At 45.6% G+C, this 127,578-nt stretch overlaps 1 protein-coding gene across 1 annotated transcript; it reads right to left on the bottom strand.

The window, feature by feature from the left end:
* Nucleotides 1-3,066: 3,066 nt before the first annotated feature.
* Nucleotides 3,067-101,602, bottom strand: ECE2 (endothelin converting enzyme 2). The gene is made up of 19 exons (XM_088479772.1): nucleotides 101,542-101,602; nucleotides 82,494-82,580; nucleotides 79,175-79,319; nucleotides 67,019-67,234; nucleotides 48,562-48,686; nucleotides 24,769-24,915; nucleotides 18,814-18,879; nucleotides 18,434-18,622; nucleotides 18,198-18,340; nucleotides 17,431-17,545; nucleotides 13,869-13,979; nucleotides 13,678-13,776; nucleotides 8,160-8,237; nucleotides 7,828-7,931; nucleotides 7,527-7,637; nucleotides 5,946-6,013; nucleotides 3,692-3,882; nucleotides 3,495-3,590; nucleotides 3,067-3,243 (listed from the first exon to the last, which is right to left on the bottom strand). The coding sequence occupies exons 1-19, from the start codon at nucleotides 101,572-101,574 to the stop codon at nucleotides 3,067-3,069; spliced, it is 2,301 nt and encodes a 766-aa protein (XP_088335898.1). The 5' UTR covers nucleotides 101,575-101,602.
* Between the last annotated feature and the right edge of the window lie 25,976 nt (nucleotides 101,603-127,578).

Below are 127,578 nucleotides of genomic sequence, written 5' to 3' on the forward strand. Positions count from 1 at the left end.
GGGTCTGTTTATTAAACCCATTTTATCTAATAATCATTTAGGTATTGGGGTGAGTTAACTCTGCAGGAGATATCAAAGATATTGCCTTAATTAGGCTAACTAATGGGGCACATCACAGTCCCTATTATTCTTAAAGGACAATACAGTCTGGCACTATTTATCTAGCTCTAAAAGCACTGTCTTTCGGGACTTCGTCCTGTTGATTAACACATTGGGCATTAATGCAGGAGAAGGATTTTCAGCATCTATACACTGATGTGGCCATTTTCACTATATGGTGCTGAGCATGCATGATATTATGGTCAAGCATGCACAGTGTCATATATTGTAGTGAAGTGATAGCAATAATGACCAAATAACTATTAAGCTCTTCTCTGGGATAGCCCATTATTGGAGCTGCTGTCCTGACAAATCATTCCTTATGTGCACGATCCAACCAAGCCTTAAATTTTGCTCATAGCCAAGGACAGGTAACAATACAGCTTTGTGAAAAATATTTAAAAGGGCAAACTGTTAGCTTGCAGTGTTCTAGTTAAGGTATTTGTTGATTTATATTCAGGCTAACGACATATAAGTTTGTTGCAAAATAGCAGACCTTTTTCCTATGCTGTCTTCAGTAATGGGGGGAGTGGGTGATAGCAGTGTGTAATGGAAGGGTTGCTAAAAGGTAATTAAACTTTACTTCTAACAAAGCTGAAATGGATAGTCAGAGTAAAACGATATATATTGTACAATATATCTTTCCGACTAGGGGCCGTATTCAATTAGCCGTTTCCGGCGAAAAGTTCTCGCCGGTGACATAATCTTGCCAGGCGAAAACGTATTCAATTCCAAAGACTTTTCGCCGAAGCGGAAAGACAATGCATTGGAATAGGCGAAAAAGATTTGCCTATGAATAGGGGTCGAAAAAAAGTGCAGAATTGCGGTTTTGGGGTTCACACTTCTGAAAGCCCCCCAGTACCCTTGGGACAGTCCCCCAGAGGTAAACTGCATAAAAAAAATGAAAAAAAGAAATACTTTAGAACACCCCAAAAAAGTACTTTCGTTCTGGGGGTGAAAAAAAAAACAAAGTTGGGGGACAAAGTTAAAAACTAGTGAAATAGACTCCAGGGGGGTCCCCAGGTATGCCCCAGGTGGATTGTAGGTGGTTGCAGCAGGTGGATTTTTAAAGTTTTTTTAAACAATTCACTGTAACAACTGTAAAATATGCTAGCACCCATTTTCATGTACCCCAATTTTGCTGGGACTACTTATTTTCCCCAAAAAATAATGCAAAATGCAATTCTTCACCGCTTATGCAAAGATGCTAAATAGCAGCTATTGAGATCATTTAAGTACCCCAAATACCTTCAGCAGGGCTATACGGGGGAATCTATAGTGTTCCCTAATGTCAGTGCATCTTTTGGGGGGTGTCAGGCTGATTTCCCCAAAACTGACAGCACTTTTCACCTGTTTGTGTTTCGCCGGGTCTCGTTTTCGCATCCATTGGAATTGAATTGGGCAAAATGTGGTCGCGTGCTCGAAAACACTTTTCTCCAAAAACAGGTGGAAAGTCCGGGGGGCGAAACTTAGGCGACTTTTCGCGGCTAATTGAATACGGGCCTAAGATGGGAACGATATATCATACACATTGCATAGTGTTTACGCCCGATCCATCATTCAAGACGGTTCATCGCATTGTCCCATCTGCTGTTCTGCACGGCAGATGGAATGATGTAATGAATGATGCAGTGCTGTTACATTCAGCATGTAATGACACATCGCGCCGTCGTACACTGGATCGTGCAGTGTGTATGGTACGCGCAATGTATTGTTACATCGCATTGCGCCGTAGTGGGTTGTACCATCGTATGGTGTGTACCCCGCTTAATTTGCCTTCATGTTAATAATAAAACAAGCCTTCTAAATGTAGTATGTCGGTATCCTAACCCTGTTGGGATGCCAACTTCGGGATTCTGACCACCGGGATACCGTGCGCTGGCATCCCGTACCCAACCCATTTATACATATATGAGTGCATCAGTGCTGGATTAAGGCCAACTGATGCCCTAGGCACAGCCCAACAATGGTGCCTCATTCTCAACTCCATTGCTTAACTGAGAAGACTCAATAAGAGCTCAAGATAGAAAATATGAGTTTTTTTAACCTGTATAACTCTTGTTCAATTTTCTTCCAGGCCAGACCCACAAAATTACGGTATATACATTTTTTTTTTCATTTAACATTAAATAGAAGTAAGCAATATAAGCCAATTCTTTGCTTATAACTTAATTATTTATATAAGTCCTAAAGTAATTTGCCATAAAAAAATCTGCTTCAATATTTAGCAAAGCATCTAGAGCAGCCTGTCTTGTTACATAGTTGTTCTGTTGGGATTTTTTGTAATGTGCTTGAGCTGAGACTAAATTTGAGTGTGGCAGTGAAATAGCAATGGCATGACAGCTAGGGGACAAAAACTTCTGTGGTGACCCTTTTCCCTTGGTAGCCTAAGCACGTGCTTATTTTGCTACATGGTTAATCCAGGGCTGGAGTAAATAAACGGATTTACTGTACTTTTCTCATGATAAGCACATGTATGCTCTGCATGTGTATTAATGCACATATACTGACTGTCACTCACACATCATACTGAAATGTCAATTCACACACTTTACCATCACATGCATGTCAGTAACACACTTTACCATCACACGCATGTCAGTAACACACTTTACCATCACACGCATGTCAGTAACACACTTTACCATCACACGCATGTCAGTAACACACTTTACCATCACACGCATGTCAGTAACACACTTTACCATCACACTCATTTGTCAAACACACTTTATCATGAAACTCAAAGTTCAGTCACACTCAGCTTAACCACTACACACAAATTGTATTCACACTCATTTTACCATCACACCCATATAATAACACAGTCTTTACAATCATACTCATATGTCAATAACATATACTTTTCTATGACACTCAGATGTCAATCACATATGCCACACATCCATCATACGTTGTTGTCTAAGCACTCGCACTCATAATTCACACTAATGTGGGCACAACCTTTCACCACACATCACAGTATTTTCCTGGGTTCATCGGGGTCCCCTTGGGACAGTTGAAATGTTCAGCAAAGTCCTTTGAATTTGACAGGGTCCCAATAACTCTGAATTTGGCTGGACTATGCGGATCTGTAACCAAACCTTCATGGCTGCTCTCAGGGGTCCGCACAGAACACCACACCTACAAGAGAGACAGTGAAATTAGTTTGGGGTCTATGTACTGAGCCTTGGAGAGAGGTGGACAGAGATAAAGTACCAACCAATTAGCTCCTAACTGTTATTTTTCAAACACAGCCTGTACAGTGACAGTTAGGAGCTGATTGGTTGATACTTTATTTCCATCCTCTTTATCTCTCTTCAGGGCTTAGTCTTATAACAATGTGGGCGGATAGGATGTATCAGTACAGTCAATTTAGTAGATGTGTATTTCACCTGTGAAAATCCAACAAAGAAGAGCTGGTGGTTAGTCAGTCCTACACCTGGCAAACGTTTCTCTTCTCCATGTTTCTGTAGCCAAGATTTGTAAGCCTGAACAAGAGAATGTGGTGATAATGGGTTGTGTATAGATACAGAGGTAGACTGAGAGATTGGAAGACACTTATAGTGATAATGCACCGTCTGTCACTCACATGGTATGCAGCTTTTAGGCCTCCATTGTCGGCTATATTCTCCCCAAGCGTTTGTCGTCCATTCACTTTCTCCCCATTCACAGTATAAGAGTTATACTGACTGACCATACACTCAGTACGATTTTTAAATGCCTCCAGAGATGCATTTTGCCACCATGGACGCAGGTTACCTTCCTCATCATATTCCCGACCTGTAATGGAAATGATTAGAGAATGAGTGGACTGTAACTCCCTAGACAGCTTTGTGTCCCCAGAAAGAACAATTGAGATTTTAGGAACCATTGTCAAACTACACAACATAGTGCTGCTGACACACAGCTTAGCAATTACTTTCATAGCTCTTTACTCCATTTCCCATGATCCCACTGCAAACTTAGGACTGGATACTGTTGCAGTAAAAATATCTCAAGCTTATATTTCTATTGTATTTTGCAATATGAAACCTATTTTTTTGTAGATATAATGCAACCAAATAACAAACGCTCTACACCAAATTCAGTTTCCACCCTGCACATAAAATCAATCAATCATTAAACTATATTTTTATACGTTGCATAAAATAAAATAACTGAACTGTAGAAATGGCTAGAAAGACTTGCTTTCATTAGGATGTATCTGTTGTTTTGTTCTAATCTGCCTGCTGTTAAGTATGTAGCTACCTGTGGAAAGGTGTAGTCTCAAGTTAAAGATGTCAACACATGCAGTTATTCTGGGGGCAGTTCCATCATTTTGGTTGCAATTGGCTAAATGTATACTGTACATTACAGTATATAGGCTCCAAACTACAACCAATACCGATCTACATGTTATTGGCATTATTCATTGTAAAAAAAAATTTGCGAAGAGGTAAAACATCATTTATACTGCATTTATTCACAATGCCTAGGTCAGCACTAGCTGTAAATGTAGCCCTGAAGTGAAGGGTTGTATTTAGACTAGGGATGTGCAGGCTCGGATAGGTTCGAGTTTGCACGTGGAGTTCGGATTTTTCCCTCCAAAAAAACGGAACTCAGAACGAGGCAAAACGTCATCTTACATGGACGAACATCATCATTCCTGGTCTTTTGTCCAGGAATGATGATGTTCGTCCATGTAAGATGACGTTTTGCCTCGTTCTGAGTTCCGTTTTTTTGGAGGGAAAAATCCGAACTCCACGTGCAAACTCAAACCTATCCGAGCCTGCACATCCCTAATTTAGACCGTGAGAAAAGTGACTGCAAAAGCTCAGAACCTATTTATCAAGCCCCCTTTTATTAATTGCAGCATGATTTAAATATATTTGGCCTATTTAAGAAGAGTCTAACACAGGAGACATCAGTGATATTAGTAATGCAGCAGACCCCATTCCCTAGTAATGTTAATAGGGACTGAGGGCCTGATTCAGACCCGTTCGCTAGGCTGCGTTCGCACGTAGCCTGCCGATGTTTGCAGTCTGCGCATGCGTGTAAGACGCAGTGCGCGTGTGCGAACCATTCACTGCGATCGCGAAGCGATCACCCCTTGTATACAGATGCTCCGCAAGCATGAGTGGCAGGTCGTGCCGTTTGTGGGTGGTGACGGGGTGGTCGATGGTAAAGGGGTTGTGGTGGTGCAAACGCAGGCGTGTCTGTGCGTCTGAACACTGTTTCAGGGGCGTACATAATTAAGACACAGCGTAAGCAAACACGTCACATTGCTGAAATACACACAGCAGCACTTGCAGTTCTTGTGGTAGGGTATGGTCAACCACAAGTGCTGCGTATGGGTCCGATGTTATCGCATCAGCCTCCATCCTCTTCCTATCCCCTCTCCATCAGCTTCTATCGCATTTTCTGTATCCATATGCACAGTGTCCTAGCAGGCAGTAAAGGGTTAGTGATAACCTTTTATAGGGGCTGTTACCCCAGCAAAAGATTATAGATAAATTTGAATGAAAATCATTCCTTATTGCTGCTATATATGTGGGGAGCTATGTGCAGAAAATGATAAATAGGCCCCTTTGAGAGAGATTGTTGTGGTTAATGTTAAAGTAAAATAAACTGGTAGCCTATTCTTTGCTAGTATCCTTTTAAATTTAAATACACTGCAAAGTTTTATTATGTTTCATTTTACACATATTTTATGTTTTTTTTTATTTGAATATACAATTATCTGAAAACTAAACTGTTCACTGAAAACTACTCACATAATTTGTGCTACAGATTATATATTTCTACCCATAACGTTCTCACCCTAAACGCCACACAGCCTCTGACCAAGTAATTATATTACAAACCTTGATCATCAAATGCATGTGTCAGTTCGTGTCCCATCACCACCCCAATACCCCCGAAATTTAAAGCCCTGAAGAAGAAAGTGGAGAAAAAAAGCATGAATGACTTGCACTAGAAGGAACAGACAAAGGTTAGGAATTATTGGTATTAAATCAATCAATTAACATTTTTAGAATCAAGGGGGTAAATTTACTATAGTGAGAGTTTTTAGAAGTGAGTTTTAGAAGAGATGTTGCCCATAGCAACCAATCAGATTCTAGCTATTATCTTCTAGAAGGTGCTAGTTAAATGTTAAGTAGAATCTGATTGGTTGCTATGGGCAACATCTATAGTATTCTAAAACTCACTTCTAAAAACTCTTACTTTAGTAAATTTACCCCAAGTAGTGAGTAGGATCGTGCAACAGAATAAGATGACAGTATACTAATGCAGTTAGTGAACCACATATGTATTTTTCATAATATTCCGGCAGTACATTATTTTTCCCATTACCATACAAAGGGACAGTACATGTACAGACTTTTACATTACAGGCTTTCAGCAATAATACAGTATGTCTATGTGTTTGAGTCCATGAAACTATGAATGGCATGTAGATAAGCACATGGCAATAGAATAATTCATTTTCAGAGCTCCAGCATTCAGTAAGTGGTTTTTAGGATCCTGGCTTGTCATGCTGGATGTCACTGGTTACATGATGTGCACTTTACATGTTGGTATCACTCATGGACTGGGTCTATTTACTAAGCAGTGTTAGGAGATAGTGTGAAAAGTGATAAGGTGCCAGCCAATCAACTCCTAACTGTTATTTTTCAAACACAGCCTGTGAGATGGCAGTTAGGAGCTGATTGGCTGGCACATTATCACTTTTCACTCTGTTTCCTAACACTGCTTAGTAAATAGACCGCTTAGTATGAGAAATAGTCACATCTGGATTTGTATAGTATGAAGGCTATGCAGGCTTCTGTCTCGGGAGGCAGGATTGCAGCAAACTGCAACTATTTACAACATTATATTACCACATACTGTATTTCCATGTGTTTTCTTAAACTGGCTTTCATACAATATTATTCTCACTTCTATTATGTTTATTTATACTTATGTTGGGGCAGGTTATAGTCAGCATAAATAGGTAAAATATTTATGTCACAGGAGTGAGATTTGGTTCTTGCCATAGAACTGCTGTATGGGTGGCTGGGGGCAGAAGATTGGACATGTTGGACGACAGCAAATGTGGTCCATGGATGTACAAAAAAATAAAATACATGCCTTGAAGTAAATTAATATTTGGATGCTATTACTACATGTTAATTCAGAGTAATTTAAGAATGTGGCTATTAATTAGTTATATGAGTTTTGATTTTTTTTCTCACTGGTGGAATGTGTGCCCTATACTGGTAATGGGTATTTGTAGCGATTTTTTTTGTTAATGAAAATTTGAAATATGCCTTCATTTTTATATGCCTTAATTATTATATGAAATTTAATTATATTGGTAAAGATGATGCACGTTGCGGTTTATTTACTATGTAGACTCTTTTGTACATGTGCACTGTTTCAGGATGGAAGTTTGGCATACATACTTTGGATGTGTGGGAGCATAGAAGGGAGCCTGGAGGATTCCTGCTGGGAAGACAATTTCATTCTTATTTGGCAAATAATAGGCGTTTACAGTCTGAGGTGTCATACTCCATCTGTAAAGAGAGTCAGCCATATGATATATGCAAATAGGTTGTGTCTGCCAAGCACAAACACATGTACATGACTCCTCAAATACACATACACTCTGCTGTCTGCATGAAGACATCTAACAGGTGATATATATGTGCGTGTACAGTAGGTTCATGTGTTCTGTGATTAGTACAAGAAGTGTGCCCCTCTTACTGCTCTCTGTTTGGTGGCTTCCGTAATTGTTCGGCCATAAGCTTGGCTGAGAAATTGTAGAAATTCAGCATGTTCTGAAAGAAGGAATCCTCAGACACCTCAAACTGAAAAAGAGAAGACAAATTATTTCTGAAGCATGGCTCCCAAGTGTGCAACAATGGGGGTATCAGGTAAATAACCCCATAATACAGGTAAGGAATGTAATGGGTATAGACATATCTACTATTAGAGTTAGCCATTTATAATTCCTGTCATACAACAGTCAATTGTTATCTAGTAAATGACATGACCCTCATACTCATTTTTATCTCCATTATCCAGTCTCATCTCACCCCGTCATACACCTCATCCAGTTCCTTGGTGTCCAGAATGAAGTCAGGAAATCCAATCATGTCGTATATAGCATCTGCCTGGAAAATGTAGACAAAGTCCATAACAAATCATTGAGAATACACATCCCATTGTACCCATGTCTATTATCTATCGCTGTATATAATCGGTTTATGTATATTATCTGTCTCTGTATCTGCCTTCACCTTCAGTCACTTTTCTCCATACCAGTTTCTTAACCCCCCCCCCCCTTCATATACCACAAACAGGCCATGCTTTAGGGTTTTCTACTAAAATTCCTTATACCACATGCTCTATACCAGTGGTTCTCAAACTCGGTCCTCAGGACCCCACCCAAGCCACGTTTTCCATGTCACCCAGCAGGTCAACAGGTGTAGTCATTACTCACTGACACATTTTAAAAGATCCACAGGTGGAGCTAATTATCTCACTTGTTATTCTGTGAGGAGACCTGGAAAACATGCACTGTTTGGGGTCCTGAGGACCAAGTTTGAGAACCTGTGCTCTATACCTAAGGATATACTTAAAACATTCCTTGTTATGAAAATTTAAGTTACAAATTAAAAAATGCAGACCTAGACCAAGGCAAATAAGGAACAGGATACACCTTGGATTTTTGGAAATAGCTAAGTTGTATATTTACCGCTAGTCACTTTTGTTTCATCTTTAACAAGTTTTGTCAAACACGTGTATAAGGCATCATATACCGCAACAGTGGTGGGACTACCTTTGTGACAGTTTTTGGTCAAAAGGCTTTAAGCTGCATTTCAGCAGCATGTAAACACAAGCAAATGTGCCTAGTCTTCATTCCTTCAAGTCAATTTAAGTCACATATGCCTACTCTCCCGGGAGTCGCAGGAGGCTCCTGATTTTTCGGGTAACCCCCCACAGCACCTGACAGAGTAGTCATATCTCCCACATCCCACCTACTTTCTAGTGAAGTGGGCAGGATGGGGACATTTTAGGAAAGATTTGCGGGTCTGTATGCGGGGGGAGGAGCTAAACGACGCAAATTGCATCATTTAGCTCCGTCCCCTGCCCGCGGACCCGCGAATCTCGGGCTTTCCAGCAAAGGGTGCGGGACCTAATGACAGCTGTAGCCTGGCCGCGCCCCCCGAAGATGAGATGACCACGCTGCTCCCGGAAAAGGTTCAACAAAAGTCGGCAAGTATGATTTAAGTATCTCAGATTCAGACAACATATTTTTGAAATGAATCTTCATCTTATTTTTATTCTTTTGTGCTGAGTCTGGTCATTGGGGCTAATTCGATAGTAGATGCAAGCATGCATGCATGCAAGCAGCTTTGCAGTTTCGTCCTTGGAAATATGCAAATGCAGCAGGAGGTGTATGACACCCCCTGCTGCATTTGGGATTGAAGCCGGGATAGCCATCGTGACCACTGATCATGTTGGTGGATGCTGTCGGCCAGCTGCGTAAGCCTCAGCTTACACAGGCTGGATAGCTTGCGAGGCCAGGAAACTGCGTCCATGGATGCAGCACCTGGCCTTGCCACACCTGGAAAACGCGGCCGACACACTCCTGTTTAAGGGAATGCCGGCTGTCCCCACACAGCCTCTTAAATGCCTCTACCTGTCATTCAGAGGCATAGCTACACTTTCACAGAGCGGGACCTGCGCACGTGCAGATTCCCGATATTTTGGAGTCTTGTTGAATCAGCCCCATTATTATGCACTTGAACTACCCTCATCAGTCCATCCGCAGGGGTGGGCAATATGCGGAACTCCAGCTGTTGTTGATCTACAAATACCAGCATGACTTGCAACAGTTTTAGCATGCCCAAATAGCAAAACTGTTGCAAGGCATGCTGGGATGTGTAGTTCTACAACAGCTGGGGGGCTGCTAACTGCCCACACCTAATTTAGATAAATCTTCTGTGTCTCTGTAAAATGCACTATCCTGGGTCACAAAGCCCCAGTGTAAAAGATATAGCATTAGAGAAACAATGTCTGTGGAGTTCGGTACTAAATGATCCGTACTGTGGGCCTGATTCAGAGCCGGACGCTCTGACCAGAGCGCTCGCTCTGAATCAGGGCCCTCCTACATGAAAATGGAGCAGCCTCTTGGACGCTCGCATAGCTGTGGGTGACCATCGCGACCATCGGGCTAGCGACGGAGACCCTGCGGTAGGGTCTCGCTGCCGCAAGCCCTGGAGTGATTTTGGCTCTATCAGAGCCAAAATCACTCCCACTGACATCACTACTGATGTCAGTGGGGCTGGCTTCAGACGTTAGGCGTTCCCATGGGAACGCCTCCGTCTGGCAGCCACGCCCCCGGCCCGCCCACCAAAGGGGGCATGCTGTCAATCAACATTGACAGCACGCCTCCTTTGGTGCGAGACCCGGAGCGACGGCTATCCCGTCGCTAGCCGGGTCTCGCGCATGCGCACCACGGAGCTCCCTCCGTCGTGCGCATGCGCAGTAGGGCACCATCGACCCGCTTGCGAGCGTCCTGCGCTCGCGAGCGGGTCTGAATGACCCTCTGTGTCCTTTACTTATTACACATAAAACTCATTCACTCTAAAGTTATTTCTAACCTGCAAATTAGAGATTATGGAGCCAATGGTGTGCAATGACGCCATTGCACACAGTTGATTCCATATTCACATTTGTTTTATTTTGGGCAAAGGTCTATCACCTCTTATTGTTGTTATCTAACCTGCATATTTGTAACATGTCTTCCAAACACCTAAATGCTAATATCCTATTTAAAGTATTCAAGCTCATCCTACCTAGATTTATTACATAATAAAGCAAGATTGTATGCATGATAAACAGACAATAAATAACACATCCTTCTTAAGAATAAGACAATGAAAGTAACTTTGCTATGTAAATGTGGCACAGAACTGCAAGAGATATTGCCTGTATTCATGTTACTCTTATACCCTATGGTGACCACCACTCTAATGGTGCCCATACACGGTGAGATGCACCGTGTATGGCGACTGCCGGTCCGTCAGCAGATGGATCATGCTGTCACCATCTGAATGGGATCGTACATCGCATCCCAAATCAGATGAACCTGCGGGAAGATCTGGGGATGCGATATACAATCCCGCGGGAGTGCGCAGACCATACACGTCACTATATAGCACCTATATCATGCCGGTCAATCGGATCGGCACATATGTCGTGCCGTGTATGGCCACCATAAGGGGCCCATTTATCAATAAATAAATAAAAACACCCGGGGTAACAACAAATATTTAGTATCCCCCAAGTGTATGATAGAGGGACAGCAGTAGATATCCGATACCTGCTGCTAACCTTCCATTCCATTCCCGCCGGCAGCCACATCCCCCATAGGTCTCTATGGAGAATGCGATGCTGCCACATTTACCAACTTCCGGAATGCGATGCATTCTGGAGATTGGCCCCCGCAGCTACCGCCATCTACACATCACTTAACTTGTGGCCGCAGCGCATGCGTGGTCAATAGACTACGCAAGCGCTGGAGTCCCGGCACAGGAGTGAAGAGACTGCTAACACATCACAGGGACGGGCTCCTTTTGTTACATTCAGGCGGTATGAACGCATCCTGAAATGGGATCATGGATGCTAATATCGTGAGCACATCGCATTGCAAATGCGATCATTAATAAATGGGCCCCTTAGCCTGTACTAGAGTAAATTTTCCTATTGGCCACCGAGGCTGGGCAGAGTTCCTGTTTTCAGGTAGCAGCCCTTAAAATATCATGAGCAGGAGAGACGCAGACTTATGTATTTATGATTTGCATAAAGTCCTTTTTCTTTCCGGTCCCTCTGCATCAGTATCAGACTATCATGCACATCTATTCCCAAAGTTTCATGTGGAACTTGCAACCTGGACTTTTTCATTGATTGGACCTGTTTATTGATTAAATATGCTCTATTATCATATAACTACATTATTTGTTGTGAAGGGTTTTTCTCGTCACTTGGTGCTGGTCTATTCTGTTTTCAATTATCTACTTATACAGTCTGCATTTAGTGCATTTTGTTTGTTTTCTCTAATATCTAGCTAACTGGTGTCGGCTGAAAGATTATTTTACACTGCTTGGCAAGAAAATTCATTGTCTTGGCATGAAGATCCTTTGTGTGCAGGTACAGGATGTGGAGTCAAAATATACATGGATTGTAATTATCCTATCCTTCGCCTGCATTGGCTGAAATGTCTGAATCTATCTTATTGTCTAGACAGAATGTCGATTATGTTAGGGCTGACACTTAGGAAGGAAGAATGTAATGCTCTGACAAACAAGTAGAATCAGCAGTATGCTAGAATGTCACTGCTCAGTATCCACAAGGGTTTACTAACCCTTCAGATATGTGTTACTGGCAATTTTGTAAAGCAAAAACCAACAAAATATTGACAACTCGCTGACACATTATGCAATATGAAATGTTGACTGGAATTGAAGTGGCATCTACAACAAAAGCTTTTGACAACCCAACACAGAATTGTTAATGTAACACTGCTGTAAGTTCTATTGTAGTCTCCAGAGGAAGTCTGATTTTGACTGGCATCTATTATTTTCTTACTGACGCATGCAAACTTGACATTGAGTGGGAGATTCAATTTGCCGTAAATTGTACTATTCAATTAGAATCCCGCTATCAACTGGCGACTAGCTCTATAGCAGCACTTACAGTAACATGGATTTCTGTTCACACAATATGCTGCCTGGGTGTGGATTGATAGACAGACAATCAATAGATAAACACCAGAAGGTAGACAGGTTATAGGGCGACTGGGTCAAAAGATTGACAGGGTTAAAAGGTTGGCGTCACAAGTGGGTTGCGGGGGGTGTGGGCCGCACCCGGGTGTCACTGCCGAGGGGTGACATCAAAGTGCCGACTTCCCCTCAGTGACAGGGGCCTAGTGCTGCACTGTAGCATTATGTGCAGAACTTGGCTCCTGACACAGTGATGGAACTGACACTGCAAATAGACTGGTCCTCGGGGGCAGTCCGCAGCTCTGGGACCACACAGAGATTAAAACGGGGGTTTCGGGCTGTGTGGCAACGCCCCCTACCCATGAGGCCACACCCCTTACTGCTATGTCACATCCCCTTTTTACCAGATGCGCGCACTACTCTACTGACTGCACCAGGTGTCACCCAGTGGAGGGACGTCACTGTTAACATGTAAATGGTCAACATGGACTTAACTCAACATGTCAAAAGGTCGACATGCACATGGTCAACACAGAAAAGGTTGACACTTTTTATTTTATTTTAACCCTAATGCTAACCCTCCCCATCGTGTCTAACTCTAGCTGAAGCCGTACGTTACAACTCACAGTTAATTGAATCTCCCCCTCAGTGATTATCAATAAATGTACTTATTGCCTGCAACTCTGATCCTCACAAGAATAATCATTATGTGTATTCAAGTGCCTGTGTATAAGTGATACATGTGTATACAACAAAATGGATATACAGCACAGTGTTACATGAAGCAGAACTGGTATAATTAGAACCAAGTATTGTGTGACACCTTCTCCTTTGCTACTCTTCTTGTCTTCTCGTCCATCCATGATAGACCTCCAAGTGTGTATTCAAACGCTGATCGGATCTCAGCAATCATCTGCTCAGCCTAAAGGAGAGGTGAAGGGCAAATTATTACCAATATCTGATTATGGATATTATCACATGTCCTAGTGATTATTTATTGCTATCAAAACTCACAATGTTTTTGCTGTTCTTATCAAACATGGATTTAACAAAGAGTGATCCCAGAGCAAATCCAAGAGTATCATCTGTGTTGGATAAACATGTCTGCCAGCGAGGAGTGCATGACTGCAATGGAGAGAGAGAGAATGAGAGGCTGTAAAGAGAGAAGGACTAGTAAGATGAGATTGGACGTTAGAAGAGATGACAGGTCTATGAAAAACTCTTTAGATGACACCTACAGGGCAATCAGTAAAGTTAGTATAAGGTGACAGTAAGAGTCACCTTTTAGAGCACAATGTTCATGATCAGTGGTATAAAATAACATTATCTCACAAAACTAATAATCATTAGTGCTGAAATAGTGGATGAAGGCATGCAAGCTTTTCTGTGCAATGTGTCTCCTCTCTGTCAACTATATAAAGCTGCCAGTTCAATAGCAGATTTACAATGGACATTTGGTTTTGCACATTTTGCTGTACTTATGGTACAATGCATGTCCATGGGTTTTGTCCACTGATTATAAATCAAGCAGTATACGTATATTCAGTGCATCCGGATGTACACACTGAGGACCTCATTCAGAGCCGCTCGCAAAATGCGAGCGCTCGCTCTGAATGAGGGCGGCCGCTTCACATTTAAAATCTGGCCTTCTGGCCACTCGCTAAGCTGTGGCTGACCACCCACAGCTTTAGCGAGTGACCAGGTTGATGGTCGCGATGGTCGAGACCATTGCGACCATCGGGGCTTGCGACGAGACCCTTGTAGTAGGGTCTCGTCTGCCGAAAGCCCGAGTGAGCTTTCGACTCTAATAGAGCCGGAAGCTCACCACTGACATCACGAGTGATGTTAGTGGGGCCGCCCCCAAACGGCAGGCATGCCTTCGGGAACGCCTCCGTTTGGCCAGCCACCAACCCTACCCCGCCTACAAAACGGTGCAAGCTGTCGATCACCATCGACAGCCGTCCCTTTTGTAGTGAGCCCCGGAGCGAGAGAATCTATCTCTCGCTCCGGGGCTTGCGCACGCGCAGTGCGGCCGCTGCACGTGCGCAGGGTATCAACATCGACCTGCTTGCAAGCGCTCAGCGCTTGCGAGCGGGTCTGAATAAGGCCCTGAGACTGATGCAGGATTGAATCCAAGTCGCAACAATCGGTCCAGTAATGAATGCATGGAACTAAATGGTTTGTTATCATCAATGCACACTTATACCATCTCTATTCTTGGTGCAAAAGATACGTATGACCACATAAGTATTTATGTTTACGACCAACTCTGCATAGATGCAATTATGGTGACGCCCCCACTCAACATAAGAACGCTACTTTACATCCCAATTAGGCCCCTTCATTCCCAAGTGGAGAAGTGTTAAATGTGTATGACTCTGCATATCCCCTACTTGTGTTCGCTTAGTTTTCGAGCATGCGCAGTGTGAAAACACAAGATACAGCCTTACGTTCAACTGAGCCCCAACGTGTACTGCATTTTCTGCCCCCTTCTCACCTACTTGCTGATGTCCTAACTGAAGTTCAGCTTTCTTTGAAAAGGTGTTCACTTTTGTATAAGAGGAATGCCTTGTGACTTTGTTTAGTCATCAAACTCCTTTATGACTTGTAACATCCTTATAGTTTACAGTATAAGGTACATTATCTCATTAAAAAACTCCTGTATGTAATATCTGTATAAAAGGTGAGTTCCATTACTTATAATCAATGACATTTGATGCCATCACTAGAGTGTTTGTTACTCGTATGTAAGTATAAGGAACAATAAGGGAGATTTATCAAATCTTAGAGCGATAACTTTTTCAATCAAAGGGCCGTATTCAATTAGACGCGAAAAGCCAAGATCCGTGGAAAAGTATTGGGGATCGGGGCTTTTCATGTGGCGAAAACTTATATCCGTATTCAATTCCAGCTGGGTTTTGCGTAGGATGTAATAGTCGAAGAAGAGTCACCTCTGAATAGCAGGAGAAAAGAAGTGCAACATTTTTATTTTGGGATGCAAAGGTGGGGAAAGGATAACTGTGCCAAACAATTCCAGGGAAAAACTTAAGAACACCCCAAAAAAGTACTTTCATTTTGCGGGCAAAAAAGCACAAAGTGGGGGGACAACTTCAAAAACTAGCGAAATAAAGTTCTGGGGGTGGTCTAAGAAGGGGCCAAGTGTTTCTGGGATTGCAGGTGCTTGTATGATGGAGGAATTTCACTTTTATTAAAACTTCACTTTAGAGACATTAAAATATGCTAGCACCCATTTTCAGGTACCCCAAATTTACCAGGACTACTTATTTTCACCAAAAAATACTGCTTTATGCCATTCTTCACTACTTGTGCACAGACGCTAATAAGAAGCTATTGAAACAACTTAAGTACCCCAAATAGTTTTATTAGGGCTATTCGGGCACATCTACATTGATCCCAAATGTTGGTGCACTTTTTTGGGGGGTTCAGGCTAATTTCCCCATTTCTGACAACACTTTCTGCCTGTTCCGACTTCGCGGTTTGCCATTTTCGCGTGGTTTGGAATTGAATACGGAGAATAGTGGGTGCATACACGATAACTTTCCCTGTCCAAAACATGCAATGTAGGCAGAAAGTCGGGCAGGCGAAACTTTATCACGGACGTGAAACTAATTGAATACCGCCCACAGTCTGTAATATAACAGTTAGGAGCTAAGTGGTTGGTATCTCTGTCCACTTTTTCTCTCTCCAAGCTTTGATAAATCACTCCCAATGTACCCCCTACTTTTAAATATGAGGATAATAGAAGTCACCTCAAAATTTTGTGATCTGTTTAACCATTTAACTGTCAAATATTTTTTTCCACAAACGCTAAGAAAATGCTGGGTTTTTTGTGATTGAATTAGGTCAAGAACATCAATTTATATATTGTTTTAAACAGATAAACTTTATTATTGATATTTTTAAAAATCTGGCAAATATTGGACCATCAATGATCGGGCTATTGTGACCATCACGCTATGCATTTACCTGGTGCATGCTCCTCTCTGCAGCCGCTGGGCATAGACTGGGGAAGCTGTGGGCTATTCCTCTCTACAGATAGGCAGCGCTGGATTCCCTGGCAGCTGCTGCTCTCTACAGCCACCGGATATACACAGTGGGCAGTGGGGGCAGCATTGAGAGGACAGGCTTCCCCGGCAGCTGCAGCTCTCTGCAGCCACTGGCCATACAAAGTGGGGGCAGAGCTGGCCTCCCTGGTGGGTAGCATCAGTGGGGAAAGGCTTCTCCGGCCACAGTGATCGTAACACACTAGGGGACCAGCCATGGGTGCAGTGGGACCAGGATTGGGGGCTGCTGGAAGATAATCTTACAGCAGCCGCCCAGTGGGCGTTTCTGACTGGTCATATCAGATGTGAACATGTCAGGGAAAGCCCAGCCTGGTGTAGTCGCATTTGATGTGACCACGCCAGCCAAGTGGAGAAAAGCACTGAGCTTATAGCCATGTGCTTTTATATGGTTACAGAAAACCTAGCTAACCATATAAACTTGCATTAGTTCTATTTTTATGGCAAAGATCATGAAAAGTGACCAGAATATATTTTTTATATGGGAACAGCACCTTTTTTGCCCCATATAGCGACTCAAGCAGTTTGTCCTGAGATTTCTCAAAACGGGAGTCAAGACTTGGCGACATCTTCTGCACCAGGTTCCAGACCAAGTAGTTGTTCAGTATACTGTAAGAGAGCCATAAACAGTCAAATAATCAGACAATACATAGAGGATTCATTAGAAGTAAATGAATCCAGGAAAGTCTGAACAGGAGCTGTAAAGATAGGCATGGTAGCTTTCTCTTCCTCCTGGATCTTTAATGGGATTCACAAAGGGCATAATCGCCCACAATACAAATCAGGGGACAATGGTGTGCAGAGCTTAGCGTTGTTACCTTTTTTGCCATGATAATATGCATATGATGCTGCATCTTTTATAAATAGTTCCAAGAAGTCATTGTAAATATAGAATTACCAGGTAGCTCCAGCTTAGAGAGAGTGCTTCTTTAAAAATAAGTAAAAAAATACTTCTGGGGCGAGAAACTGATGTTTGCACTTATGATCAATCTGGATGGTGTTATTAATGACTCCTGCATTGCACGGTTTCTGGTATTTTTCAATAGGCAATTTCATCCCAACAAGGTCATCGTTAGTAATAATGATACTAGTCAACTGGATGAACTAAACTTTTGCTTAACAAACCAGCATACAAATAACATGACACAACACAGGAGCGTCTATAAAGAAGTCATGTTATGGCAAGGGCCCTGAAGTTTTGTAGGAAATGTTTATCTCAGCACAGGGTAAAGGATAAATATATATACACACAGAATCTCACATGGAGTCTGTCATGTTCACAAGCTCAGACACTTGCTGTAGATATTCCTTGCCATATACCACCACAGGCTCTGTATCATTGATCTCCAAAGGTGAAAGGGCAAATGTCAAATAATCCATCCAATCAAATACAGGTGCCAAAATCTGTCAAAATATGAGACAGCATAAAATATATTAGTTTATTGATTCTCCTACACTGTGTACTTTTTCCTAATGAATACAGATCTTTGTGCTCACCTGCAGCTCAGCCACAGTCATGTGATTATAGATCTTCTCCTCATCTCGCCGCTCATCCTGTGGAACAGTGAGATTGGCCAACATGGTCTCAAGCTCCAGAATCTGTGCCATCTGCATCTCCACAGAGCCAGGAGAACCCCCAAGTAGCGTCCCCACATCTACCATGTATTGTTGGTATGCAGCTAGCACCTTGTGAACAGAGGTACATACATGAAGTATAGAAGTACAAAGAAATTCATTGTGTGTCCTGTAAAAGTAAAAAACCTCCACACTCCATAACAAACATCCTTAAAAACACAGGGATGACGGTCTCAAACTGTGAATCAATGTAGTAAAGATATTTGCAAGGGTCAAGTAGCACATGTCACATAATTACTGACCTTCCCGTTAGCTGTCTTATTTAGATAATAATCTCTTGATGGAAGAAAGAGTCCAGACTGATCCACCTGTAGAGCAAAGCAGATTTATCATCCATGACTTTTCCTTCCTTCTCATTCTTTATTATCTTTATCAGTCTATCCTTTCCAACAGCTCCAAACTATCCATTTGTAAACACTGTGCACAGTGTCGACATTCAGAAAGTCGACATGTGCGTTATGTTGATGTGTGGTATGTAAACATGCACAATGTCATCATAGCATTTATTTACTGTTAGAGCCCTTACCCTTCCCTAACCGCAGCCTAACCCTAATCCTGTAATGCTGACATTGTGACTGTCCGTGTTTACAATGTCAAGCAAATAAAAGGCTGGTAAGGTATCCCGCACTAGAATATCATATACATTTTAGATGTATCCCTTAATCCAAACAAGAGATTTTTAGAAGTTAAGATGAATTGTTATCCGATCTGGATGTGCTACCACTTCAACTACAGTATCAAAGTACACAAAGGGAAAGATAAAAGATGAGTTGTTTGTTACGGTGCACTCAGGGACCAATACATTGTTGAGATAGATACAATATTAATACATCATTACTAAAACCATTTATTTAATAGAGAGTTCATAAAAAGCAAAATATTGAAAAGAAAGATAAAGTAGATATTTTATGAATTAGATGGAAAATAAGTGTTTAAAATATAGCAATACTGTTGGTGCAACATTTGTAATGTACCCAGGAGTAGGCAAATAAGACTTTTTAATTATACTGTGCTTGTACAGATGTGTCCACATATATCTTTCCTTGGTGTGTTAAAAATCGTGTTAAACATGAAGCGTTCGTGCTGTGCGACTTGGTAGTACTGAGCGTCTTTTCGTGCAACACTTTACCTTCATATGCGTCTTACTCGCAAAGTGATGCGAATAGAACACATAAGCAGCTTCTGCTGATTACAATGTTTTGCGGCATGCCTATATTCTGTGTACGACTGATGGTGTATCTGCATGTGAAATGCTACGTTACAGTGTCAGCGTCTGTGACACTGTAATCTAGCGTTTTCCTACGTACAGTAAGCCACTCTACACTACAGAGTCACGCCTCGGGATGGCGCGACTATAAGGGCTGTTTAACACGCAAGGAAGTAAGGTGCATGTGGACACTTCTGTATATACAGTCATCAAAGGGTTATCACACTATGGGCCGGATGGCCCGGATTCAATTAGAGGCGAAAAAGTTTCGCCTATTGCCACTTTTCGCCTGTTCGGAACTTATCTCTAAATTCAATTCCAGGCAGAATTAGCCTAAGCAGAAACTCAATGCAATGTAATAGGCGAAAAAGTTTCTCCAATAAATAGCAGGTGTGTAATAACAAATAATAATAAAGGACAAATCTGACAAAAAAAACCTAAGAACACCCCAAAAAATGACTTTCATTTTTGGGGCGAAAAAGTAAAAAGTGGGGGACAAGCATAAAAACTAGCGAAATAGACTTCTTGGGGGTCAGCAAGGATAGGTCAGGTGTTTTTAGGGTTGCAGGTGCTTTTTTACATTTTTTAAAAGTTCACTTTAGAGATAAAAATATGCTAGTACCCATTTTCAAGTACCCCAAATTTGACTGGACTACTTGTTTTCACCAAAAAATACTGCTTTATGCCATTCTTCACCACTTATGCAAAGATGCTAATGAGAAGCTATTTAAATAACTTAATTACCCCAAACACTTTTATTAGGGTTATTAGTACACATCTACATTGATTCCCTATTGCCAGGGCTCAGCCGGGGATCGGCTCCCGCTTACCGCGCCGCCGGCTTCCCCTGTCATCCTGGGTGGTCAGGCAGCTTGCGCGACGGCGGGGGAGAAGCTGAGCATTCTCCCCGCATGCAGTGGCTTCCTGGTGGGCTGGTGTCTGGCATCGCAAGTCCGGACATGGGCGCCGCCATGACAGTCAGCCCATGTGACTGTATCCTCCTTCCTGATTGGTCTGTGATCAGCTGATGCTGTGTCCCTGTCTAAGGGTTCCCCTGGGTATATAACTGTTCCACAGGTTACAGGAAGTTGCCTGAACAACGATTGTCTCCTAGCGTGCCTTAGTGAGTTCCCGGTCCAGGTTCCTATTTTCCTTACAGCAGCAGTGTTACCATCTCTACCTGTGTGCCTTAACGTCTCTGGTGAATATCCGTGCAGCAGTGTTACCATCTCTACCTGTGTGCCTCAACGTCTCTGGTGAATATCCGTGCAGCAGTGTTACTATCTCTACCTGTGTGCCTTAAACGACTCTGGTGAATATCCGTGCAGCAGTGTTACCATCTCTACCTGTGTGCCTCTCGTCTCTGGTGAACATCCGTGCTACAGTGTATACCACCTCTACCTGTGTGCCTTCCATCTCTGGTGAATTCTCAAGTAACCGTGAGTCGCTCTCCACTTGAAATCCTTATTGATATTTGATCCTCGTGTCAAGGTGTATTACTGTACGCTTAGGGCATTGCTTTGTGCCTAGCAGGCATAACCTCTCTGGGCCACGGGTGTTGTGTCTCTATCCCTGCAGGGCTTGGGTACCTGGTCAAAGGACCGCGACCTGCTCACGGGGTGCAGCTAAGCCCAAATCCCAATTGGAGGGGTCACTGGCGAACACCATCCTGTGGGTTAGATTCCGCACCTTTGTCCAGGTCTCGCCAACACTCAAGACCTGTGGATGAGGAGAACATACATCCAGGCCCCTCGTCTTCGCTTCTTCCCCCAACTTAGGCCCACCACAGCCTCTACTCCAGTCTCAGACGTGACACCTATGTTAGTGCATCTTTTTTGGGGGTACAGAATGAATTCTCCAATTGTGACAGTACTTTCCGCCTGTTCCGCAGTCGCCGCTTCCGCCTGTTTAGGAATTGAATAGGACGGAAATGGGGACGCGCATGGTAAGTTTTCGCCTCTGAAACAGGCGAACGAGGCGGAAAGCCGGACAGGGGAAACTTTTCCTACTTTTCGCCTCTAATTGAATACGGGCCTATATAATCAATATATTACTCAATACTTGTTCAAGTGGTGAATTACCCTGTGTTGCAGTAGATCTAAATAAGTTGGATATAGGATATCTTTTTATATAACTTGTAACTCTGCAATGTTGCAACTAGGTTCTCATCTACAATAATAACATAATCCTCTTAAAAACTGAGAAATGTGTGATATAGGGAATATGTGTTAGCTATGAAATGCTGATACCGGAAGCCCAAAATACCAGAATTCCTAAAGGGGAAGGAAAGTATACCAACCATACCCTTCTCCCCCTCCATAACCCTAACCTCCCTTAGGGCTGCCTAACAGTAAAACTCCCAGGGTGGTGCTTAACCCCTCCTTCCTGCACCGTAAGCCTAACCCTCCCAGGGGGGTCCCTAACCCTAACCTCCAATGGTGGTGCCTAACTGTAACCCCCTCTTCCCCTAGCCTAACCCTAAGTCCCCCGGGGGGTGCCTACACCTAACCCTCCCCCCCCCCCCCCCTTCACGCGGGTAACAGCTAACTCTCCCCGATTACCTTCATTTGGGAAGCCAACTGTCAGGATTTTGTCGTCGAGCAAAAGATAGGCGTCCGTATTTAGACGCCTATATTTAGTACTAAGTCGGGATTTCGACGCCTGGTCGGACGGCTTCCCATGCATCAGTATTCTAACTACATCACGGGAATATATTTATGTTTAATATCTTTATTAATATATGTCAATATTTCGTCTCAAATTATCAATTCCATATCACACCTGAGCAATTATAACGTTGGTAATTTTATAAACCAGTGAGAGTATATATATTCATTCAAAAATTAGAATGAGAATAACTGAAAATTTACACGTATGATCTTTCCAGCTAATTGATATCCAGCTATTAACAGTACTGTGAAATATTATATATGAGCGGTATACGTTTATGAAGCCGGCGGACGGAATGCCGACCGCCGTCTTCTAGACTACTAAATCCCGGCGAGGGTTAAAAGACAGGTGTCTAAATCTAGACGCCTGTCATTTTACCGATGCCTGGAGACCGGCGCCCGGCATCCCGATCGAAGGGATGCTGGGCGTGGACAGCCACGCGGGGGGGAGGGTTAGGTTTAGGGCTCCGGGGGGGGGACTTAGGGTTAGGCACCCCCCTGGGAGGTTATGGTTAGGCTAGGGGGAGGGAGGGTTAGGGTTAGGCACCCCCGGGGAGAGGTTAGGGTTAGGCACCCCCCGGGGGTTCAGGCAGCGGCGAAGGGGGGTTAGGATTAGGCACTTAGAGGGGGGATTAGGGTTAGGCACAGGGGGGGAGGTTAGGGTTAGGCACCCCTAAGGGAGGGTTAGGGGGTAAAATTAGGTTAGTTTATACCTGGGGATGATCGGGATTTCCTCCTCCGTCGGGCTGCCGCTGCCGGGATTTGTGCTTAGACAATGAGATATACGTAAATGCAGGACGCACACATTTTGATGCTACTTCTTTATAAGATATATAAGCAAAGTGTCTATTTGATGTCTGATATTTAGGGCCCTATGTATCAAGCTATTTGTTACATAAAATTATGCAGATACTGCAGTTTCTGCATCATTTTATAGATTGTTCCTCCGACAAAATGCTAATTAGCACTGCAGATCGCACTCCCCATTTTTATCAATAGGGACTACGATCTGACCCCTATGTACCAAACTCCAAAAAGCTAAGCATTTCGGAGTTTATCCCCGGTAGCTTACACCATCTTCAGTTGATATAAACTAAGCTTATGGAGGCTCCAGGAGCAGGAGAAAGATCTTTCCATCTCTCTCTCGCAGCCTCCAGTCGGCTCTGGAAGCTGATGCTGTGTGCATGCGCAGTGTCAGCTTCCACAAGAGAAGTCTTTCACAAATGTGAAAGACTTCTACTAAGTGCCAGGGATATAACTCGCAGGGACAGCAGTTACCACAACCACTGTCGCTGCGAGTTCCCCTTTGTACATAGTGGGGATATTTTCCCCTGTGATACTGATAGATAATAATTGCAGCAGTTCTGCGATTATTAGTACATAGACCCCTTAATCCCATGTTGCACCGCGCGATTCTACGGACTTCGGATATACACGATTACATGAATATATGAGATGTTTATTCAGTGTCCAAGTCCGATGTTTGGTGACTTTATATTCTATTGTAATGCCGCTATCGGTCTCAATACTAATTAGATACAAGTGACATATCCGATGTTCACTTTTTTTTTTTTAAACAAAAGTTTTTATATTTTATTGAAGTAAATCGTACAGTAAACATAAATCAAATACAGTGTTGATCACAAAATAAGTGAAAATCATCCAAAATACATATAAAAAATGAATTACATAAACATAGGAATTACATAAAAAAATCCAAACACAGTAATATAAAGAAAAAAGAAAGAAGAAAAAAAAATCAAATACTAAAACACACAAAAATAGTAGCATAAGTCCAACTATAAATTAGTACTATGGCCCTGATTCAGAGCCGGACGCTCTGACCAGAGCGCTCGCCCTGAATCAGGGCCCTCCTCCATTGAAATGGAGAGTCCTCCTGGACGCTCGTATAGCTGTGGGTCACCACCCACAGCATATACGAGCGTCCAAAAAGATGGTCGCGATGGTCTTGACCATCGCGACCATCGGACTTGCGAGTGAAACCCTGCGGTCGGGTTTCCCAGCCACAAGCCCTGGAGTGATTTTGGCTCTATCAGAGCCAAAATCACTCCCACTGACATCACTAGTGATGTCAGTGGGGCCGGCTTCAGACGGTAGACGTTCCCATGGGAACGCCTCCGTCTGGCAGGCACGCCCACACCCACCAAAGGGGGCGTGCTGTCAGTCACCATCAACAGCACGCCCCCTTTGGTGCGAGACCCAATCCGTCGCTCGCCAGGTTGCGAGTGGGTCTGAATGACCCCCTATGTTCTTAATTACTGACTTTTTACATTCTAATCTTGTCTCACTAGCACGCATACCTGGATTATGTTGCTGTTTGAACTCTTGGAGTCTGCGCTTACAAAGACACTGAAAAATGGGGTTGCCCGGTAGGTCCCTGAGACAGTCTTCAGCATAGCCATAAAATTCTCACCACGCCAATTACCAGAAACGTTCCAGCCACCAACCTTAATACATAAAAGACATATAAAGATTGACAATATAAGTGGGGTACGTTGATGTGTACTGTAATGGGTAAGTCTCAACAAATTGACACTGGAAGTAAAACTGTAGTGTATTTCAGCAATTAAACAGTAAAAAGAATATGTTTAAGAATATGTATAAACATCCACAATAAGTCTATGCTTACTCAAAAATAGAAGTTGTTGTTATGAAATTAAGGGGGGAATGTAATATGGTTCAAGTGTACAATACTGAAGATATTTTGGGACTTTTGCCACAAGATTAAAAGTACACATTTGCCAGAAAAGCAGATTGCACTAGCGAGGAGTTGTTATAAAATATATACTATGATGATATGTCTGTTCATAGAAATATGGCTTCTCTTATTTAAAAAAATTAAATATTTATTACAACTTACATGCAGATATGTACATATGCACATACAAAAATACTGTCTAAAAGTGTAAAATTCTATTTTTCTGCTATTGCTGTGAAAATATTCATATAATTGAGATACTAAAGTATCTGATAATACATAACTTATATGGAAACTTATAGTTACTAAAAGCTTTTCAAACTGCCAGACAGGGAGTGTCCAGACTAAAGCTGGCCACACACTAGACCAACTTTCATCCAACCATCCAACTAATTGATTGGTTGGAATGAAAATCTGGTAAGGAATGGGAGTAAATGATGATCAGCAATTTGCTCCTAAATGCCAGAAAACAGGTGAAAATGGTCGTTCAGACAAGTTTGTTAAATGTTTGATCTAAACAATTTGTTCAAACAACAGTTTTTGTCCATTTTCCGGCGTTTGGGAGCAAATTGCTGATTGTCATTTGCTTTCATACATTACCAGATTTTCACTCCAACCAATCAACTAGTTGGCTGGTTGGACAGATAATCTTTAGATGTGTGGCCAGCTTTAGAATGTGAGTTACAGTAAATTAAAGGGATGCCCTCCCAATATATGGCCAAATGTAATAGGGTGAGAGTTTAGAAAAGGTGAGAGTGTAGCAGTAAACTCTCATATTGGTCGAGTTTTATCTTCAAAAAGGAAAATCATCTGGATGAGAGTTTAAATCATGAGAATTTTTTTAGTCTAAAAACATGTGTTTGCATGTTCTCAGATTCTATTACATTGGGCGAGTTTAAAAAGTGTGCGTTTACTGCTTATCTCTCACATTTTCTAAACTCTATTACACAGGTTCTCAAACTCGGTCCTCAGGACCCCACACAGTGCATGTTTTACAGGTCTCACCACAGAATCACAAGTGAAATAATTAACTCCACCTGTGGATCTTTTAAAATGTGTCAGTGAGTAATGAATACACCTGTGCACCTGCTAGGTGACCTGCAAAATGTGAACTGTGTGGGGTCCTGAAGACTGAGTTTGAGAACCACTGCCCTATTACATTTGGCCCATAGTGTCTGAATCTCCCTTAAATGTATAGCTGTGTAATAGTTTCCAAGGAATGCTGAGGTAGATGAAATATGCTGTATATAAAGCCTCGTAAAAAGAATGGAAATTGGTGCCGTGATAAATATGTCCTGTGAATGATACAGGGGGCCAAATGTAATAGGGTAGGAGTTTAGAGAATGTGAGAGTTTAGCAGTAGATTCTCACATTGGTCGAGTTTTAACTTCAAAATGGGAAAATATCTGGATGAGTTTAAATCGTGAGAGATTTTTGAGTCTAAAAACATGTGAGGTTTGCATGTTCTCGGACTCTATTACATTGGCCGGGTTTAAAAAGTGTGAGAGTTTACTGATAAACTCTCACATTTGCGAAACTCTCACTCAATTATATTTGGCACAGGGTCTACCACCTGGGACTGGGGTGCATGCCCGCTTTATGACTCACCGCACAATGAAGCGGTCCTCTGTGCAAAGGAACACAGCGGTGGTGGTAGCCCTGGCTCCGGGGGGCTATCTTCCTTCGGGCAGTGTGGGCAGCAGGATTCTGCAATCCAAAAACCAGGAGGAATGTTCCGCCTCCAGCACTAAAAGTTGACGGCAACATGGAAAAACAGTCAGTGGCTCTATCAGCAAAGCGTAAAGTGCACCAGCAGTATGTGATATGTAAAGGCAACGGCAAGTAGACAGCGCTGTCTACTTGCTGTGGCCTTTACATATCACATACCGCTGATAGAGCCGTTCAGACTGTTACTTCACGGTGCTGTCACCTTTGTGGCCATAGTCTAAAGCTGGGTACACACTAGATGATTCCTCGGACGATATGGCAAATTGGACCGACATATCCTCCGGATCGACTAGTGTGTATGCACTATGTGTGCTCCCACTCTGCAACATCGGGGTCGCTCCATCGGCCGTGTATGCACGGCCGATGGAGTGACCCAGCTGCTGACGGCAGGAAGGTGAATGGTGCAAGTGACCGATGTATCGGGCAGTCGCACATCGGATTGTGCAATGTGTACGTACCGCCCGATATATTGTGCCATCGCATCTGCCGTTGCTGGATACACACATCATCTAGTGTGTACCCAGTTTAAGGTCCAAAAGTGCACACAACCCACATCTTGACACGCTTGCCTATGCCACTTCTTAGAAAAAGTATGTGCCTGTGACTCCACTCTGCTCCAAATCCACACAATTTATTTAGATGCTGTTCCATGCTTGACTAGTTAGAACAAATACACTGACCTGATGGTCTGCTGGGGATGGGAGGACCCAAGGGTGTTAGGCTGTTGCACCTCTAAGTCCCAAGTCCGAGAATCGAGGAGCAGCGCTCATGAGCAGTGCCCTCTTCCCTTAAGTGCTTTACTTTCCCTTACTTATACTATCATCAACTCCATACTGCATACAGCCCTTGGTTTCTGCCGCCCTGCTACTTACTTGAGTATTATGGCCCTCATTCAGAGCCGGACGCTCTGAGCAGAGCGCACGCTCTGAATGAGGGCCGTCCTCCATAATTATGGAGCATCCTCCTGGACGCTCGTATAGCTGTGGGTCACCACCCACAGCCTATACGAGCGTGCAGGTTGATGGCCGCGATGGTCTTGACCATCGCGACCATCGCCACTGCGAGCCGGAGCCTGCGGTTGAGTTTCTCAACCGCAAGGCCCGGAGTGATTTTGGCTCTATCAGAGCCAAAATCACTCCCACTGACATCACTAGTGATGCCAGTGGGCCGGCTTCTGACGGTAGGCGTTCCCTTGGGAACGCCCCAGTCTGGGAGGCACGCCCCCGGCACGCCCACCAAAGGTGGCGTGCTGTCAATCAACATCGACAGCACGCCCCCTTTGATCAGACACAACGAGCGAAGGAAAGTCCTTCGCTCTTCGCGTCTGGCGCATGTGCACGACGGAGCTCCCGCCGTCGTGCGCATGCGCAGTGCACACCATCGACCCACTTGCGAGCGGACAGCCGCTTGCGAGTGGGTCTGAATCAGGGCCAATGACCGCTGTTGCAGCAATGTTTATAAACCATGTCCTTGTCATGCAATGTTTTGCACTGTAAGTCACTTTTTTTTGTCTTGCTCATTCTGTTTTCGTACTTTGTAAGGCGCTATGGACCCCTTGAGGCACCATATAAATAAAGCATAATAATAATAAAAGTGTTTCCAGAATGGTTCTTTTGAAGGTCGGCCAAAAACTCTGTCTACTGACACTAAGGGTGGCTCCCAACCTTCCGGAGCCAAATTGAGCAAGGAGATGGCATTAGATTCTAACGATAAAGCCCTGTTAAGCACAGACTAAATGGTACCAGACCTGAGAGAAGCTTAGTTCCCTGGCATCTGGCTGCAAGTGAACAGGGGGAGGGATAAGGGAATTAGCATGGATTGAGAAAGGAAACTAGAGGCTAAAGTACTCACCTCCAGACCTGTGTTAATATAGTATAAAACTTGTAACAGCTTATATAAGAGCTAATTGAGCCTATAAATGCAATTACTAATCTTGCTTGTTCCTGTGACGATGCTTGATCTCCTCTGACTAACAGATTAAACACTTTAATCCCCCGTGTTGAGCCCAGCATCCTGTATTAATGCTGTGTCAGCTATCCAGCTGTCCTGAACCAGAGCAGTCATAAATGACTCAGATGGATCAACCAGCAAAGTAGTGCTGCAGCAGCTACATATTGATGGTGAAGTAGACTGGAGATGGCAGCAAATATCCTCCTACAACTGAGGACACCAGTTGACCATCTATGGATGGCTTTACTTAGTGGCACCAGTAGAAATAATCAGAGAAGACTAGTTGTTAAAAATCACAGAAATGCAAAAAGTATAGTTCACATCCCACCACAGCCTCACAAAAGTGCATCTGTGCAGCAATGCCAAATAATAGCAACTATGTAACGAAATGTAGAGATGTGCACAGTTCCTCGTATTTTGGTAAAACCACTCTCAAGTGTTTTGGTTCAGTTTTGGATTTATTTAAAAATGTATAAAAACAGCTAAAATCATGTAACTTGGACCTGTATTTGTTCCTGTTTTATTATTAACATCAATAACATTAATTTCCAGTCATTTTTGACCAACTCACATAAGTGATCCAAGCCAGGACTCGGTTCGACTCAGAATCCCAAAGTTCAGGTGCGTTCAGTTTTCAACAAAACCGAACCATTCATCTCTAACAAAATGGGCTTACCATGCCACCCTGTCTTTGTGAGGGGTTTTAAAGTCTACCTTCAATTGTGCTGTCAACACCTGTCTCCCTAACCAGCACCTGGACCCACTGATTTCTCTGTGGTGTGTGTAGCTGTTGCAGAACCTATTTGCTAGTTACCCTGGCTGGATGCTCCTAACCATTTACTTTACATCAGGACAGAAGAGTAGTAGGCAAAGAGTTGATCTGGGACGCTGGGTTAAAGACATAAAAGCTGAAGGGATGGATTAGAGGATTAGCTCTTATATGTAGATCACAAGTCAGCAGGTATAGACAGCTTACAGGAAAAGAGCAGGGTATTTACTGGAGATGTAGTTGGCATCCTGATGGTCAGGATGCCAGCGGTTAAGGACCCAGTGCCAGAATCCCAACAGCAGTCCTGTCCTGACCACTGACATCCCAACGGTGAGCATTAGGGTTTGATTTAGAATTGGGGTTAGACACTAGGGGGACGGTTAGGGTTAGACTGCAGGAGGGGAGGGTTAGGCTGCAGGAGGGGAGGGTTAGGCTGTGGGGGCGGAAGATAGGGTTAGGCTGCGGGAAAGGTGGGTTAGGGTTAGGGGGAGGGTTATGGTAAGGTTTAGGTTTACTTACCTAATTCTGTCAGTATTCTGACTGTAGGCATCCCGGACGCGGGATCCCGTACCCAACCCATTTACAGAAAGTAGTGTTGTTGATAAAATATAGATCTTGAAAAAACTGCTGAATACAACTAAAAGTAATGATATACAGACTGACAGATGCACACAGATTGAATATACTTTGTATAGTGCCCATCCAGGCATCAAGAGAAGGCACTGCACTCCCAGGCCTGGCTGAAGAAAAGGCAGAAGGTCAGACCACCACCAGACAAGAGTGAGTCTGTCTTAGCTCAGGCTGGGAGAGGGGCGTGCAAAGGGCAGAGAGGGGTGCTACTGCCTGCTGGATCTGACTCACTGAGTCTGACTCTGAGAGGTGCTGCCTGGGGTGCTGATGGGCACAGGGCAGAGGGGTGCTGTGCTGCCTGCTGGATGGATCATCGTCTGACTGAGTCTGAGAGGTGCTGCTTGGGGTGCTGAGTGACTGTGCTGGCCTGGCTGTGCTGCTGGAACGGAGAGCCCATTGGTGGCCTGGAGCTGGGCATATATATATATATATATTTCCTTGAGGCTGATCTTTAACACAAATAAATAAATATATATGTATATATATTGTGCTGTGATTGGGGTAGGGGGTCCCTCTCCTGGGGTAGATGGACACCTCCTTGCACACAGCAGCCAGGAAACAACACCAGTCTAGGGTTTTCGTGCAAACTGGTCAGTACCAAGTTTTATTGTGCAATATAAATAATAAAATAAACAAAACATAAAAATAAATCCTAGCCCGTCTGGGCACTAACTACACAAATCACTCCCTCTCTCAAGGTGGCAAGGCCTACTGCCTCACCACAAAACTTAGGCACAAACACAGCACTTTCCAGTATATCAAAGTGTCTCTGAACAAACCTCACTGTCTGTTCACCCCAGGTGTATGAGACAATGAACCAAACCTTGATCCAGCTTATATGAACCATTCCAGGTACAACTACTAATCAGCCTGCTCTCAGACTGAACGGCCTGTGGATGGAGCCCTCCCTTCTCTTCTCACATCCACACCCCCAGGACCCATTATCCAGCTTTTACCAAAAGCCGACACTCTAATCTGTTTGGCACAACAAACTTTTCCTGGGGGTTTAAAACACATATGATAAGAATCTGGGACACACATATATATCATCCACAACTTCTCCAGTGCTTCTATCACATATCAGCCCCCCTTTGTTTCGACCTGTGGGGCGGAACAACTGCAGCCCCCAAACAAAGCATCTGCATTGGCCAGCTGGCTTCCTGGATTGTGTTCTACTGTAAACTTAAAGTTTTGCAATGCCAAGAACCACCTTGTTATTCTCCCTTTGCTGTCTTTATTCTCTGACATCCATTTCAAAGGGGCGTGGTCAGTGATCAGCCTGAATTTCCTTCCCATCAAGTAGTACCTGAGAGTTTCTAATGCCCACTTTATGGCCAATGCTTCTTTCTCGACCGTAGCATAGTTTCTCTCATGTACATTCAATTTTCTGCTTAAGTAAAAAATAGGATGTTCTTGACCTTCTTTGCTCTGGGACAGGATCGCTCCTATGCCAACATCTGATGCATCAGTTTGCACAACAAACTCCCTGTCAAAATCAGAGTCATCAGAACTGGTTGGGTACACAATGCAATTTTTAACCCCTGAAAAGCCTTCTCAGCTTCAGGACTCCATTTAACCATGACTTTCTGTTTGCCTTTGGTAAGGTCAGTCAGTGGGACTGCAATGGTGGAAAAATTGAGTATAAATCTCCTATAATACCCAGTGATGCCTAAGAAGGCTCTCAACCTTGCATTTTAAAACTAAATGACAATTTAGAAGAACAATAATATGATAATATTCACATCTAATTAAATAATATCAGCTGATTGTTAAACATATGACCGTCATTCCTCAATTAGAGGGACTCAATACAGTTGAATGCTTTTTATTGAATAATGCTTTTGATAAATGCAACATGGATCTATTGTTAGGTTCTGGTTTTGTTGTGGACCCGGGGTGGTAATAGGAGCAGACACTGAAGCATATTTAAAAGTAAACGTAGAGTTTTTAATGAGTGGCTTAACAGACATGAATGTGGCAAAACAGAAAGTCCGGGTTTAGCACTAAAGTGCACTTGGGAACTGTAGTGATGCAATGGGAAAAAGTCCAGGCAGTGACAACAGAAGGCAGTCCAGGATTCCAGGTTTTGTGAGGCTGAAATGAATTGCAGGCTTGAGTGAATTGCAGGCTGAAGAGAAAATGTCCAGAGGAAATGTAAGTGGAGGCAAGGTGCAGGGTAACAGCTGACACAGGTACTCAGGCAAGGGAGAGGCAATAGGAGGAGGCAGTGGAAGTCCAGCAGGGTAAGGAGCATGTTGGGTGAAGCAGGCTAGGCCGAGATCTAACAGACAGGCGGACAAGCTCAGGAACTCTCTCTCAGCTTACGCTGAGAAACACGTTGCACTGGCAATGAAAGGAAGCTCTGCACTCCCTTAAATACCCAGTGCCGCACTGTGACAGGCCAGAGAGAGCATGTGCCACACCAGGATAGGGCAACTAGGTCACATGTCCGGAGGCAAGATGGCGGCGCCCATGCCAGAACGGAACGGAAGCACCACCATGCCTAACCAGACCAGAGTGACAGTATGCCCGCACAGGACTACGCGCAGCCAATTCACCCCGCCAGACACCAGCATCACCGCCAGACACCCCTCGCCATAGCATCCTCACAGGTATTACCCGTCGTCCCCTATGCCGGGAAACCCTGGTCATGACATCTGTATATTAAATTGTTAAAATTAACCCTTACACGTAATTATTTTTATTTTAATGGGTCTTTTTTTAGACAAAAGAACGGATGCGCGATGGGCTCGTATGTAGCGCCATCGTTCGCGAACATCTTTATGTTCGAACAAGAACAACAATTTTTCTTTATGGATCCCAACATCTACAAAAATATACTTGTATATACCTGCTACATAGACGATCTTTTCCTAATTTGTATAGGTGAGAAGGACCATCTGATTAATGTTATTCATAAGATCAATCAAGATACCACACCTATTAAATTTACCTTTAACTGCAGTCCTGTATCCGTACATTTTTTGGATGTTTGTATTACCTTAAATCAAGGGAATATCATTACATCTGTATTAGGGGTGAGCGGGTTCGGATTTCTGAAATCCGAACCCCCCCGAGCCCCCCCGATCCGAGTCCGATCCGAATCAGGCTCGACTTTTCCCGCCTGACTCGGATCTGAAATCGAGGCAAAACGTCATCATCCCGCCTTCCGAGTCTCGCGGGTTTTGGATCCTATATAAGGTACCCACGTCGACGCCATTTTCTCACTCGGCTGTGGACAGTGAAGAGGGAGGGTGGGAGTTAGGGCTGTGTAGTGTAGTGTAGTGTAGTGCTGCTGTTGTCCACTACTTCAAAGTCCATAGGGGCTGGCTGTGTTGTGCTGTGCTGCTGTTGTTAATAGGGGCTGTGTCCACTACTTCAAAGTCCATAGGGGCTGGCTGGACTGTGTTGTGCAGTCAGTTCTCCATAGGGGCTGTGTCCACTCCAAAGTCCTGTGCAGTGTCCCAGTCCTAAAGAGGTGCTGTAGTGTTGTCCAGGGGGTGCTCTGTCCATCAGGGGTGCTCCCCCCAAGTGCTAAAAAAATAATATATTTTCTGTGTTTGTGAATTGTGTGCGCAGTAGCCGCACGTGCATCAACAAAGTAGTGCCAAGCGTGCGCCTGTGTCATAAGTAAAGGGCCGGCTGGCTTGACCGTTAAAGGGTGCTGTAACCCCCGAAAGTACACTCCAGTCCAAACCAAAAAAAAATTATTTTCTGTGTTTGTGAATTGTGTGCGCAGTAGCCGCACGTGCATCAACAAAGTAGTGCCAAGCGTGCGCCTGTGTCATAAGTAAAGGGCCGGCTGGCTTGACCGTTAAGGGTGCTGTAACCCCCGAAAGTACACTCCAGTCCAAACCAAAAAAAAAATTATTTTCTGTGTTTGTGTATTGTGTGCGCAGTAGCCGCACGTGCATCAACAAAGTAGTGCCAAGCGTGCGCCTGTGTCATAAGTAAAGGGCCGGCTGGCTTGACCGTTAAGGGTGCTGTAACCCCCGAAAGTACACTCCAGTCCAAACCAAAAAAAAAATTATTTTCTGTGTTTGTGAATTGTGTGCGCAGTAGCCGCACGTGCATCAACAAAGTAGTGCCAAGCGTGCGCCTGTGTCATAAGTAAAGGGCCGGCTGGCTTGACCGTTAAGGGTGCTGTAACCCCCGAAAGTACACTCCAGTCCAAACCAAAAAAAAAATTATTTTCTGTGTTTGTGAATTGTGTGCGCAGTAGCCGCACGTGCATCAACAAAGTAGTGCCAAGCGTGCGCCTGTGTCATAAGTAAAGGGCCGGCTGGCTTGACCATTAAGGGTGCTGTAACCCCCGAAAGTACACTCCAGTCCAAACCAAAAAAAAAATTATTTTCTGTGTTTGTGAATTGTGTGCGCAGTAGCCGCACGTGCATCAACAAAGTAGTGCCAAATGTGCGCCTGTGTCATAAGTAAAGGGCCGGCTGGCTTGACCGTTAAAGGGTGCTGTAACCCCCAAAGTACACTCCAGTCCAAACCAAAAAAAAAATTATTTTCTGTGTTTGTGAATTGTGTGCGCAGTAGCCGCATGTGCATCAACAAAGTAGTGCCAAGCGTGCGCCTGTGTCATAAGTAAAGGGCCAGCTGGCTTGACCGTTAAAGGGTGCTGTAACCCCCAAAGTACACTCCAGTCCAAACCCCCAAAAAAATTATTTTCTGTGTTTGTGAATTGTGTGCGCAGTAGCCGCACGTGCATCAACAAAGTAGTGCCAAGCGTGCGCCTGTGTCATAAGTAAAGGGCCGGCTGGCTTGACCGTTAAAGGGTGCTGTAACCCCCGAAAGTACACTCCAGTCCAAACCAAAAAAAAAATTATTTTCTGTGTTTGTGAATTGTGTGCGCAGTAGCCGCACGTGCATCAACAAAGTAGTGCCAAGCGTGCGCCTGTGTCATAAGTAAAGGGCCGGCTGGCTTGACCGTTAAAGGGTGCTGTAACCCCCAAAGTACACTCCAGTCCAAACCGAAAAAAAATTATTTTCTGTGTTTGTGAATTGTGTGCGCAGTAGCCGCACGTGCATCAACAAAGTAGTGCCAAGTGTGCGCCTGTGTCATAAGTAAAGGGCCGGCTGGCTTGACCGTTAAAGGGTGCTGTAACCCCCGAAAGTACACTCCAGTCCAAACCAAAAAAAAAATTATTTTCTGTGTTTGTGAATTGTGTGCGCAGTAGCCGCACGTGCATCAACAAAGTAGTGCCAAGCGTGCGCCTGTGTCATAAGTAAAGGGCCGGCTGGCTTGACCGTTAAAGGGTTCTGTAACCCCCAAAGTACACTCCAAACCAAAAAAATATATATTTTCTGTGTTTGTGACTTGTGTGCACTGTGGCTGCACGTGCATCAACAAAGGAGCAGCGCCAAGCGTGCGCCTGTGTCCCATAAGTAAAGAGCCGGCTGGCTCATTTCTTAAAGGGTGGTGTAACCCACAAAGTGCACTACTCTCCAGCAAAAATAAAAAAATATTTTCTGTGTTTGTGTGCGCTTTAGCCGCACGTATATATATCAATATAACATAAATGGAGGACCAAACTTTCTCTGATAAAAATAAAATAGGGAAAGATCAAGAACCACTTCCTACTAGTGCTGTTGCTGCTGCTGGGAGTTGTTCATCATCCCAGAGAGGAAGTAGGAACATCACTACTTTTACTAAACAATTGACCCTCCAACAGTCCCTAGCGATGAGGATGAAGTACGACAGCAGTCATCCTGAAGCAAAACGTATAACTGAGGCCTTGACTGCTATGTTGGTGTTAGACGTGCGTCCGGTATCCGACATTAGTGCAGTGGGATTTAGACAATTGATGGAGGTAGTGTGTCCTCGGTTCCAAATCCCGTCTAGATTCCACCTGCATCCTCAAAGCAGCAGCGACAAGCGTGCGTCTGTCTGTTAAAGGGTGGTGACACCCTCAAAGTGTGCTACACAAACAATTAAAATATTGTTCTTTTTTTTTCTGTCTTTGTGAAATGTGTGGGCTGTAGCCGCACCTGCATCCTTAAAGCAGCAGCGACAAGCGTGCGTCTGTCTGTTAAAGGGTGGTGACACCCTCAAAGTGTTCTACACAAACAATTAAAATATTGTTCTTTTTTTTCGGTCTTTGTGAAATGTGTGGGCTGTAGCCGCACCTGCATCCTTAAAGCAGCAGCGACAAGCGTGCGTCTGTCTGTTAAAGGGTGTTGTAACTCTCAAAGTGCTCCAAAAAATCAAAAAAATTTTTTTAATGTGTTTGTGACTTGTGTGCGATGTAGCCACACTTGCATCCTCAAAGCAGCAGCGACAAGCGTGCGTCTGTCTGTTAAAGGGTGGTGACACCCTCAAAGTGTGCTACACAAACAATTAAAATATTGTTATTTTTTCTGTCTTTGTGAATTGTGTGGGCTGTAGCCGCACCTGCATCCTTAAAGCAGCAGCGACAAGCATGCGTCTGTCTGTTAAAGGGTGGTGACACCCTCAAAGTGTTCTACACAAACAATTAAAATATTGTTCTTTTTTTTCGGTCTTTGTGAAATGTGTGGGCTGTAGCCGCACCTGCATCCTTAAAGCAGCAGCGACAAGCGTGCGTCTGTCTGTTAAAGGGTGGTGACACCCTCAAAGTGTGCTACACAAACAATAAAAATATTCTTCTTTTTTCTGTCTTTGTGAATTGTGTGGGCTGTAGCCGCACCTGCATCCTTAAAGCAGCAGCGACAAGCGTGCGTCTGTCTGTTAAAGGGTGGTGACACCCTCAAAGTGTGCTACACAAACAATTAAAATATTGTTCTTTTTTTTTCGGTCTTTGTGAAATGTGTGGGCTGTAGCCGCACCTGCATCCTTAAAGCAGCAGCGACAAGCGTGCGTCTGTCTGTTAAAGGGTGGTGACACCCTCAAAGTGTGCTACACAAAGAATAAAAATATTCTTCTTCTTTTTTCTGTCTTTGTGAATTGTGTGGGCTGTAGCCGCACTTGCATCCTCAAAGCAGCAGCGACAAGCGTGCGACTGTCTGTTAGAGGGTGGTGTAACCCTCAAAGTGTGCTCCACAAACAATAAAAATATTCTTTTTTTTTTTCTGTCTTTGTGAATTGTGTGGGCTGTAGCCGCACTTGAATCCTCAAAGCAGCAGCGACAAGCGTGCGTCTGTCTGTTAAAGGATTACATCGGTGACAGCATCCAAGTAGGCATGTCAGACAGTCCGTACCTGTACTGGCAGGAAAAAGAAGCAATTTGGAGGTCCCTGTACAAACTGGCTCTATTTTACCTGAGTTGCCCCCCCTCCAGTGTGTACTCCGAAAGAGTGTTTAGTGCAGCCGGGAACCTTGTTAGCGAAAGGCGTAGGAGGTTGCTTCCACAAAATGTGGAGAAGATGATGTTCATAAAATGAATGATCAACTCTTCCAGGGAGACCAGCCTCCAGAACGTACAGAGGGACCTGTGGTTCCAGCAGGGACGAATTAATACTCTGTGAGGATGAGGATGTACATAACACTGAAGAGGGTGAGGAATCTGTGGATGAGGAGGATGAGGACGACTTCTTGCCTCCGTAGAGCCAGTTTGTGCAGGGACAGATTAATTGCCAGCTTGTTTTGTGGGGGCCCAAACGAACCAATCATTTCAGCCACAGTTGTGTGGCAGACCCTGGCGCTGAAATGATTGGTTTGTTAAAGTGTGCATGTCCTGTTTATACAACATAAGGGTGGGTGGGAGGGCCCAAGGACAATTCCATCTTGCACCTCTTTTTTTTCTTTGCATTATGTACAGTTTGGGGCCTAGTTTTTCAATGCCATCCTGTCTGCCACTGCAGTTTCACGCCTAGATGGGTCACGTGTTTGTGCCGCCCACTCGTGTCGCTTAGCATAGTCATCCAGCTACCTCGGTGCAACCTTTTGGACATAAAAACACTATTGTGAGGTGTGAGGTATTCAGAATAGACTGGAAATGAGTGGAAATTAAGGTTATTGAGGTTAATAATAGCATAGGAGCAGAAAAACCTACAAATTCTGTGATTTTAGCTGTTTTTATGCTTTTTTTAAAAAAAATACAGATCCAAAACACAAAACCCAGAACCCAAAACACGGAAGGGTGGTTTTGGCAAAACCAATCCAGATCCAAAACACGAAGAAAGATCCAGATCCAAAACCAAAACACAAAACACGAAAAGTGGCCGGTGCACACCCCTAATCTGTATATACAAAGGATACGGATAGAAATACACTCCTGGTTTCCAACAGCTTTCACCCGCCAGCACTTAAAAACGGCCTGGCCAAATCCCACATGATGAGGGTGGCTCGCATAACCAACACTCCCACACAGGTTGAAATGGAGATTGACAAAATTGTACAAAAGTTCCTTCATAGAGGATATAACAGCCATACACTTTTGAAACATAAACAGGATGTCTTAAATATGCCAAGGGAATAATTGTTGCATCCTAAACCCAAATCCGCTGTCAGTAATAAAATTCCATTTGTAACAGAATATACCCTTACAAGTTCTGTCATCTCTAAAGCGGCTAAGGCATTGTGGCCTATAGTGCGCACAGACAAAGAACTTTCTTCTTTGTCTAATATGTCCCCCTTAATCAGCTGTAAGCGGGGTAGAAACTTGAAGAATATTCTCATGAAAGCGGACATCACTCCACATGTTCAAACACAAAGTGGAACTATTTATAAAAAAACTGGATGCTATCGCTGTACAACATGTGTAACATGCAGTTATATGGTACCTTGTACATATTTTTGCCATCCGCATACCGGGAAAAAATATTACATCAAACATGCTTTAACTTGCACGACTAAGTATGTGTTATATTTACTTTCATGCCCTTGTGGTCTCAATTATGTGGGTCAAATAACTAGAATGTTCAAAGAGTGAATGGTTACCCACCGTTCATCCATCAAATTGGCATTACAGGGTAGGGACTCAGACCAACCAGTAGCACGTCATTTTAAGGCAGCTGGCCATCAACTCACAAGCCTTCGCTATAAGATCATTGACCACATAGCCCCTTTAATACTAGGGGGTGATCGGGCAAAATTACTCCTGCGGTTGGAAACTAAATGGATTTCTTTATTGGACACTGTATACCCAAGGGGATTGAACAAGAAAATCTCTTGGTCAGCATGCGGATAAGGACATTGAACATCTGTCTATGAGTCTGGATAGTTCTTGCATATGATATTTTTCTCTATTGTGATTTCATTTTACATATGTGGTAGTCATAGTGCTGTTCATTTCAAGTTTAATACTTTCATTGTGTGCCTTAATAGCCACATTATTATTTATTAATTGATTAGCCTGTATTGACTTTTTTCTTTTTTACTGTTCCATGTATTATTCAGATATATATATTTTTTATCTTTGCAGTTTATGCATTTGTCAGTTCACTATATCATTTTTTATTTTTTCACTTATATTGAATTTCATTATAGATTCGGCTTTATACATTATATTTATTATTGTACTATTTTCTTTATCCAGCACCACCCTCCGTGCGGCGGATGCGTCGCAAGCCGCTTCAGTGTTATGGATGGTTTCCATGGAGCTCTGTTGCTTGGTGCCCGAAGCCACACCCCCTATTTTCTTCTCCTGTGTGACGCCGTTTGGTGACGTCACCCGGCAGGCGACTTCTGAAGCACGGAGGTGGGTGGATGCACACGAGACCTCATTTGTTAATACTCTAGATTTAAGGTAAGCACTTGCACTTTTCTTGTTTGTCACACCCTGATGAAAAGGTCGTAGGGGCCTTGAAACATCGGCTTATGTTTGATTAAACACCTATCTTGGATTTACTAAGACCGGACGAGTGCCGCCTGCTTCTTGTATATGGGAGCGTTAGACATGCTGTATATATCATATATATTATGTATATATATCGGGAATTACTCTGGGACCCCTGCAGCACCCCACATAATGACTAATAAAGCAATTGGAAGTCTTCAATTAGCTTAATTAGTCAGTGATTACTCCACTCTACTTTCCAAAGCGCTGTCTTCTTCATCCAGGCTGTCGGGACCCAGTCTTCTGCAGCAGCATGTGTGATAAGTGTGTGTAAGTATGTGTGAGCAGGGCTGCCATCAGAAATTTTGGGTCCGGGACTAACAAAAGAGACAGCAGCTCTGTCCACCAGCTTTCTCTCCCTTTCTCAATTATGTACCCACTTTCTCTCACTGTGAACCTGGCTGTGTATCTATAAGTAATACAGATGGGTCAACTCACTCTATCCAATTCTCTTCCCTCTACAATCCCCCTCTCCAGCCCTAGCCAGGCAGTCTCCACTCCCCGCATCCACATGACTTGCTGGCTTCTGCTGCAAGCCTGTAAGTCTCATGACTTACCTTTTTGAAGGAGGCTCCTTCTTCTCCCCAGCTGGCTGTTGCAGCTCCTCACTTTCCAGACCCCAAAAAACCCAACTTTATTGAACAAGTCGGTGGGTTGGGCGGGAGGAGCGGCGGGCCTCCTTGTTCCCTGTCAATCAATCAGTTATTGCGCAAGTAGTCAGCGCGGCCCTCCAGTTGGAGCTGGCTCCCCTTTCACTTAAGAGGGTAGGAGCGGAAAGGCCCCTTCCTTTCTGCTGAATGTCCGGGCCCGCCTCTATAGTCCCGGCAGTCCTCCCCTGATGGTGGCCCTGTGTGTGATTGTGTGTGTGAATATCTGTGTGACCCCCATGTATGTGAGCCCCCCTGGAGGCAGCAGCAGGGAGAACTACATCTCCCAGCAGCCACCTCCCCTCCTGGCAGCCCCCTGGCCTCCCAGCAGCCCCCTCGACTCCCAGCATTCCCCTTCCCAGTGCAAAGATGGAAGGGAGATGACTGGGGGCAGTGGAGACAGCCGGACGGGTAAGTATTTTTTTTTTCTCGCACCACAGGGTTTTCAGTGATAAAATTGAATCGGGCTTGCGATGAGACCCTTGTGGTAGGGTCTCGTTGCTGCAAGCCCCAGAGAGATTTCGGCTCTAACAGAGCTGAAATCTCTCCCACTGACATCACTTGTGATGACAGTGGGGCCTCCCCCAAACGGAGGTGTTCTCATGAGAACGCCTCCGTCTGGGCAGCCACCCCCCCCCGGCCCACCCACCAAAGGGGGCGTGCTTTCACTCACTCAACATCGACAGTACGCCCCCTTTGGTACGAGACCCGGAGCGACGGATTGCCCGACGCCATCCGGGTCTCGCGCATGCGCACGACGGAGCCGGCTCCGTCGGGCGCATGCGCTCTGGGCCACCATCGACCCGGTTGCGAGCGCTCAGCGCTTGTGACTGGGTCTGAATCAGGCCCAGAGTCCACGTGATTTTTTGAGGTGAAAACCTCACTCCTAATTGAATATGCCCCTATGTATCTGTCCTAATGATCAGAAGCAATAGAGACATTACATATGCACACCCACAACTATTGGAAAATCTCTCTACAAGCCGGTCATCAGAACGTACACACTGTAAAATGTGCACAGTACCATGATCCAATCATGCGATGAGACCAATTTATCTGTGGTAAATGGAGAATGTACTAGCATACACATTATACAATTCTCTGGCCGATCATAAAATTCTCAGCTGACATAGGGCCTGATTCACTGCGGATCGGTACTTGCGATTACGCGCGCAGCCCTGCTGCGAAAATATGCTAATGAATGCTATCGCCAGGGCCGCAACTACGGAGGGGCTGCAGGTGCACGTGCACCGGGTGCCGGATTATTCAGGCACCGCTGTCCGGCAGGGGCGGGCGGCATGAGAGGTCACCCCTGTGGCCACCAAACCTACTGTACACCGCCCCGCACTTAATCCAGGATAGTCGCACTTACACTGGGATACTCGGCGGTCACCTGTCCCGTGGCCACCAAACCTGCTTTGCACTGCCGCACACTTAAACTTGATACTCTGCGGCTCAGCTGTTCCTTGTACTATGTAGCAGCCGCCGAGGAACAACTACACAGTCAGTCTCGTGAGATGATGATGTCATCATCCTGCGAGACAATAACCGTGAGCTAGGGGGCGGGGCCTTTTCACTGTCTAGCCAAGTGTCAAGTGACAGTGTAAGTGTGCCTCATATCTGCCCAGCAGCCCTCTACATACCCAATTATAACACCCCACGTTAACTTATTAATGTAACTATATATTACCTATATCTATATAAATTATATATATATGTATACATAGATATATATGTATATGTATATATATATAAATATATATTAGGGGTGAGCGGGTTCGGATTTCTGAAATCCGAACCCCCCCGAACCCCCCGATCCGAGGCCGATCCGAGTCAGGCTCGACTTTTCCCGCCTGACTCGGATCTGAAATCGAGGCAAAACGACATCATCCCGCCTTCCGGGTCTCGCGGGTTTTGGATCCTATATAAGGTACCCGCGTCGGCACCATTTTCTCACTCGGCTGTGGACAGTGAAGAGGGAGGGTGGGAGTTAGGGCTGGCTGGGCTGTGTAGTGTAGTGTAGTGCAGAGTAGTGTTGTGCTGTGCTGTGCTGCGCTGTGCTGCTGTTGTCCACTACTTCAAAGTCCATAGGGGCTGGCTGTGTTGTGCTATGCTGCTGTTGTTAATAGGGGCTGTGTCCACTACTTCAAAGTCCATAGGGGCTGGCTGGACTGTGTTGTGCAGTCAGTTCTCCATAGGGGCTGTGTCCACTCCAAAGTCCTGTGCAGTGTCCCAGTCCTAAAGGGGTGCTGTAGTGTTGTCCAGGGGGTGCTCTGTCTATCAGGGGTGCTCCCCCCAAGTGCTAAAAAAATAATATTTTTTCTGTGTTTGTGAATTGTGTGCACAGTAGCCGCACGTGCATCAACAAAGTAGTGCCAAGCGTGCGCCTGTGTCATAAGTAAAGGGCCGGCTGGCTTGACCGTTAAAGGGTGCTGTAACCCCCAAAGTACACTCCAAACCAAATAACAAAATATTTTTTCTGTGTTTGTGAATTGTGTGCGCAGTAGCCGCACGTGCATCAACAAAGTAGTGCCAAGCGTGCGCCTGTGTCATATGTAAAGGGCCGGCTGGCTTGACCGTTAAAGGGTGCTGTAACCCCCAAAGTACACTCTAAACCAAATAGCAAAATATTTTCTGTGTTTGTGAATTGTGTGCGCAGTAGCCGCACGTGCATCAACAAAGTAGTGCCAAGCGTGCGCCTGTGTCATAAGTAAAGGGCCGGCTGGCTTGACCGTTAAAGGGTGCTGTAACCCCCAAAGTACACTCCAGTCCAAACCCAAAAAAAAAATATTTTCTGTGTTTGTGAAATGTGTGCGCAGTAGCCGCACGTGCATCAACAAAGTAGTGCCAAGCGTGCGCCTGTGTCATAAGTAAAGGGCCGGCTGGCTTGACCGTTAAAGGGTGCTGTAACCCTCAAAGTACACTCCAAACCAAATAACAAAATATTTTTTCTGTGTTTGTGAATTGTGTGCGCAGTAGCCGCACGTGCATCAACAAAGTAGTGCCAAGCGTGCGCCTGTGTCATAAGTAAAGGGCCGGCTGGCTTGACCGTTAAAGGGTGCTGTAACCCCCAAAGTACACTCCAGTCCAAACCAAAAAAAATAATATTTTCTGTGTTTGTGAATTGTGTGCACTCTGGCTGCATGTGCATCAACAAAGGAGCAGCGACAAGCGTGCGTCTGTCTGTTAAAGGGTGGTGTAACCCTCAAAGTGTGCTCCACAAACAATAAAAATATTCTTCTTTTTTTTTCTGTCTTTGTGAAATGTGTGGGCTGTAGCCGCACCCGCATCCTTAAAGCAGCAGCGACAAGCGTGCGTCTGTCTGTTAAAGGGTGGTGTAACCCTCAAAGTGCGCTCCACAAACAATTAAAAAATTCTTATTTTTTTTTCTGTCTTTGTGAAATGTGTGGGCTGTAGCCGCACCTGCATCCTTAAAGCAGCAGCGACAAGCGTGCGTCTGTCTGTTAAAGGGTGGTGACACCCTCAAAGTGCGCTCCACAAACAATAAAAATATTCTTCTTTTTTTTTCTGTCTTTGTGAAATGTGTGGGCTGTAGCCACACCTGCATCCTTAAAGCAGCAGCGACAAGCGTGCATCTGTCTGTTAAAGGATTACATCGGTGACAGCATCCAAGTAGGCATGTCAGACAGTCCGTACCTGTACTGGCAGGAAAAAGAAGCAATTTGGAGGTCCCTGTACAAACTGGCTCTATTTTACCTGCGTTGCCCCCCCTTCAGTGTGTACTCCGAAAGAGTGTTTAGTGCAGCCGGGAACCTTGTCAGCAAAAGGCGTAGGAGGTTGATGTTCATAAAATGAATTATCAACTCTTCCAGGGAGACCAGCCTCCAGAACGTACAGAGGGACCTGTGGTTGTGGATTCCAGCGGGGACGAATTAATACTCTGTGAGGATGAGGATGTACACAACACTGAAGAGGATGAGGAATCGGAGGATGAGGACGACATCTTGCCTCCGTAGAGCCAGTTTGTGCAGGGACAGATTAATTGCCAGCTTGTTTTGTGGGGGCCCAAACGAACCAATCATTTCAGCCACAGTCGTGTGGCAGACCCTGGCGCTGAAATGTTTGGTTTGTTAAAGTGTGCATGTCCTGTTTATACAACATAAGGGTGGGTGGGAAGACAATTCCATCTTGCACCTCTTTTTTTTCTTTGAATTATGTACTGTTTGGGGCCTAGTTTTTCAAACTGCCATCCTGTCTGCCACTGCAGTGTCACTCCTAGATGGACCACGTGTTTGTGCCGCCCACTCGTATCTCTTAGCATAGTCATCCAGCTACCTCGGTGCAACCTTTTGGATATAAAAACACTATTGTGAGGTGTGAGGTGTTCAGAATAGACTGGAAATGAGTGGAAATTAAGGTTATTGAGGTTAATAATAGCATAGGAGCAGAAAAACACACAAATTCTGTGATTTTAGCTGTTTTTATGCTTTTTTAAAAAAAAATACAGATCCAAAACACAAAACCCAGAACCCAAAACACGGAAGGGTGGTTTTGGCAAACAAATCCAGATCCAAAACACGAAGAAAGATCCAGATCCAAAACCAAAACACAAAACACGAAAAGTGGCCGGTGCACACCCCTAATATATATATATATATATATATATATATATATGGTTTAAGAAAACTTAATTAATATTTTTAAGGGATGTATATTAAATTTATGTCAGAAAAGGCCATTTTATGATGGGCAGGGGGGGGCGCCATATTACTGTCTTGCCCCTGGTGCCAAAAATCCTAGTTTCAGCCCTACTATCGCAATGCTGTCGCACAGCCAGCATAGAGACGCCCACTGCCGCCCACTATCTCACATCCGTAATACCTTGCAGTCCTGCGTATACATCGGTAACATCGAGTAACATCGGCCCCTCACGCAGAATTACAGCAGGTCTGGCCTTACTCAGAAATTGCTAACCTTGTTGTACACAGTAAGTACGCTGTTGCAGTGAATAATTTATGCACACCCATGCAACGGCATTCAAACGGACAGGCACACCTGCGTTTCGCCGACCACCCCCATCATCACCCCAAAATGCTCACTGCCTGTCAATCACTCTGCGATTACTCTCTGTGGTCTGTGCAATCGCAGTGCGATTGCAGTGATGCCTTCGTGCACACTGCGACGCATACGCATGCGCTGTAAGCAACAATCGCCCATCTGCGTACCATTTAGCAGTTGTGCTCCCTGCTGAATCAGGCCCATAGTGTGTACCCAGCCTTACTCTTATTGAATTTACTAAATTACCTTATAACATTGACCAATGGACATGTAGGGTTTAACTATGGAACTACGGATAAGCCTGGAATTCACCACTTAAAGCTGACTGACCTCATATTATTCAGCACTTCTATTATACATTTTACAGTACTTATAGCAATGCCATACATATAGATTGCTCATCTTATCACCTCTAATTCCCTATATGTCCTTGTACAGTTTTTCCTGCTACCCATGGATACTGGTATGTCCTTAGGTTTGCCACCTTCTCTGGAGTAAAAAACTGAGCCACCTATATTTTTTGTTTCTGCTCTATTAATAACATTAACACCAAGTTCAATATTTACGAGACAGCCCCATATGTCCTGCAATAGATGTCTTCTGATGACAATTTCCTGCTTGCTGACAATTTCTCTGACTTCTCCTTCCTGATGATCTACCACATATAAGAGCCCCTCTCATTATTCTGGCAGTGGCGTAACTAGGGCAGGGCCGCCGGAGCTTGTGCCCTGGGCGCTGTGGGACCGGCAGTACGGGGCGCCACCGGCCACGGTACTGGCCCATCCTAGTTAGTCAGTGTAATGCAGACCGCATTGAGTGCGGTCAGCACTACACGTTTACTCAGGACCGGCATCAGGCTTTGATGCGCCCAGCGCCGTCCTGTGCTGCACAGCCGCGCTCCTTCCCTCCCCCTGAGCGCTTACCCATTAGCGCCAGACGAAGGGTGGGAGGCGGGTTTTTCCAGTGCAGCCAGCAATGGCGAGCTCAGCCTGTGATTAGAGCCGCCAGTGCATTTACATACATATCGCCGCCGTAGCGGCGGAGATGTGTGTGTTTCAGCAGTCAATGTGTCAGACAGACTCTGATTGGCTGCTGCTGCACCCACAGCAAGAGCTCCGCCTTCCAGCTCCTGCAGTGGGTAATGGGAGAGACGTCATGACGTCTCTCCCATAATGCAGAGCACGCCAGCCCAGGAGGACTGAGGTGTGAACAACGGCGGGAACAGGAGCCGGAGCGTGGATTCACGTAAGTGGGTTGTTTTCTTTTTTTTACTCGTCGTGTGTTTGTCTGCACTACTAGGGGCACTGCATCAGTGGGGGGACCTCTACTGGGGGGGAATACTACTGGGGGCACTGCATCATGGGGGACTACTACTGGGGGCACTGCATCAGGGTGGGGCCTCTACTGGGGACTACTACTGGGGGCACTGCATCGGGGGGGACCTCTACTGGGGGCACTACTGGGGGGGAACTACTACTGGGGGCACTATATAAGGGCCTTTCTACTGGGGGCACAAGGGGCAGTGCACTGGGGGGACCACTACTGGGGGCACTGTATAAGGGGCACTGGATAGGGGGATCACAACTGGATGCCTACATAAGGGGGACCCCTACTGTGGGCACTGTATACGGGGCACTGCATAGGGGGGACCACTGCATGGGCACCGCATAAGGGGGATCACTACTGGGGACGTGCATAAGGGGGACCACTACTGGGGGTACTGTATAAGGGGCACTACTGGGGGCCTGCATTAGAGGGACCACTACTGGGGGCACTGCATAGGGGGGACTGTATAAGGGGCACTACTGGGGGCCTGCACAAGGGGGACCACTACTGGGGGCACTGCATAGGGGGGACTGTATAACGGGCACTGCATTAAGGTGCATATGGAATGGAAAGGAATGTTCAGAGTGACGAGAAAGGGGTGTGTGTCATGTTGACACGCCCCATTTTTAAGTGGCCATGCCCCTTGTAACCACACCCATGGGGGGGCTCCATTTTTTTATTTGCCCTAGGCTCCAAATACCCTAGTTACGCCACTGTATTCTGGTCTTCTATGTTTACCTTCTCTGTTACATTTAATTGAGATTCTTGACTATAGGCAAGCACTGGAGGTGGGCAGGGGTGATGAGGGATGGCATATCCACGCCTCCTTTGGCATGCATCAATCACAGAGGACCACGGTATTCCGGCCAGGTTAAGCCCTCTAAGAATTGGGACCTGAAAGTTCTCTTGGTGTCACTGAAGTGGAGAGGAATTACAACTTGCAGGAAGCCCACCTATGACAAGACTATACTACTTTGGGGACCCTTTTGGCTCTCTTTCAGGTCTTGGGGCCTTCTGCTTGCCAACCAGACCATCCAGTACCACTTTTGTGGAAATTTAATTACTAGTTAAAAATATATAAAAATAATGTGTTAAAGTTATTTCTGGAGAAAATATTTTTTTTCTCATTTGAATATTAAATCTTTTTATTTTAGTTTTGCAGAACCTCTGCTATCACCATCCTGAAGGTGCATACACGGGACAATTTTTATGAACGATATGGACGATAACGATATCATTCAACGATATATCGCTCATATCGTTCAGTTTGTATGCAGTGAACAACCAACGATGCACGCTCCCGCTGGATGATATATTTTGTCGTCCGTACATGCAGGCAGTACATGAACCAATACCATCCTTCTTAAATAGTCTTCTATTGACAGATGTACTATAGCAGGGAAACACTGTCTGGCCAGCTAGGGGGAGTGCCTTGAATATAAAGATTAATATTAATATAATATTTTTGTCACTATTTTAGATAGTTCCCTTTATTTTTTATATATCTGGATTCAGCAGAAAGTGTCATGTTTTCCTACTTCAAATTGTTCAAATATATGTGTCACCTTCTTTATCAGATCGGTGAGGGGTTTCTCTCTCAGCTCCTCAATTTTCTGTTCCCTCAGACAGGAGAGGTAAAAACGCTGTGTCTTCATCTCCGCTTCACTGCTGGAGTTAAATGTAGCATTCTCTGCATTGGGAACAGGAAAAGGTTATGTATCAGGCAAAATATATTACTGACATACCCAGGGGTGCCACAATGTTTTTTAGGTTGGCCAGCTATAATTTTATTTTAGTTCCCCTCAATTGCCCTCCAAGTGACAGCTAGAGTAACCCACCACACCACCTACCTGATCACAGAGATTAGTAAGCCTGAGGGGTCTTTGCTTTTGATGATTTGGCCTCTGTATGCAGACAACACTGCTCTCTCCCAGTCTCCTCACCCAACATTGGCACAGTGCTATCGTGCAGCTCCGGGAACACATGCAGCCAATGGTGCATCCCTGTACAGATAAGTTATCCAACCAGCTGCGGGAGAGGAGAGCGATTGCCCTCATGCTGCCGGGAGTTGTAGTTTGGCATAGGTTTATAAGCTTATTGTGCACTGAGCGTCGCTCTAGGACTACAGAGACCATCATGCAAAGTGAAGCCTACTGCTTTCCTAACTTTATTAAACCGGACAAATCAATGGAAGGCAGTCTAATAGTAAAATCTGGGCCTGATTCAGACCCGGTCGCAAGCGCTGAGCGCTCGCAACCAGGTCGATGGTGGCCCAGAGCGCATGCGTACGACGGAGCCGGCTCTGTCGTGCGCATACGAGAGACCCGGATAGCGATGGGCAATCCGTCGCTCCGGGTCTCGTACCAAAGGGGGCGTGCTGTCGCTGTTGAGTGACAGCACTCCCCGTTTGGTGGGCGGGGCGGGGGGGCGGCTGCCCAGACGGAGGCGTTCCCATGAGACCGTCTTCCGTCTGGGGGCGGCCCCACTGACATCGCAAGTGATGTCAGTGAGAGAGCTTTCAGCTCTGTTTGAGCCGAAAGCTCTCTGGGGCTTGCGGCCACGAGACCCTACCACAAGGGTCTCGTCGCAAGCCCGATGGTCGGGATGGTCTTGACCATCGCAACCATCATCATGGCCGCTCGCTACAACTATGCGAGCGGCCAGGAAGCCGTTCTAAAAAAAAAAAAAAGACCGGCCCTGATTCAGAGTGAGCGCTCTGTCACAGTGTCCGGCTCTGAATCAGGGCCTCTGTGTGATATGTTCATCACTGCATCAGAGCCAGATTAAGGGCCTTATTCAGACCCGCTCGCGAGCGCAGAGCGCACGCAAGCGGGTCAATGGTGCCTAGTGCGCATGCGCACGACGGAGGGAGCTCCGTCGTGCGCATGCGCGAGACCCGGGGAGAGAAGGGAAGCCGTCGCTCCAGGTCTCACACTAAATGGGGCGTGTTGTCGATGTTGATTGACAGCACGCCCCCTTTGGTGGGCATGCCGGGGGCGTGGCTGCCAGACGGAGGCGTTCCCATGGGAACGCCTACCGTCTGGGACCGGCCCCACTGACATCACTAGTGATGTCAGTGGGAGTGATTTTGGCTCTGATAGAGCCAAAATCACTCCAGGGCTTGCGGTCACCGAGACCCTATCGCAGGGTCTCGTCGCAAGCCCGATGGTCGCGATGGTCTTGACTATCGCGCCCATCCTCATGGACGCTCGCATAAGCTGTGGGTGGTAACCCACAGCTATGCGAGCGTCCAAGAGGCCGCTCCAAGTTTAGGTAGGAGGGCCCTGATTCAGAGCGAGCGCTCTGGTCAGAGCGTCCAGCTCTGAATCAGGCCCACAGTAAGCTCAATCCTATTAGGTGCATGTTTGTTTCATGAAACTTACAGACATCGCACAAATGAGCAACCAAGAAATGGCAGAGATAATTAGAAATGCAAATTTGTGGTACTTGCGGCGAGGGTATATAACTTTTCCACAAAATGCGAAGTGCATTAAAAAGTGGGGACACCTTCCTGGACCCAAACAAATAACAACTGATATAGCAGGAGCATATAGCAGGCTGATAGTGGCCATAAGGAAAATACTGGAGGTTTTTAAAAAGTATCAAATTTCTAATTTGTGCACTTTTAATTAATGGTTGAAAAATTATAGAGAGCAAGTGTTTTTCAGCAAATTAAAGCCTTTCCAGCATTCTGGGGTTCAGAAAAATGACTGTATATTAATTTTGCAGTATTTTATACAAGTTTTTTTTAACAAGATGGAAAAAACACTTTTACTTCTTATCTGTAAGTGAAAAACCCCTCTACTCTCAATACAACACCCCCACATACCTGTCCCACATCATTTTCATCTCCACGTCCATGTCCCACATCATTTACACTTCCACATACCTGTCCAACATCATTTACACCTCCACATACCTGTACCACATCATTTACACCTCCACACACCTGTCCCACATCATTTACACCTCCACACACCTGTCCCACATCATTTACACCTCAGAATACCTGTCCCTCATCATTTACACCACTACATACCTGTCCCTCATCATGTACACCTCCACATACCTGTCCCACGTCATTAACACCTCCACATACCTGTCCCACATCATTTACACCTCCATGTACCTGTCCCACATCATTTACACCCCCACATACCTGTCCCACTTCATTTACACCTCCACATACCTGTCTCACATCATTTATATTGCCACATACCTCTCCAACATAATTTCCACATTCACACACCTGTCTCACATCATTCATACCTCCATGTACCTGTCCGACATCATTTACATGACTACATACCTGTCCCACATCATTTACACCTCCACATACCTGTCCCACATCATTTACACCTCCACGTACCTGTCCCACATCATTTACACCTCCATGTACCTGTCCCACATCAGTTACACCTCCACACTCCTGTCCCACATCATTTACACCACCACATACCTATCCCACATCATTTACACCTCCAAATACCTGTACAACATCATTTACACCTCCACGTACCTGTCCCACATCAATTACACCTCCACAAACTTGTCCCACATCATTTACAACTATGCGTACCTGTCCCACATCATATACAGCCCCACATACCTGTCCCATGTCATTTACACCTCCACATACCTGTCCCACATCATTTACACCTCCATGTACCTGTCCTACATCATTTACACCTCCACATACCTGTCCCACATCATTTACACCTCCACGTACCTCTCCAACATAACTTGCACATTCACATACCTGCCTCACATCATTTATACCTCCATGTACCTATCCCACGTAATTTACACCTCCACATACCTGTCCCACATCACTTACACCCCCACATACCTGTCCCACATCATTTTCATCTCCACGTACCTGTCCCACAGGATTTACACCTCCACATACCTCTACCACATCATTTACACCTACACGTACGTGTCCCACATCATTTACACCTCCACAAACCTGTCCCACATCATTTACATCTACACGTACCTGTCCCACATAATTTACACCTGCACGTACCTCTCCAACATAATTTGCACATTCACATACCTGTCTCACATTATTTATACCTCCATGTACCTGTCCGACATCATTTACACCAGTACATACCTGTCCCTCATCATATACACCTCCACATACCTGTCCCACATTATTTACACCTCCATGTACCTGTCCCACATCATTTACACCTCCACGTACCTGTCCCACATCATTTACACCTCCACATACCAGTCCCACATCATTTACACCTACATGTACCTGTCCCACATAATTTACACCTCCACATACCTGTCCCTCATGATTTACACCTCCACGTACCTGTCCAACATAACTTACATATTCACATACCTGTCTCACAACATTTATACCTCCACATACCTGTACCACATCATTAACACCTCCACATACCTATCCCATATCATTTACACTAACACATACCTCTCCCATATCATTTACACCTACACATACCTCTCCCACATCATTTACACCACTACATACCTGTCCCTCATCATTTACACCTCCACATACCTGTCCCACATTATTTACACCTCCACATACCTGTCCTACATCATTTACACTTCCACGAATCTGTTCCACATCAGTTAACCTCCACATACCTGTCCCACATCACTTACACCTCCACATACCTGTCCAACATCATTTACACCTCCACATACCTGTCCCACATCACTATATACCGGCACTACATCATTTACACCTCCACATACCTGTCCCACATCACTATATATCTGCACTACATCATTTACACCTCCACGTACCTGTCCCACATCATTTACACCTCCACAAACCTGTCCCACATCATTTACACGTCCACATACCTGTCTCACATCATTTACACCTCCACATACCTGTCCCACATCACTTATACCTCTATATACCTGCACTACACCATTTACACCTCCACGTACCTGTCCCACATCATTTACACATCCACATACCTGTCCCACATCATTTACACCCCCACATACCTGTCCCACATAATTTTCATCTCCACGTACCTGTCCCACATCACGTACACCTCCATATACCTGTCCCACATCATTTACACCTCCACATACCTGTCCCACATCATTTACACCTCCACATACCTGTCCCACATCATTTACACTTCCACATACATGTCCCTCATCATTTACACCTCTGCTTACCTGTTCCACATCATTTATACCTCCACATACCTGTCCCACATCATTTACACCACTACATACCATGTTCCACATCATTTACACTACAACATACATGTTCCACATCATTTACACCTACACATACCTGTCCTATATTATTTACACCTCCACGCATCTGTTCCACATCAGTTAACCTCCGCATACATATCCCACATCACTTACACCTCCATATACCTGTCCCACATCATTTACATCTCCACATACCTGTCCCACATCATTTACACCTCCACATACCTGTCCCACATCAATTACACCCCCACATACCTGTCCCACATCATTTTCATCTCCATGTACCTGTCCCAAAGCATTTACACGCCCACATACCTGTCCCACATCATTTGCACCTCCACATACCTGTCCCACATCATTTACACCTCCACGTACCTGTCCCACATCATTTTCATCTCCACGTACCTGTCCCACAGCATTTACACCTCCACATACCTCTACCACATCATTTACACCTACACGTACGTGTCCCACATCATTTACACCTCCACAAACCTGTCCCACATCATTTACATCTACACGTACCTGTCCCACATCATTTACACCTGCACGTACCTCTCCAACATAATTTGCACATTCACATACCTGTCTCACATCATTTATACCTCCATGTACCTGTCCGACATCATTTACACCAGTACATACCTGTCCCTCATCATATACACCTCCACATACCTGTCCCACATTATTTACACCTCCATGTACCTGTCCCACATCATTTACACCTCCACGTACCTGTCCCACATCATTTACACCTCCACATACCAGTCCCACATCATTTACACCTACACGTACCTGTCCCACATAACTTACACCTCCACATACCTGTCCCTCATGATTTACACCTCCACGTACCTGTCCAACATAACTTACACATTCACATACCTGTCTCACAACATTTATACCTCCACATACCTGTACCACATCATTAACACCTCCGCATACCTATCCCATATCATTTACACCTACACATACCTCTCCCATATCATTTACACCTACACATACCTCTCCCACATCATTTACACCACTACATACCTGTCCCTCATCATTTACACCTCCACATACCTGTCCCACATTATTTACACCTCCACATACCTGTCCTACATCATTTACACCTCCACGAATCTGTTCCACATCAGTTAACCTCCACATACCTGTCCCACATCACTTACACCTCCACATACCTGTCCAACATCATTTACACCTCCACATACCTGTCCCACATCACTATATACCGGCACTACATCATTTACACCTCCACATACCTGTCCCACATCACTATATATCTGCACTACATCATTTACACCTCCACGTACCTGTCCCACATAATTTACACCTCCACAAACCTGTCCCACATCATTTACATGTCCACATACCTGTCTCACATCATTTACACCTCCACATACCTGTCCCACATCAGTTATACCTCTATATACCTGCACTACATCATTTACACCTCCACGTACCCGTCCCACATCATTTACACCTCCACATACCTGTCCCACATCAATTACACATCCACTTACCTGTCCCACATCATTTACACGTCCACATACCTGTCCCACATCATTTACACCCACACATACCTGTCCCACATCATTTTCATCTCCACGTACCTGTCCCACATCATTTACACCTCCACATACCTGTCCCACATCATTTACACCTCCACATACCTGTCCCACATCATTTACACCTCCACATACCTGTTCCACATCATTTACACCTCCACATACCTGTCCCACATCATTTACACCTCCACATACCTGTCCCACATCATTTACACCTTCACGTACCTGTCCAACATAATTTACACCTACACATACTTGTCCCACATCATTTACACAACTACATACCTGTCCCTCATCATTTACACCTCCACATACCTGTCCCACATTATTTACACTTCCACATACCTCTCCTACATCATTTACACCTCCACGCATCTGTTCCACATCAGTTAACCTCCACATATCTGTCCCACATCACTTACACCTCCACATACCTGTCCCACATCATTTACACCTCCACATACCTGTCCCACATCACTTATACCTCTATATACCTGCACTATATCATTTTCATCTCCACGTACCTGTCCCACAGCATTTACACCCCCACATGCCTGTCCCACATAATTTACACCTCCACGTACCTGTTCCACATCATTTACACCTCCACATACCTGTCCCACATCATTTACACCTTCACGTACCTGTCCAACATAATTTACACCTACACATACTTGTCCCACATCATTTACACAACTACATACCTGTCCCTCATCATTTACACCTCCACATACCTGTCCCACATTATTTACACCTCCACATACCTCTCTTACATCATTTACACCTCCACTGATCTGTTCCACATCAGTTAACCTCCACATATCTGTCCCACATCACTTACACCTCCACATACCTGTCCCACATCATTTACACCTCCACATACCTGTCCCACATCACTTATACCTCTATATACCTGCACTATATCATTTTCATCTCCACGTACCTGTCCCACAGCATTTACACCCCCACATACCTGTCCCACATCATTTACACCTCCACATACCTGTCCCACATCATGTACACCTACATGTACCTGTCCCACATCATTTACACCTCCACATACCTGTCCCTCATCATTTACACCTCCACGTACCTGTCCAATATAATGTACACATTCGCATACCTGTCTCACATCATTTATACTTCCACATACCTCTCCAACATAATTTGCACATTCACATACCTGTCTCACATCATTTATACCTCCATGTACCTGTCCGACATCATTTACACCACTACATACCTGTCCCTCATCATTTACACCTCCACATACCTGTCCCACATTATTTATACCTCCACGTACCTGTCCCACATCATTAACACCTCCACGTACTTGTCCCACATCATTTACACCTCCACATACCTGTCCCACATCATTTACACCTACACATACCTGTACCACAACATTTACATCTACACATACCTGTCCCACATCATTTACACCACTACATACCAGTCCCTCATCATTTACACCTCAACATACCTGTCCCACATTATTTACACCTCCACATACCTGTCCTACATCATTTACACCTCCACGCATCTGTCCACATCAGTTAACCTCCACATACCTGTCCCACATCACTTCCACATACCTGTCCCACATCATTTACACCTCCACATACCTGTCCCACATCCCTTATACCTCTATATACCTGCACTACATCATTTACACCTCCACATACCTGTCCCACATCATTTACACATCCACATACCTGTCCCACGTCATGTACACGTCCACATACCTGTCCCACATCATTTACACCACCACATACCTGTCCCACATCATTTTCATCTCCCCGTACCTGTCCCACATCATTTACACCTCCATGTACCTGTCCCACATCATTTACTCCTCCACATACCTGTCCCACATCATTTACACCTCCACATACCTGTCCCACATCATTTACACCTCCACATACATGTCCCACATCATTTACACCTCCACATACATGTCCCTCATCATTTACACCTCCGCTTACCTGTTCCACATCATTTATACCTCCACATACCTGTCCCACATCATTTACACCACCACATACATGTTCCACATAATTTACACTACCACATACATGTACCACATCATTTACACCTACACATACCTGTCCTACATTATTTACACCTCCACGCATCTGTTCCACATCAGTTAACCTCCGCATACATGTCCCACATCACTTACACCTCCATATACCTGTCCCACATCATTTACACCTCCACATACCTGTCCCACATCACTTCCTCCTCCACATACCTGTCTCACATCATTTACACCTACATGTACCTGTCCCACATCATTTACACCTCCACATACCTGTCCCACATCACTTCCTCCTCCACATACCTGTCTCACATCATTTACACCTACATGTACCTGTCCCACATCATTTACACCTCCACATACCTGTCCCTCATCATTTACACCTCCACGTACCTGTCCCACATCATTTACACCTCCAAATACCTGTCCCACATCATTTACACCTCCACATACCTGTCCCACATCACTTATACATCTATATACCTGCACTATATCATTTTCATCTCCACGTACCTGTCCCACAGCATTTACACCCCCACATACATGTCCCACATCATTTACACCTCCAAATACCTGTCCCACATCATTTACACCTCCACATACCTGTCCCACATCACTTATACCTCTATATACCTGCACTATATCATTTTCATCTCCACGTACCTGTCCCACAGCATTTACACCCCCACATACATGTCCCACATCATTTACACCTCCAAATACCTGTCCCACATCATTTACACCTCCACATACCTGTCCCACATCACTTATACCTCTATATACCTGCACTATATCATTTTCATCTCCACGTACCTGTCCCACAGCATTTACACCACCACATACATGTCCCACATCATTTACACCTCCACATACCTGTCCCACATCATTTACACCTACATGTACCTGTCCCACATCATTTACACCTCCACATACCTGTCCCTCATCATTTACACCCCCACGTACCTGTCCAACATAATTTACACATTCACATACCTGTCTCACATCATTTATACTTCCACATACCTCTCCAACATAATTTGCACATTCACATACCTGTCTCACATCATTTATACCTCCATGTACCTGTCCGACATCATTTACACCATTACATACCTGTCCCTCATCATTTACACCTCCACATACCTGTCCCACATTATTTACACCTCCACGTACCTGTCCAACATCATTTACACCTCCACGTACCTGTCCCACATCATTTACACCTCCACATACCTGTCCCACATAATTTACACCTACACATACCTGTCCCACATCATTTACATCTACACGTACCTGTCCCACATCATTTACACCTCCACATACCTGTCCCACATTATTTACACCTCCACATACCTGTCCTACATCATTTACACATCCATGCATCTGTTCCACATCAGTTAACCTCCACATACCTGTCCCACATCACTTACACCTCCACATACCTGTCCCACATCATTTACACCTCCACATACCTGTCTCACATCACTTATACCTCTATATACCAGCACTACATCATTTACACCTCCACATACCTGTCCCACATCATTTACACCTCCACATACCTGTCCCACATCATTTACACCTCCACATACCTGTCCCACATCATTTACACCACCACATACCTGTCCCACATCATTTTCATCTCCACATACCTGTCCCACATCATTTACACCTCCACATACCTGTCCCACATCATTTACACCTCCACATACCTGTCCCACATCATTTACACCTCCATGTACCTGTACCACATCATTTACACCTCCATGTACCTGTCCCACATCATTTACACCTCCACGTACCTGTCCCACATCATTTACACCTCCACATACCAGTCCCACATCATTTACACCTACACGTACCTGTCCTACATAACTTACACCTCCACATACCTGTCCCTCATGATTTACACCTCCACGTACCTGTCCAACATAACTTACACATTCACATACCTGTCTCACAACATTTATACCTCCACATACCTGTACCACATCATTAACACCTCCGCATACCTATCCCATATCATTTACACCTACACATACCTCTCCCATATCATTTACACCTACACATACCTCTCCCACATCATTTACACCACTACATACCTGTCCCTCATCATTTACACCTCCACATACCTGTCCCACATTATTTACACCTCCACATACCTGTCCTACATCATTTACACCTCCACGAATCTGTTCCACATCAGTTAACCTCCACATACCTGTCCCACATCACTTACACCTCCACATACCTGTCCAACATCATTTACACCTCCACATACCTGTCCCACATCACTATATACTGGCACTACATCATTTACACCTCCACATACCTGTCCCACATCACTATATATCTGCACTACATCATTTACACCTCCACGTACCTGTCCCACATAATTTACACCTCCACAAACCTGTCCCACATCATTTACACAACTACATACCTGTCCCTCATCATTTACACCTCCACATACCTGTCCCACATTATTTACACCTCCACATACCTCTCCTACATCATTTACACCTCCACGCATCTGTTCCACATCAGTTAACCTCCACATATCTGTCCCACATCACTTACACCTCCACATACCTGTCCCACATCATTTACACCTCCACATACCTGTCCCACATCACTTATACCTCTATATACCTGCACTATATCATTTTCATCTCCACGTACCTGTCCCACAGCATTTACACCCCCACATGCCTGTCCCACATAATTTACACCTCCACGTACCTGTTCCACATCATTTACACCTCCACATACCTGTCCCACATCATTTACACCTTCACGTACCTGTCCAACATAATTTACACCTACACATACTTGTCCCACATCATTTACACAACTACATACCTGTCCCTCATCATTTACACCTCCACATACCTGTCCCACATTATTTACACCTCCACATACCTCTCTTACATCATTTACACCTCCACTGATCTGTTCCACATCAGTTAACCTCCACATATCTGTCCCACATCACTTACACCTCCACATACCTGTCCCACATCATTTACACCTCCACATACCTGTCCCACATCACTTATACCTCTATATACCTGCACTATATCATTTTCATCTCCACGTACCTGTCCCACAGCATTTACACCCCCACATACCTGTCCCACATCATTTACACCTCCACATACCTGTCCCACATCATTTACACCTACATGTACCTGTCCCACATCATTTACACCTCCACATACCTGTCCCTCATCATTTACACCTCCACGTACCTGTCCAATATAATGTACACATTCGCATACCTGTCTCACATCATTTATACTTCCACATACCTCTCCAACATAATTTGCACATTCACATACCTGTCTCACATCATTTATACCTCCATGTACCTGTCCGACATCATTTACACCACTACATACCTGTCCCTCATCATTTACACCTCCACATACCTGTCCCACATTATTTATACCTCCACGTACCTGTCCCACATCATTAACACCTCCACGTACTTGTCCCACATCATTTACACCTCCACATACCTGTCCCACATCATTTACACCTACACATACCTGTACCACAACATTTACATCTACACATACCTGTCCCACATCATTTACACCACTACATACCAGTCCCTCATCATTTACACCTCAGCATACCTGTCCCACATTATTTACACCTCCACATACCTGTCCTACATCATTTACACCTCCACGCATCTGTCCACATCAGTTAACCTCCACATACCTGTCCCACATCACTTCCACATACCTGTCCCACATCATTTACACCTCCACATACCTGTCCCACATCCCTTATACCTCTATATACCTGCACTACATCATTTACACCTCCACATACCTGTCCCACATCATTTACACATCCACATACCTGTCCCACGTCATGTACACGTCCACATACCTGTCCCACATCATTTACACCACCACATACCTGTCCCACATCATTTTCATCTCCCCGTACCTGTCCCACATCATTTACACCTCCATGTACCTGTCCCACATCATTTACTCCTCCACATACCTGTCCCACATCATTTACACCTCCACATACCTGTCCCACATCATTTACACCTCCACATACATGTCCCACATCATTTACACCTCCACATACATGTCCCTCATCATTTACACCTCCGCTTACCTGTTCCACATCATTTATACCTCCACATACCTGTCCCACATCATTTACACCACCACATACATGTTCCACATAATTTACACTACCACATACATGTACCACATCATTTACACCTACACATACCTGTCCTACATTATTTACACCTCCACGCATCTGTTCCACATCAGTTAACCTCCGCATACATGTCCCACATCACTTACACCTCCATATACCTGTCCCACATCATTTACACCTCCACATACCTGTCCCACATCACTTCCTCCTCCACATACCTGTCTCACATCATTTACACCTACATGTACCTGTCCCACATCATTTACACCTCCACATACCTGTCCCACATCACTTCCTCCTCCACATACCTGTCTCACATCATTTACACCTACATGTACCTGTCCCACATCATTTACACCTCCACATACATGTCCCACATCATTTACACCTCCACATACCTGTCCCACATCATTTACACCTACATATACCTGCACTATATCATTTTCATCTCCACGTACCTGTCCCACAGCATTTACACCACCACATACATGTCCCACATCATTTACACCTCCACATACCTGTCCCACATCATTTACACCTACATGTACCTGTCCCACATCATTTACACCTCCACATACCTGTCCCTCATCATTTACACCCCCACGTACCTGTCCAACATAATTTACACATTCACATACCTGTCTCACATCATTTATACTTCCACATACCTCTCCAACATAATTTGCACATTCACATACCTGTCTCACATCATTTATACCTCCATGTACCTGTCCGACATCATTTACACCATTACATACCTGTCCCTCATCATTTACACCTCCACATACCTGTCCCACATTATTTACACCTCCACGTACCTGTCCAACATCATTTACACCTCCACGTACCTGTCCCACATCATTTACACCTCCACATACCTGTCCCACATAATTTACACCTACACATACCTGTCCCACATCATTTACATCTACACGTACCTGTCCCACATCATTTACACCTCCACATACCTGTCCCACATTATTTACACCTCCACATACCTGTCCTACATCATTTACACATCCATGCATCTGTTCCACATCAGTTAACCTCCACATACCTGTCCCACATCACTTACACCTCCACATACCTGTCCCACATCATTTACACCTCCACATACCTGTCTCACATCACTTATACCTCTATATACCAGCACTACATCATTTACACCTCCACATACCTGTCCCACATCATTTACACCTCCACATACCTGTCCCACATCATTTACACCTCCACATACCTGTCCCACATCATTTACACCACCACATACCTGTCCCACATCATTTTCATCTCCACATACCTGTCCCACATCATTTACACCTCCACATACCTGTCCCACATCATTTACACCTCCACATACCTGTCCCACATCATTTACACCTCCATGTACCTGTCCCACATCATTTACACCTCCACATACCTGTCCCACATCATTTACACCTCCACATACCTGTCCCACATCATTTACACCTCCACTTACATGTCCCTCAACATTTACACCTCCACATACCTGTTCCACATCATTTATACCTCCACATACCTGTCCCACATCATTTACACCACCACATACATGTTCCACATCATTTACACTACCACATACATGTTCCACATCATTTACACCTACACATACCTGTCCCACATAATTTACACCTAAACATACCTGTCCCACATCAGTTAACCTCCGCATACATGTCCCACATCACTTACACCTCCATATACCTGTCCCACATCATTTACACCTCAACATACCTGTCCCACATCACTTACTCCTCCACATACCTGTCTCACATCATTTACACCTACATGTACCTGTCCCACATCATTTACACCTCCACATACCTGTCCCTCATCATTTACACCTCCATGTACCTGTCCCACATCATTTACAACTCTGCATACCTGCCCCACATCATTTACACCTCCACTTACTTGTCCCACATCATTTACACCTCCACATACCTGTCCCACATCATTTAACCCATTTTTTAGCTTTTTTGAGAAATTTACCTGAAAATAAAATAAAAAAATTCTACCTTTTCCCTGCTCTGGGGGATGCGCGTAAAAAATTGCAACTTTTTTTTCTGGAAAATCAATGCGAGTTTGGAATTGGATTGCAAATGGAATTTGCAGTGCAAGTTCTCTGTGAGAACGGCTTTCAGGACCCTCCACGCACCTAATATGCACCCTGCTGTTCCCAGTACTATACATACATTATTGCAAATAGTCTAAAGGTATAAAATTAAAAAAATGCAAAGATCAAAAAAAATATACATATACACTGCAAACTTTGCGCCATCTGGCCACCCTATGTACAGACGGTATACGTTCAGGAAGCCGGCGGACGCAATGCCGACCGCCGGCTTCCAGACTACTTAATCCCGGTGAGGGGTAAATGACAGGCGTCTAAATCTAGACACCTGTCATTTTACCCGATTGAAGGGATGCCAGGCGCGGACAGCTGCGGGGGGGGGAGGGTTAGGTTTAGGGGTCCCGGGGGGGACTTAGGGTTAGGCAACCCCCCTGGGAGGTTAGGGTCAGGCTAGGGGAAGGTGGGTTAGGCACCCCAGGGGGAAGGTTAGGATTAGGCACCCCCCCGGGGACTTAGGTTTAGGCGGCAGGGGAGGGGGGACTAGGGCTAGGCACGGGGGGGGGAGAGGTTAGGGTTAGGCACCCTAAAGGAGGGTTAGGGGGTAAAATTAGGTTAGTTTATACTTACCTTTAAGACAAACAAGATTTCATCCTCTGTTGGGCTGCTGCTACCGGCGGTAAATCTTACCGAATGCGTACAGACATGGACACGCACATATACTGACTGCAATGTCAGACTGCACCCAAATACAGACATAGGGACTCCCAATCCCTCCAATCCAGCAATTCATGCAACAACTAATAATGCATCAAGTTTATCACAATAGGTGCACATTTCAGTTGGTTTTGTTTGGTTCCAAACAATAGTAGAGATGTCAATAGTATGTACATTGGCCCTCATTCAGAGCCGCTCGTAAGCGGCCGCTCGTTCGTTCTGACCGATGTTCGCACATCTGCGCATGCGTACGGATTTTAATACGCATGCGCGAACCAGTCAGTGTGGCCGAAAATCGTCTGCTCACTATATAGCGAATGCCTGCTACTTTGAGTGACAGAAGGAGGCGTATGTGGGTGGTAACAGGGCAAGGTGTTTGAAAACGGGGAGTGAAATTCAGAACGCAGGCGTGATTAAAGGTCAAAACGGGCGTTTTAAGGGAGTGCATAATTAATCCAGCAGCGTCATTGACCACGTCACTTGTTTTTTTTTAACTCAGAACTGCTTGCAAAATAGCAGTTGAAAAAACCAACCTCAAGAATAGCGAGCAATTCATACGCTGTACGATGTACTCGATTAATCTATTAAATAGCGGACATGACGTATGGTGCGAGCGGCCAGGGGGCGTATTTTTCAAAATTACAACCGCAAGTTTTGCTCGCTCGTTCAGACTTAGAGGCGTGAACAGACCGCAAAGTGCGAACGGTTCATTTGAATAGCCACCCCTTTTTAGAAAACGAACGACCGCAAATAGCGAGCGGCTCTGAATCAGGCCCATTGTGAGTTGGCAAATATGGTCAAAAATAAACACATTTGTAAACTCAGGTTTCCCTAAACTTTATCCTCTAAGTCTGGCAGACATGTTACATGCAGGAGTAAATGTGTGTGTATCCAACATAGTAATTACCTCACTGCTTCTGTTCATTATGAGGGGCTCCATGATTCTTCCTTTGCGTTCAGCAAAGGTCACAGAGACCCTGCAGCAGCAGGCACTGCCTCATTCAGATGCGTCCCTTCCATGAGGCTGCTGTTGCTGTAGGGATGGCCATCGATGATTCATAATCATTGATGGTTTATGGCCGATGTTGAATACTTTTGCTATCGATGGGGAAAAACCAGATGGTTTCCCTCCATCGATGTCTAAGCATAAGTGAATGTTTTGTTTTTTTACAAGGTGCCGGGACTCTGAGCATAGCTTCGCCCCCGGCTCCCTCGAACCCCACCCCCAGGTTCTTATTGGCCCACGGGCCAGTCAGTCAAAAAACAGGGATGACCATCAGTTGGTGAACCATCGATGGCCATCCATTAAATAATTTGTAACCATTGATGGCTACTTGTTCTTTTGCCATCAATGGTAACCATCGATGGTCATCCTTATGCTGCTGATCTCCATGGGCCAGAGAAGCATGTGATGAGCTCCACCAATCAGAGATCAGCACATGCCTCTCTGACCTTTTATGGTGTCACATGGGACACTGCACTTGGGCACTCAGGGCCTGATTCAGACCCCGGTCGCAAGCGCTGAGCGCTCGCAACCGGGTCGATGGTGGCCCAGAGTGCATGCGCACGACGGAGTCTGCTCCATTGTGCGCATGCGCAAGACCCGGATAGCGACGGGCAATCCGTCGCTCCAGGTCACGTACCAAAGGGGGCGTGCTGTCAATGTTGAGTGACAGCTCGCCCCCTTGGTGGGCGGGCCGGGGGAGTGGCTGCCCAAACGGAGGCGTTCCCATGTGAACGCCTCCATTTGGGGGCGGCCCCACTGACATCACGAGTGACGTCAGTGGGAGAGATTTCGGCTCTGTTAGAGCTGAAATCTCTCTGGGGCTTGCGGCAACGAGATCCTACCACAAAGGTCTCGTCGCAAGCCCGATGGTCGCAATGGTCTTTACCATTGCGACCATCTTCCTGGCCACTTGCTATAGCTGTGGGTGGTCACCCACAGCTATGTGAGCGGCCAGGAGGCCGTTCTAAAAAAAAAATAGCCTGGCCCTGATTCAGAGCGAGCTCTCTGTCATAGCGTCCGGCTCTGAATCAGGGCTTCAGTGTGTCCCCCGATGCTCTGTACCTACATGTAGGGTTGTGGATAGATCCTCCTTCAGTAGATGTACCCTGACGTCATCAGTTACTATCCACGTGGACATAGAGTGATGATGAGGCGTTTTGCTGTAAATTACAGCATTATGGCCACGCCCTTTGCTGCATAATGATTAAATTGCATGATTATGTCATGGGGACAGGTCCATAATTACCTGGTTCTCAGAGCCACCTGCACAGCCTATCTAGACCTCCCCCTACCTGGATTTCCAAGAGATCTATATAATAAAGTAGATAAGGATGCACTGGACATGACCTATTGCTTACATGAATAATCCATTTTGCTGCTAGAAATGCTTAAAAACTTCAGGGATTCCCTTTCCTGCTGTCATTTATTAATTGATTGTGAAATTTTCAAATAAAATAAATAAATCAGTGTCTAAAAATAATTTTTTAGTAACATTAATACATTAAAACAAATGCTTTTTAACGTGAACAAAAATATAAAATGTAATGCGTTTGCCTTGTTTCCGCCATGCTGAGATGGTGACAAAGGAAGCGTTATGGCAGCGGTGTTTGTTAAGGCATAGAAAACCCTTTTGCAGTTGTGGTTATCGCTGGAAATAACAATAGTATCACTGACGTTAACTCTTCCTATATAGGATGATGTGATAACGAGTCCTATAGCCGTCATAAACCCCTGTTTTCATTTGCAATAGGGCTCTATGTGGATTAATGGACACCTAATACTCCTATAGGAGGCAATTATTTGTAATGCTTGACAGCAGTGTTTTTCTTTCTAAATAAACCCTCAATCTTGAACACCTGCTTAAAAATGTTTTGACTTGAGCAACCTTCATTTGGTGTATCTTGGTAACACATAGCAATAGTGATTTTCATTATCTAACCTTTATCTGCATAGTCTATAGTTACCTTGTCACGTTTGTATTGTCTTATCTATATACAACTATATGGATATATTTTGTATTGTTGGCATTCACCTTTCAGCTTTGTCACTCTTCCATGCTGCTGCATTCGTTTCTACTTCTCTCTTATATTTTCTTCCTTCCTGTCCTTTGTCAATTAATTGTTTTCCCTGTCTACCATCTTGATACCTTTATTCATTTTTCTCTGTCTAGAAGTTTCTCTCTCACCGAGTATATGTTTCAGCACAGCCTGATTTTGGTCCCAGATACTGTTGAATGTGTTCCATCTTGAGCGGCCATCAGGCAGTGGATTCCTCTTCATCCAGCCCCCACAAGAGTACTGATAGAAGTCTTGACATGGATCCACCTCTCTATCCAGGGAATCAAGTATATGGCCAGCTACAGAAACACAGGCCTCTGAGAGACACAGTGAATGGGACTTGTCTGAGGATCAGAGGACAGAAGAGAGAAAGCCTTACTTTGCAGCAATGGTTGATAGTTTAAAATAAATTGTTGATTTAAAGCAGAGGAGATTGGAAGACGAAGAGGTACTATGGAGAGAGATGGTAGACAAGGTTAAGAACAAATAAGAGCATTGAGGGATAGGGGCTACAGTAAGAGGTGAGAGATAAAGAATTATGTCTCTCAACTGTTCCAGTCTAGGCAGGACATTGCCGATATGAGGACACTGCCCTATCATCCCACCAGTCGGCAAGTTTGTCTTAACACTCAGGATACTGGGGAGTTTGTCCCTGTCCACTATCCTGAGTGAGTACATGACTATGGTGGTAAGCCAGTGATGCGTCCACCTGCCACTGGTGCATGGCAAAACACTGACTACAAGAAGGCCAGCGTTGGGGCACATGGTGTAGTGAGCCGTACTTATAGCAGCAAGTCATCAATAACGACAAATGAGGAAAATGGTAAGAGGAGTGTTGAGAAAAATATTGGCAAAAGGCTGGCAGCATAGTTTCCTTACCCTTTGAAAACACTGTCATATATGCTTGTCTGTTATATAATTAACCAAAGGGCAAACCATAGTTACACTAAGGGCCTCATTTATCAATGAGTTTTGTCATACACAACGAGTTTTAAAACTTGTTGCGTTTGATAAATAGTGCTCAAGCCAATCAGCTCCCAAATTACTTTTAAAACAGATGACAGTTAGGAGCTGATTGGCTGGAGCACCATTATCATACACAACGAGTTTTAAAACTCGTTTTGTATGATAAAACTCATTGATAATTGGGGCCCTCAGTTTGTAACCATCTGCTGGATTGTTGTATAACATTTTAAAGCATTACATAAGATAATAATACAAAATATAAGAAAAATGACAATAAAATATGTTATTTATTCTTTCTGAAATGTTTTTCAATTTATGCTGCATTCTTTGTGTGCTCGGGTATTTAACCAAAAGCACTTATAATATGCATTTGAGAATAGCTTTCATTTGCTAATTCAGTGTCTTCACTAAAGAGAGTTTAACACTTTTGTTTATCCTGCATATGAGGGAATATACAGTAATAGTCTTATACAAAAAGTGTTTATTTGTTCATACATCAACTAGGATTTACAGGTGGATTCACTTAGCTCTGGGGTTCTGCCACCCTTAAATATTCATTTAACCAGATCAAAGAATTCAGCAAATTTTATGCAATTATATATATTGGGTACCAAGAGTCCTTTACAAAGTTGCAAAACTGCGGGTCAACAGCACAAATACCATATTCAATGTGCCTATATCTGTTTATATGGGTCAGCACACAGAATAACATGTTAATGTGATATCAGTGGTAAGTGTGCTACTGCTAAATATTGGTCCTTCTGGTGGAATCAGCTAGGTCAGATTTGAATGAGGACTGTATTGGAATTACATGAACATGTTTGATTTTCTGTTGTACAACATGATATTTAAATGAGCATCTGGATGTAAAGATTTTGGGGAAGTTCCCTGTTTAATGGGTTTCCACAAAGCTTCTTCACTTTCGGAGCTATCTTCAAGTGATGTCGGCCTATGCTTTTAACAGGGCACCTTTTAGGACAACAAAGCACCTTTTATACAGACAAAGCACATTTACCCCAAATTAAGGACCTCATTCAGAGCCGGTCGCACAGAGCGTGCAGTCGGTCTGAATGAGGGGAGGACGTCTTGAATTTTCAAGACGTCCTCCTTTGCGGTGGTAAGGCTGTGGGTTAACACCCACAGCCTTACGACCGCCTAAGGTGATGGTCGCGATGGTCAAGACCATCGCGACCATCGGGGATTACGACGAGACCCTAGGGTAGGGTCTCCCTTGTCGTAAGCCCCGGAGAGCTTTCGGCTCTGTCTGAGCCGGAAGCTCTACACTGACATCACTAGTGATGTCAGTGGGGCCGCCCCCAAACGGTAGGCGTTCCCATGGGGACGCCCCCGTTTGGGCTGCCACCCCCCGGCCCGCCTTCCAAACGGGGCAAGCTGTCAATCAATATCGACAGCTCGCCCCCTTTGGATCGAGACCCGCTACGACCGGCGCTGTTGGTCGTAGCGGGTCTCACACATGCGCACGACGGCGCCGGCGCCGTCGTGCGCATGCTCTGTGGGGGGCCATCGACCCGGTCCAAGCGCATCTGCGCTAACGACCGGGTCTGAATGACCCCCTAAATGTACTTAATGTGCTATATAATCAATGTTTCAGTAATAAAATGTAAAAATTAAATATATCTCTGTATTTGATATAAATAAGAGAAAAATGTAAATTTGTCAAAGTGATATTTTATTACTTACACATTAATAACAAAGAAATTTACTTAGCACAAAAAAAGAAAGTTTTTTGTAATGTAGTTTCTTTCAGTAATAGTCTAATAGCCATGGTACCCCTGAGATCACTGACCTCTGCCAAAGTGTAAATTCCTGTATAAAAGGCTTTCATTTCAATGTATAGAATGCTGTATTTCTGAAATGGCATCTTGGTCTCAGCTAATTACATACCTTGCTCCATCTCACCCATTTGTCGGGATCAAGATAGTCAATCTACACTTCTGCACAAATTTTATTTTAGAGCACACAAATAAACCATACAAGTTTGATAAGGACATCATTTTAAAAGGTCTTAGTTATAAGTGACAGTTATTACAATTGAAGTGCTTATTTACTTAATGCTTTTCTTTAAACCATATTCTGGAATACACAGTTTTTATCTTTAGTATGCAGAAACATTTAATAACAGAAGCTCACCCCTCTCTACTTAAGGTTAGTATGAAATTTAATTTGCACAATGTAATGTAGGGTGCATGAACTTCCTGACTGTTATGGGAAGATAATGTCTTTTTATCACCACTGCAATCATGTATTGCAGACAGTAGGATGAAGGGACAGTTCATTGAACTCTGTGATACCATGGCTGTTAGGTTCTTTCAATAATAGTCTAACTAACAAAATCCACTAGGCTGACACCAACTTAAATTAGTTCAGTTTCTTTACTGGAACTAACAAAGTACAATTAATAAAATTGAAGTCAATCATTGGGAAAAATAAAAACAAGGTCTACTAAGTTCTGAGTTGCATAACATAGACAGATTTGTTACAGTGTCCCATGATTGTAACGAATCCCAGATATGACTGATTCCCACTGACTAAATGTTAGCCACAGAGGCTAACAGGAAACCAGGCATAAGAGAGTGATGTACTTAACCGCAGGAAACTCACCAGTTGTAACACCAGAAATAGCATCACATGGCAGCAGCAGAAGGATGAATCAGGATTCTTTGGTACTATATTTTATAAACTAAATGTGACATCGATTCCACAAGTGGACAGAAGATATCTGGAGATAGGTTGACCCATGTCGTCTGGTTAGCTTCCCACAGCTCCCTAATATTTGTAGGTGCAGGATCTAGGGTGCGAATGGACTTCTCCATCATGTCCTATAGATGCTCGATTGGGTTAATGTTGGGCAAACTCTCCAGAATGCTCCTCAAACCATTTCTAGATGACTTGGGACCAATGGCACGGTGCATTATCCTGCTGGAATATTCAATCATGGGGGTATATGAAGTCCATGAAGGGCTGCAAATGGTCATCAAGCAATGAAATGTAGCGGTTACCAGTCAATGGCATGTTCAGGCAGACCAGTGGACTCAACCCATGCCACGTGAACACATCTCACACCATAGGGTATACGTCACACACGAACCCTAACATCAGCTCGTAACAACAACTATGTCTGGAGTCGTAGCGTTAACAGGGGCACTATGGTCGGCCTTTTGCACCCATATCCCATGGAAGCTAAAGAACTCTGCACTGACCTGCTACATGTCTGGTACCTCCTGCCAGACGCTGCTGGTCACGATCATTAAGCACCCATGGTTATCCATTGCGCTGTCCACGGTGGGTGGCAATGCCTTCTATGAGATATTTCCAGTACAGACGTGACACCATAGTTCGAGGAATGTTGAATGCCCGCACAACTTCAGAAACAGAATATCCCATCCATTGGGCACCCACTATCATGTCCCGTTCAAACTCTGATAATTCATGTCGCCTTGCAATGAGCGGCATAGCCTGTGTTCAAACTGACTCATGAGATGTCAGATTACAAGTGATGCAGGTCTGGGCATTTCCAATCATCACAGTACGGTGACGGCACCTTCCATTACCTTTACATACTGCTATCCCATGACTTTTGACTTCAGTATACACTAAGATTAGCACAGGCAAAATTGTTTTAGAATTGATAGAACATATTGGGAACAGGGTAACAAGCACAACGAGCAGGGCCAGTAACACTAAGACAATCAGAATAACACTCTCAAGATCAACAAATATCTGCACAACCTGTTGCTCAGGTGCCAAACAATTGACTGTCACTAGCCAATATTAAATAAAAGTGACTGATGACACAAGCATGCTTTAAAATGCGCGCTATCATGCCACATGTAACACCTAAATGGGAGAGTCTGCATTATAAGTGCCCTTTTAAGTGCCATCAGTAGAGCATGCTTACAAAAAAATAAAATATATGCTTTGACCTGAATGCTCTTCAAAGCAGGGTCCCATCCAATTCCCAAAATATAATACATTTCAAATTCTCCCAGAGATTTTAGAATCAAGGATGTGAATAATGAGGATTTGGAAGCCATGTTGCAGCTAGAAAAATTATAGAGGTCCGAGGATAAGATGTTTTAACTAGAATTCATGGAATGTATTAGATATTTATAGTAAATAGGGTAATGTGCAATCAAAGGAAACAGGTTTGACTCATTCAGTGCCTCTGTCAGAGCAACGCACTGATGATGATCCTTTCAAATGAATGTTTCTGGTAGAATTCCAAGCTTTGGGCCTCATTTATTAACAAGTTTTATCACCAAAACGAGTGATAAATGTCACAGTGTATGATAAATGGTGTTCCAGCCAATCAGCTCCCAACTGTCAACTGTTGGAAAAATGACAGTTGGGAGCTGATTGGCTGGAGCACCATTTATCATACACAGTGAAATGTATCACTCGTTTTGGTGATAAAACTCGTTAGTAAATGGGGGCCTTTTGTTCCTGGGCTTAGTTGAGGAGTAGGTTGTCATTTTAATCTAATGTTTTTTAAGAAGCAGTTGATTGGCCAACCACTTTGTGGACTTCAGACTTGATATTAACAGATTAATAATGGTGTACTCACACCACACACACCCTAGAAGAGGAAGAAATGGATCTGGGAGTTCTGGATAAGTACCATAAAGAATGAAGAACGGTTTATTTGCTGGTTATGCGTAAATATATGGTTGTTGTGGGCAAACCCAGCCCGTGGACACAAATCATTCCAATCATCCTGAGGAATGAAAATGGAGCACTTTAAATATTGCTCCTGAATGTTGTTGAATCAATATGGCTAATAAATCCTGGCTGATAGGCAAAACAAAAATTTACTGACTCACATATTTTTGCAAAAAACTCTTCAGAGGTTGATATGGGAGCCCACATAAGCTAAAAATGTCTTTGATAAGAATGTCGGCATTGTTGGAAGCAGATCTGAAGTAGAGGGTGTTATAGTAAAGTGTTCATTCAAAATGGATGCTGGAAGCCATCTCATTCAAATGTGAAATAAAAGTGTCTTTAAGGATTTTTCTCTGAGAACATGTTCTGTGTGAAACACCTCATGTTATATTTTGTGATCTTTCTATACGGAATTTCACAGGCTTGCAATCTCACACACCATGTAGCTATGTTTTTACTACAATAAAACAGCAGATGTCAAGAACTCCTGAGTACAGTATGTGAGAAATGGGCCTTTGTGTGGTTCACTTGTTTGCCTCTATTCAATAGCATGGCATTTAATATGATTGGTTAGATTTAATTAAGTAGTTAGCATTAATTAGCATGAAGTATGTAGAAAGGTGTAAACCTATATTATGATTGGTAGTTATATTCTGTAAAAATCTTTTGATATATCAACGTGTGTAAAGGCCCCCATACACCATGCGATATAGCAGCCGATCCGACGGATTGGAACGATATTGCTGCTATATCGTTCCGTGTGTGGGTATGATATCGGCCAGTGCACGCTCCCGTGGGATTGTACCTCGCTCCTCCAGATCTTTCTTCCTGTTCAGTTGATGTGGGGGAGCGATGTACGATCCCATGCAGTGCTATGCGGGTGGGGGAGGGGGGTGCTGGCATATCGGGCGGTCTGCCACCTCATCGCTCCGTGCGTGGGTACCGCCCGATTTGTCGGCCATTGGATCGGCCGTCACATCGCTAGGTGCATATCGCACAGTGTATGGGGCCCTTAAGTTTCTGCATCAGCAGATCTGTTTCTCAGAACTGTGTGGTTTCAGTGGCACTGTGTCTCATTGTTCAGACAAATAAACAAATCATTTCTTCATCCACGCTTATGTTATGTGGATTCATAATTCTATAATAAGGGCAGCACAAGATATTCATGAAATATGTTATGAGTAAAACTTTTTTGACATCTCTTTTATACCAGATTAAATGCACAAGATTAGTGCTAATTGAGTTTTGTAAAAATAGTGTGTGACCTGTTTAAAGAAGCCAAATCCTTCAGGAGAGGGGAACATTTGGCTGAATTTGCTGTTTAAGTTCTGTAAATTATTCATGGAATACATAAAGGATACAATTGGCCCCTAGTAGTCGAGGAACAATCATAGGGACAGTTGGGTGGAATGATCTCAGCAAAACACTAAAGTACTGAGAATAATGACTTAATAGAGAAGGAATGATTTCCAGGGAGGCCAGAGGGAACATGAAAACAATTTACTCCAAGCGGGAGGTGAAGCAAGAGTACCTCATTAACTAATTTGTCCAAAATTCCAAACAAAGGAATTCACTAGTTAGTGAAGCCAGCGCAGGCCAACAAGTAGCAGTTAAAAGCCTTAAATACAAAAAAAATAATGCAATTAAAGGAAAAGAGGAACAGTTGTAAACTGAATATGAGGAAGTGTCAAATCCAGGATCTAAAGTTTTTTTCCAAAAGTACTGTGGTAATAACACTAATTTCAATGACACAATAAAGTACAGTATGAATAATGTATTCAATAAAGTTTTCTGATGTTACAGAGGGCCTGATCCAGCTTGGATCACAACTGCTAATACGCACGCAATCGGCCGATTGTTGCGTACTGCGCATGCATATGCATCGCAGTGCGCGAACAGGCCACTGAGATCGGGACTGCGATCGCAGTGACTATGCAGACCCATCGCAAAGTGATTGACAGGAAGAACAGTTTGTGGGAGGTGACAGGGGGAGGGTAGGTGAAACACAGGCGTGCCAGTGCGTTTGAACGCCGTTGCAGGGGTGTGCATAAATTATCCACTGCGATGTCATAACGCAGCTTGAGGACTCATAGCATGCGCTGAAGTTATCAATTTCTGGGTAAGGTCTGACCTTGTGCAAGTGTGCATGAGGCTGCGATAGTAATTGATGTTACCGATGGTTTTACAGTCTGGCTAAACATTACGGATGTGTGTAAGGTAAAGTGGACGTCCTTATGTTGAGCTGCAGTGGCATAGCAATCACAATGGATTAGCATACTATCTGCGTGCGTATTCGCTATTGCATTCGCAGTTGCGAACGGTAGTGAATCAGGTCCAGAGTCCAGCACTACAAAAGTACAAAATTTCTTAAAAGAGACATTCACAATAATAATAATTAAAAAATATATATATTACTTGCTGAGATTAGTTTCACCTGTTCCTAGCTAGATATTCTAGTTTTCTGTCTTCTGAGCAAATTGACAGAATTCCACAATTAAGCAAAGGCCAATGTTGTTCCGTGAGCATACTCCTCCCCAGAGAGATAGGAACAGCCTGTTTGCATAGAGTCTTTAATGATTACTTTTGGCAGTTTGGTGTCAAATGTACATGCATAGATGTCCTGATGTGTATCTTTTCTAGGCTGCATTCTCTGAAACACAGAACCACCAAATTGCACAAGGTGAACAAAGTCAACAATTGCTGAGTGGCCGGAAGGCGGTAACTAAAGCCTCATTGTTCTACCCCAATTCTGAGGGTAAGGTTTGGAATTTTACATAATGCATTTTCTTGGTAACTTATATGAGTTGCAATAGGCTGGCAAATACAAAGGAAAAATAGGACAGACAAATCCAGGGCCGCCATCAGGGGGGGACTGACGGGACAGGAGTCCTGGGCCAGACAGAGAGGGGGGTCCGCCCACAATCCCGAGTCCCCGACCCGTGGTCCACCTGCTGCCCGATCTTGCCCACCTGCTGCCCGATCTGACAACAAATTGTTCTAAATGTTAACCCACTCTGCTGCAGGCAAATTAATAGCCAGGTCAGTAACAATAAGATAGACTAATAATGTTCAGACCAAAAAGCAACAGAACCTCCTGTGCAGAACTAGACAATAGTCTCAGCGGGTGTAAATAAAGGAGACAAGGATGCTATGGGCATTCATCTGACCACACTCACAGGAACAACTATAAGCTGGCCGTTAAGGAGCAAAAATTGGCACAAAGCATGAGATGATAATAACACAATACTACAGGTTTCTACAATGAGAATACAAATAGACTGTAGTCAAAATTATAAATTGAGCAAATATGACATCTAAAAGAAAGCACTTTATTTGGCTAAAAACAAGAGCCAGTGAGTATTGCTAATAATGATATATAACTATAACTTTCATGATAACCAAAGGACTGTTTGGTAATAAGTGATTGTCGTATACCATTATGTAAAGAATGTCTGCGGAGAGAACCCCCAGATGTGATGGGATATATAATACAATCCTAAATAAGGAATCGGTGTAGTGCAATGTATCTTTAGAGAAAGACCTGAATTTCCTCATAACTGACATATGCGTGGCCAAATTTAGCATCAGGCCTAGGGGCAAAAGAGATGAGATGAGACTTTCTCTTTCATTAAAAAAGAAAAATGAATAGAGGGAATGAGAAAAATTAACTGGCGTGAGTTTAAGTGAGCTAGGGAAATATTACATTATCTGGCTGTGGGAGAGATTGTTGCCTGAAGCACATGATTTGACTAAAGAGAGAATGAATTGTGCACGACATTGGCCACAATATTGTGTTGAAATAGGACCAGGGAAGCTACACAATGTTCTGTATAAAAAAGATGTTACAAATGGGTGGGGTAGAGTGTAAGGTGCCCATGGTTGCCCGCATGTATACAGTATATCCAGTTCTTGGTGCATGCTAACCTCAAAATGAAATAATGGGATTAATAAAGAACTTAAAAATCCATTCACCATCCAGGCATGGATCTCTGCCGCCTGTATGCCCAGAAATCCACTATAAAGAGTGTTTCCTGGTTCCTAGATCATTACACAAATCATAGTGAAAGCTGAGCATTGAATTCTAAAATGCATTTGTATTTAAATGGATGAGGGACCAAAATTAGACCTCAGTAACAAAGTGATACTAACAGGTCCATGCAACTTAAGAAGGATGTACTAGCTCCAATCAGATGTATTTTGGGTTTATTGGTGCTGAAAACATGGGAGACATATGGGAGTCTTAAGTGATTCCACAAGGTCTCTTTTGGCAAAAAAAATAAAAAATTTGGAAAATATAAAATTATCAAGAAAATACTGAAAAATAAAAAATTTAATAATCATACCATTGACCTGGCTCTATAATTACCCCATACTTGCTTACTCTCCTGAAAGTTGCGGGAGGCTCACGATTTTTCAGGTAACCCCTCGCACCCCTGGAAGAGTAGGCATTTCTCCTGCATGCATCCCACTTCCTAGTGAAATGGGCAGGATGGGGAGATTTTACAGGGAATTTTTGCTGCCGTTTCCAGTAATGGGGCGTGGCCTAATGACGTATACAGGCCAGCCCGCCCCTGAAGATGTCAACAGAATCTCCTCTCGGTCTTTCTCCTGGGGAGGATATTTATAAAGTCAGCAAATATGATTCACCCAGACATTGAAATTAATATAAAATAATCTTGAAGGTACAGGGAGTTTCACTCGCTATTGGCACCAAGGTTTTTCTTATAACTTTTAAAATAGTTGACGTAATTTAGTAAAATGTGACACAGACATACCCTGGTCTATGAGAAACATGAGGAAGTCATAGCAAGTGTTGAAAGTGTTCACCATAAGCATCCAGGCAAGCTGTTCACCACCCTAGTCAGCAGCGCAGCTAAAATTCAAATAGAGGAACCACACCAACTGCCAGTGAGGATGCCAGTGAGGATGGCAGTTGGTGTGGTTCCCCTATTTGAATATTGGACTGCGCTGCAGCCCTGCCTCTGGAAGGTGAATTACTTTAAAAGTTATAAGAAAATCTTTGGGGCCAGTAGCGAGTGAAACACCCTGTAGATTGCTGCTTATCAAAACAAATTGAGACTGAGGGTAATTTGGATCATTGGAGTTCTAATGTATCACATAAAACTAATATTTTTGGGCTATTTTTGTGATTTTGTCAGTTTTTCATCTCTAATACTGCTAAACTAAAAAAAAAAATATTAAATCCAACATGCTACCAACTTAAAACATTCTTTACTGATTTTTTTCCATAGTTTAACAATACCAAGGGTAGAGTGACAAGATTATTATTCAATTTGACCAAAAATATAGGTAGTCAAGTCGAGTGAAATTGTGTATTCATCCACTGGGGCCAAGCAGCCAGATCAGTTTATTATCCATTGTTAATTAGATTGGGAAATGACTGCAGACATAGACTGGTAGGCGCTATATGCCTCTTCCAACCGTATTTTCCAATAATTGAAAGGATTGTTATTATGATTTGCAAGATAATTCTGGCTAAGCCCATGCTGCAAGAAGCCAGAAAAAGAGTTTTGGGAATAATAAGGGTTGTGCACTTTTGGGCACCTTCTTAATTTAACCTTTCCCCCTACATATAGGGAGGGAAGTCCTAATAATTCTGAAACCCCTGCTTACCTGATTCCAAGAGTTGCAAAATGCTAAGTAGTACTCATTTTCCCTGCGACACTGCAGGGTATAGGAATATATTACAGGTCATCTGTAGTCCCAGTATGTCATTGCTTTAGTATCAAAGCACAAGTCACCACTCAGCTTCAGATAAAAGGAACCTCCCTTTTGGGCACTCTAAGGGGGAAGTTGTCATAAAGTAGAAAAACCCTCTTATGAATTTTGCACTGACTTAACATATTACAACTCCTATAATCATCTAACTGCTGATGGAACTGAATGCTGTACAGTATCTAAAAAAAAGTGTATTATATGTGTCATCAGAAGATGAGGGATAATGGTAGAGAGTGCTCCACATGAACCTGGTAACTCAACACACTTACTAGTCTCATATCTATCAAGCTGTCTTTCAGTTGACATACAGAATGCATGGAAAAGGTTAACTCTTTCACTGCTCTAAATTACAATATGATACAGTATATTACTGTAGTTCTAGAGTCTACTGTATAATTGCTAGGCTAGCTAACTATGTCCACCTGATTTGGCAACAACAGGCCTTATTTTTCAACTATTCATTTAAAAACTATAATCTCTTTGTCATCCCAGCCCAAAATATTGTAATTACCTACCTGTTCTGTCCTCCAGCGCTGACACCTTGCCACTCACCATGCTGGCAACTCATCTGGAGTAAGCACCTAACTGCTACACAGGACTGAGACATTTGCCCTTAATATCCATGCTGTGTTCTGTACTATGGTTCTCTACATGTTATACTCAAAATATGTTATACTTAAAAACATGTTTTTGTATGTACCATGGACTAATGAAATAATAGTAAAATGATTAAATGAAATAATAGTTATAAACCACTGATTATATACAGAGAGTTCAGTATTATTTATGTTAGTACCATTGCAAAGTGACAGAACATGACACACAGGTAATGATGTTAGTGAGGACACAGTAGTGCAGGAAGAATGAGAGAGAAGGGACGAGGATGACTGTGTTGGTACCTGAGACTTGCTGTACACCTAAAGCAATAAGACTTCCAAGGAGCAGCAATGCTAGAACTGCACTCAGGACTCCTAGAAACAGTTCTGGCTTAGATCTAACACCCAAGGAGCCAAGGAAATGCCCTCTCCCCTTCCGAAAACCAACCTGAAGAAATAAGAGGAATGCAGGCAAATAAATGAAAAGGTGGAGAAACAAGTGTGACATATTGTTTCCTCCTTTGACATTTACACTGTGAGATAAAATAGGCCATTTAAGGGCCCTGGAGTTTATGGGAGACCATACATTCCAATTATAAATTAGTGCTGATGGTAGGATCTTAACTAAAAGAAGTAACGTTAGCTTTGTGCTAATGCATGCCAAGTGCTTGCCTGGAGTGCTGGTAGAAATGTAAATGAGGTAACGTCACTAGTCCAACATTCCTCTCAAAACAAAGCAAACAACACCACCAAATGTTTATTTCAAACATAATTATTAGCAATGGCTGGAATAAGTTGTATAGAATGAGCATGGCCTGCAATAACGTTCACTAGTTTGCAAGAGAATTGCACTGACGGTACAGAAAAGGTCCTATGATTTGTGCAAGTAGGCAAAGACTACAAATGTGATTTATGGGTCTATTTACTAAGCTTTGTTAGGAGATAAAGAGAACAGAGATTAGGTACCAGCCAATCAGCTCTTAAATGTAATTTTTCAAACACAGCCTGTGACATGACAGGTAGGAGCTGATTGGCTGGTACCTTACCTCCGTTCGCTTTATCGTCTAACAAAGCTTAGTAAATAGACCCCTTAGACACTTTAGGGATGATGCAGAGTTAAATGCAACTTGCCCATAATTGCTGCCACATTGCGTGCACAGAACATAATGTGTATATACTTTATGCTGAGTTGTACACAACTCTACGTCCAGACCACCCCCACCCATTCACTTGATATTATCATTATCAGTGCACACTTGGACCAGTGCTGTCCCTGGTGCAAAATATCTATCTGAAGTGGATTTACATTTCCGCATAACTCTGCATAGCCTGCAATTCCCTCCACACGCCCTCTCTGAACTTTGCCTATGTGAGTTCACCCAGTTACAGCTCAGTTACTCCCCCTCAGTGGAAATGCGTTCAACCCAGCCCCTTAGTGCCTTATTTGGAGTTTGACACTTATTAAATGGCAAAATTGCAGTGTTATGTGTGCATATTGTGCTGCATGTACCTACAGATAAGTCCAACTCAAAACGCAGCAGTATTATTCGTATGGTGCATACATACAGTCAGATAACCAGGACGATATAAACGATGACGATATCGTTTATCATTCAGTCGTTTATTATCGTCAATTTTTTATCCCCTTCCAACGACCAAATGACCATCGACGCGTGGGCACGGATGGTCGATATCGACCATCGCCCGTGCATGCAGGCCACCCTGGTCGATATCGAAAAGGTTAGCCTGTTATAGTAGTTTGGGGGTTGGTGCATGTGCTGGATGTTCGATATCGCACATCCAGCACATGCAGGACGATCAGACAATGATATCTGATCGTTGTTTGATCATCTCGTGTGTACGGGCCATTGCTTAGAACTGTGCCAATAGATGTGGATGGATGGTGATATAGATGCAAAGTTGCATTACGTTATTTGTAAACAGTATAATGTAATGAAGTGTCATATACACAAAAATCTATTAGTGTCTTGGCAGTGTTATTAATGAATATGAATATCACCTCTTCCATGTAAGATGTAGTGAAATACAAACACCATCACATTCAATATTTACTTAGTACATCTAATGAGAACCTTCTTTCCTGCAGTAGTCACAATGGACATGACAAATAAGGAATCCAAATAGATGCTAGCAACTTCATATAGTGTAGTCACAATGCTTAATCTCTTTGCTGTAGAGGACAAGTGGGGCTCGTACTCGCCTATACACCCACAATACAGAGGATGAGCTCCACTCGTCCTTAACAGCGGTGGGTAGTGAGCCTCCCTCCAAAAAATTTCCTTACCGGCCCAGGCAACCACTGGGGACATCCTGCAGCCCCCATTGATGAATTTGAATCCGGAGGTGCTACCGGCACCACTGTTGTTAAAAAAAAACCATCTAAATGATGGGGCCGGACTTTAAGTCCCGCTATATCCACCGCCATCTAACCTAAAAAAGATGCGAGTACCCTCATTTGAAAGAGGGGAACCCCACATAAAAGTGAATATTTGATGAACACACTGATCATCATATATTAACCCCCTGCACTCGGGTACTGACAGCCGCAGCAGGCCAGGGTAAAAGGGAGTGTGGCCTAATTGTGTGAGGCATGGCTATGCTCCCTTAGGAAAAAAAAATAATGCGGTGCTGCACGTCGGGGAGGGAGGCGCTGTGAGCCAGGAGGGGGCGCGTTTTGTGTTATCGCTCCCCACCCCCGGCATAGAAGACTGCTGCGGCTGCTGCTCAACAGCAGCGAGCAGTCTTCCGCTGCAGCCCAGTGCACAGTAGCGTGTGCTGGGCTGCTGTGAGGTAGGAGGGAGGGGGGGTTGGCGCCGGGCCCTCCAGCAAGTCCGGGCCCAGATAACTAGTACTCGCTCCCCCCCTTGGCGCCCCTGTCTGCACTACGGAGAAATAATGTAGTCAATGCATGGGGAAAGATCTCCCGCAACCTGGCTACCAATGTTTAAGGGGAAGCCATTTTAGAAAGAGGGGGGTCCCCTCTCTCAAATAATGGAGCACATTAGTACTTTTTGTCTGGTGATCACTTTGTCATCATCGGACAATGTTACCCCATGCTATGCGGAAGGGGGGGGGTGTAGGGCACTACATGCCTTATCATTATCACCCTCATAATGACACCTACAACCTGAAAGAAGTGAGACTTCTCTTTAAAATTATGTAGCCCACTAGTAGCTGTTTCAGACAATATTACTCTGCAGTATGGAAAATAGTCGTTTTCCATATATTGGTGGGAGGCTATCACGTCCAAAATGACATCTGTAAATGTAGGGGCACCCTTCTTTTAATAAAAAGGGAGTTTCATTTAATGCAGTTGTCTACTTTAAAAATGGTAGGCCTTATTGGGATACCAAAATATTGCTATACATAATAAGTGTTAAAATTGAGACTGGAAATATTTGCAAAAAAACCCAATAATTTTAGAGTGCAGATATTTTTTTTATGTATTTTTTAGTTTAGAAACTCAAAATTACTATACAGCAGAAATACAATACACATAAAAAACAGACACTGTACATGACAGCACATTTTTGCTTATTTAGTATAATTGTAAATATCCAATAAAAGGTATGTAGCATAGACAAGCTCCATGTGCTCTCACCTCTACTGTATCAGGAGATGATGCTGTCTCTCCTGTAGCTTCTGGAACATCTTCATCATGAAATGTGGCGCGCTTGTAGTCAGACATCTGGAGGTGAAAGACCAAATCAGACTATGTATACTACAATATAAAGAGGCAGGATGTTCATATGATGTAAGTATATACTGCAAATATCTTCTGTTCAAATAATTGTTATTAGCTATTACAATGAATATTGACCTAGTAAATATTTCATTATGAAATTAACAAAATTTTTTACAACATAACACTTGAACAGTGGGGGTCATTCAGACCCGCTCGTGAGTGTCAGTACGCTCGCAAGCGGGTCGATGTTCCCCACTGCGCATGCGCACGACGGAGGGAGCTCCGTCGTGCGTATGCGCGAGACCGGGGAGCGACGGGCTTTCCATCGCTCCGGGTCTCGCACCAAAGGGGGCGTGCTGTCGATGTTGATTGACAGCATGCCCCCTTTGGTGGGCGTGCCGGGGGCGTGCCTGCCAGACGGAGGCGTTCCCATGGGTCTGAAGCCGGCCCCACTGACATCACTAGTGATGTCAGTGGGAGTGATTTTGGCTGTGATAGAGCCAAAATCACTCCAGGGCTTGTGGCAGGGAGACCCTACCACAGGGTCTCCATCGCAAGTCCGATGGTCACGATGGTCAAGACCATCGCGACCATCTTTTTGGCCGCTCGCATATGCTGTGGGTGGTCACCCACAGCTATACGAGCGGCCAGGAGGCCACTCCATTTTCATGGAGGAGGGCCCTGATTCAGAGCGAGCGCTCTGGTCAGAGCGTTCAGATCTGAATCAGGCCCAGTGTCCCTTAAATACCATGACCTGTGCCGAGGGATGCTAAAGGGAGGTGGGGGTACTGACTTGTTGGAGGAGCCCAGCAGGGGAGCCTGGGTCAGGGGGGGTGCTGAGGGGGACACAAGTATTGTTTAAAGACATTTTTTTTGGGGGGGGGGGGAGAACACCCTGATTTGGTCACAACTCCCCATTACCCAGGCCCTGTTTAGCTCTTAGCGGCCCTGGTTGTATAACATCAACCATGCATGCTATTTTTGTAACACATTTTCTGTACAAAGTTTTTCAAGATTCTTTTTTGTCCTATACTTATTTATTTCCTACAGTAAAAGTATGAAGATATAAAAGCCACAGGTGCATTATAACAGGAAACATCAATACAGGGCAGTTATCATATATAGGAGAGCATCTACATGGATGAGTGGGAGGATATCGGGGAATGTCAGTATGGGTGTGGTGGCATGATGTGGGTGTAGAATCAATAGGGAGAGTGATGATATGTGGAATATTCATACAGGGTTTATCATATAGGAGAGAATCAATATGGTGGGTACTCATGATATTGCACAAGATGTCCCAAGCAGCCGGTTTAGGATGCATAATGCCTGACAAATGGAGGGTTTAATTCTTTATATTTTATCTAGGTTACAATTATGCTCACTGTACTGTATGTTGGTTAAAATGGTGTATCATAAGGCAGTCACTAGAATGCTTTCTGTTTTGTATAGTGATAACTAGATTGTTCTCTGCTTTTTTTGGTGGTTGCAAGAACGGTATTATTTTTTGTATGGCAGTGACAAGGATGCTCTCTGTATTGTATGGCAGGCACTTGGATGCTCTGCATCGTATACTGGTTACAAGGTGATATCTGTAGTGTATACCAGTGACTATGGTCCTCTTTATATTGTATATGAATCACTAGGGTCCTCTCTGTATTCTATGGTGGGCAATAGGATGTTCTCTGTATTGTACACCTATCACTAGATTAGTAGTCTGCTTTATATAGCAAGATATATTCTGTATTTTATGGAGGTCACAAAGAAGCTCTATGTATTGTATGTTAATCACTAGGATGCAGTCTGTATTCTACACCAGGGTGCAGTCTATATTGTATGTGTTAGGATCTGCGGTTAGCAGATTATTTTTTAATTAACATTGAGACACTGCATTTAATCCTGTCTGTGTGCTGATCACATGTGATCTGTACTTGTCTGTCTGCCTGTGTGCAGTATCAGCTGCTCACTAATTTATTTGCCAGTGTACACAGGCCAGCTGCTCACTGGTCTGTCATTAGGGAGGCTTACAAGGCTTCCTTTGATTGGACTTTGTATCTGTTAAACTACAGCCAGCCCTTCACTCCCTGCCGGTGAAAGTTTCTTGTGCTTCTCAGTCGAGTTCCTGTGCCAGTTTACTGTGTTTGTTTTAGGGGTGAGCGGGTTCGGATTTCTGAAATCCGAACCCCCCCGAGCCCCCCCGATCCGAGTCCGATCCGAGTCAGGCTCGACTTTTCCCGCCTGACTCGGATCTGAAATCGAGGCAAAACGTCATCATCCCGCCTTCCGAGTCTCGCGGGTTTTGGATCCTATATAAGGTACCCGCGTCGGCGCCATTTTCTCACTCGGCTGTGGACAGTGAAGAGGGAGGGTGGGAGTTAGGGCTGTGTAGTGTAGTGTAGTGTAGTGTAGTGTAGTGTAGTGCTGCTGTTGTCCACTACTTCAAAGTCCATAGGGGCTGGCTGTGTTGTGCTGTGCTGCTGTTGTTAATAGGGGCTGTGTCCACTACTTCAAAGTCCATAGGGGCTGGCTGGACTGTGTTGTGCAGTCAGTTCTCCATAGGGGCTGTGTCCACTCCAAAGTCCTGTGCAGTGTCCCAGTCCTAAAGGAGTGCTGTAGTGTTGTCCAGGGGGTGCTCTGTCCATCAGGGGTGCTCCCCCCAAGTGCTAAAAAAATAATATATTTTCTGTGTTTGTGAATTGTGTGCGCAGTAGCCGCACGTGCATCAACAAAGTAGTGCCAAGCGTGCGCCTGTGTCATAAGTAAAGGGCCGGCTGGCTTGACGGTTAAAGGGTGCTGTAACCCCCGAAAGTACACTCCAGTCCAAACCAAAAAAAAATTATTTTCTGTGTTTGTGAATTGTGTGCGCAGTAGCCGCACGTGCATCAACAAAGTAGTGCCAAGCGTGCGCCTGTGTCATAAGTAAAGGGCCGGCTGGCTTGACCGTTAAGGGTGCTGTAACCCCCGAAAGTACACTCCAGTCCAAACCAAAAAAAAAATTATTTTCTGTGTTTGTGAATTGTGTGCGCAGTAGCCGCACGTTCATCAACAAAGTAGTGCCAAGCGTGCGCCTGTGTCATAAGTAAAGGGCCGGCTGGCTTGACCGTTAAAGGGTGCTGTAACCCCCAAAGTACACTCCAGTCCAAACCAAAAAAAAAATTATTTTCTGTGTTTGTGAATTGTGTGCGCAGTAGCCGCACGTGCATCAACAAAGTAGTGCCAAGCGTGCGCCTGTGTCATAAGTAAAGGGCCGGCTGGCTTGACCGTTAAAGGGTGCTGTAACCCCCGAAAGTACACTCCAGTCCAAACCAAAAAAAAATTATTTTCTGTGTTTGTGAATTGTGTGCGCAGTAGCCGCACGTGCATCAACAAAGTAGTGCCAAGCGTGCGCCTGTGTCATAAGTAAAGGGCCGGCTGGCTTGACCGTTAAGGGTGCTGTAACCCCCGAAAGTACACTCCAGTCCAAACCAAAAAAAAATTATTTTCTGTGTTTGTGAATTGTGTGCGCAGTAGCCGCACGTGCATCAACAAAGTAGTGCCAAGCGTGCGCCTGTGTCATAAGTAAAGGGCCGGCTGGCTTGACCGTTAAGGGTGCTGTAACCCCCGAAAGTACACTCCAGTCCAAACCAAAAAAAAAATTATTTTCTGTGTTTGTGAATTGTGTGCGCAGTAGCCGCACGTGCATCAACAAAGTAGTGCCAAGCGTGCGCCTGTGTCATAAGTAAAGGGCCGGCTGGCTTGACCGTTAAGGGTGCTGTAACCCCCGAAAGTACACTCCAGTCCAAACCAAAAAAAAAATTATTTTCTGTGTTTGTGAATTGTGTGCGCAGTAGCCGCACGTTCATCAACAAAGTAGTGCCAAGCGTGCGCCTGTGTCATAAGTAAAGGGCCGGCTGGCTTGACCGTTAAAGGGTGCTGTAACCCCCAAAGTACACTCCAGTCCAAACCAAAAAAAAAATTATTTTCTGTGTTTGTGAATTGTGTGCGCAGTAGCCGCACGTGCATCAACAAAGTAGTGCCAAGCGTGCGCCTGTGTCATAAGTAAAGGGCCGGCTGGCTTGACCGTTAAAGGGTGCTGTAACCCCCGAAAGTACACTCCAGTCCAAACCAAAAAAAAATTATTTTCTGTGTTTGTGAATTGTGTGCGCAGTAGCCGCACGTGCATCAACAAAGTAGTGCCAAGCGTGCGCCTGTGTCATAAGTAAAGGGCCGGCTGGCTTGACCGTTAAAGGGTGCTGTAACCCCCGAAAGTACACTCCAGTCCAAACCAAAAAAAAATTATTTTCTGTGTTTGTGAATTGTGTGCGCAGTAGCCGCACGTGCATCAACAAAGTAGTGCCAAGCGTGTGCCTGTGTCATAAGTAAAGGGCCGGCTGGCTTGACCGTTAAAGGGTGCTGTAACCCACAAAGTACACTCCAGTCCAAACCAAAAAAAAAATTATTTTCTGGGTTTAGCCGCACGTATATATCAAATCGATATAACATAAATGGAGGACCAAACTTTCTCCGATAAAAATAAAATAGAGAAAGATCAAGAACCACTTCCTCCTAGTGCTGAAGCTGCTGCCACTAGTCATGACATAGACGATAACATGCCATCAACGTCGTCTGCCAAGGCCGATGCCCAATGTCATAGTAGAGGGCACATACAATCCCAAATGGCAAAGTTCAGGAAAATGACCTTGAAAAAGACATTTAAATCAGCTGAAGAGAAACGTAAACTTGCCAATATGCCATTTACGACACGGAGTGGCAAGGAACGGCTAAGGTCGATCCCTAGTATGTTCATGACTAGTGGTTCAGCTTCACATGACGATGGAAGCCCTCCTCCCACTAAAAAAATCAAAAGAGTTAAGCTGGCAAAAGCACAGCGAAGAACTGTGCTTTCTAAGAAGATATCACAAATCCCCAAGGAGAGTCCAAGTGTGGTGGTGGTTGCGATGCCTGACCTTCCCAGCACTGGACGGGAAGAGGTGGCTCTTTCCACCATTTGCACGCCCCCTGCAAGTGCTGAAAGGAGCACCCACAGTCCACTTGCTGATATGCAAATTGAAGATGTCACTGTTGAAGTACAACAGGATGAGGATACTGGTGTAGCTGGCGCTGAGGAGGAAGTTGGCGAGGAGGATTCTGATGGTGATGTGGTTTGTTTAAATCAGGCTCCGGGGGAGACAGTTGTTGTCCGTGGGATGAAAAAGCCCATCACGGTCATGCCTGGGCAGAAGACCAAACATTCCACCTCTTTGGTCTGGCAATTTTTCTATCCAAATCCGGACAACAACTGTCTTGCCATATGTACCATATGTAAAGGTGAAATAAGTAGGGGTAGGGACGTCAACCACCTAGGAACATCCTCCCTTATACGGCACCTGCAGCGCGTTCATAAAAAGTTACTGTCAAGTTCAGAAACTTTGGCTAAGACCGTAAGCAGTCCAGGGACACCTAAATCCCGTTGTCCTGTTGTATCCAAGCGCCTGCAAACCACACCGTCAACTCCCTCCTCGTCAATTTCCTCCTTAGTCAGGATCGGAAGTAGTCCTGCAGGCCATGTCACTGGCATGACTGACTCTCCTATCCGGGATTCCTCTGGAGGATCCTGCATTGCTACGCCTACTGCTGCCGCTGCTGCTGTTGCTGCTGCTGGGAGTCGTTCATCATCCCAGAGAGGAAGTAGGAACGCCACTACTTTTACTAAACAATTGACCCTCCAACAGTCCTTAGCGAGGAGGATGAAGTACGACAGCAGTCATCCTGAAGCAAAACGTATAACTGAGGCCTTGACTGCTATGTTGATGTTAGACGTGCGTCCGGTATCCGCCATTAGTGCAGTGGGATTTAGACAATTGATGGAGGTAGTGTGTCCCCGGTTCCAAATCCCGTCTAGATTCCACTTCACTAGGCAGGCGATACCGAGACTGTACAGAAACGTCAGAAAAAGTGTCCTCAGTGTCCTGAAAAATGCCGTTGTACACAATGTCCACTTAACCACGGACATGTGGACAAGTGGAACAGGGCAGACTAAGGACTATATGACTGTGACAGCCCACTGGGTAGATGTATCACCTTACGCAGCAACAGCAGCAGCGTCACCAGTAGCAGCATCTCAGAAATGCCAGCTCGTTACAAGGCAGGCTACGCTGTGTATCACCGGTTTCAGTAAGAGGCACACCGCCGACAACCTCTTAGAGAAACTGAGGGAAATCATCGCCCAGTGGCTTACCCCACTTAGACTCTCCTGGGGATTTGTGATATCTGACAACGCCACCAATATTGTGCGGGCATTACATCTGGGCAAATTCCAGCATGTCCCATGTTTTGCTCACACAATAAACTTGGTGGTGCAGAATTTTCTGAAAAGCGACAGGGGCGTGCAGGAGACGCTTTGGGTGGCCCGAAAAATTTCTGCCCACTTTCGCCATTCAGCGACTGCGTGCCGAAGACTGGAGCGCCAGCAAACACTCTTGAACCTGCCCCGCCATCACCTGAAGCAAGAGGTTGTGACGCGGTGGAACTCAACCCTCTATATGCTTCAGAGGATGGAGGAGCAGCAAAAGGCCATACAAGCCTATACATCCACCTATGACATAGGCAAAGGAGGGGGTATGCACCTGACTCAAGCGCAGTGGAGAATGATTTCCGTGTTGTGCAAGGTTCTCCAGCCCTTCGAACTTGCCACACGTGAAGTCAGTTCAGACACTGCCAGCTTGAGTCAGGTCATTCCCCTCATCAGGCTTTTGCAGAAGCAGCTGGAGAAAGTGAAGGAGGAGCTAAGACGGAGCGATTCCGCTCGGCATGTGGGACTTGTGGATGAAGCCCTTCATTCGCTTTGCCAGGATTCCAGGGTGGTCAATCTGTTGAAATCAGACCACTACGTTTTGGCCACCGTGCTCGATCCTAGGTTTAAAGCCTATGTGGTGTCTCTCTTTCCGGCCGACACAAGCCTGCAGAGGTGCAAAGACCTGCTGGTGAACACACTGTCAGCTGAAGCGGAACGTGACACGTCAACGGCTCCTTCTTCATTTTCTCCTGCAACTGGGGCTGCCAGGAAAAAACTTAGGTATCCTAAGCAACCCGCTGGCGGTGATGCAGGGCAGGCAGGACCAAGTTTGGACATCTGGTCCGGACTGAAGGACCTGGCAACAATTTCTGACATGTCTACTGTCACTGCATATGATACTGTCACCATTGACAGAATGGTGGAGGATTACATCGGTGACAGCATCCAAGTAGGCATGGCAGACAGTCCATACCTGTACTGGCAGGAAAAAGAGGCAATTTGGAGGCCCCTGTACAAACTGGCTCTATTTTACCTGAGTTGCCCCCCCTCCAGTGTGTACTCCGAAAGAGTGTTTAGTGCAGCCGGGAACCTTGTCAGCGAAAGGCGTAGGAGGTTGCTTCCACAGAATGTGGAGAAGATGATGTTCATCAAAATGAATTATCAGCTCTTCCAGGGAGACCAGCCTCCAGAAGGTACAGAGGGACCTGTGGTGGTGGATTCAAGTGGGGACGAGTTAATACTTTGTGAGGATGAGGATGTACACACTGAAGAGGGTGAGGAATCGGTGGATGAGGAGGATGAGGATGACATCTTGCCTCCATAGAGCCAGTTTGTGCAGGGACACATTAATTGCCAGCTTGTTTTGTGGGGGCCCAAACGAACCAATCATTTCAGCCACAGTTGTGTGGCAGACCCTGGCGCTGAAATGATTGGTTTGTTAAAGTGTGCATGTCCTGTTTATACAACATAAGGGTGGGTGGGAGGGCCCAAGGACAATTCCATCTTGCACCTCTTTTTTTTCTTTGCATTATGTACAGTTTGGGGCCTAGTTTTTCAAACTGCCATCCTGTCTGCCACTGCAGTTTCACGCCTAGATGGGTCACGTGTTTGTGCCGCCCACTCGTGTCGCTTAGCATAGTCATCCAGCTACCTCGGTGCAACCTTTTGGACATAAAAACACTATTGTGAGGTGTGAGGTGTTCAGAATAGACTGGAAATGAGTGGAAATTAAGGTTATTGAGGTTAATAATAGCATAGGAGCAGAAAAACCTACAAATTCTGTGATTTTAGCTGTTTTTATGCTTTTTTTAAAAAAAATACAGATCCAAAACACAAAACCCAGAACCCAAAACACGGAAGGGTGGTTTTGGCAAAACCAATCCAGATCCAAAACACGAAGAAAGATCCAGATCCAAAACCAAAACACAAAACACGAAAAGTGGCCGGTGCACACCCCTAGTTTGTTTACTGCCGTTTGTACCATCCAGGCGGCGCAGTCTGCATTCCACCTGATCGTGTCGCTTGTGTCATCTAGGCGGCACGGTGTGCTTCCTCCTCCTGAAGCGCCAGTCTAGCCTGGCGGCTTGTGTCAACTCAGCGACATAGGTGCAACTCAGTGGAGCAGCCCAAATCTTACTGGTTTCTGGACTGATATTAGGAATTCGATTTTTTCTATTCTCCAAGTCTCGGTCCCACTGAATCCTAAAGATTTCCTTTTAACCCAGGCCATCCCTGCAGCCATTTACTATCAAAATAAACTAATCAGGCCATTCTCTCAGTGGCCAGCTGACTGGAAGCAGCAATCATTTATTAATAGGATCGGACTAGTCCAGCGCATGGATTTCATGACCATTATTTGTAAACACTCCTCTAAGTCCTTTTAATAGGTCTGGGAATCTTAATATCCTTCTTTAATGCTCGTTCCTCATTCACTTAACTTTCCCTTCCTTTATCTCTCACCTCTTTTCCTCCTTTTTTCTATGAAGGTTCTAGCCATGCCGTTTCCCCTCCCTTGGATTTCCTTCTGTCCTATTTTATACATATAACCCCCAAATGGGTTTCGCACTAAAACTTATGTCGCTGTCTGTTTTTCCCCCTGCTCTCAGATTGGATGCCATTATTTTTAAATTCCGTTATTTTGCATTCTCTGAAGCTGTGCACTGTGTTTTGCTCCTGCATCCTCTATACCCCATATCCTGCAGGTTTCTCTTAAATTGCCCATGAGCTTTTCTACTATGCAGCCATAAATCAAAGTAGCTCCCAGTCACCCGGAGCAGACAGCTTTGCCAAGTTCTCTGCAGAATCGGTTTAGCCTGAGGAGACACCATTTCCAGTGTCTCCTCCTGCTTCTCACTCCTGATGTGGGCTCGAATTCCTGGCGACCATAGTGCACTATACTGGAGTGGAAACAGGTAAGTGTCTTGTATCCCACAGTCAGCCTTTAGAGGGAGCTTCCCGAGGACATTCCTCAGGAACCTACTATGGAGGCAGGTTCTGTGGGATGAATTCAATTAGGAAGTAATTCATTTGATTAGGAAGCAAGTAAATGCAGCTATACACCACACTTATGTACTGCACCACTGAACTCGTGGATTTTAGGTTGCAGCCCCATGGGCATACAAAAATCCACGAGACTGGGATGCAGAGCTAGATTAAGGTCTGTAGGGGCCAATGGGCAACAAACTTGTGGAGACCCCTATCAGTGATATTATCAAAGTGATATATTGGCAATGTTGCAAGTGCTTTTCAATATATGTTAAACTTGCTTAAATACAATTAAAAATCACACAGTCATCTTTCTGTACCTCAAAATTATCTAGTCCTTTAGTTAGCTGAAAACACTACAATTTTCCATTGTTACAAAAATGTAAAAAATCAGCCATTTGACAAGGACCTAAAATACTTTGTATATGACCACTAATCGCCTTCTATACTCTTATACAATGTTATATGCCACTTTTCTGGAGGTTCAGAGTGCTTTTCCCACTTTTTCATGTACTTCTCCCAGGTCTGGAAATGTAGAATTACTGCATGGTTGCTGTGAAGTCTCGGTTACCGGGCTACTCCCGGGGAGGAAAAAAAAAGGTAGGCAAGTATGGTGTTAGGTCAACCTGTGTTTAAATCTAAAATTAACATGGCTAACAAATTTCTCCCTACTGCTGTGGCTGTAGTCTATAACAAATACCCCTTGCAAGAGCGATTATGCAAGCAGTTTCACTGCAAAGATACGCTAATGTCTGCGATCGCTATGCTGTCGCAGCACAACATAAGGATGCCCACCTTACCTTACACACATTTGTAATACTGCCAAACCATTAGTAACATCGGGCTCGATTCTATTCTGCGCAAAGTGAATAGCGCCAGGAAGCGGCTCCCGGAGCTATTCTATACAATGCGCTGCTAAGCCCGACTAAGAACTTCTTCTTGCACCCCACCGGGGATGCGAGCAGAAATCCGACATAAGTCCAGGTGCGGGGCTGTTTTCTGCCCTTCGCACCTGGAAAACAGCATTGCGCCGGGAAGTTAGGTCGGGGAATGCCTGTTCTCGCGCCTTAAACAGGGTGTTTAGTAGGGGTGAGCGGGTTCGGATTTCTGAAATCCGAACCCCCCCCGAGCCCCCCTGATCCGAGGCCGGTCCGAGTCAGGCTCGACTTTTCCCGCCTGACTCGGATCTGAAATCGAGGCAAAACGTCATCATCCCGCCTTCCGGGTCTCGCGGGTTTTGGATCCTATATAAGGTGCCCGCGTCTGCGCCATTTTCTCACTCGGCTGTGGACAGTGAAGAGGGAGGGTGGGAGTTAGGGCTGGCTGGGCTGTGTAGTGTAGTGTTGTGCTGTGCTGTGCTGTGCTGCTGTTGTCCATAAGGGCTGTGTCCACTCCTCCAAAGTCCATAGGGGCTGGCTGTGTTGTGCTGTGCTGCTGTTGTCCATAGGGGCTGTGTCCATTCCTCCAAAGTCCATAGGGGCTGGCTGTGTTGTGCTGTGCTGCTGTTGTCCATAGGGGCTGTGTCCACTCCTCCAAAGTCCATAGTGGCTGGCTGTGTTGTGCTGTGCTGCTGTTGTCCATAGGGGTTGTGTCCACTCCTCCAAAGTCCATAGGGGCTGGCTGTGTTGTGCTGTGCTGCTGTTGTCCATAGGGGCTGTGTCCACTCCTCCAAAGTCCATAGGGGCTGGCTGTGTTGTGCTGTGCTACTGTTGTCCATAGGGGCTGTGTCCACTCCTCCAAAGTCCATAGGGGCTGGCTGTGTTGTGCTGTGCTGCTGTTGTCCATAGGGGCTGTGTCCACTCCAAAGTCCTGTGCAGAGTCCCAGTCCTAAAGGGGTGCTGTAGTGTTGTCCGGGGGGTGCTATGTCCATCAGGGGTGCTCCCCCCAAGTGCAAAAAAAAATAAAATATTTTCTGTGTTTGTGAATTGTGTGCGCAGTAGCCGCACGTGCATCAACAAAGTAGTGCCAAGCGTGCGCCTGTGTCATAAGTAAAGGGCCGGCTGGCTTGACCGTTAAAGGGTGCTGTAACCCCCAAAGTACACTCCAAACAAAATAAAAAATATTTTCTGTGTTTGTGAATTGTGTGCGCAGTAGCCGCACTTGCATCAACAAAGTAGTGCCAAGCGTGCGCCTGTGTCATAAGTAAAGGGCCGGCTGGCTTGACCATTAAAGGGTGCTGTAACCCCCAAAGTACACTCCAAACAAAATAAAAAAATATTTTCTGTGTTTGTGAATTGTGTGCGCAGTAGCCGCACGTGCATCAACAAAGTAGTGCCAAGCGTGCGCCTGTGTCCCATAAATAAAGGGCCGGCTGGATTGACCGCTAAAGGGTGCTGTAACCCCCAAAGGGCACTCCAAACAAAATAAAAATTTTTTTTCTGTGTTTGTGAATTGTGTGCACTGTGGCTGCACGTGCATCAACGAAGGAGCAGCGCCAAGCGTGCGCCTGTGTCCCATAAGTAAAAGGCCGGCTGGCTTGTCCGTTAAAGGGTGCTGTAACCCTCAAAGGGCACTCCAAACAAAATAAAAAAAAAATTCTGTGTTTGTGAATTGTGTGTACTGTGGCTGCACGTGCATCAACAAAGGAGCAGCGCCAAGCATGCGCCTGTGTCCCATAAGTAAAGGGCCGGCTGGCTCATTTCTTAAAGGGTGGTGTAACCCACAAAGTGCATTACTCTCCAGCAAAAATAAAAAAATATTTTCTGTGTTTGTGTGCGCCTTAGCTGCAAGTATATATCAATATAACATAAATGGAGGACCAAACTTTCTCCGATAAAAATAAAATAGGGAAAGATCAAGAACCACTTCCTCCTAGTGCTGTTGCTGCTGCTGGGAGTTGTTCATCATCCCAGAGAGGAAGTAGGAACACCACTACTTTTACTAAACAATTGACCCTCCAACAGTCCCTAGCGAGGAGGATGAAGTACGACAGCAGTCATCCTGAAGCAAAACGTATAACTGAGGCCTTGACTGCTATGTTCGTGTTAGACGTGCGTCCGGTATCCGCCATTGGTGCAGTAGGATTTAGACAATTGATGGAGGTAGTGTGTCCCCGGTTCCAAATCCCATCTAGATTCCACCTGCATCCTCAAAGCAGCAGCGACAAGCGTGCGTTTGTCTGTTAAAGGGTGGTGCAACCCTCAAAGTGCGCTCCACAAACAATAAAAAAATTATAATTTTTTTTCTGTCTTTGTGAAATGTGTGGACTGTAGCCGCACCTGCATCCTTAAAGCAGCAGCGACAAGCGTGCGTCTGTCTGTTAAAGGGTGGTGTAACCCTCAAAGTGCGCCCCACAAACAATAAAAAAAATCTTTTTTTTCTGTCTTTGTGAAATGTGTGGGCTGTAGCCGCACCTGCATCCTTAAAGCAGCAGCGACAAGCGTGCGTCTGTCTATTAAAGGGTGGTGTAACCCCCAAAGTGCGCTCCAACCAATATAAAATAATCTTTTTTTCTGTGTTTGTGTGTGAAATGTATGCGCAGTAGCCGCACCTGCATCCTCAAAGCAGCAGCGACAAGCGTGCATTTGTCTGTTAAAGGGTGGTGTAACCCTCAAAGTGCGCTCCACAAAAAATTAAAAAATCTTTTTTTTCCTCTCCTTGTGAATTGTGTGGGCTGTAGCTGCACCTGCATCCTCAAAGCAGCAGCGACAAAGCAGCGGTGACAGCATCCAAGTAGGCATGTCAGACAGTCCGTACATGTACTGGCAGGAAAAAGAGGCAATTTGGAGGCCCCTGTACAAACTGGCTCTATTTTACCTGAGTTGCCCCCCCTCCAGTGTGCACTCCGCAAGAGTGTTTAGTGCAGCCGGGAACCTTGTTAGCAAAAGGCGTAGGAGGTTGCTTCCACAAAATGTAGAGGAGATGATGTTCATAAAAATGAATTATCAATTCTTCCAGGGAGACCAGCCTCCAGAACGTACAGAGGGACCTGTGGTGGTGGATTCCAGTGGGGACGAATTAATACTCTGTGAGGATGAGGATGTACACAACACTGAAGAGGGTGAGGAATCGGTGAATGAGGAGGATGAGGACGACATCTTGCCTCCGTAGAGCCAGTTTGTGCAGGGCCAGATTAATTGCCAGCTTGTTTTGTGGGGGCCCAAACGAACCAATCATTTCAGCCACAGTCGTGTGGCAGACCCTGGCGCTGAAATGATTGGTTTGTTAAAGTGTGCATGTCCTGTTTATACAACATAAGGGTAGGTGGGAGGGCCCAAGGACAATTCCATCTTGCACCTCTTTTTTTTCTTTGCATTATGTACTGTTTGGGGCCTAGTTTTTCAAACTGCCATCCTGTCTGCCACTGTAGTGTCACTCCTAGATGGGCCACGTGTTTGTGCCGCCCACTCGTGTCGCTTAGCATAGTCATCCATCTACCTCGGTGCAACCTTTTGGACATAATAACACTATTGTGAGGTGTGAGGTGTTCAGAATAGACTGGAAATGAGTGGAAATTAAGGTTTTTGAGGTTAATAATAGCATAGGAGCAGAAAAATCAACACATTCTGTGATTTTAGCTGTTTTTATGCTTTTTTAAAAAAAAATACAGATCCAAAACACAAAACCCAGAACACCGAAGGGTGGTTTTGGCAAAACCAATCCAGATCCAAAACACGAAGAAAGATCCAGATCCAAAACCAAAACACGAAAAGTGGCCGGTGCACACCCCTAGTGTTTAGTCGCGAGAATGGGCATTCTCCGACTAAACACCTCGCAGAATTGAATAGCTCCAGGAGCTATCTCCCGGCGCTGTTTACATCGCGGGCAATGGAATCGTGCCCATCGAGTACAATTGGAGCCTCATGCACACTTGCACAAGGTCTGACCTTACTAAGGAATTGCTAACCTCATCGCACGCAGTGCAAACTCAAGCTGCGTATGGCATCGCAGTGGCTAATTTATGCATGCCTCTGTAACGGGGTTCAAACGCACTGAATGCCAACCATCTCCCCATTACCACCCCCAAACGGTACTTCCTGTCAATCACTCTGCGATGGGTCTGCGCAGCCACTGTGATCACAGTCCTGACCGCAGTGGAGTGTTCACGCACTTCTATTCATAAGTATGCACAAAATGCAACAATCGGCCGATTGCGTGCGTAATCGCAGTTGCGATCGCTGCTGAATCAGGCCCAATGATCCCTATGGCTACATGCATTTTCTGTAAAGTATCAGTGTCTTTTCTTAAAGAAGTAGATCTTACTAACTACTTTGGGGCTCATTTACAGTTGGATGGAAATTAATTTTATGACACGTCTCTCAGATGTAGCAGTACACGCTTATAGGTGTTGCTAACACAATCTCCCTGACATGCTTTATCAAAAGTAGGTAAGTATGGTATGAGACCAAATGCAGACTTGTCGGCGTTCCCAGTTCGACTTCTATGTGCGTGCATACGCGGCCCGCCGGGAAGTCATATGGTAAGCCACTGTATCTAAGAAACCAACACCATGGAAACATAACAATTACACCTACACGGTGACATAACAGTGTACGATCTTTGAGCCCATAGATCATAAATATGAAGTTGAAGATAAATGACATTAATACATATTTAAACACTAAGGACCACATATACAAATATTCATGCACGTACAAACTACACAGATAGACTATATTCTAAATAACCCAAAAGTCACATCAAAGCATGGGTCAACAACACTATAAACAAATATCAGACGTAGTGATGACTAACAATAAACAGATCAATAGAGAGACTGATATACAAAGTAAAATCATATATAAAAGATTACAAGTTTCTAGCCTCATATTTCCACCAAACCTAAAACCAACCTTGATTGGACAAGGGACAGAGAGTTTATAAATGATAATAATTTGACCTGTGATGCCGGTCTCATATAATGTGTGGAACAGTGGATTACCTGTCAGCTCTCTAGCTCAGCTCACAACCACACCACGGGGAAACGCCAAGGACGAGCCACTGAGGAGCAGAGTAAAAATGGCGCCTTAGATGTCTGAGTCTGCTCTGCCTACCACTCGCAGCCTTGGCTCTGGTCCTAAGCAGTCACAGTCTCGTGAGATTCTGACATCAAAACTCGCAAGACTGTACTGCAATATAGCTCCTCGGCGGTTGCTAAATGCTGTGCCCCGTTTTTTTGTACTAGCTGTGAACAGTGGGTCTAATTCAGACCCGCTCGCGAGTGCAGGACGCTCGCAAGCGGGTCGATGTTACCCAAATGCGCATGCCCACGACGGAGGGAGCTCCGTCGTGCACATGCGCGAGACCCGCATAGCGACAGCCAAGCTGTCGCTCCGGGTCTCGCACCAAAGGGGGCGTGCTGTCGATGGTGAGTGACAGCACGCCCCCTTTGGTGGGCGTGCCGGGGGCGTGGCTGCCAGAGGGAGGCGTTCCCATGGGAACGCCTACCGTCTGGGGCCGGCCCCACTGACATCACTAGTGTCAGAGCCACTACTGATAGAGCCAAAATCACTCCAGGGCTTGCGACAGCGAGACCCTACCGCAGGGTCTCGTCGCAAGCCCGAAGATCGCGATGGTCTTGACCATCGCGACCATCATCATGGACGCTCGCATAAGTTGTGCGAGCGTCCGGGAGGACGCTCCAAATTTAACTAGGACGGCCCTGATTCTGAGCGAGGGCTCTGGTCAGAGCGTCTGGCTCTGAATCAGGGCCACTGTTTGGGGGGCCCTTTATGTGTGAGGGACTGGGAGTGACCGCCCCACTTATAATCCGGCCCTGCTGGGTGAGATCAGGCTGCGAGGGGGCGAGTTCAGCTACCTTTGGCAATGTTTCCGTGCCATTGCAATGGAAACTTGCTCCTAATTTAATTGACCCCTAAAGATGCATATCCACTTGCCGACAATGAAGGACTGCACGATAACGATATTGTTATCGTTCAGTCGTTCATTATACTGTGCAGTGCCCACACTGAGGGGCCTATTCATCATCACTTGTCACAAAAGCAGCTGAAAAAGCAAATTTTCACCTGCAATTGTGACAATTAAGTATTCGGGCCATTCATTAAGAAGGTGAAGCAGGAGATATCATAGATATCGCCTACTTACCTTCTGTTTGCGGAATGGCCCGCTGTCCCCATACACTATTATGGGGACAGAATTCATCAAGCTCCAAAAATATAATATTTTCGGAGCTTGACTGCGGGGGCATTCGCCATCTTCAGATGGCGAATACCCCTGCTGGGGTTCGCAACCCATTCTTCCCTATAGGAAGTAGGTCCGGGTTGCAAGAAAGGATCCTTTCGGATCCCTCCGCCCCTGTCCGGCTCCTTCCGCCGGACGTTGGGGCTCTTGTGCGCATGCATGACCTGTAGGTCGCGTATGCGCAATGACGTCACTGCTCCGACAGGAGCATTGAAAAGATTCACTGCTCCGAAAAGGAGCAGTGAAGCCGCTCGCTCGGGAAACTGATTTCACATCAGCTGCCACCGCGCCGGAGCAATGCTGAATTGCTCCGGTGGCCGCGGCGAATTAGAATGTTAATTATCGGGATCCGTTCGGACCATGATAATTAACATCATGAATAGGCCCCTTCATGATATGTCGTTCAGTGCAGACACCCTGCCTCATCCCCGAACTTGCTCAAATGGATGATATTGTCAGGTTGACCGTCATGTTCGGGCGATGAGCGATGCCGACAACGACCAGTGGGAACGCCCATCGCTGGTCGTTGCCGATATTTTTCTGCACAATTAATGAGCGATTGAACGATAACGATGTTGTAATCGTTTCATCGCTCATTTTTCTCGACATGTGGATACGCACCTAAGAGTTCCATAATTGAACATTGACAACAGACATATGCCACTGATAACATACTGTATTTATCATGTTGCTTTGCTGTTTCTTTATAGAACACACATAGCTATGATGACTATTAAGTTTGATGTAGAACACAGAGTACTGTAAGCACACAATGCACTATGGAGGGTGTATCATCAAATATAGTTATGATTAACGGTATATTTATGATTTAAACAGAAGGTTGCTAAGGCAATCTGTGGGCCACATGCAGAATACAGGGTTAAAGATAAGTAAACTATAGCTAAAGATAAGAAAACCATTAGAGCAAAGTTGCTTTTATCATACCTCCCAACATTACACATGGGAAATCAGGACAAAATAAGCATTATCCCCAAAAATAGTAATCCACGCCCCTTTTGAAGTCTGTGAATCGGGACTGTCCCGCCAAAATGAGTACACTTGGGAGCAGTGGTGGCTCCAGAGGTGGGGCCTGCAGCGCAGTTCAAAATTCAAATAGGGGAGCCACACCAACATGCCAGTGAGTCCCAGCCATGTTTGGTAGTGTGAAATGGCAGTTGGTGTGGTTCCCCTTTTTGAATTTTGAACTGCGCTGTAGCCCCGCCTCTGGAGCCGCCACTGGTTGAGAGATTTTGGCAGGACAGTGGGCAAGGTTCAGTGAGAGTGTATCAACGGAAATGCGGAATATGCAAAGTTGGAAAGAAGTATTTTGGCTGGTGCAAGTGTGCCCTGATGACACTATTGGTTGTGACATGTGCAAAAGGGGGTGTGGCCTCATGCCCTGCAAGGTCAGGTCCTCTAATGTGTATGAAGCGCGCATGCAGCTCTGCTATTTTGGTGTCCACCCCCTCAAATGGTTTCACACGGTGGGGCCCACACACCCCTAGTGATGCCACTGCCATATAACGTATGGATAGTGGCCAGGTGCACTGCAGAGATGTGTACAACTCTATATACAGACGATGATACATACATTTATTTCTGTGCATGCAATGCTGGAGCAGTTACGGCCAACTTGCATTCAACTCTGCATGAGACCCATTATGGGCTATAAGCAAGTTCAGGGTTCACAGCTTTGTGATGTTGTGGCAGAAACAGATGCTACAAACCACTGTTACTATATTGTAATATGGAACAGAAGAATCATGAATACAGATATGTATGTTTGAAAACCAAAATAGATGATATATGTGTCATATTCACTTCAATATGAACTGTATTGTACATATTAAGCAGAAGTAAGTGGTATTCCCTGCTACGTGAGGATTCCTGTTACACATTGATATACCTGCCCTGACAAAATGGTATTTTAGTTTTAAGGTGTGTACACATCTTACATTTACTTTTTATCTATTTGTCATTCAGGACAGGTGCAGATATGCACTACAGACATGTATGCCTGAACATACAGAGGGAACGAGGAACCATCGTTAATATGAAAAGTTTCATAAGTATCATGGGATTAACAGCTCAGGCAGGTGAAGTGGTACAAAGCCTGTGGATGGATGGATGGATGGATGGAAAACAAATTGGAACAAGAATAAAGCAATTCTGCACAGTGACGGGATAGATACATGGAAATGTCTCCTAGAAGATAAGGATTAATAATCTAAAAAATAATATGTGATGGAGAAAGAGAGAGAGAGATGGAGGGAGGGAGGGAGGGAGGGAAATGAGATCTCAAGAATTAAGTTACATTCTCAATTACCTATATTATTTGTAGGCATGTATCCATCTGAATTGGTGATAATGATAATATGTAAACATATTATAATAGTAATATAATAGTAGTATGTATGCAGTATACATCAGTGTAGGGTACATATAGAGAATTGTTACTATCCCTTGAATATGTCAGTGCATAAATGTATATGTATGGGCAGAGATGAAGAATACATTAGTGTGCACCCAGCAGTGTATGTATACAGAGCTCCTATTGGCACTCACGCTGTTGCTGAGATTCTGAAGCGCAACGTTCATAGTGATGATGATGATGGAGCAGCTTCTACATAAGCCAAGCCAAGGAATCCAGAGCCATGCACAGGAGCCAAGGGATACAGTGCCCGCTGCCCATCCCCGGATCACCCTACAGATCCTAGCCAGCCTTGGCAAACTGCAGGGAGATAAGGCCTGAGAGAGGGGGAGGGAGAGGCAGGGCGAAGGAGGGGGGGAGTGAAGCTAGGGCTGCTAACTGGGAACGCTGTGGTTACCATGACAAAACCCTATTGTATCCTTCAACAGGAAGGACAGGAGAGCATCAGATGTTACAGTCAGGGAGGGAGAGGAGAAAATCAGACTAAAGAGGAAAACGGAATGCAGAGAAAGATGCAGAGGATGGAGAAAGCCAATGAGAGGAGACGGATAGAACCAGAAAAACGATAGATACAAAAAAATGACATACAAACAGGAAAGGCAACAACTGTAGGCAATTAACATGTAGTTATTTGTACTCAGGGACCTGAAGCTGTAGCCCAGTAATTGTGATACAGAGATTTGCACTGTTCTGTAACTTGTGATCTGCCTTGAAATGCACTACTCTGTACGTACTATAAAACTTTAAAAGATACCCTTACAGTACTTCACATTTACATTATCTTATACTTTTTACACATTCTAGATGGCATTAGTAGAAGAACATTGAAAATGTGTTACAAAAAATTACTCACTTTTTTCATCTGTTCACAGACAGATAAGATACAAATGAGAAAACAATGCTTATAATAATACACATTTAAAAGGCCGCAAAGTGCTTAAACAGGGGTAAGGAACCTTTTTTCTGCCGAGGGCCATTTTGATATATAGAACATTACTCGCGGGCCCTGTAAGGCCACGCCCCCTCCTTGTGACATCACGTGGGGCGGGGCCACAATTGCCGATGATTACAGCAATGCCCTGAGGATGCTCCAGGGAGCTGTAAGGGCAGCGGAGTGACCATCTGAAACATCCTAAGGACGTTCCAGGCAGCACTGCTGCATAGATTCTGGCTGCAGGGTGCCATTCTAGGCACCCTGCTAGCCAGATGAGGCTAGCAGAAAAAGCTCAGAGGGCCAGACCAAATGGGTCCATGGGCTTTATACGGCCCCCGGGCCTGAGGTTCCCCATCCCTGCTCCAAAACATAGTAATATACAGAGTGGATGACTATCCAAATTTAGGAGTAAAACAAATATGCGTTAATGTAAGATTTATTCTTGCAGATGTAGAAATCAAGCCTAAAACATGGACTAATCCGAATAAAAAGAGAAACCTGGGATCACGATACTGTACAAAAGAAGGATGTTAGGAAGATATGTAGTCTATGGGCCTGATTCAGCAAGGATCGCTATAGAACGCACACACCGCAGTTGCTAATATCAGCGGTGAAATGCAAATGTGTGCAATCGCATTGCGATCACAGCCTAACATAAGGACGCCCACTTCCCCTTAAACACATCCTTATACTTGGGCAATATATATCGAAACAATCGGTAACATTGAGTAACATCGGACCCATACACACAGTTAAGGCAGGTCAGACCTCACTCAGGAACTGCTTACTTCAGCGCACGCTATGAGACCTCATGCTGCGTATGACATTGCAGTGGATAATGTATGCACGCCCCTGCAACAGCGTTGCAACGCACTGGCAGGCCTGCGTTCGCCCGACCACCTCCTTGTCACAACCCACAAATGGTACTTCTTGTCAATCAATGTGCTCTGGGTCTGCGTAGCCTCTGCAAAAGAAAAAGCCATCGCAATTGCTAGTTCGTGCATTTGCACTGCTATGCATACGCATGCGTTATGCGAATTAATCGACCAATTGCGTATGTCTTTGCTGAGATCGTTGCTGAATCAGGCCCTATGATTGCCCTTTGTAATACAGGTTGGTCCAAGGCCTATTTCCTTTTGGAAGAGCTTAAAAGCCTGATCAATAAGTATGTTAAATAAAGCTGGATCCATACTAAATATATACAGTGCATCTGGAAAGTATTCACAGCGCTTCACTTTTTCCACATTTTGTTATGTTACAGCCTTATTCCAAAATAGAATAAATTAATTTTGTACCTCAAAATTTTACACACAATACCCCATAATGACAACGTGTAAAAAGTTTTTTTGAGATTTTTGCACATTTAATAAAAAAAAACCTAAGAAATCACATGTACATAAGTATTCACAGCCTTTGCTCAATACTTTGTTGATGCACCTTTGGCAGCAATTACAGCCTCAAGTCTTTTTGAACATGATGCCACAAGCTTGGCACATCTATCTTTGAGCAGTTTCGCCCTTTCCTCTTTGCAGCACCTCTCAATCTCCATCAGGTTGGATGGGAAGCGTCCAGGGGCGGATTGGGATGGAAAATCAGCCAGGGAAATTTCTGGAAGCAGCCCGTATGGGGGCGGATCTGTTGAGGGGGTAGGGGTCTGTGGAGGAGGGCAAGATACTCCCTGCTCTTAGGGCCTGGAGGGGCTTTTGCAAGCCACTGAGGGGAGCAGGGTCGGCAAAAGAAATCTTGGTGAATGATGCACTCTTTTTGGGGACCCCTATCCCTCTGAACTAGGTACAGGCCAGTCAGTTTGGAAGTAAATTTTCTTACCTATATTGTGGTTCTCTGCCATGGAGAAAATCTGAAGAATTTGAGCCTCTCTGGGCAGTGTCTTCAGCCGGAATTCACTCTTCATGTAGATCACACCGTCTGGAAGACGCCTGTTTACGTAGAAATGTAACCAATGTCATCATCATAACCAGATAATGTATAGTAACAGAAGTTTTTGAGCAGGGCAAAATATGAATTTCCCTGATCAAACAATTTGTGTCTTTCCAGGCCCCAGTGTTACTCCAGACCCCCTAACGTCTCTCCATCCTCAGGTCCCATGTGGTTTTCCAGGCTCTCTGTGTCTCTCCATCTCCAGGCCTCCATGTCTCTCTCCAGGACCCCATATGTCTCTCAGGATCCCTGCGCCTCTCCATACCCAGGCCCACCTGTAGCACTCAGCCTCATTTCCCCAGCCCCAATGTGTCTCAACCCCATTCCCCAATCCCAGTGTGTGTCAGCCTCATTCCCCCCAGCTCCAGTGTGTCTCAACCCATTCCCCAGCGCCAGTGTGTGTCTCAGTCCCAGTGTGTGTCAGCCTCATTCCCCCCAGCCCATGTGTCTCAGCCCTAGTGTGCCCTAGCCCCAGTGTGTGTCTCAGCCACAGTTTGTCAGCCTCATTTCCCCCAGCCCCAGTGTGCCCTAGTCCCAGTCTGTGTCTCAGCTGCAGTGTGTCAGCCTCATTTCCCCCAGCCCCTATGTGTGTGTCTCAGTCCCATTCCCCCCAGCCCCAGTTTGTGTGTGTGTCTCAACCCCAGTGTGCCCCAGTCCCAGTGTGTCCCAGCCCCAGTGTGTCTCAGCTCCAGTGTGTCCCAGCCCCAGTGTGCCCCAGCCCCAGTGTGCCCCAGCCCCAGTGTGCCCCAGTCCCAGTGTGTCCCAGCCCCAGTGTGTCCCAGCCCCAGTGTGCCCCAGTCCCAGTGTGCCCTAGTCCCAGTCTGTGTCTCAGCTGCAGTGTGTCAGCCTCATTTCCCCCAGCCCCTATGTGTGTGTCTCAGTCCCAATCCCCATCCAGCCCAAGTTTGTGTGTGTGTGTCCCAGCCCCAGTGTGTGATCAGCCCCAGTGTGCCCCAGTCCCAGTGTGTCTCAGCCCCAGTGTGCCCCAGTCCCAGTGTGCCCCAGTCCCAGTGTGTCCCAGCCCCAGTGTGTCTCAGCCTGTGTATCCCAGCCCCAGTGTGTCTCAGCCCCAGTGTGCCCTAGTCCCAGTGTGTCCCAGCCCCAGTGTGTCCCAGCCCCAGTGTGCCCCAGTCCCAGTGTGTCCCAGCCCCAGTGTGTCCCAGCCCCAGTTTGCCCCAGCCCCAGTGTGTCCCAGCCCCAGTGTGCCCCAGTCCCAGTGTGCCCTAGTCCCAGTCTGTGTCTCAGCTGCAGTGTGTCAGCCTCATTTCCCCCAGCCCCTATGTGTGTGTCTCAGTCCCAATCCCCATCCAGCCCCAGTTTGTGTGTGTGTGTCCCTGCCCCAGTGTGTCTCAGCCCCAGTGTGCCCCAGTCCCAGTGTGTCTCAGCCCCAGTGTGCCCCAGTCCCAGTGTGCCCCAGTCCCAGTGTGTCCCAGCCCCAGTCTGTCCCAGCCCCAGTGTGTCTCAGCCCCAGTGTGCCCCAGCCCCAGTGTGTCCCACCCCCAGTGTGTCCCAGCCCCAGTGTGCCCCAGTCCCAGTGTGTCCCAGCCCCAGTGTGTCCCAGCTCCAGTGTGTCCCAGCTCCAGTGTGTCTCAGTCTCATTCCCCCCAGCCCATGTGTGTCTCAGCAGCCCCTGTGTACCCCAGCCCGTGTGTCAGGCTCATTCCCAATAGTGTTCTCTTAACCTTGCCCCCAACCCCATCCCGCCCGTGCAGCCACCACCACCACTTACTTACAGACAGCTCCTCTGTCAGCAGGCAGCTTGACTCGGTCGCGTGACATCACTGTGCTGCTGTGTAGGTTGCTACTTGGATGTGGGGAGCCGGGCCGGGCCGCAGAAGGGCTGAACGGAGGCGGAGCCGTCAGTGGTGACTGACAGGCTCCGCAAAGGCTTGTGGGAGGAGTTGCTGCGGCTGTGCAGCAGCTCCCCCGTCAGCCTATTTTTTACCCCCATCAGCTCAGCAGCGTTTGCGCATGCGCTGCAGAACTATAGAGCTGCCCGATCGGAGCTGTGGCAGCGGAGGGTGGGCAAGTGCTGGCTGGATGCCGGCCACTGAGGGGACCAGCCCAGCGGGAACCAGCCCGGTTTTCCGGCGGCCCGATCCGCCCATGGAAGTGTCGGTGCACAGCCATTTTCAGATCTCTGCAGAGATGTTCAATTGGATTCAAGTCTGGGCTCTGGAAGGCCACTCAAGGACATTCAGAGTTGTCCTGAAGCCACTCCACTGATATCTTGGCTGTGTGCTTAGGGTCGTTGTCCTGCTGAAAGATGAACCGTCGCCCCAGTCCGAGGTCAAGAGCGCTCTGGAGCAGGTTTTCATCCAGGATGTCTCTCAACATTGCTGCATTCATCTTTCCCTCTATCCTGACTAGTCTCCCAGTTCCTGCCGCTGAAAAACAACCACACACCATGATAATGCCACCACCATGATTCACTGTAGGGATGGTAGTGGCCAGGTGATGAGCGGTGCCTGGTTTCCTCCAAACATAACGCCTGGCATTCACGCCAAGGAGTTCAATCTTCGTCTCATCAGACCAGAGAATTTTGTTTCTCATGGTCTGAAAGTCCTTCAGGTGCATTTTGGCAAACTCCAGGTGGGCTGCCATGTGCTTTTTACTAAGGAGTGGCTTCCGTCTGGTAACTCTACCATACAGGCCTGATTGGTGGATTGCTGCAGAGATGGTTGTCCTTCTGGAAGGTTCTCCTCTCTCCAGAGGAATGCTGTAGCTCTGACAGAGTGACCATCGGGTTCTTGGTCACCTTCCTGACTAGGGCCCTTCTCCCATGAACGCTCAGTTTAGACGGCCGGCCAACTCTAGGAAGAGTCCTGGTGGTTCCGAACTTCTCCCATTTACGGATGATGGAGGCAACTGTGCTCATTGGGACCTTCAAAGCAGCAGATATTTTTCTGTACCCTTCCCCAGATTTGTGCCTCGAGACAATCCTGTCTCGGAGGCCTACAGACAATTCCTTGGACTTCTTGCTTGGTTTGTGCTCTGACATGCACTGTCAAGTGTGGGACCTTATATAGACAGGTGTATGCCTTTCAAAATCATGTCCAATCAACTGAATTTACCACAGGTGGACTCCAATTAAGCTGTTGGAACATCTCAAGGATGATCAGTGGAAACAGGATGCACCTGAGCTCAATTTTGAGCTTCATGGCAAAGGCTGTGAATACTTATGTACATGTGATTTCTTAGTTGTTTTTTTAATTAAATTTGCAAAAATCTCCAAAAATTTTTTTACACGTGGTCATTATGGGGTATTATGTATACAATTTTAAGGACAAAAATGAATTTATTCCATTTTGGAATAAGGCTGTAACATAACAAAATGTGGAAAAATTGAAGCACTGTGAATACTTTCGGGATGCACTGTAGGAAAAGCAGGATCGAACTAAGGGCCAGATTTATTACGGATCACTATTCTGCTTATACGCACGCAACTGCGTTGCTAATATCACACGCCTGTGTTGGCCCGACCACCCCCTGTCACCACCAACAAACGGCACTTTCTGTCAATCGCTCTTTCATGAAACTGCGTAGCCAGTTCTGAATGCAATATCTGGCTCGCGCATTCACACTGCAATGCATACGCACGCGCAGTGCGAATTAATCGACCGATTGCGTGCGTATACGCAACTGCATTCCTTACCGAATCAGGCCCTAATTTCACACTACCCAGAAAAACCAGATCAACACTAAATTTAATTATAAAATCAGAAAGGTTTTTCAGATTTTATGTTTAAATTTAGTGTTGATCCGTCCCAAATATATAGAATATATAGGCCCTCATTCAGAGCCACTCGCTGGCGGCAGTACGCTCGTTCCGAGCGATGTTCGCACATCTGCGCATGCGTACGGTTTTTAGTACGCATGCGCGAACCAGTCAGTGCGGCCGAAAATCGTTTGTACGCTATATAGCGAGTGCCTGCTATTTTGAGTGACAGAATGAGGCGTATGTGGGTGGTAACAGGGGAAGGTGCTTGAAAACGGGGAGTGGAGATCCGAACGCAGGCGTGCTTAAAGGTCAAAACGGGCGTTTTAAGGGAGTGCATAATTAATACATCAGCGTCATTGACCACGTCACTTGGTTTTTTTTAACTCAGAACTGCTCGCAAAATAGCGGTTGAAAACACCAACCACAAGAATAGCGAGCAGTTCATACGCTGTACGATGTACTCGATTAATCTAATAAATAGCGGACATGACGTATGGTGCGTGCGGCCAGGGGGCGTTTTTATCAAATAAACGAGCGTATGTTTTGCTCGCTCGTTCAGACTTAGAGGTGTGAACAGACTGCAATTTGCGAACGGATCATTTGAATAGCCACCCCTTGTTTTTGAGCGAACGACCGCAAATAGCGAACGGCTCTGAATCAGGCCCATATATATATATTATATATGGATGGATCTGGCTATTCCTACGTATTTAATATGGACCAGCATTTCTGGGTGTGCATGTGTGTGGTTTAATGTGGATCTGGCTTTTTCAATATATTTAGTGGTGATCTGGTGTTTTCAAAATGCTTAGGGTCCATTTATAAATGATCGCATTTGCAATACGATCTGGGCATAACATTACCACTCATGATCGCATTGAAAAATGCGATCATAGCGCAACCATTGCCCGGGAGAATTCTGGGGGAACCCTCTCCCGGCTAAGTATGCGTTGTGTAGCCCATAGGCTACAGCGGTTAATGCCATCTTCAGATGGTGTTAGCTGCGGGGGCCAATCTCCAGAATGCATTGGATTTTGGAAGGTGGTATATTTGGCAGCATCGCATCCCCCATAGAAATCTATGGGGGGATGCGGCTGCCTGAGGCAATGGAGGGATCTCCTTCATACATATGGGGGAATCTTAATATTTGCAGATTAAGTTGCAAATATACAATGATACAAATATACAATGATAAATGGGCCCCTTAGTGTAGTTTAGATACAGATATACCGAGATATACGCAGTTTCTGGGTGGAGTTGAATTAATAGTACTAATTACAATAAACAATCCTAAGTAAAATTGTGGCTGAATGACTAACCATAGTGTGAAAAATTATGCAATCTGGCATTTAAAGCTTGCAAAACAAATAATGAAAGATGAGCCTTTGGCATAACACCAGACAGGGCGCATGCCTTCTAGAAAAATACAGCACTCTGATGATCATTTTTTTACAGGTCTAAACATTAGATGCTATATTTTCACTTATTCATTTATCACTTTTCTGATGTCACCCTTTATCTAAACACCCCAAGAATCTTATGCTGGGTACACACTAAACGATGTGTACCCAGCACGATCTCGCTAACAACGTGGCCCGGCGGGGGTCCCAAGATTGGCAAGTGCATACACACTTGCCAATGCTGGGAGCAACGACGGGTGCCATGCTGCATTGGGTGCCGGGAGTGTGACGGCGCAACAGCGGGGGCCATGCTGCATGCAGGTCTGACAAGCGATGTCGCCAGAGGCGGATTGGCCATGTAATTCATCAGGAAGATTCCCGGTGGGCCGATGGGACTATGGGTCCGCCGGTTGCATGTAGCCCCGCTCTCTGTAGTATGTCACCCTCATGAGAGGCAGGGGCGGTACAAGGTGTCAGGGCACCCTAGGCAACATTTCATATACCCAGGGCCGTTGAGAGCCCTGCGGGGCCCCGGTATAGAGGGGGCGTGGCCTAATCGAGGGAGGCATGGCCACGCCCCCTCGAATAAAAAAGTACAAAAAAGTATACATTTGCAGCGCCGTGCGCCGGGGAGGGGGGCGCTGCGAGCCCCTCAGCCCGGTGCAAAGCCAGGGGGGGCGCGATCAGTGTGATCGCTCCCCCCTCAGGCATAGGAGATTGCTTGCAGCCACAGCAATCTCCCACTGCATCTCAGCACAAGCTGTGTGCTGGGAGATAGTGAGGAGGGAGGGGGGGCGGCGCTGGACTCGGGCCCCCGCCAGGCCCCTCTGGAAGCCCGGGCCCGGGTGATTTGTACCCGCCCCCCCCCCCTCTCGGCGCCCACAATCATACTGTGCCTCATAACACTGCCCTCAAGTCATAATATGCCACACATCTGTGCCACAAATTAATTTTATGCTACACAGCTGTATCCCCAATTCATAATTATGCTACAGTATACCGCACATCAATGCCACCAATACATATTCCACACAGCTGTGCACCAAATGTATCACGTAGCTGTGAATTACGCTATACAAAGCTCCTAATAAATATGCCACAGATGTGCCACAAATTCTTTACATGCCATACAGCTTTGCCCAATACATTATCCCAAACATCCATGCCCCAATGTTTATGATACATTTATGTCAGCACCCATTAACCCCCCACACACACAAACACACACACTTCACCCTTCCAGCACTCATTAAACCTACACACACATACACTTACCTTGTCAGCACTCAATAAAACCACCACCCCCCCCCCCCCCACACACACACACACACACACACACTAAGCCTGTCTGCACTCAGCATAAGCCTGGGTCATAAGTAGACCCAGCCAGGACTGAAAGAGACATCCTTCTTTTTTTGTGGACTCAGCGGTGCACTCCAGCGGCTGGTGCCCCTAGGCAGCCGCCTAAAGCTGCCTACTGGTAGGACCAGCCCTGGAGGCAGCCCGCAGACATCTGTCAGTGGCCTGCAGAGGAGCTCTGAGCTACTGACATCGCAAGAACAGGCTGTTCTCTTGGGAGTCAGAGACGCTGCCCCCTCCAGTCCCCTCCCAGACAGAACTGCGCTACCACAGACAGCTTAGAGGCAGAGCAGTCAGCGTCTGGGTTCTTGTTCTGGGTAAGTGCTGCGGCGTGCAGAGAAGTAGCTGAGGCTGGGAATAGGGTGAGGTGCTTCTGCTGTAGTAACCCTGGGCTGTGCTGAGCATCCAGGACTCCACAGCAGTGAGGACACCAGGGCAGGTAGACTTAATGTGTAAGGCTGTTGACGCTTGCTCCGCCAGGGTGCCATATATCAGCCATCCAGTTAAGGGCACCTCCTGCTGAGCTGAGCTGAGCCTGAAGCACATACAGAGATCAGTGCCTCCAAACAGGAATCATGGTGTGGGCGGAGCGGCGCGTGTGGCTGCGCCCACACCACGCCCCCCCCGTATGGAGGCACTGATCTCTGCATGTGCTTCAGGCTCAGCTCAGCAGCAGGTGGTGTGCCCCCATCGGATGACAGATCTCCGGATCCCTGCAACAGTGAAGAGGTGGGGGAGAGAGCTGAGTTAGGGCGGAGATATGTGTGTGTGTGAAGAAAGGGGAGCTATGTTAAGGAGAAGAGCTGTGTGTATGAGTGTGTGTGGGGGTTGGTCTGTGAGGATGGGAGATATTTCTGAGGAGGAGATCTGTGTGTGTGTATGAAGGGGGGGATCTGAGTGAGTGAGGAAAGCTGTGTGTGACGGGGTGGCTGAGTGAAGAAAACTGTGTGAGGGGACAGAGCTGTTTGTGTGCGAGGGAGTGGCTGAGTGGGGAAGGGGAGCTGAGGGAGGAGGATTTCTGTGTGTGTGCGGGTTCTGAATGAGGTGGGAGCGCTGTGTATGTGTGGGGGGGGAGGGAGCTGTGTAAGGGGAGGTGGGCTAAGTGAGGGGAAGAGCTGTGGGGGGGAACATTGTATGTGTTTGAGGGGAGGAGAGCTGGTTGAGGAGGAAGAGCTGTGTGTGTGAGGGGGGAAATCTGTGTGTGGGGGGATATGTGTGAGAGGAGGAGAGCTATGTGAGGGGGAGATCTGAGTGAGGGGGAGAACTGTGTGAGAAGTTTATATACTGTATGTATTTATATACATTAATATGGAGCCCCTAACCTGTATTTTGCGTAGGGGCCTGTGGGGTCTTAGGGCTCTATTTATTAACATTATTTTTAGTTTTCACACCCTTTTCACATTATTTTAGTTTCACCTACAGTTACTATAGGGCAATTGGAGTAGAATTCGTAAAATAAGTATCACATATTTTTAGTAATCAGATCGCATTTCCCATAATTGTAATAGGAAATGTGATCCGACCAGAGTAACTAAAAATAAATTGTAAAAAAATACCGGGGGAAGTCCTGTGATAATAACGCCACCTGGAGGTGGCGTTATCCAGGGTCTCCCCCGGTTACCGGGCTCCTAGTCTGCTCTAAAAGGCAGAGCAGAGCCGGGATCCGGCCCCAGTGATCAGCTGTGTGATATAAACAGACCGCACTCTGATACACTAAAAAAAATAGTAAGTAGTAAAATAAAATAGTAAAAAAAAAAATTCACTTACCTGACTCCATGGACCGGTGGTCGGGGCTCCGGTGATGACTCCACTCCGGTCAGCTGGTCTCCCATACTGCACATGCGGCCCGATCATCAGCTGACCGGGTCATGGTGCAGGATGGGAGATCAGCTGACTGGAGGGCATGGAAGACATCACCGGAGGCCGGATCATGCAGCTAAGTGTAATTAAGGGAGAGGGGGGGTCGCGGGGGGTCCGCGATCGTGGGGGCGGTGCTTAATGACGGGGTGGGGCTTAGCGCCGGGGGGGTAGCGGTGGCGGACGGTCGGCGCATGCACGGGGCACTGGTCACAGTATTTTTTTTGCAAAAATACCATGACTAGTGTGCGGAGGGGATTCGCAGGGACAAAGCTTTCTCGCAAGTAAATCCCTGTGATATTGCAATGCGAATTCAGTCGGTAATGTCACACTACAATCTGCAGTACTAATGCGGATTGTAGTAAATAGAGCCCTTAATCTGGCTCTGAGACTGAGCAGAGAAGGGGAGTGGTGGAGCCATGGGCAATAACAAAGAGAGAGTAGGAGGCAGTCCCCTCCCATCATCACCCCCAGCTTCTCCTCTTTTCCACCTCTGAGATGGCTCCCACCTACCACCCTGGCCCTGACGTCAGCCGACCCGGTCCGCATGGAGGAGAGAACATGGGGGCTGTGTCTCTGCTGCTGTGGGGAGGCCTGAGCCAGGTGCCAATAAGGGACACTTATATGGCAGGTGTATAAGGGTCACTACTATGGCAGGTGTATAAAGGACACTACCAGTGGCGGATCTTACCTAGAGGCTGCGAGGCTGCAGCCCCCCCCTGTAAAATCCGCCACTTCAGTGAGCCACTGCAGTCCGTGACTGCACTGGCATCACTGTGACTGGAGGTGGCTTCCCATTGGAAGTGCCACCTGCCAGTCATGCTGAAGACAGGCAGCCAGGGTCTCCTCCCCCTGGGACTGCCAGTCAGGGTTCCGATCAGCAGAGAGCGGCTTCCAGTGGAAGCCGCTGCTCTGCCTTTCGGGCAGCCCTACAGGGCTTCTCGGGGCTGCAAACAATGCAGCCCCGAGAAGCTGGTGTTAAGCATGCGCTTGTACGGCACCACCGCCGCTCATGTGCATGCACCGGTTCTGACGCCTGCCAGGTACATTGAACAGGTGCTGGAACCCAAGCCAGCAGCAGCGGCAGCCCCCCTCAGGTAAGAGGGCAGGAGACGCTGCTGGACACTACTGTGGCATAACGTGAATAAGGGGCACTTTTGATTGCCATAATGTCAATAAGGGGCACTACTGTGGCATAATGGGAACTATGGGCATTACTGTGGCATAATATGAACTGTGGGGACTACTGTGTAGCATAATGTGAAAAATAGCCCAAACTGTTGCATAACATGAATTAATGGGCACTACTACTGTGTGGCATAATGTGCAATGTGAGCATTACCGTGTAGCATAATGTGAATTGTGGGCACTACTGTGGCATAATATAAATTAAAGTTACTTATGTGTGGCGTAATGTGAATTGTGGGCACTACTGTGGTTTATGTTTTATTGGTGGAATTACTTTAGTGGGTTGGAATATATCTAGCCCTCCATGTCCCAGTTTGATACTGCCCCATATGTTTATTTTTATTTCCCTTTAATTTGTCCCTACATGCTGGACACGCCCCCTACCTGGCACACTTGGAGGGGGGCGGTAGCACACACATGCTCTGGGCGCCATTGCTACATGCTACATTCCTGCCTGCTGCTGCCGCCTCAGTGCCTGGTGGAAGGATCTAGGTGTTATGGGAAGACTGGGAGCAGATCCTGAGGAAATGAGCCTGCTGGAGCTGGAGGTCTCCTTCCTCACACTGCTTCTCCTGTGTCTGCCAGGTGAGTGCCATGTAGCACTCTGCCAGTGGCATGCTACTGTGCTTCTATTAGTAAATATAGTAACTGTCACTTCTATGCTCAGTTCTGACTATACAGTGTTACATACTAGTGGTGCTTTTTAATCAGGACTATGCATCACTGTATCAAGCTCTTCCATTCTGTAGCTAATGTGTTTAAAGGCATTTTACCACTATTGTATTCTGTGTGCAGGGCATCTTCATTACTATGGCTAATTTTCACTATTGTGCCCAATGTGTCTGCAGAGGGTCTGCCCAGAGGAATCACTTACCTGAGTGACACCCAGTGCAGCTGGACCGAGTTCTTTTGTGCCCCGTAACCGTGCACTCTCGAAATGGACGGGGCTTCGCATAAGAGGCATTGCCGCACCCTGCAAAGCCACGCCCCCTTGTCTGTGCCAATCTTGGGGGCGTTATCGCCTTCCATTCTCAGCACACAGTGGGCGTCCCCAGTGCTCCTGCAGCTGCTGGGGCAGCCCACAGTCTCTCCCCTGCCTCTCTCCGTGTCCTGGCTTCACGGTGACACCATCAGATGGGGTGACACCAAAGTAGCAGAGCAGCTCTGCTATTTTGGTGTCCCCCCTCGGTGGCATCACCCAGTGTGACCTGTACCCCCACGTCCTCCCTAGCGACGCCAGTGGGTCTGCCCAGTAATGTGCCCACTGTGTTTATATCTCCTCACTAAAGTGCCTGGTGTGTGTTTATCAGGTCTCCTCACTCATTTGCCACCTGTGCCTGCAGTATATTTTTGAAGTTTCAAGTGTTGTATTTAAGTACTTACTGTAAAATAAACCCAGGGGTGGATTGGCCATAGGGCTTATCTGGAAGAGGGGAGTTTGAGAGGCCCCCTGTTCAGCAGAGCAAGCGGTGAATAGATGCCGTGCACACGGCATCTATTCCATGGAGAGAGGGACTAGGGGCTTGCCCAGCAGTGATAGCTCCCGGAGAGATAGGCATGCCCTCAGCATGACGAAAATAGAAGCGAGTGGCATTTCACATGAGGCAACTCCACATTTTCCAGGCACCTGCCTTCTGCGTGTGCAAAGGTCCCAGTCTCCACTACTAGAAATTTGGGTGGTATGCTGTATGGCGTTCACTGGGGTGCTGTCGGTACTAGGGATAATGGTCTGCTAATGTCACAAATGTTTACTTTTGGCCTTGTGGCCTACATATGGACACTTTTGGAAATTTTTCCAGGGCCATTTTAAATTCCCAATCCTCCCCTGTATGGCGCTCCCGACGCGCGGGAGAGTGCATCGTCAGCGACATAGCGTGGACACAGTGCCCGATGTGGACGATATATCATCCGATCCACCGGACCGGACAACATATTGTCTAGTGTCACTGGCGTCACAAGGGAGGTGCGGGCCGCACCGGGTGACACCATCCGAGGGGCTGATGCCAAAATAGCAGAGCTGCTCCGGGTGCAGTAAAGGTAAGTGACACCACTGTCTAGTGTGTGCCCGGCTTTACGACTGTAAACTTCATGCATCACATATATAATCATTCAGGAACAATTTAGGGTGAATCAGCCAGTGAATGAATACTACCAGTGAATGAACATTATTAGGTTTAATATAGTAATCTTAATTTTACTGCATACAATCTTATATTAGATCTATTGACTATCTTTTAATGATGTAAGTCATATTATTCATTTACTAGATTTCATTTGCTAGTATTGTGCGTTCATTCACTGGTAATTCCAATTTCCTACACCTCCCCAGTTTTTTGGTCGTAAAATTCGAACTATTCCTTCAATCTATAACCAGTTGCCTGGCACAGTCGCATCAGATGCAACCATACCAGCAGAGCCATAACTAGACTTTTTGGTTCCCTGTGCCAGATAGCATTGGCTCCGCGCAGCCCCCCCCCCACCCACTCCCATTTTTTAAAAAGGGACATAAGATAGTGCACCTAAAAAAGGGCCATGGCCTCATGGGGAATGGCCAGGGAAGAGATAGGGGAGGTCAGTAGATGATGGGGTTAAAAGAAGAGGAAGCTACAAGTGAGAATGATAATAAACAGGAAAATGAACAGGCCCAAACAGCACCCCTACCCTAGCTATGGCCCTGCATACCAGACTGGGCTTTCCCTGACATGGTCGCATCTGATGCGACCAGTCAGAAATGCCCACTAGGCGGCAGCGGGAAACTAATCTTCCCACAGCCGCCTACATCAGAGGGACCTCCCGGTCCCTCAGCACCCGTGGCTGCCTCTCAAGTGTGTCCCGATCACTGCTGGCCACAGTGATCAGGCACCCCAGGGCACCCCCCTCCTTGCGCGGCTGCAAGGGCAGTTGTTCGTTCCATAAAAGCAGCAGCCGCGGCTCCTGGCAGCCGCGGCTGCTGCTGTGTCCTGATCACTGTGGCCAGCAGTGGCCGGGTAGCCGGCGCCGCATCTTCTCCCGGCGCAGCTGTCTACTGTAGCTTCTGTGTGGTCCACCCCCTCCTCCCGGCGCTGCGGTGGCTCGGCCAGCCCTCTCATCCGGGCAGCCGCTGAACTGTGAGCCTGGCCGTCCCCCCACCCGCTCCTCTCGGCGCTGCAGCGGCTCGGACAGCCCTCTCATTCGGCGGCTGATCTGGATGGATCCCTGCCCCCCACCACTACTCACGGCGCAGCTGTGGCTTGGCCAGCCCTCTCATCCGGCAGCTGATCTGGATGGATCCCCGAACGCGCCCCCCCCCACTCCTACAGTGCTGCAGTGGCTCGGCCAGCCCTCTCATCCGAGCGGCTGCTGAATTGTGTCCCTGGCCGCCCCCTTGGTGCGGTTGCAGTTGTGTCACAACTAGGGATGAGCGGGTTCAGTTCCCTGAGAACCGAACCCACCTGAACTTCGGGGATCCGGGACGATCCAAGCCCAAGCTCGGATCTCGAGGTTTTGCCTTGAGCGGCCATTTAAAAAAATGCCTTTGCCTTTAATGGGCAAAGTGCTGATTGGCTGACAGAGCCGTCTATCACAGCTCTCAGCCAATCAGCATTATGGTGCTCATTTGCATGTAGCACGGACCCCGGAGATCCGTGCTACATGCATCTGTGTGATTGACAGTGACACAGAGCACAGATGGGTCAGTGAGCCCCGTCTGTGCTGCTGTGTATTTCAATGACACAGATGCAAGTAGCACGGACCTGGAGATCCGTGCTACTTTGAATCTGTGTCATTGACACAGAGCACTGACGGGTCCATGAGACCCATCTGTGCTGCTGTGGTAAAGAAAAAAAAAACCCTGTGTAAAAAAAGAAAAAAATGGCGTGCCCCCTACCCAAAAAAAGAGCAACCAGCCCTGGGCATTAGTGACCCAGTGCTGGGTGTGCTTAAATACAGGGGACAAACGACGTAAGGGTCCCCTGTACTTAAGCACAACCAGCACCGGGCTAGTCAGAACCAGCGCTGGTTGCCAAAATACGGGGGACAAATGACGTAGGGGTCCCCCGTATTCTGCGCAACCAGCTCTGGGCTCTGACCCGTTCCTGGTTCTGGAAATACAGGGGAAAAAAATGAGGAGGGTTCCCCTGTATGTTCCAGAACCAGCACTGGACTTTTTCTAGCGGGGGGCTGATGCCACAGCCAGGGGAGCCCTTTCACCGGGCCCCCCAGCCGCAGCATCAGCCCTGACCGCTAGTCAGCCCAGGCCGGGGATCCCTGGAGAGCTGGGGACCCCCCAATAAAGGGGTCACCCTCTCCAGGGCACCCCAGGCCCAGGCTGATAGCCCGGGGCTATCCCCGCCACCCTTGGTGGCGGTGGGTGGAGGGTTGATAGTGTGGTGTAAATAAATAATATCAAACATTGTCTTTACAAGTAGAACTGCAAGTCCCAGCAAGCCTGCCCCGCATGCTGGTACTTGGAGAACCACATTGTAGTCAATGGTGGGAACCGCAGGGTAAACTTTAATAACCTTGCGGCTCCCACCATTGACTGCAATGGAGGGAGCCGTTCATTGGCTGAGAGACGGGAGATGACCTCTCTCAGCCAATGAACGCTTAGCAGCGGGGTTTCCATGGTGATACCCCGCCGCTAAGCTCTCATTCGGGAAGTACCGTTTTATAGAACGGTACTAAGTTCGTGGATCGGGTTTTCGTTTTTTTTTTTTGCCAAGTCCGGGGATGCCTACTTTGGAACGAAGAGGACAGAACCTCGCATAGGATATGGTGAGTATGTTTTTTTTTCACAGGTCCCCTATGGATACTTTACCGGACAAGTGGACCGATGCTACAGGGTTACATAGGTGAGTATGTGTACATGTGTGTTTCTGTATGTATGTTAAAAACTTATACTGTCACGGTGTGTGTGTCCTGTGTTTTTTTTTAACATTTTTTTACAGGTGAACTACAGGTACTAGTGGGACCTTAATGCCCTGCATGCTGGTACTTGTGGTTCTCCAAGTACCAGAATGCGGGGCAGGCTTGCTGAGACCTGCAGTTCTACTTGTAAAGACAATGTTTGATATTCTTTATTTACACCACACCACACTATCAACCCGCCACCCACCGCCACCAGGGGTGGCGGGGACAGCCCCGGGCTATCAGCCTGGGCCTGGGGTGCCCTGGAGAGGGTGACCCCTTTATTGGGGGGGTCCCCAGCTCTCCAGGGATCCCCGGCCTGGGCTGACTAGCGGTCAGGGCTGATGCTGCGGCTGGGGGGCCCGGTGAAAGGGCTCCCCTGGCTGTGGCATCAGCCCCCCGCTAGAAAAAGTCCAGTGCTGGCTCTGGAACATACAGGGGAACCCTACTCATTTTTTTCCCCTGTATTTCCAGAACCAGGACCGGATCAGAGCCCAGAGCTGGTTGTGCAGAATACGGGGGACCCCTATGTCGTTTGTCCCCCGTATTTTGGCAACCAGCGCTGGTTCTGACTAGCCCGGTGCTGGTTGTGCTTAAGTACAGGGGTCACTAATGCCCAGGGCTGGTTGCTCTTTTTTTTGGGTAGGGGGCACGCCATTTTTTTATTTTTTTACACAGGTTTTTTTTTATTTTTTACCACAGCATCACAGACGGGTCTCACGGAACCGTCATTGCTCTGTGCCAATCACACAGATGCATGTAGCACGGATCTCCCGGGTCCGTGCTACATGCAAATGGGCACCATAACGCTGATTGGCTTCCTGTCTGCCACTGCAGTGCCACTCCTAGATGGGCCACGTTTTTGTGCCGCCCACTTGTGTCGCTTAGCATAGTCATCCAGCTACCTCAGTGCAACCTTTTGGCCTAAAAACAATATTGTGAGGTGTTCAGAATAGAGTGGAAATGAGTGGAAATTAATGTTATTGGGGTTATTAATAGCGTGGGAACAAAAAAAGGCCCATTTTATGTGATTTTAGCGGTTTTTCTTTTTTTTTTAAGAAAAAATCCAGATCCAAAACACAAAACCCAGAACCCAAAACACGGAAGGGTGGTTTTGGCAAAACCAATCCAGATCCAAAACACGAAGAAAGATCCAGATCCAAAACACGAAAAGTGGCCGGTGCACACCCCTAGTGACAACGGTCTATAGCCGACAGCACCCCTCCATCCCATTCAAGCCCTGCCTCTTTCCTCACCCATATGTATGTATGTGTGTATATATATGTGTATACAGTATATGTGTATATATATATATATATATATATATATATATATATATATAGATGCCATACCCATACAGAACATCGCGAATGTGCATTACACAGGAGCCCGTCCCTGGCAGTGTTAGGCTGCCAGAAACCGAGTGGAGTACATCGCCGGACCTTGCTGGAGGAGTAAGTACTGATGAATACCACTGGCATTTTCGTTTGTATCACTGTGATACTAAACAAAAAATGCAGCTGGTAATTAGGTTTGTTCATAAATGTGGCCCTATGTCTGCATATCTGCACAATATTTAAATAGTGCTTCTCTAATTAGACAGGTAGATAGTGTCAGCTAGGCAGACTTGCTTTCCAGAACAACACATTGTGGATTGGTTGATAAACATACCTGCCAACTGTCACAAATAAGATGAAAATCAGATTCAAGGGGACTATCCCACCAACCCGGTTATCAGAACTTTATTCCGATTATCAAAACTTTGGCCTGATTGAGATACAGTTAAATGGTATGTCCCACTGTTGTTGCATGCTTACCTACTCTCTCAGAAAGTCAGGGAGACAACAGATTTTTCAGGTAGTCCCTCGGACTCAGGGGCGTATTAAGGGAGGAGAGGGCCCGTGTGCATTCCCCGTCCGGGGCCCCCTCCTCTCTCCCTGGCGGCCGGCAGCAGACTGACTACGGCTGACCGGCAATCACAGCATCAGTAGACTCTGAGCACTAGTCTGTGCCTAGAGTCTACTGCGCATGTGCAAAATCTCGGGAAAATGTCTGTGGACGGCGTTTTGTGCAGGGCTGAGACACCCGACTCAGGACCTCAGAGAGGTAAGTATTGGAAAATATGGGTGCATGGTGTGCGGTGCGGGCAGCTCTGGACCCAGGGGCCTTTGTGCACCGCACACCCTGCATCCATTATAGATACGCCCCTTCCCGGACTCCCGGAAGTGTGGGTGGATGTCCCGCATCCTGCCCACTACCTAGTGAGGTGGGCAGGATGGGGAGAATAATATCAGGAATTGTAGGTCCATAGGGAAGGGGTGGGGCTTTATATGGCATGATTCAACGAGTCACATAATTTTAGCCCCACCTCCTCCCAATGGACCTGTGATTTACTGCATTTTGGGTGACGGGGCAGGGCCTAATGAGAAGAAGAGCTTGTCCCTGGGGTGGTCCCGAGAGGAGGGGGAAAAAAATGGCAAGTATGTGTTATTTTCCCTTTCAATGTACTGAAGTGGTGCTAGGGAGTGGCCTAGCACGTTGAAAGCAAATTGGTATGCCCCAAGAGATGTATTTATGTCCACTATGACATGTTCCGACCCCTAGCAGGACATGAACATGTTTAGATCCAGTCATGTCACAGCAATTCGTTCTCTGTTGTTTTACCTGTATCAGATCTCATTAGTACGGCTAAGTATGTGGGAGAAACTTTAGTTGTTTGTAAGGAGTGAAAAGATAATATACTTCTTATTAACAGATCTGAAGTGGAATGTAAAGTTAACATGATGTATTTATTATCACGGATCTGAAGATTATCTAAAAAATTATAATATTGGGATTTATTGACCTTTGAAGACATTTTACATGCAAGAGGGCTGAGAGGGTGGAATTAGGCAGAGAGAACTCACACAAAGGGCCTATTTGGGGACCCGCAGAGCTCCGGTATTCACAATGAGGCTTGTCCATACCCCCAAACCACTTAGCTATACCTCCATTTATACTTGGGCAAGAAAATTATCTTGGTATGTGAACATGGTAAATTTATTAAAACTACAAGTGCCAGCAAGCCGTGCAGCATTTCAAATTCATCATGACAGACCTTGTGTGCCAATAAAAAAACATATTTGTACTATTATAAACATGATTATTAACTAAACACCCACAGCCCAGGGGTGTTGGGTATAGCTGTGGTGACGCCCTCGCTAGGAAATCAAGCCATGATGTTGACTAGTCTATGGCTCGATGGTTACCGCTGAGATCCCGCAAAACAATTATACAGAGAGATAGGCAACTTCAGTTGATGTTTCTGAGTGGTAACAGAGGTGGCTAGCCACATTCCGGTGGCCAGGTTCAGAAAGAGATTCTGACCCTCCGCAATACTAGTGCAGAGTGAGGGCTACACCAGTTGGCATGGTGCATTTTGAATAGTTGTGCACTATCCATGACCAGAAAGAGGACGCACAGAAATACACAATTGCAGAGTGGAATGCATTATGAATGCATTAAGCGTTATGACTAACGAGGCAGAACGAGTATGGGAAGGTGCTCTGTCGCTGAGGCAAAGTTCATGTTTATGCATTTTTGGCTCATGCAAACCAGCAATTATGCACATGCACATTTTATAAGGTGTATCTCTTGTGCCTGGCATAGTGCAGGTGCAAGTACATGATTTGTCGCACACATGACAATATATGTTTCCCATGCGGAGGCGTACTCATCTCAAGATATGTATAGTGCTACATATTGTTAGAAATACACATTTCTGGATTACCGCGGCTATACTCGCTCCCAATACCAATGTCATCCAGTTTAAAAAAAATGCATGTGGCGTTTTCACAAAAAAAGAAGAACTCACCTACTCAAGACATCCGCTGTCATCTGTGCCTGGCTGCTGCATCGTCCGGCCGCTGGACCGGCTCCTGCACTCCAATGCAGAAGAAGGAAACCGGCGAGAGACAGTAATTCCCCTTTTACACCAGAGCAAAAATCTGGGTTTTTGCTGGGTCTACCCGGGTCGCAGCTCAGTGTAAAATGGTCCCTGAAAATTAACCCGGGTCAAGTGACCCGGCAATCCAACCCAGGTAGCTACCAGGGTCGAACCCAGGATGGACCTGGATAATGGTGCAGTGTAAACGGCGCAACTCAGATTTTCCAACCTGGGTCTTGCCTAAAATTAGATGATTGGTGGTTCTGGAGCAGTCACCTCCCACTTTTTATGACCTCACAAGTTTAGCAGGGCAGACCCAGGTTCAGTGTGAACGGGGCTGACCTGAGAATAACCCAGATCGATGGTGCTGTGTAAATGGTGTCTGACCTGGATTGGAACCATGTCTGAAAACCCAGGTCGGACCCGGGTTTTTGGTGTAAAAGAGGTATAAGTGTAGTGTATTATAATGTAATGTAGTGTATTGTTATGGAGTGTGTAGCCTAGTGTCGTGTATGCAGGGAAGGGCTGCAGTGTAGTGTAGTATGCGGAGAGAGGAGTACAGGCGTAGTACGTACCTGACCTCTGCCCGGCAGGTTGCTGGAAGCTGTCTGCAACACTTGAGAAGAACTGGAGGAGGAGGCAGTGCTGTGGAAGGTGCGTAATTAAGGACTAATTAAGCTAATTGAAAACTTCCAATTGCTTAATTAGTCATGGGGGGGGTTTGCTGCAGGGGTTCCAGTGCAATTCCTGACAATTTTTTCTATAAATACGGATTTTAGGAAAAATTAGTCATGCTCTGGGGCTGCGGGAAAAAACTCCCCCGCCACTCAAAAATTCAAAACCCGGCACCTAATTGAATAGCAAAAATCCCACATCTACAGGAAAAACACTGCAGGTGCATGATTACTGCTATTCTCGCACCTAAATGAGTATGCCCCACAATCTTTGTATGCATTTGCACAAGTTTTCGGAGTAATTTGTGCCTACCTTGCTACCATCCCAGCATCAGACACATTGCCTTTAAAGTGTTATGTGCATTTATGTAAATTACATTGCTATAAATATGTGCTCAAAAAAACAACTGTATAAACCAAGCCTTTACATGTAATTTTAAACAGCAATTGAAACAGAATAGTTATGGTAGTAATAAGCTTAGACTATATTTCAGAAACATTGACACTTTTTCTTACCAGTATTCAGTTACCAACACCTTACTGCTCTCAGTTCTTCAGGCTTTTCATCCTGTCACTCCTATGTAATTATATGTGTCCTTTATTCTGTACAACAGAGTACTCTACAACAAATTCAACAGTTTAGATTCCAAACACTTTGGAATCGCAGCAAAGGTGTTATAAACACTTCAATCCCTATTTACTCCTACTCACACCCTTGTCACTTACCTTGTCACCCCAGATTGGCATGCCGTAAACATATGTAGATGTTATGCAGAATAAAACTGCAGTACTAACCACATGTACCAGACCCAGGTGGGTTAGTGATAGCTGTAGATAGGGGCTCTCTACTACAGCAGGAAGGGTGTGATCTTTCTTCCTTCCACTGCAATTAATGCTTGTTTAAACAAAATAATGAACAATAGTCCCTAATGTACTCTAAAACCCTGAGGTGAAATACTTTGGAATAGTTCCTCCTGGTGATACAAACCACAATCATTTTCTAGTGACAGCCAATGTCTTGTTTCTATCATGTAAAGGTTTTTAGTTTATATTTATTTATGGTAAGATAGAAAGCACACTCATTGGACATTTTATTAGATATATCTTTCTAGTTCTGGGTAGGTCTCCACTTTGCCCCACAGAGCAGCCTGAATTCTCCTTGGCACAGATTCAACAAGGTGCTAGAAATAGTCCTTACAGATTTTGGTCCATGGTGACATCTTGCAGTTGCTGAAGATGTGTCAGCTGCACATTCATGCTGCTAGTCTCCCGTTCCATCACATCCTATTGAATTGAGATCTGGTGACTCTAGAGGATACTGAATTATACAGAACTCATTGTCATGTTAATGAAACAGAGTCAAACTGACACTACAGGGGGCCGGGGGATAATTCCCTGTGCACTCCACTGACTCACTGAAAGTCCTGGCAGTGGTGCATTAGGCCCCCGGGAGACCAGGACAGTTCCCACTGGGATAGCACACTGCCGTTCCCTGCACTCCCCTCGGTGGCTAACCACAGCTCCCCCCTTCCCCCAAGCTGGTCCGATTCATAATTGCCGCAGCTCCTATCGGGTAGTGTTTGTTTCCTAATTGCTGGTCTCCCCAGGGACCAGTCAATGTGTAACAGTCTGCAGCGCACCCAACCTTCCCAACCTTTACATGCGTTGCATTTGCCACATTTACAGCAACCTGGATATCTGTGAAAGGAAGTAACTTTAGTCGAATTAGCAGTCTTTAACATGCTTGGGGCCAAGGTATCCTTAAGGCTTCTAGCTTTTCTGAAAACCACCGGGGGTCTGGGTTGAAGAACTTCTTTTAAGACTGGATCCATCAATAAGACATTCCAATGTTTACTAAGTGTATTCTTGATCTTTTTTCTCCTGTGCATTGTACAGTATGTAGTGAGGAACGGAATGATAGCTTTCTCTTTGTTTTCCGCATTTTTGTATTCTAATAGGTTGTGTCTATCCATGTGATTGGTTTTATTTGCTGCTTCTGCTAATGTACTGGCTGGATATTCCTTTTATAAAAACCTATTGGTATACAGCTGTATCTGCTCTTCACAAGTGCTATTTTCACTGCAATTTCTCTTGATCCTGTAGAATTGTGACTGTGGTATGTTCTTTTTCCACTTTTGTAAGTGTCCGCTTTTATAGTGAAGATAGCTGTTAGTGTCAACTTTCTTTATAAAATTTTTTGTATGAATTTTATTTCCTTCACCAATTCAGGAACCAGACGTGATGTCACAATGAATTCCAATTAACATCAATATGTGCCTATTAAGGGGGTTTATAAACCAGACACCCCACAGGAGCTCACTCATCCATTGAAGAAGTCTGATATCCAGACAAAACGCGTTGAAGGCTCCACTTACCTTTTCGTGAACTTACCTTTGTTTCACCAGATAAGCTCTCTTAATTTTTTTATTTTTTTAATATTTTGAAAAATACGTTGTATGTTTTTATTTATTTTTTAGATATCATCTATATTAAAAATTTACCTTGATTTTTTTACTCAATCTACAGACTTGGGGGGTCATTCAGACCCACTCGCGAGCGGCAGTACGCTCGCTAGTGGGTCGATGTTCCCCACTGCGCATGCGCACGACGGAGGGAGCTCCGTCGTGAGCATTCGCGAGACCCGGCGAGCGAAGGACTTTCCATCGCTCCGGGTCTCGCACCAAAGGGGGCGTGCTGTCGATGTTGATTGACAGCACGCCCCCTTTGGTGGGCGTGCTGGGGGCGTGCCTGCCAGATGGAGGCATTCCTATGGGAACGCCTACCGTCTGAAGCCGGCCCCACTGATAGAGCCAAAATCACTCCTGGCCTTGCGGTTGTGAAACCCGACCACAGGGTTTCACTCGCAAGTCCGATGGTCGCGATGGTCAAGACCATCGCGACCATCTTGTTGGACGCTCGTATATGCTGTAGGTGGTGACCCACAGCTATACGAGCGTCCAGGAGGACGCTCCATTTTAATGGAGGTGGGCCCTGATTCAGAGCGAGCGCTCTGGTCAGAGCGTCCGGCTCTGAATCAGGGCCTTGGTTTGATACATTTCACTGCACATTTTTTATTTATTTATTCTTTTTTAAATGTTAATTTATACTGGCATTTTGGGGAAGTGACACAGCCCGTCTTTTGCACTTTGCACTTTACCATATGAAATTATGTGTTCTTATATAGTTGAAAGTGACGTGTTTTAGTTTTAAATTGCATTTTTCACGTTACATATGTAATATATATTTTTTAACACATGAGTTACTAACAGAACGCATGATATAGTGTTTTTCCTTTTGCACATTTGCACAGATTGCATTTTGCACAATACTTTTTTGGATCTATATTGTATTTATCTTGTTTTATTGTTTCACCAAGTTAAGTTATACAAGCACATTGGGCACTTTAGCACAGTTCCAATAATTATATATTCTTATTAATAACGGATCACCACGGTTACATATTTACTGTGTGGGCTCACACCTGTACTAAGGGAGTGCTATATAAACATTATTAATTACGAGTATATCTTTCAATTTTTGAGTGTTTTTGGTATATTTCAGTTAAAACACCAACAGGTTAAACATAGTTCATTGTATACTGATTACAGTAAGGGTCGCCACTTCTACTAGCGCTGTAATCTTCCATTTCTCTAAATACATGCTTATATAACTGTTTCATGAACCGGCCGCTGCAATCGGGAAGCAATTGTAGTGATTGACATGAAGTGACCGTTTGGGGGTGGAGAGGGGGGGTGGTCGGCGGAACGCAGGCTTGCCTGTGCATTTGACGCCTTTACAGGGGTGTGCATAATTAAGCCCCTGCGAGTGTATACACTGGCAGAGGTCTAGTTGGCGACAGGAAGTTTAGCAGTTTGTGAGATAGGGTCAGGTCAACCACAACTGTGCGAATGGTTCCGATGTATTCGCTGACTTACAGATGCAGGTCATGGGAAGTGGGCGGCTTTATACAGTGATGGGTGTCTTGGTATAGTGATGCGGTTGCCGTGCAATTGCATTCATTCATTTTTGCAGCTAGCGGGTGCATGCGAACGCAGCCGTGCGATCCAAACTGAATCAGGCCCACAGCCCAAGGAGTACATTTCTCCAAAAAAAAAGTCTATGTACAGAAACCAGGAGGGAGGGTTAGGCACTTACCTCGATGGTTAGGGTTAGGCACCAGGAGTGAGAGTGAGGGTTAGGCACTTACCCCGACTGTTAGGGTTAGGCACCAGCAGGGAGGTTAGGCACCATGGGGAGGGTTAGGGTTAGGATTAAGGTAAAGATTAGGGTT

Source organism: Taudactylus pleione, unplaced genomic scaffold, assembly GCF_031769625.1.
Source record: "Taudactylus pleione unplaced genomic scaffold, aTauple2 ptg000244l, whole genome shotgun sequence".
NCBI lineage: Eukaryota > Metazoa > Chordata > Amphibia > Anura > Myobatrachidae > Taudactylus > Taudactylus pleione.

What these genes read in the sequence shown, in the direction of transcription:
- ECE2 (XM_088479772.1), bottom strand. Translation starts at nt 101,574, where the DNA reads ATGAACGTTGCGCTTCAGAATCTCAGCAACAGC. An exon ending in ATAAGACAGCTAACGGGAAG is followed by an intron (nt 18,623 to 18,813) that starts GTCAGTAATTAT and finishes TCTGTTCACAAG; the next exon opens with GTGCTAGCTGCATACCAACA. An exon ending in TATGCTCCCACACATCCAAA is followed by an intron (nt 6,014 to 7,526) that starts GTATGTATGCCA and finishes TTTCTTCTTCAG; the next exon opens with GGCTTTAAATTTCGGGGGTA.